At 42.1% G+C, this 144,179-nt stretch overlaps 2 protein-coding genes and 1 long non-coding RNA gene across 6 annotated transcripts; 2 read left to right on the forward strand and 1 right to left on the reverse strand.

Moving 5' to 3' along the window:
* Window positions 1-19,420: 19,420 nt before the first annotated feature.
* ANKRD33B (ankyrin repeat domain 33B) lies at window positions 19,421-54,261 on the forward strand (the record flags this gene model as incomplete). Of its 4 annotated transcripts, none has more annotated exons than XM_083624702.1 (4): window positions 19,421-21,601; window positions 38,867-38,996; window positions 47,788-47,928; window positions 52,934-54,261. In XM_083624702.1, 4 exons carry the CDS (start codon window positions 21,104-21,106, stop codon window positions 53,764-53,766), a joined length of 1,602 nt encoding a protein of 533 aa, XP_083480828.1. In that variant the 3' UTR covers window positions 53,767-54,261. The 4 variants fall into 4 exon arrangements, with proteins under 4 accessions (XP_083480828.1, XP_083480827.1, XP_083480829.1 ...); XM_083624701.1 differs by having other exon boundaries at window positions 19,422-21,601; window positions 52,913-54,261; XM_083624703.1 differs by lacking the exon at window positions 47,788-47,928 and having other exon boundaries at window positions 21,104-21,601; window positions 52,913-54,261.
* An 11,276-nt stretch (window positions 54,262-65,537) lies between these two features.
* DAP (death associated protein) lies at window positions 65,538-99,533 on the reverse strand. Its single transcript, XM_083624806.1, has 4 exons — window positions 99,209-99,533; window positions 94,728-94,830; window positions 68,727-68,769; window positions 65,538-67,197 (listed from the first exon to the last, which is right to left on the reverse strand). The coding sequence occupies exons 1-4, from the start codon at window positions 99,261-99,263 to the stop codon at window positions 67,078-67,080; spliced, it is 321 nt and encodes a 106-aa protein (XP_083480932.1). The 5' UTR covers window positions 99,264-99,533; the 3' UTR covers window positions 65,538-67,077.
* Window positions 99,534-100,541: 1,008 nt separating this feature from the next.
* LOC310767634 lies at window positions 100,542-113,267 on the forward strand. The gene is made up of 3 exons (XR_014550990.1): window positions 100,542-100,802; window positions 107,871-108,023; window positions 112,569-113,267. It is a non-coding gene; the product is annotated as an uncharacterized lncRNA (long non-coding RNA).
* Window positions 113,268-144,179: the final 30,912 nt, after the last annotated feature.

Genomic DNA, 144,179 nt, shown 5'->3' on the forward strand with positions numbered 1-144,179 from the left:
AAAACTGCTATTATGTTAGTAAAAGAGGATGGGTGCTTTGTGAGCAAGCCCCTAAGGGCATCTGGCCTCATGTACTCTAGTCTCCCACCCTTCTTCACAACTTCCAGGATCGTTATGGGATTTGTGTGCAAGTGCAAGCCAGTTTGCTGGTTTTCTCAAATTGCAAACTCTAGTTTGCTACAGGTAAGACGTCTGTGAATGTTGTCAATTTTGGTTTTTCATTTTTCAAATCTTAATCAGTTCTTCACATTTCTGCTCAGCCCCTCCTGTGGTTGCCCATCCAACTACCCTCTCCCTCTGCTGCCACAGGGCAATCTGACAGACTGCTTCATCAAATTTAAGAAACTACCATCTGTCTTGGAAGGAAGAAGTGGCTCTCAAATGTTCCTGCAAATATACTTGATTTAATACATGCAAGTTTTATGTTTTGAGTCCTGCAAGAATTTACATTCTTCCAAGCTACTCAGAACTCACCTGAATGTAGTAGTAGTTGTTGTTTGGTAATAAGAACATTCTTAACTCTGCAGGGCTGCCGCCATCTTTTAATAATCCTGTATCTGTAAAATAATTTCCGGATGGGACTTTGGACCTTTCTGACCATCATCTAAAAACACAAAAACCAAAGAAGTTATGGGTGAAAAATAGCATTGGCTAAGATCAGCATAGGGCCACAGTTTATACTGCCATTACATCAGGGTAAGTGTTCACAGGTGGGACTTGTAGCACAATGCTACAACTTCTTAGCAATGGAACCAGGCCTGAAAGCAATTTCTTCTCATCATAGGTGACTAGATAACTGCATAATTGCAATGTCCACTGGCTGTAATTCAGCCCAGAGCAGCCAAGTCCCAATAACTGTAATGTGACTTAAAACATGCAAATATAGGCTTCCACCTTTTTGCTAGCTTTGTTCTTGTTGTTTAGTCATTTAGTCGTGTCTGACTCTTCGTGACCCCATGGACCAGAGCACGCCAGGCACTTCTGTCTTCCACTGTCTCCCGCAGTTTGGTCAGACTCATGTTTGTAGCTTCGAGAACACTGTCCAACCATCTCGTCCTCTGTTGTCCCCTTCTCCTTGTGCCCTCCATCTTTCCCAACATCAGGGTCTTTTCCAGGGAGTCTTCTCTTCTCATGAGGTGGCCAAAGTATTGGAGCCTCAGCTTCAGGATCTGTCCTTCCAGTGAGGACTTGGGGCTAATTTCCTTAAGAATGGATGCATTTGATCTTCTTGCAGTCCATGGGACTCTCAAGAGTCTCCTCCAGCACCATAATTCAAAAGCATCAATTCTTCGGCGATCAGCCTTCTTTATGGTCCAGCTCTCACTTCCATACATCACTACTGGGAAAACCATGGCTTTAACTATATGGAACTTTGTTGGCAAGGTGATGTCTCTGCTTTTTAAGATGCTGTCTAGGTTTGCTGTTGCCTTTCTCCCAAGGAGCAGGTGTCTTTTAATTTTGTGACTGCTGTCACCATCTGCAGTGATCATGGAACCCAAGAAAGTAAAATCTCTCACTGCCTCCATTTCCTCCCCTTCTATTTACCAGGAGGTGATGGGCCCAGTGGCCATGATCTTCGTTTTCTTGATGTTGAGCTTCAGACCATATTTTGCGCTCTCCTCTTTCACCCTCATTAAAAGGTTCTTTAATTCCTCCTCACTTTCTGCCATCAAGGTTGTGTCATCTGCATATCTGAGGTTGTTGATATTTCTTCCGGCAATCTTAATTCCGGCTTGGGGTTCATCCAGCCCAGGCTTTCGCGTGATGAATTCTGCATACAGTGGTGCCTCGCAAGACGAAAAGAATCCATTCTGCGAGTCTTGCGAAGCAAGCCCATTGACGGATTAGCGGATTAGCGCTATTAGCGGCTTTTAGCGGCTTATCGGCTTAGCGGATAAGCGGATTAGCGGATTAGAAAAAGGGGGGGGAGGAAAAAAACCCCGCAGGAACTCGCAAGACATTTTCGTCTTGCGAAGCAAGCCCATAGGAAATTCGTTTTGCGAAGCACCTCCAAAACGGAAAACTCTTTCGTCTAGCGAGTTTTCCGTCTTGCGAGGCATTCGTCTTGCGGGGCACCACTGTATAAGTTAAATAAGCAGGGAGACAATATACAGCCTTGCCGTACTCCTTTCCCAATTTTGAACCAATCAGTTGTTCCATTTCCAGTTCTAACTGTAGCTTCTTGTCCCACATAGAGATTTATCAGGAGACAGATGAGGTGATCAGGCACTCCCATTTCTTTAAGAACTTGCCATAGTTTGCTGTGGTCGACACAGTCAAAGGCTTTTGCATAGTCAATGAAGCAAAAGTAGATGTCTTTCTGGAACTCTCTAGCTTTCTCCATAATCCAGCGCATGTTTGCAATTTGGTCTCTGGTTCCTCTGCCTCTTCTAAATCCAGCTTGCACTTCTGGGAGTTCTCGGTCCATATACTGCTTGAGCCTTCCTTGTAGAATTTTAAGCATAACCTTGCTAGCGTGTGAAATGAGTGCAATTGTGCGGTAGTTGGAGCATTCTTTGGCACTGCCCTTCTTTGGGATTGGGATGTAGACTGATCTTTTCCAATCCTCTGGCCACTGCTGAGTTTTCCAAACTTGCTGGCATATTGAGTGTAGCACCTTAACAGCATCATCTTTTAAAATTTTAAGTAGTTCAGCTGGAATATCATCACTCCCACTGGCCTTGTTATTTGCAGTGCTTTCTAAGGCCCATTTGACTTCACTCTCCAGGATGTCTGGCTCAAGGTCAGCAACCACACTACCTGGGGTGTACGAGCCATCCATATCTTTCTGGTATAATTCCTCTGTGTATTCTTGCCACCTCTTCTTGATGTCTTCTGCTTCTGTTAGGTCCTTACCACTTTTGTCTTTTATTATGGTAATCTTTGTACGAAATGTCCCTTTCATATCTCCAATTTTCTTGAACAGATCTCTGGTTCTTCCCATTCTGTTGTTTTCCTCTATTTATTTGCATTGCTCGTTTAAAAAGGCCTTATTGTCTCTCCTTGCTTTTTTTTGGAAATCTGCATTCAATTTCCTGTATCTTTCCCTATCTCCCTCGCATTTTGCTTGCTTCCCTCCTCCGCTATTTGTAAGGCCTCATTGGACAGCCACTTTGCTTTCTTGCATTTCCTTTTCATTGGGATGGCTTTCGTTGCTGCCTCCTGTATAATGTTGCGAGCCTCCATCCATAGTTCTTCAGGCACTCTGTCCACCAAATCTAAATCCTTAAACCTGTTCCTCACTTCCACTGTGTATTCATGAGGGATTTGACTTAGATTGTATCTTACCGGCCCAGTGGTTTTTCCTACTTTCTTCAGTTTAAGCTTGAATTTTGCTATAAGAAGCTGATGATCTGAGCCACAATCCGCTCCAGGTCTTGTTTTTGCTGACTGTATAGAGCTTCTCCATCTTTGGATGCAGAGAATATAATCAATCTGATTTCGATGCTGCCCATCTGGTGATGTCCATGTGTAGAATCGTCTCATGTGTTGTTGGAAAAGAGTGTTTGTGATGACCAGCTTGTTCTCTTGACAGAACTCTATTAGCCTTTGCCCTGCTTCGTTTTGATCTCCAAGGCCAAACTTGCCAGTTGTTCCTTTTATCTCTTGACTCCCTACTTTAGCATTCCAATCCCCTATAATGAGAAGAACATCCTTCTTTGGTGTCAATTCTGTAAGGTGTTGTAAGTCTTCATAGAATTGGTCAATTTCAGTTTCTTCAGCACCAGTGGTTGGTGCATAAACTTGGATTACTGTGATGTTAAAAGGTCTGCCTTGGATTCGTATCGAGATCATTCTATCATTTTTGAGATTGCATCCCAGTACAGCTTTTGCCACTCTTTTGTTGACTATGAGGGCCACTCCATTTCTTTTACGGGATTCTTCCCCACAGTAGTAGATATGATGGTCATCTGAACTGAATTCGCCCATTCCCGTCCATTTTAGTTCACTGATGCCCAGGATGTCAATATTTATTTTTGCCATCTCATTTTTTACCACATCCAACTTACCAAGGTTCATGGTTCTTACATTCCAGGTTCCTATTCAATATTTTTTATTACAGCATTGGACTTTCCTTTTGCTTCCAGGCATATCTGCAACTGAGCGTCCTTTCAGCTTTGGCCCAGCCGCTTCATCAGCTCTTAATCTACTTGTACTTGTCCTCCGCTCTTCCTCAGTAGCATGTTGGACGCCTTCCGACCTGAGGGGCTCATCTTCCAGCGTCATAACTTTTATATGCCTTTTGTCTTTGTCCATGGAGTTTTCTTGGCAGGGATACTGGAGTGGCTTGCCAGTTCCTGCTCCAGGTGGATCACGTTTGGTCAAAACTCTCCACTATGACCTGTCCATCTTGGGTGGCCCTGCACGGCATAGCTCATAGCTTCTCCGAGTTATTCAAGCCCCTTCGCCACGGCAAGGCAGTGATCCATGAAGGGTTTGCTAGCTTTACATAGTCTTTAATCAAAGGGTGTCATCATGCACAAAGCAATATGTGGACTGGGGAAAAGGGTGGAGTAATTCAAGATAGGAGGGAGATGATTATGCCTCAGCAAGAGTACCAAATCATTTCATATGTTTTGTGATTTTCAAATATCACACAGTACAGCTGTAACAATTTTCTCCAGACCTTAGTTGACTTTTGCTGCCAAATCTGCAAAGCGATCACTCATTGTCTGTCAGCTGGGATCTTGACCTCTGTTTCTTTGTTTCTGCAAGGATACATCATAAATTGCAATGTTTGTGTTAGGTCACAGATGTAACATGGTTTTGTGGACATTCAAGTGGTAGGCAGGAATAAGCCCCTGAAGCATGCAAAAGATCAAAACAAACGAGTGTTCCAACCCAGAGGGTCATGAAGAACATAAGATTTATTTAGACCAAGGCAATTTAGGCTACAATCCTAATTCCACTTACCTGGAGAGGAAGGCCCATTGATTCAATAGAACTTAGACATGGTTAAAATTTCGCTGTTAAACTATGACCCAACCATGTTTTAAAACATCAAGAAACCAATTAATTTTGAGTTCAGCCAATTATCGATTTTGATTTTTTTTTTTTTTTAACAAGTCTGCTTACTAACCAATTCCTATGACTCAGGGATGGGAAACGATCCAGCCAGGTTAGATCCTTATCTCCCCACCCCCCAAACTCCACCATGTGAAGTTTGACAAGTTGTGGGGGGTTTTACAACATTTGAAATTGGTGCATGGTCTCATGGTTTTGGTAGGTGCACAACATATAATTTAGGGCTTCATAAAAGCTGCACCTACTGAAATTCCTACACAACAGCAGTAGAGGAGACAAATCCTCCTTTGCATACCTTAATGCAGGGGGTAGTGAACCTTTAAAGCCTGGTGGGCCAGATTGTTGTTAATCCCCACCCCTGTGGGCCAACTCTGATAGGTGGGCCCACCTGTCAGTCACAAGTCAGCTGGGTGTCAGGCTCTTGGCAAAGTATCTAGCATAGAGCTGGCAAATCCACTTTCTGCAGGAATCAGCAGTGTGATTGATTTCCCCATTGATTCAGCTGCATCAACTTGTCTCACAGCTGGCATCACATATGACATCATGATGGCAGACTTGGCCTGTGGGTCAGAGGTAGGAATGGACAGCCAGCTTGGGTTTATCCTTATCTCATTTTTCCAGTCTTCAGTTCTCCACATTTCTTCATCTGTTTGTGATTATATCTATACAGTGGTACCTCCGGTTGCGTACAGGATCCGTTCCCGAGCTCTGGTCGGATACCGAGGTTTCTGCAACTGGAGGGACTGCTTCTGCACATGCACTCACGGTGAAACCTGGAAAAATACGGGTTTGCCGCGTTCGCATCCTGAAGGATACGCAACCGGAGGTGTGCGTATCTAGAGGTACTACTGTATATCTCTCTCTAAATGTATTAACAGTAAAATATTTTGAATTTCTCCTACTATACACATTTCTATATGCAATTTTCCCATATCTAACTATGTTTGAATGCTATTTTTATGCATACATGCACATTTTACCTTAGTATATGCATTTTTGCACATATTACTTGGCCGGAAAACTACATTGCAAATTTGGAGAAGTGAGAATTTCAAAGGATGATTGTGTTCCAATTAACATATGTTCACCTTTAATGCAAACTGAATCAAATTTTGCCCTGCTGAATCTCTAATGCCTAAGGGGTGGGGTGGGGAACTTGTAGCACTTTTGACATTAGACTGCAATTCCCATCATGTCTGACTGCTGGCCATGCTGACTGAGGCTGCTAAGAGTTGGAGGTCATTACCATCTGAAGGACCATAGGTTCCCCCTCCCTGCTATAAAAAAAGTGAAGGTGAATGGATGCCCCAATGATGATAAACCTCTTGCTAGGAAACCTGGATTTCCAAGTCACACAGCAAAGGAAATGGGCATTTTTTCTCGGGAGTCCCTGTACCAGCAGCAATGCTTAGTAGGTACAGCCTCACTTCTGTTTGCTCTGGATGGATAATTTTGTGAAGTGATACCATTTTTTGCTCCCGGCAAGACAACGTCCTAGTTTAATCCATTCCTGAGTTTCATGCAATAACAGAGTGAAAACTAGTTCATATAGTCTCAAAAGGTTTCAAATAAATTAATCAGCAGCCACCATAACTCAATCAAGGTGGTTGCTATTTTTTTAGCAGGTAGCAAAGTATTGAGATACCTGTGGCTTCCCTTGTAGACCCGCGAGACAGAAAAAGCTAGACGTTCTGCTGGCAGGATGAGGTACTGCAGGTGACTCCAGAATATTTGCAACTTCACATCACTACAATTTTCCAGCACAGCCAGGAAAACAAATTATCAGCTTGTCAAAAATGTAAGAAACTATGGTGTTAGGTCAGTGGCATTTTCTGTGTGGCTACTGGGATTTGAAAAGGACCCTTTACAGGAATAGTCTTTACAGAGTAGCCAGATAGCTAAGGTACACCGATGCAGGCTTGCCCACTCCCTGATTTCTTTAGACATTAAGAATCAAAAGCATACAAAGATATCCTGAAAAGTCAAATATTAATGTTTTCTTTCAGACTTCTGAGGCAGATAACATTATCTTCGCTAAGCAAGTGTGCATGCATAATTTTCATGCATAATTTTATTTAAAAAATGCATTTTGTTATATTGAATTCAACTAAAAAACAAAACAAGTGAGAGTCAGAAAGTGCATTTAAAAAAAAAATAAACACTGCTATCTGATTTACATTTATTTAGTTTAAACTGCACTTAGCTACCAGCATTTATACACACCCGTAGGGATAAATAAGTGCTTGTCAAGGCCAGGGAATCCAGAGGTGAAAAAAGAAAGACAATGCTCAGAATACCTTACATAGTTTCCTAGTTTTCATGCTCAGTGTTAATGTTTAAAGGTAAAGATACCCGTGCCCTTATGGGCCAGTTGTGTCTGACTCTAGGGTTGTGCGCCCATCTCACTTAAGAGGCCGGGGGCCAGCACTGTCCGGAGACACTTCCGGTTCACGTGGCCAGCATGACGAAGCTGCTCTGGCGAGCCAGCACCAGCGCAGCACACAGAAATGCCGTTTACCTTCCCACTATAAAGTGGTACCTATTTATCCACTTGCACTTAGGGGTGCTTTCGAACTGCTAGGTGGGCAGGAGCTGGGCCCGAGCAACGGGAGCTCACCCCACCGCGGGGATTCGAACCGCCGACCATACGATCGGCAAGTCCTAGGCACTGAGGTTTTACCCACAGCGCCACCCGCGTCCCTGTTAATGTTTAGGTGACTATTTAAAGCAGTCCTGCTCACACTTGAATGCTGCTATCCTATACATACTTACTTGGAAGTAAGTCCGATTGAACATAGTCTTACAAAGATTGCATGCCATGTCCAATCTCTGCTGAGATTCGAGGCGTCTTACCCAGGGTCATGTTTCTGTAGGCAATCAAGATGCGGTGGAGACTGTCGTGACTTTATGATACAGTTTATTTTTCACATATTTACACCAGAAGCTTTCAATGAAGGGAGTGCAGCAGTTATAGCATTCACATCTCAATAGGGGCTTGTTCACCCAGTAGTACAGCACTGGATACCCAAGGCATCTCAAATGCCATCTTCGTGGCTTTGTCCTAGCCCGACAAGATGGATCTGATCTTCAGATGGAGTTCTGCCTCCTTCCTCCTCCTTCCCAGAAAACCCTTTGCAAAACAACTCCTCCCCTTCTGTCTGCTTCCTCCCTCCCCCCATTCCCATTAAAAGGTGACAAATTTTCCTGTAGCCTATATCATTGCTCAGCGTATTTTTGGCAACCTCTATTGGCAAAGACCCAATGATTTATCTGTGATGGACCATCCACACCTCATCCCAGGTGAGGCTCTGGCCTGGAAAGGAAGCTTAATCTGTATTTTTCACGCTGGCCTGGGATCTTGACTGTGGTTTTCTTCTGGAGTGCCTTGCCAGGGTGGGGCTAGGGAGCACAATGTTGCAGTGGTTCTGGTGTCATCAGAATGCTAATGATATCCAACTCTGTCTGTCTTATCAATTAGATTTTAGGGAGGCAATGGAGGTCCTGAACTGTTGTCTGTCAGTGATTGACTAGATGTGAACTAACAAGATAAAACGTAATCCAGATAAGACAGAAGTGCTTTAGGTCAGTAGGAAAGCTGATCTCGGATTAGGTGTACAATCTGTTCTGGACAGGGTTGCTCTCCTCTTGAAGGATCCAGTTCACATCTTGGGAATGGGCCTAGGTCTAGTCTTGTTAATGGATGATCCATTGACCACTGTAGCCAGGAGTATATTTGCTCAGCTTCTGTTAATGCACCAGCTGCCCACTTTTGCTGGAGATGACAGATCTGGCTACTACCAGGCAGACTGGATTAGTACCATACAGTACCTTTGAAAAGTATTCATAAACTTCAAGTACTTTGAAATACTCCAATTAGAATGGCAATGAGGGCTAGTTTCTCAGAGTACACTATTTCAATATTATACTCCCAATATTGGCTTCTGGTCCATTTCTGGGCTTAATTCAAAATGATGGTCACAACCAGCACAAAGGAAGGATGGTAACTCAGTGGTAGAGCATCTGTGCTGCATACAGAAGGTCCCAAGTTCAATTTCCCAGCATCTCCAGGTGTCCTGAAGCACATTCCCAGCTGGGAGTGTCCTGTCTGAAACTTTGGAAAGTCATGGCCATTTAGTGTGGGCAATACAGAGCTACATGGGCCATTGTTCTGAGTCAGCGTAAGGCAGCTTCCTGTGTCCCTAACCTTTGAATCCCTAAATGGGTTGCAAACAGGATTTTCAAAAGACCTAATTCTCCCACATGATTCTGCCTACCCATTTAGATCTTTGATAGTGGCCTTGCTTCACATCCCTCTGCCAGCAGAGACACGCTTGGTAGGTATATGGGGCAGGGTCTTCTTGGCTATAGCATTAAGACTTGGGGGTGAGGGGAGTTAGTGAACCAGGTCTGGTTTTAATTGATAGAAAAGCAGTACTAATTATAGAATGATATAACTAGAAAGCAGGTAAAGATAATCCAGTCTAGCTCCTAAATTAAGCAAGAACACACTATGTTGAGTTAAAGTATACCCAACCAATATATTTGTACTTGTCAGATTAATCTGTTAAGGATAATTAGCTCAATCATGTCAAATTCCCAACGTTTAACCATTTTTTAGTCCCATCTATAAGTGAGAACAATCTGTTTGTTGTGTGTGTATATATATATATATATATATATATATGTGTGTGTGTGTGTGTGTGTGTATGTATATGTATGCATAGTGTTGACCCTTCTTCAGGATTAATTCCTCATGAGGCTGTTTCTGTTCTTGTTTAATTTTATTACGGTAGCCAATATGAAACATATGAAGGACGTCTCACTATTTCAACATAATGTTTTCAGTCTTGTAATTTCCCAGATGGGGATGTAGCAGATGTAGGTGAAGGCAGTTGGCGGATGGACAGACTCGACCACGTCTGGAAATGGTACACACACACCTGACAGGGGATTTGTTTCCTCAAAGCAGTGATCTGCATAAGGACTCCTGCTGGCAGCCATCCAGGTGTAGATAAGGTTCCAAATGCTGAAGAGGCGGAGAACCTGCTGTAAAAATGACACAGTTCAGCAGGACATTCTGCACAGTTCCCAGTTAAATCAATAGGAACTCCATGAGAATATTGTACATTTTTTTGCCATCCGTCTGTCTCGAGACAATGGAGTGCACCTCCACGAGTGAAGTCAAACTGCTGCATTAGCAGCACCAAAATGACCTCCCCAGGATGCAAGCCTGAGCAGTGTGTATGGAGGTCATGGGCTGCCCACACAATAAGACCCTCTTCCCAGAATACGTTTGGCGCCAGCTTGGATTTGTGTAGGGTTTACACTCTGGATTTGTGTAGGGTTTATTCCTTAGCCTTTACTTCTCCTGAAGATATGCCGCAAGACACTAGAGGTTTAGGATGAGTTTTCCTTCTCCTAGACAGGCTACCTTCCCAGGTGGGTGAGTCCCAACTGCGCCTCACTTCCCTCTACAGCCCATGCAGAAACCATCTTCTTGACCGTTGGACCCATTATTGGTCTCAGATGCTCAATCCACTGGAGCCTGTCTTTGTATGCAGGGGAAGTCCCTAACACACTGGGGGTTTGAGACCCATCAGCTGCAAAAATCAAAGGCTCACCTCGAAATCAGTGTATCTTACTTCCAGGTAACTATGTGATTTGGCTTTTATTTTATTGTTTAGATATTTTACTTGTCCTGTCTAGAAAATATGAAAACTACACAAAGTATACATATTTTGTATACTCTAAACAAAAAAATTATATTTCTGGTTTAGGGTTTTTTGTGACCGTGAATTGGCAGTACAGCAACAAAATCTGTTCCAGGAACAAAATGGGTTTCACAACCTCTGGAACTTCAGGGATTCTGTTCAGGTATGGTTGAGGTTTGCCTGGTTAGCTGCCTGTATCATGGATATAACAGAATGTGTGGGGTACTGTACCCTAATTTAATTAATTCAATATTTGCAAAGCACATTTTACCTCTCCAATCATATTTTTAAAATAACATTTTAAAGACAAAACCATGTAAGTGTGCAGTTATCAAATCAGCTTTGGTGCCCAGTAGTTTGCATTCTAACTTTGATGGAAATAAGGTTGGGTTTTTGAAAATTGCCTTTGCTACACCTGTTGTTGACAGTATCCCCTTGTCCCGCCATTAACTATTCAGGCCAATTTTACAAAGAGAAAAACAGTTTGTAGAAGCAGCTGGATATTCATGAAATAAACATATTTTGCAGTAATTATTTTAATTAATGTTAAACTTTGTCTTACTACTGAGTCTTTTGGTGTTATCCGATACCCCTTGAAGTTCTGTGGTGGAGTGCATCCAAGACTGCCTCTCTAGGGCACAGTCTCACCATATTGTCTTGGAATGAGACAAAGGTTTTCTTATGCTCTAGGGTTTATTTTTAAAACACTCTCCTGCTTGCAGAAATAATGAACTCAGACAGCTCCATCTGCATTGGATATATTATCAGTAAAATTCTGTCTCATTATAAAATTGGGCAAGAGCATAACTGGTGCAACATCCCAGAGGCAGAGATTTTCAATAACTCACGTTGTCTCCATTCTAGGTCTGGGTCCTAGGCCGGATAAGGGGGAAAGGAAAATATTTCCCTCAAAAATGTTCCACCTTCTTATGTTCTTACTGCTGGTCCTGCTTCTGCTCTTTCCATTGTTGTGGGCTTGAAGTACTTGGAGGACATATACCATACCATACCATACCATACCAAAACATACCATACCATACCATACCTATAAAGGTCCTTGAGATGCTGATTACAATATAGAATCTATATTGAGTCTATACCTGAAGGAACGTCTCCACCCCCATCATCCAGCCCAGACACTGAGGTCCAGCTCCAAAGGCCTTCTGCGGGTTCCCTCACTGCGAGAAGTGAAGCTACAGAGACCTAGGAAGAGAGCCTTCTCAGTAATGGCACCTGCCCTGTGGAATGCCCTCCCATCAGATGTCAAGGAAATAAACAACTATCTGACTTTTAGAAGACACCTGAAGGCAGCCCTGTTTAGGGAAGTTTTTAATGTTTGATGTCTTTTTTTATTATTAATATTCTGTTGGGAGCTGTCCAGAGTAGCTGGTGAGGTATAAATAAATTATTATTATTATTATTATTATTATTATTATTATTATTATTATTAAAATTGTAGAGTTGGAAGGATCTCAAAAGAACAACAACAGCAACAACACCAAAACCAATCTATATGAAAGGGTCGCATTATTAACACTGCCCGGCACCTTACATTTTAGATTACATTGGAAAGAGAGGGGCTTTCTCAGTTGCCACCTGCAATTCTGGTTCCTCTTCTCACTGCTCCACTTTGAAAAATGGTTCATAGCCTTAAAGCCTTTTTTCTGTATTAATTCCTGCCTGTTTTGCATTTTCTGGATATTTTATACTATTTTTAGATGGTAGAGGGAGGAAATGTTTAGTGGGTAAGAGGGACTAGGCCTCGCAATTATGAGTGTAGTGGTCTGAAGGAGATGGCAGTAAAAGGTTAGGCTCTTCTGGGGAGCAAAGGTTAAGAATGTGAGAGAATTTCCCTTTCCAATTCTTTTCCCAACCTATGGTGACTTCCCTCCTAGCCTACTGTTGAATGCCTGGTCAATAAATGGACCTTGGCCAACCAGGGCTTGATCTTGAATTAGGATGCTGATGGAGACACTTGGATCAAGTAGGAGCAGTTCACTTTGTGTGCCTGCTCACTTGTTGAGATCTTTGGAGGGGGCGGGGCACTGTTCTGTACCCTACCATTAGGCTGGTGGGTATGTGAGACTAGACTTTCTCCATGGTGACTTTGGAATTACATTCCTTAGGAAATACATTTGATTTATTCATTCTCCTCTTTGTGGCAGATGTTAAACCTTTTATGATACAGTGGTACCTCGGGTTACATACGCTTCAGGTTACAGACTCTGCTAACCCAGAATTAGTACCTCGGATTAAGAACTTTGCTTCAGGATGAGAACAGAAATCGCGCGCCGGCGGCACGGCAGCAGCAGGAGGCCTCATTAGCTAAAGTGGTGCTTCAGGTTAAGAACAGTTTCAGGTTAAGAACGGACCTCCAGAACGAATTAAGTACGTAACCAGAGGTACCCCTGTAACTGAGCCTGTTGCTGCTGACCTCTTGGTGTTGTGCATTTTCCGTCTTTTAAAAATCTGTGATGGTAGCAGTATATTAAAATACAACATATATTCATTTGCCATGATTTGTATTTTACTATGCAATCCGTGTTTTAATTTTTGTTAGGCGCTTCAGGGACCTTTGCCTAAAAAGTGGTATAGAAATAAACTATGACATGACATAATATGTGAAAATGTGGTGGGAAGACAGTGACCATTCAGCTCTTTCACTCAGTTTCTCATTTTCCAAACATTTAACAGCTCCCATTTCCTATGAGACATAAATTATTTGAATTCTTGACTAGGCTCATTTATGGTTACATTTAGCACACCTGCTGATCATGGCAGTTGCTAATTATTATCACTATGTAATTTTTGTTGCTAAGTGGCTCATAGGTTTTTCCAAGACTTTCTCTACTTTGGCTTTTCTGCCCACCAGTCAGAGTTATCTCTTCCTCTTCTTCTTCCTCTTCCTCTTCTTCTTTTTAAAAAGGAAAAACTGGTCCTGCTCCTGTGGTTTTAACTACAAGCCCCTATACAAAAAATCAGCAAACAGCTGAGTTTTTTCAGGTATCCTTCTACTTATCTCCATTCCATACCTTTTAAAGCTTTACTTACATGTGAACATTTTAAGGAAAGAAGCATTATCTAATCCCTGCGGCTTAAATCGAAAGAGCTCCTAGTAGTGTGGGAGGAAGAGGTTTACCATTTCCTGCTGATTCTCTCCACCACCCTTCAGTTACAGCCTGTGTCATGCTGTTCAGGAGGGTATACCAACCCAGGGAACAGATTTCAGCAGGCGTAAAGAGTTGAAGCAGGAAAGGGAGCAGCAAAAGCTCTTTGAATGAGCAGAATTCCTCTTGCTGTTCTTTGGATAGTAGTGTGTGCTGGGCTGTTGTTAAAGCATGTGAGCGGAAAAAATGCCAGTCCTCCTACCAGTTAAAATAATGCTGCTGGACTAATCCAGAAAAGGGTTTTCTAAAATGCCTGGATTTTTTCCCCCTGAAATCAGCTGGCAATGCTTCATCTGCTAAGGCTTAGCCTAACTATGTTCATTGTTCTTGGAGTATTTGATTAAAGATACACCTGTGACTACAACCCGGAGAGTAAGCCCCAATGACTTAAATGGGTCTCACTTGTAAGTAGACACATGCAGAATTATTCTGTGTGTCAATGAAGTTTCACCCAAATGCTCTTCATATATATTTTATACTAGCAACCTCTTACCTATCGTTGCTTGGGCACTCTAAGAAACCACAAAATCAGTGAAGTTTTGAAATAAGTGGTTAAAATCAATTCAGATTTGGAAGATTCACTTTGCCATCTTAATTCAAGATGAAAGCACAGAGGCTCTCTTAAAGTGGCAAAGCAACCTTTGAACCAGCTTCTCTCTTCCTTTAAAGGCGGAGGGAACTTGGTGGAAATGGTGCTTAAAGGCAGTCTCTGTGCTGTGCTTCCATCGGAAGCATGGAGACTGACTTACAGTGGCAAAGCATCCTCTGAAGCAACTTCTTTCCTTGCCTCCACCTCAAGGGAAGAGGCTATTTCAAACAGCACCTTGCTCTGCTTCTCCTTTAAGCAGGTAGGCAGTAGCATTGGCGCCACCCCATTACCTGCTGAAAGGAGAAGACAAATGACTTTAATCTCTGCTCATCAGCTGAAAAGCGGAGATTAGATCCTGCTGCCTGGCAGCAAGATCCTGTTCCCTGCTGGGAGCACTGCCAACTCATGATTAAACCCTGTCCTCCTGCCCATCAGCTGACAGCAGTGACACCAGCTGGTGGGTGGGTAGGTGTGGGGCTTTTTGGGGGGGTGGAATAGCCTGGTGGACCAAAGTGGAACCCCTGGTTGGTCAAGTTGGCCCGTGGGCCAAAGATTCCCCACCCCTGCAGTTAGAACTTATATGATCCCATTTTAAAATAGCCACATTACTTACCTGTTTGTTTCTAAGACCTATTTGAGGTGCTCACATTAGTGTCTAAAAGTCCTGAATGACAGGTTCCAAACATGTGAAAGACTGTCTCCGTCTTGACCAATACTCTTGGGTGTTAAGATATGCACAGGGGGTTCTATTGGTAGTTCTGAGCCACCCTCAGAAGTGTGGGGCATGGCTGTCCAGAAGAGGGCTTTATCTGTGGAACTCCCTCTCCACAGAGGCGCTTCACTGTACGGCTTTCACTATATGCTGAAGACACACTTCTTTACCCTAGACTTTGACATCCAAGGTATATTGTTTTGTGGGACCCCCCCTCTTTTGCTGAATGAACAGCATCTGAAAGTAATCACTATGTAATAATCCACAAATAGTGCAAATCTCTCTGTTGCAGTTTGTGCAAGAAGTGTGTGATTGTTGTGAACAGCTGAGCTGTGCCACAGTACAATACCCAAGGCCCAGAGCTCAAACAACACTCCCACAACAATATTTAATATCAATGCTGTTGTAACCTTACTGAACCCAAGGGAACATACTGTTTTATGTATACAATAAAAAAATTAGATTGTTACTCTGAAAGCACAGTTCACTTCTTTTAAGTAATGTTCAGTGCATGGTACAAAATATATGCTTTATAAATTATAAATAGCAAATATAAACAAAGGAAGAAAGAAGTAGGCATTTCGCAGGCACATTATACCTTTTAAGACTATTAGCAACAGCTAAAATAAACTGTTTGCTGTTCATTAAATTTCTGCTGGATCTTGCTTCTTGCCTGCCAATAATATTAATGTCAAAACATCCAAGCATTCTTATAAAATACAGTCTTTTAAATGTTTGATCATCAAGAATGTTTGCAGAGCTTGTTATTAAATGGGATCTTTGATGATAGGAATATTATTTGTCTGTAAGAGATCATGTAGGCATGAGTAATATTGGGTTCATTTAACTATTACAGTATATTAGTGTCTTCCTTGACAGCATTTACGGAGTTCCAAGTACCCTCCCATTTAATTACCAGTCAAGGCCAGTTCTATTTAGGTGGAGAGAGAGAACCAGAAGAGCAGCTTTCAGACTAATAATAGCAGATCACCATTTTGCCATATTTATATTCACCGCTGCTTGCTCATTTCAGAAGCTCCAGAAACCATGGAACACTATTATGCTATACTTTCTATAGACACAGGAGATGGAAAGTCCTGGTTAAAGAAACCATGTTGTCTGACAAGCCATACTGAAGAGATGTTATTATCTTTGCTATTTTACAGAGGATGGAATTAATCCAGAGCTAAGCGAATGGCAGAAGTAGTAACTTACATCTGTTCTGTGCACCCCAACGTATTAGCTACCTTACAAGGGAAACAACTATTATATATTTTCCATGGTCCTCCCTGACTGCTCACCCTAAAGCTTTTACTAGTGGCATAAATAGATAGCTCTAGTTACAAATGTTGTTGACTTTCAAAAGTACTGTTGTGTTTGTGTTTTTTAATTCACCGGATGCACACCTCAATCAATAGTACAGAAGGGAGTGGGCAATGGCTTGTGTCAGAGATGAAGTGGAATTTCATAATGCCAGTGGATAATTTAAGAGGTGTAGTAATTAGTTGCACGCAGAGTTCCCTGTACAGGGAATTGATACATCTAAAGTCTAAGAGGGCAGAACTGAGGCTAAGGATCCCCTACTGGTGGAGCCATTGCACAAAGCACATTGCTCTTTGCATTCTTCCAAGTTTTATTGAAAATCAATACATATTGCGAATCCCATCCATTTTAATGAAATCTGTATGGGAGAAGTTCCTGGTGAATTGTGCCCATATCATTAAGGATAATGAAAAAAGCTATCTAAGCTTCACTGAATGCAGGAGTAATTAGACTTCCAAATTTATTTAATGATGCTTGGCATCACACTGCAAGAAGAACATGTGCATCTTGGAACATGGAAATCCCTTCAGTGAAAGAACTGATGCTGCCTGAGGCTTTGTTGTTCCTTCATCATCTATACTTCAAACTTAGGAGTGCAGATAAAACACCATGAGAATGATAAAACATAACAAATATATTTCTTTAGACTGTAAACAGGCTTCCAAAATACTCACCTGCTAACTGCTTTTTTTTGGCACACCCTGACTATAATGCTAAAACAAATTTCCATTGATGGCAGATCTTAATATAAACTAGTTAATCTCAACACTTAAACCTGAAGCATATGAATCACAATAGAGGCAGCACCTCTGAGCACATGCAGAGTGATTTTCATCTCTGAGTAATCACAGCCACACGACACATATCTGGGATTAGTGAACGATTTTCAGGTTAAATGTTTTGAATTCTATGTCAAGATTCAGCTCAAGCACATCCCACACTACAAATTAAGCATATCTAAAAGGCTACTTAGATCCAGCGGTGGCACCAGGGAGAAAACTCTTTTCTTCTCCTGCCACAATATGCCAACACCACTATCAAATGCTCATATCTACATCAACCAATGTGTATGGTCCTAAAGAAAAATGGAAAGCACAACATGGGAAGTTGTCTTTTACCAGGTCTCACTCCATGTCACAAAAAGTAGGATGTACAGTATGCTTTCAAAATAACCTTTGAGATTGCCCATATTGTTTCAAGACACACTGTTACAATGAAAACAGTAATTAAAGCAAACAGGGTATCTGGATACAACATTTCACTGCCAAGTGAGGAGAAACTGGCAAGTGTTTACTGTTTAAGGCTAGATTATTTCCCCTCTTCCTTGGCTTTTCCTTGCTGCATTTTTTGCTATACTGTATTTACCGTATTTTACCTTTTCTTCTTCACCACTTTATCCCTTGCTCCCTCTCCAATTAATTTCCCTTGATAGCTTTGTTAGAGCACACATAAATGACAGATTCAAACTAGTTTAAAATTGGTTTACTGTTACAGCTTTTTCCAAAAAAACATGGGAACTGTGGTTGAGTGAAACACTGGGACTCCTTTGATACAGAACAATCCTTTGGTGTTTACTTAGTTTCCGTTGTGTTTAGGGATAGCCAACATGATGCTTTCCCATGTTTTGGGACTACAACTCCCATCATCCTTGACCAATGACCATGTTGGCAGGGGCTGATGGGACCTGTAATCCAACAGCAGTATAGAGCACACCACGTTGCTTAAATCTTGTTTCCAGGCAAGGCAAGCTTGAGGATAATAAGTATAAACTGACCATGTCACAAAAGTACTGATCACACCAATAAATGATGGGTCATATTTGGCAGTAGCTCTGGCAAGTTGCTTGCAGGGAAGGAATTGTTACTTGCCCTGAACAAGTTGTGCAAATAATTATTTGCAAGGATGATCTAAACTTACCCTGGAAATCCATTTATGTATATGTCTTCCTTACAGCTTTTTAATATGGTTATGAAAATACTAAAATTCTTGAATTTTAAATACCTGCTCCCTTTCCCTTCACTCACAAGCAGCAGCAGCAGTAGGGAAAACAAGCAGGATTGAATCTATGTCAATTTGCAGAAAAACTTGCAAGAAAGAAAAGGTCCACTGGCAACAGACAAGCATCCAATAGAGAGTTCTAAATATAGATCACTCAAAGACAAGATGAATGGAACAGATCACAGGCATTTAAAACTATAATCCTATTAAATAGCTATGCTTGAAACTGCTACCTTGCAACCCTACAAAGGTCTTTACTCTGACGTATTTATTACACTGCTCCCTTTGAGAAAGGCCCCCCTACTTCTGTGATTGTTGTTGTTCTTGGTATTACTTTAAAAAATGCCACAGAACCACTGCCTCCTTGGCGTAAACTCAAAGTGACTATTGTCTCTGTATCGGCTAGCTCGTGCGACTACTTCAAGGGATTTACTACATTCAAACGTGGAATAGGCGAATCCAAGAAAGCAGGTTCCGTGTGATTACTTTTCAAACGCATCTTTCACTCTTAAAATATACCACTAAAACGTGTATAAAATGTACGTGTGTCTCTTCATACAATGGATTTGTTCTTTTTTCCGCAGCGATGTTAACTCACAGCTCCACCCCGCAAAAGTTATGGGTTCCCGAATAGTTGTATTCAGCAACTGTAACAACTCCATTTATGTTTTAATTTACTATTGCCCACCCCGATTTTTCACACCCGCCGCCCAGAAAGTATGGGGACATCTGACGACGAGCCTAAGGAAACTTGGAGGTGGGGTCGTGTAAAACATTAGCGAAGCCATACATGTCTGCAAAACTACTGAACTAAGAAAAGGAGAAGAAGCCCGGCAGGAGATAAAGTTGAAGGCACTCAGGGAATTCAAATTACTCACCTGTCAATAGCAATTTTCTTCGCTGGTGCATAAGACCCCAACATGGACAGCTGCATGTAAATCGCTTTGCAAATGTGTCCCTGATGTCAACATGCTAAGCTGGAGCCTCAATCTTCTGGTGATCGGATTAAGAGTCACTGCCAGGAGTTTTCTAAACGTGTCGGTCGCTCTGTCTCTTCCCGCAGTCTTTCCCGGACCATATTTGGAACAAGATCTATCGCCGGAAATATTGCTTATTTGTTGTGGTTTTTCTCCAGCACCGCCCCCCTCCCTCGTTTTCGCGACAAGGGCTTACGAAAGAGTGACTGGCCTTCTGAAAAAAGCAGCCGGCGGCGCGGAGAAATTTTGCTTTAGCTCATCCGACCGTTACAATAAAATTTCAGGAAATCGGATGGTCCCCGAGGGGAGGCTCTCAGTTCAGCTGCTCCCAGTTTTGCCCCGTCTGCGAACAAACTCCGGTTTCGCTTTCTGGCGAGGAAAAAAGCACCCTCCTGGTTGCAAAAGTCACCCTTTTGGTAAAAGCGAGGAGCTTTGGAAACCTTTTCGGAGTACTGTGCTCGGTTGAAACAGGACAGCGTGAGAAGTGCTGCTTTTGGTTTCTTGCTGGAGATCAGCGAGCGCCTTGCCCAGAAAAGCAAGAGGAAAAGAAAGTTTGTTGCATTCTCGTTCGCCTCGGCGTTTTGCAGCCCCTCTTGGAAAGGAACGAGCCTGGGTTTTCCCGCTTTGCAACAGCGTCAGGAGCGGCCGCTCGTGTTTCCCCAAAACTTTCCACCGCCGTGTCACCCACGCGCATCAGGAAGCTGCGGCGGGAAAGGCGGTGGGGTGAGACGCTGCTCAGTCCCTCTGGGCAAGAAATGCCTTGTCATCCCAACGGCTAGGCTAGCCTGGAGTCGCCAATGCCTTTTTTTTTCTTTTTAACCTGATAAAAATGCGGGAAGAAACCCCCAACTCTTTGCGCTTGGCTCAATAGAAGTCGAGGTAGGGCAAAAAGATGAGTGCAGTAGTATTTTTTGCATCTGAAGTGCGAGCATAGATTATGGGGCGGGGGAGCGTGATCCTCAGTGGATCCCTGCTTGATTTTGTCGCTCTGGTGCGAGTTAAGTAGATTTGGGACCGAGAGACCTACTTTCTCGTGTGCATCTGAAGAGGGGCTGTGTTGCATGTCAGGGCATAGCAGGCCCCTTTCTTTCAAAAAAAAAGAAGACTTGCACTGGGTTTTGTGTTTTAGTTAAAAAAAAGAAGTGGGGTCCCTGTACAGAGGGAGCTCCACGGAGTGTGAGGATGTTGTCCTTGGGGCCAAGGTTTGTTCTCTAGAGAGCTCAGCATTTGTGGCTTGTTCTCAGTATGCTCTTGCTCTCACTGTGAAAAGATACCTATCCATATTCTGCAAATAAAAGGATTTGGATACTAGAGAACTCAGCTTTGCCCCACGCTGCGCATACACACCCCCCCTTTATTTTGGAAAAGGGAGGTGGCATTTCCCTCTCAAGACAGGGGTGCCTGTTGCAACTCTTTATGTCGCAGGTCCCCGGCCCCTTTTCTTCCCTCCCTGGTCATCCCGCCCGGCCTTGCACGTCTGAACACGGATGCATGCGTGCAGGAGACCTGGCGGCGCCTCAGGGGCGACCTTTTGCTCCCGAAGGTAAAAGCTCCCGAGAGAAATAAAGTCCAAACACCTCCCTCCGCGAAGGGAGGCGACGATGGTGCTCCTGTCTGGAGACGGCAAAGCGGCCGGGGAGGGCCGGAGTCCCGCCGCGGCAAAGCACCTGCCCGTGCCGCCCTCGGAGCCTGCCGGGCCGGGAGCCGTGGCGCCTGAGGGGAGCGTGGTCGTCGGCTCTAGCCCAGCTGCCGGGGCGGAGAGGTCGCGAAGTGGCAGCGAAGGCGATGGCGGCGGCGGCGCTGAGGGAGGAAGCGACGAGGACGACGCTGGCGGCGACTACGAGGAGTACGAAGACTTCTCGGACCTCCCGGACACGCGCAGCATCGCTTCCGACGACTCCTTCTACCCGCCGCGGGCGGACGGCGACAGCGACGACGGCGACGACTGGTCTCTGGGAGAGTCGGACTCGTCGACGGGAAGCCCCGAGGCGCTCACCCTCTTCCGAGCTTGCTGCACTAACAACGCCGTGGCCTTGAGAGCGATCATCCGGCAGGGGCCCGAGGAGAAGGAGGCCAAGGAGACCGACCGCAACAAGAGGGTGAGCACCGGGGTGCAGGGGTTGGGGGAAGCGCCTCACGCGACGCGCGCCCGGAGCGCGAGGAAAAAGGCGGGAAAGTAGGCCTCAAAGTGCTCCCTCAGCTCTCGCGCCAAACACCTCAGTTCACCTCAGGCAGCCCACTTGTCCCTGTGTCCTCCTCCTCCTCCTCTTCTTCTATGATGATGATGATGATGATTATTATTATTCCTCCTCCTCCATTTCTGAGCTTAGGCCACACCACGCTGTGTATGCCCGCAGCCTATGTTGGGGGGGAGGGGAAGTAACCGCTGCCCTTGCTCGCATTCACTCCGGTGCAAATCAAGCCCTGCTTCAGGGTAGGCCCAGACAGAGGGGGGGGGCATATGGGCCACTTGGCTCGGGCCTCCGATTCCAAAAGGGGCCTTGGTCAGCATATTCACAATTATTTATATACAGTGGTACCTCAGGTTACATACGCTTCAGGTTACAGACTCCGCTAACCCAGAAATAGTGCTTCAGGTTAAGAACTTTGCTTCAGGATGAGAACAGAAATCGTGCTCCTGTGGCGTGGCGGCAGCAGGAGCAGTGGCGTAGCGTGGGGGGTGCAGGGGGGGCCCGGCCGCACTGGGCGCAACATCTGGGGGTTAGGGTTAGGGGGCGCAAATCCACGGGTTAGGGGTGCAAATTACTTGCCTTGCCCCGGGTTCTGACAACCCACGCTATGCCACTGAGCAGGAGGCCCCATTAGCTAAAGTGGTGCTTCAGGTTAAGAACAGTTTCAGGTTAAGAACGGACCTCCGGAACAAATTAAGTACTTAACTCGAGGCACCACTGTACTTACTTATTTATAAGACTTCAGTTATCCCCACGGTAAAAAAAAGGGGGGCACATTATCTACCTGGCCGGGGCCTCTGCCTGGCTCTGCAAGGCCCTGCTTCTGGGCCCCTATCTTGTAGCCAACCCATGGTTCAAAATCAAACTGTAGTTTAGGCAGGCCTGCCTTTGGCCTTTTATAATGTGCCCCAGTCACAGAGGTGCAGATCACAAGTAAAAGCCGCAACTGGCAAGGCCTAGCCTTTCTTTGTCCCCTTAGCTGCCTGAGTCCCAAGTCCCAAGGCTCTCTCCCAAGGACAGACCATTTCTTTCAGCTGCCTCGTCTCCTCGGTGGCTATTTCCTTTCCCTCCCTCAACATAGCTTACTCAAGTGTGAGCAAGGTCAAGATTTTGCTGTAAACCGCTCTGATGTTTTTTCTCCCCTTAAAAAATACAAAGCAGTATGGAAAGGAAGTGAAGAATAACATTTTTTTTCACCGTCCTGTTTCTCTTTTCTCCCAGTTTACTCATTCTCTGCACCCGTTTTTCAACCTTTAGTCTCTCTGTCCCTTATATTCTCTGAACACTAAGGACCTCTTCCCAATCCTTAGCTCCTCTATGAGGCTGTAATCCCAGACAAATGGACAGCTTTCCCTTACTTGCAAAGCTACTGTAGGCTATTTATTTCCCTGAGCAAGTTCTGTCTATGCCATTCCACCAGCTCAGCCAGTCCCTTTCAGAAGTTTTACCACCACACGGGCAATACAGTATAGATGGGGTAAGTAGAAAACACCACGAGGTGATCTTTTTAAAAATCTTAAACAGTTTCACGGATTCAGTATACATTGCTTTACTTTTTACATGTTATGATTATCATGAAAAGGCTTTTGCAGACAGCTTCCACTGAGGCTGTAATAATGTCTAGTATCAGTCCCTGATTTGTACATCCTCACCCCAAAGGCCATCAATAAAGGGTGTTACACCTACATCATATTTTGCCAAATTTTGTCAAATACCTTGCACTTTTTTCTTGTAACTTTATTTACCCACTTCCCTGCCTTTGATGTTTGACATTCTGTATGGACAGCTCCTGGTGCTGGGGCTTGAAATGCAGTGGGATACCAGGATCTGCAGGATCTGATTTCTTTCCGCAGGGCCTGTAAGACAGAGTTGTTCCACCTGGCCTTTGGCTTGGAATCAACTTGATCCCCTCCCCCCTTTCCTTTTTCCTTTCTCTTTTCTCTTTCTGTGATGGAACTCCTATTTGGGGACTTCCCTGGCTTTTTTCTGGCCCACGTAGGACCAGTCTGGATAGTTGGCCTTGGTGAAGACTTGACATTTTCATCCCCCAAAAAGTTTTTGATTTGAGTTCCTACTGAAATGAGGCTGCATTTTTAATGTTTTAATGTCGTATTAGAATCTTGTTTTTAAGTTGTATTTCAATCAATTATTTTTATACCTGGTGTCAGTTGCCCTGAGCCCGGTCTTGGCTGGGGAGCCACTTTTAGACAGACGTATCATCATCTCAGTTCTTTTCAGGTGGAAAATAGTTGGGCCTAATCTCCCACTTCCTTTTTACCCTACTATGACACGTCCCACTTCCTTCAAAACGATCTCACTTTTTTCTCCAGCTTTGAAACAACTTTCAAAAACATCCCATATCCTATTTTCTTTTGCTTTGAAAATATCCCTCTTTCTTCAGAAACGTTGTTCTTCTCTTTCTTTTTCCCACTTTGGCCACTGCATGTGTTTCTATGCAGATACTATTTTCCATTGCTGGTGATGCTGTTCGGATGATGAAGTAGCAAGTAAACAGAAGTAAAAGGGATAATTTCCAGTAATCTCCACGTGTTAAACATAATATGTAGATTGGCCCTTACAATCTAGGAGATGCTTTAATAATTGAAACAACTGATATTTATCACATAAATGGATTCCCTGTTTTGATAAAGTTTGGCCTGAATACACCTGCTGTTTTACACTAACAGCTAGCTAAGAAGTGCAGTTTGACTTGCTAGTGGTGATCATGCTTCTAAGATAATGTATGAAGTGAACACCTTGATTCTCTAGCCTTTTGTGGTCAATCTTATGTGCCATCAGTAATGAAATGTTTCTCAAATATTTTCCACATAAAATTGATAAGGTACCATTATCCTCTAATCTGTAGTGGCTTTAGTACACAAAAAAATTATTAGGCAAACTGGGCCACAGTAGATTAAGATACCATCCTTCATACCTAGTTGAACAGGTAAAGGTGTATGTATGTGTGCACGTGCAACAGAGATTTCACACCTTTTAGACTAGTCTTTAATCCTCTACCCCGGATGGTGAGTATACTATAGAGGGATGTGTTCATGGGTATATAATACATGTTATAGTATCCCTGTCTATTCGTTTCCTATACACTCATCAAGGATTATGTTGACAAAGGGAGAGAATACAACTACACAGTCCCCAGCCACCCCCAGTCCTTATAATCATTTATTATGAGACTTCCCACACCACCATTACTGCCAATGAAATTTTTGTTCGACTGTATTGATATCAGTACCACATGTCCTCAGATACTCACTCCATCTCCACCCGCAGCCTATACATTAAATAACTTCAGGTGTTGTGCTCTATTCATGCAGAAGTCCTATCAGAGACTCCTGACAGCACTTTCTAAGTGTTCCTATAATATGTATTCTTGTAGTAGCAGCCAGTGGAGCTGCACTGCTCTCCCGCCTTCCCAATCCCACATATCTATGCCTCATATCAAGAGGGGGAGAGGCAAGGCAGTGGTTTGATGGGGTCCGGGGCCAGGGGCAGATCTAATCCAATATTCCTGTGCTGCACTCGCGCCAAGCTCCTGTTACCTTGCTCCTCTCTCTCTTGAAAAGTGATAGCAACACACATCATTGGAAAAATAGGACTGCAGGCTTTGTTACAGTTATGAGTACAAATTTTAATATATGAACTATTGCAGGACTTCTCAAACTTTTTGACCCCAGAGCCCAGCTGAGACAGCTAAAAATTACTGAGGCCCACCGGTCACAAAAGGATGGTGCAGGGACAGTCAGTCCCAAGATGAGGCAGAGTTTGACATACTCAGCTTGTGTTTAAGGACATAATTTTCTACTGATATCTAATTCGTCTTTAGAAATTGCTAAATTATTTGCTACAGCATTTTCCTAGTGGCAAGGAGTACCATAGCTCAGACTTCCACAACTTAAATGCAGACATTTGCTGTGGAGGTATTGTGACTCAGCCTTCCCATTCCTGGCAGAATTTACTAGAAGCTCTAAGGAGAAAATATTTTCTTTTATATTTTTCCCTTCCCACACTCATATGTCCTCAACCATTTTTACCCAACTCCTATAATATATTCTCCCATTCTCCTTTCACACTCAGGTTGTACTCTATTCCATTCTCCCCACAACCAACCAGTTTCTTTCAGCCTTCCTCCCTGGTACTTTAAATTCACATCTTCCTTCTATAACAGCTTTCCTTTCTTATCCTCCTTTTCCATTCTCTGTTTGATAAAGATGATTATATTAACCTTTTATCTCATTTTTTCACCTCCTATGGCCCTTTCCTCTCAGAAGAAGGAGACCTTCTTTTCCCCTGAACAAATCTGTTTCTTGGCCACCTTTACTCTGGTCAAGGAGTCACTAGTGCTGGCACTGGTCCAGCCAAAAGACTGGCAAGACTAGGGAGCGGGGAAGGCGGGCAAGGAGGCCATGGGCAGACTGTGATAAAGAGGCCCACCTCAAAGTCACCCAAGGCCCTTTTGAGAGACACAGAACTATGACATATGTATATCATGAACATGGACGTTTTATTGTTTTGTTTCAAATTCTGTAAACTACTCTGTTTTGGAAAAGGCAGTATAAAAATCTTGAAAATATACAGGTACCTAAATATTATGGGTACAGTCCAGCCAGAGATTTCTGTGCCATTGATTTCATTGTGAGAATCAACTGTGCGCTTAACTGTCTTATCATTGAAATTAGTTGCACCCAAAATTGCTTACACTAGAATGGGATGTTACATATATGTGCATTCATGCATTTTGTGGGTACAGATGCAAGTTCATGCGTAGAGGTAAGCATATACTTACGTGTATATTCTATTGCTAATCTAAAATAACAATGTCAGAAGGCTAGTAAGATGACTGGGTAAATTTAATAATTCATAAATAATTTAAATTTAAAAACTCTAATATTGCATCAACATTTTTAATACAAGAGAAAATTAGTGCTGAAATATAGTTTTGCTTTTATACTCAGTACTTGTTTATAGTTTCCCCCCGATAATGGGGTCATTCATTTGAGCCTTTAATTTTTCCCATAGTAAATGGGAATAATTCACTTTTTGAATGGTGATGCTGTATGTTCTGTATTAAAACACACAGAGTTGCTGCTAGGCTTTTTTTAAAAAAAACATGAATGCTGAATTGTGAAGTTGCTTCAGCAGTTGGGTGCTAAACATAAGCCTATGAAGCAATACACTAGAGAGGAGCACAGAAATATCAGAATCTCATAGGTATACATTATTTTGCTCACTAACCAAGCAAACAAGAACCTATTGCAACCCATTATAAGCACACATTAAACAACAAGATTGTCGTAGAAATGAGAGTTCATTCCAGCTATTGTACAAAACTATTGATGAAACAGGGTAGGATTTTCAAAAGGAATTAAATCTTTTGGAGAGCTTCAAAAATAAAGACCCTGGAATAAACAGAGAAAAGCTCTGTTGCATGCAACACTGATCTCTTTTTTTTGTATGTTCCATCTGTACTGTTTAAGGTACTCCACATTGAATTATATAATCAAGACTATGTCTCATCTGCAATTCTATACTTGGGTAAATTGTCCTTGACTACTAAAACATGATATAAAATTAATAATAATAATAATAATAATAATAATAATAATAATAATAATTTATTATTTATACCCCGCCCATCTGGCTGGGCTTCCCTTTCTTATCCTCCTTTTCCCCAGCCACTGGGCGGCTTCCAAAAGAATATTAAAATACATTTAATTGCTGGTAAATTGATTATAGCACTCATACTAAAAAAAACCCCATACATTCTGAATAGAGGGTAAATAGAGACTGTTTTCTTAAGGATTTAGTTAAATTGACCAACATGCCCCTTTTGGGATTTATTTATTTTTAATTCACGTGGGCAAAGTCCAATAATATTGAAGAAGTATTCAGTAGCATAGTAGACCAAAGATTGAAGTGCCTCATAAAAATACACCCTAGAGGGCAAATTCACATAGTGATGTACATTACTTAGCCTACTGTTATACTTACCCTACTTCTCTGAGCAGTGAGAGAGGTTTCTTGGATATGGCAGTTATCTAGGCTTGTTTTCCTTTGTATAGTAGTCATTTGAGCCTTTTGGCCTATAATGATATTTGAATTTATTTGCAAAAATATAAGTTGAACACAGCTGGAGACAAACAGCTGAAACATTGCAGCACCAAAATCTGTTGCCCTATATCAGATCTCCAGAGAGTTAGCCAATACCCCCCAAATGTTTATTTAGCTGACAAAAACCCAAGGCAGCACTCCCTCCCTTTCTCTGTCACTCTACAATTAAAAAATAGCAAATTAAGTAGGTAGGGAAAATATGCCTTTCTATCCCACTTAGAAATTTTGGGGAAGCAACCACCTAGCAATCTCCCTAGCAAAATATGTACCTGAAAACATGTCACCAAAGACTGGGAATTTTCAGCATCTTCAAAGCCTTCTCTTATCTAGACCTCAGATTTTACAACCCCATCATCTAGTATGCCCAATACTAGTAGTGATTAAACTCCCCTTGGCTTCATTTCTCTCATTGGGTTCAGCAAAGCAAACTATTACTCCCAAAATGGAAATTAGCTGGTTCTTCCCTGAGCCCAATTCTGAAATTCAGATCCCATCATGTTTCTGTGATGCAATCAGTGAGAGCCTCACTTTATTAAACCCTAGGTATCCTGAGAGATCCTGCCCTGCCACACCTTAACTTCCCACTAGCCCAATTATGGTGAAGAAGCCATTCTGTGGAGCCTCCCTCCTTTCCTTGGACCTTGAACTCTGCAGAAAGTGTGTATCAGGTAATTTCCAGGGAACTCCATTGTCCATGTTACAGAAACACCCTTTAAATCTATGTTTACTGGGATACTGACTGCTGTTGCAGTTACATAGGCACCAGATAAGATGATAGGTCCACAGTGATACCTCCTTACTGTTGCTGAGAAGAGAAGTAATGCTAGAACAGAGTTCAGGGGGCTCACAGGGGATTGGGGGATTAATTGGGTATTAAAGTCCCTACCAAGCTCTGTTGGTCCAAATTTTGGAATTGGGCTTGTGAAAAAAACAAGCTATTCTCCAGTTTGGGGGATAATACCTCAATTTGCCAGGCCAAGTTCTGAACTGCATGAATACTTACAGTATATGCAAAGGTTTAGATGATTAAACAAACAACTTTGCTTAGAAAAAGAATGCATTTACACAAGGATATTCATCTCCCAATAAATGCAAATTTAAATGAATGAAATCTGAAATAGCTCTCAGAGATCAAATACCACAGAGAGAATTTTCCCATTACCCCAAGGACCTTTCAAATGGTGGCAGGACACACTGTACAGTGGTAATCATCAAGTGTTGATAATTCATTGATAAAACATCAATATGTGTTTCCCCCCTCTAGTCTAAAATTTTACATAATCAATATTTTATACCATCCCAGGAGTAGAGATATGTCATAAAGTACCCAAATGTGGACAGGAACTAGACTAGTTTTTCCCAATTGTGTTGTCTCCCAAGCAAGAAGTGATAATTATATTCTATAGTTGGATTATCTAGGCTCATAATAGTTTATTCTGAGGTTCTCTCCACTTCACCTAGAGCTTTTTATCTGCATTACCCTTGGGAAATTTTGCTGTCTTGTTTCACATGTCACACTTTTTTTGACTGGCATTAACTTGCTCCAGCAGAACACATTGTTTAAAAAATAGCTAGCTCTTGTTCTCACTGTCATAACTGACCTATTTTTGTAGAATATAATGGAAACAACTGTGTACAGTAACAATATTCAATATGTGACACACTGTTAATGTAGACTTTGCATTTAAATCGGCATTCTCTTTTAAAGACCAAACAGTTAAGAGATTTTTGCAACGTTCACTCCACATCATAATAAAGAATAATTAAGAACCATATGAAGATTAGAGCTGCACATTTTATGTTGTCACATCTGGGTGCAAATTAGTAATTATATCAATTGTTAAAACCACAATGTGGAAAGATTCATTTTTTCAAGTTATTTTGTTTTTTCTCATGGGAAACAATTCAAAACTACTCCGTGAAAATCAGACTTATTCAGTTTTCTTTGCAAATTCCCACCATTTCTAGGTTCTTTGAAGTTCAGATGCATTTTGTGGGGAAGAGCCAAAATGTATTCAATCATATTATGTGCTGCAGATGAACCTTCATTGTGGCATGCTAGATTTTTTGTTTATGTACCATACAATGCCTCCTATTTAATTATACCCATGACTGAAGTCTCTGAGGTCTCCATGTGAATGAAAAGCTGAAAGCCGTGTATGATGATAGGTATCTTTAGGGATGTAGGATTTATGTGAGTAAAGTTGTATTTAAATAAGTAGGAGTTCTGACTGCATTTGTACTGCAGAATTCGGCTTCTAAAATTTTGGCTTGCTTCAGGATTGCAATAAACACCTTGTGAAGCAATTAGGTTGCACATCATTTTTTTAAGTAGTTGGTGGAGGACACTGAAATTAGTGTTTAAAAGAGTAAAATAAAAGCGTGTTTAAAAGAAATGTATGAAAATAAATCCTGACAGAATCCTCAGAGATATAAAATGCATAGTTTAGTACTTAATAGCCTGGTCCTCTACATCTGCTATCAGTGCTATCAGAGTTTTTTGTCACTGGAAATGAAGCAGCATCTTATACTTAGTTCATAGTAGTATCATTGTACTTAAGAGAAAAATACAAGAATTTGTAAACATTTCCACTTTGGGTAATTGTGTCAGTCATGCTGTTATAGCAAGAGTAGTCAGTGTTGGGTCCCCATGATATTACTTAGATAAATAAAACAAGCACAGGGTATTAGGTCCACTATGTACATAGGTTCTAATATGTCTTTCTGTGCAAAATTCTAGCATTTTCCTTCTTAGTGTAGGAGTAGCCAAAGAATGGCAGCTTCCAGGCAAAAAATGTCATGTCAAAACAGTCTTTGCTTTGCTGCTTCCCCCGCTAAATGCTGGAATCAAGAAAACATGGGATGAATAATTGGCAGAATCACTGTCTGTGGGAATTGAAGGCTTGGCAGTACAGTAATGAGAAACTGCAGCAGCACATTCACTACCTAGGGATTGCTGAGGGAGAACTGTGATGGAGGACTGGGACAGCTATGAGCAGAGGGAAGGAGCTATGGGTAGTGGCTATGCAAAGGGAGATGCAGTGGCAGAAGCTGTGGGGGTGTGGAAATGGTAGAGGTAGATGCTGTAGCAACAGAGCCTGTGGTTTTCCCCTTAATAATACTTTAGCCTTAGGAGAACCTTTGCCTGTTATTGTTGAGTTAGTTATAACACTCAGAATTAACATATCCATATATGTGAGCTTTGGGATCACCTGCCAAAATTATTATTTAAGTCTTGGGCAATATATTTTGCACCATAAGGAACAGTCCTGTTTTATGTTTAAAACATCATTCCCAAAGTCCAATGGACTGCTTTTCCTTACAGTAGCTCCTGACAGCTCAGTAAACATATTTTTGTGTACATCTGACACAGATGTATCTCAGATGTATCATTGAAAAGATATTGATATGGGAGTTAAAAATCATGCGATTAAAAAACCATTAATGACTTATTTTTACTATTCTCACTGCCCACGTACACAATGGACAAATACCCAAGAGGAAGAAAATTGTGTTTTCTTTTTTTAAAGAAAACCAATATGAACAGATTCATCCATCCCTTTGTACAAGAGTCCAAAGGAACTCTTCCACCAGAACCTCATTTATTTAGACACTGCCAGTGTACCCTTCTTGTTACTCTTATGAGAGTGAACAGTTATCCCTGGGTGGAGTTGCTTATCATTTCAGCCTCTTACAGGGATACCTCTTGTAGGCTTAAACTGGATTCCTTTCAGCTCTCTAGGTGACTATTCCAGAATTGGCCGTCTAAGAAGCAAAGTAACCTCCTTTGCGTGGGAAAAATAGGTGGTGCTATGGGTCCCACAAGCCCAAAGAGACTTGCAGGGCCTTTTTCTTTTCCTCTGGTCATAAGTTTTACTGCCCTGGGTTTCTCTCAATGAGTTGTAATAATTAGTTGAGTTGTTTAGTAGATGTCTGGTAGGCGCTGCTGTTCTCACACAGACATTCTCCATCTGCAGCTCTCTACACTCAGAGCTTTCCAAACTGTGTGTCACGACACGATAGTGTGTAGGTCGCAGTGTGTAAGTGTGTCGCGTGAATGCTCCCCACAGTTTTCCTGAGGCTGGAAAGGGGTTAGTTTAACCTCTGGTTGGCTAGTAAAATTGGATTACTGTGTCATTAAATGATGCATGTTTGAAAAGTGTGCCACCAACATGAAAAGTTTGGAAAGCTTTGCTCTATGGTCTACTGTTTTAAGCTTGCATAGAGTCAAATGACCTGTTCAAAAATATGATACAGTGTTGCCCTCAGGAAGGGTGATTATGTTACTTAGAAATAGTGTTTTAGGTGCAAATGTTGCCCACCTCCCTCGGTAAAGCTACCGTAATAGGGAAGGCTAGGCTAGAACCATCTCCCTAAGAACCTAGCTTTCAGCTGATATTTTAATGAGGGGGAGCATTCAAATACAGATTCCCACCACTACCTGCAAAATGAAGTAGTAAATCCGAGTAGGGCTATACTACACATTTTTAAACTTACCATCCAGCTTTTCATCTAAATTGTGTTTCCCAAACTTGGATCTCCTGATGATTTTTTATTATAACTCCCGTCATCCCTAGATAGCAAGACCAGTGGTTAGGGATAATGGGAATTGTAGTCCAAAAACAGCTGGAGACCCAAGTTTGGGAAACACTGATGTAAAATATGCAAAGTTCATGTAACTTTCAGAATAGCCACATTCCTTAAATTGAATGGAGAACTCACAGAGATAGAGAACCTTTTGCACATTTATGCGTGTTGTTCCATTACTGAGCCACAATTCTGGCCTTGCCTATTCAGTGATTGGCACTATTTTAAATAAACATTTCAGTAAATTTTGCTTAAACCATATCTTAAAGTAGGAGCTCTGTCCATTAGTAATATCATTCACAGGAGAATAATCAGAACAATGTAAGATAATATAGTAATTTGGAAACTCGTATCTCTTTAAGAAATACATACATCAGATTACCAAGATCTGAAACGAAGCATGCAGTTTTATAGCAAAATTGTGATGTTGCATGTGTATTTTATGATTTGAAAAAGTGGTGTTAAGAGATGCAAAAACATTTCAATATTTACATTTTTTTTGTAACCCTTAACAGTTTTATATTGTATTTTGGAGTGTTTTACTTTGACTGCTATTGAGATGACAATACTACCATTATGCAAAAAAGGATTGGATAAGTATGGTGTTTTCAAAAAGAATGTTTATATAAATATAACAAAATATAGAGATTTGTGAAGAAATTATAATTTGTTTCTGTACCACGGGCAAATAAACAGACCACAGGCAATAATTCAGGGCCAGTGATGAACTTAAATTGAAAAATAAGAAGACAAAAATTCTTAGTTTAAACTGTACAAAATTAATTGCAGCAATTCTTATACACAACACTGGGTTTAATAAATACTTCTGTACACTAACTTCTCCAGTGTTATCAGCTTTGGCAATGCCCACCAACTGCTGTAGGCTGGGGGAGCGCTTGGATCTATTCCCCATCAAAAAAGTGGCAACCATCTGCTGGGTGAGATGCATACTTGTATATATCTTTTAAGCTTTGTTTACTAAATATAAATCAAATAAACATTCAAAATCATATCTCCATTGATTTTAGGGCAATGGATTGTAACCCCTGTGTAAGTGAGGAGATGCCTGTATATGTGTTCTTAGAAGTAAGCCCCACCCTAAGTAAATTAAAAAATGTCACACATTAATACCTGATTTTGAATACTGGAGTTCAATTTTATTTATAAATTAACATAAATCAATGTCTTTTGATGAACTGTAATCTTGCTGGCATGATAAGTTTTGCTGATTAGCTACAAAGTGGATGAAATAAAGTCGTAATTTAGGCAGCCCATACTAGAAAAAATATTATTCCTTTTCGTGTTCATATTAGAAACACTGATGACTTTCATAAAAGCATTAAAGTGTTTTCTGGAAAATAGATGAAACAAAGTGAGTGTATTCAAATTAACTCTGAAAACTGATTTTAAAAGGGTTCAAGAGGACTTTCATGCACACTTTGCCTTCTCCATCAAAGTAGTTCTTGAAGAGATGGGTTAGTTTAGAGTCTCAGTAAGGGACCATCTTATTGGTCCCATAACTTTGATTCTCCCACAGAGCTTCAATGCAGGTCCTCAGCATCATTAGGAACTGATTAATATTCCGTGCTTCCCGTAGTCTGTTCCCTTCCACTTTGGTTCTGTTTGTTTTCCTACTCCATGCTAAGTCAACCAAAATATATGCTAAGTCAACCAAATATAACTGGCTCAAGGTTATCAGCTCTCTGTCCTGTAGAACATTATTCCCACTGGCATCAAGTGGTGCCTGCGGGCCAGTTTGATCAGGAAGACACTATGGGTTCATGATTGAGTTGAGTGTTTGCAATGTGCCGCCTCTTTTGGCCTCTCCAGAAGACTTCAAAAGCTTCCTCCGTGGATTTGACTCCCACCTCCGTGCATCCTGCAACGTACATGTTGTGGTTCTGATCCTTGTGGAAAATTTTGGACTGGGGAAGTTTTGGTTTGATGGCGTCAAAGGGGCCTTCATCCAAAAGGTCATAGATGTAGTTGTTATAGATCTCAATGTTGGAGACAAACACACTGTAAACATTATCTTCATCAACTTCTACTTTGCAGTTGTCTTGGACATTGATCATATCAGTTATTTCAGGGTCAGTTTGCCACCAGTTGCTAGATGGAGTTTTTGGAGTCTGAAAAGCTTCTAGTTTCTGACATTCAAGTAAAGCATCAACATCACACTGCACCTCAAGCCCATTCTTATCATCCAGCTTGAACACATGTTGTTGGCCTGCTGAGATCCTATGCTGTTGAAGATCATGTCTAAGCAGCAAGGAAGCAGGCCACTGCCACCAGGAGAACCAGTCATGGTGTGAGTTTTCCCACTCCCAGTGACACCGTATGTAAAAAGGAGACCATTTCCCCCATGAATCAGATCATCCACTAGAGGTTTAGCAACGTCAAACACATGTCTCTGAGATCCGCCAACATTAAAAACCTCTTTGAATGAATATTGAACCTCCTTATACATACTCCCCATTGCAGAAAATTCGGTATCCATCTGGTGGGTGAACCTTGACTGTTTGTGGTATTCATCACTTTTATGCAGCATTCTTGGTCTGGCACACTGACTGGGCACAGTCTGCAGTATACCCCAACAGTGTCCTTCAGACTTTTCCTGGATCCATTTTTCTGCCCAGGCTTCCTTGAGGTTTCGGTTTTTGCAGCCGCCTTCATCCCGCCGAGGCCGCCCCACTCATCCTTCCTTTTCTCTCTCTCGCTGTCCTCTTGGTGAAGGTTCGGTTTGAACGTTCCCTCCCTACTCTGGCTTTCCTGAGATCGTATAAATCTTTCAGATCATGTGTGTGATTCAAGACGAGTTGTTTTTAAAGTAGTTGATGCACAACAATATAGCAGCCTGAGTCAAGATGCTTATACTGTCAAAGTGAAAGAAGTGCAGGAAAGGATATTCCTACCTTGAGTTATGAGCTGGCTTTAGCATGAAGATCCTGGCCTGTATCGAGCCCAGGTTCCTCATTACATCTTAACTGGGGAGTCACAAACCAGGAAAATGAAATAAGATCATATTCAGACTTATGAAACTTCAAACAATAATCCAAACCAGGCTGCTGTGTTTTGGTTTTTTAAATTTTACCCTCATGTGTGCTGGTAACACCTCCCCTCCCTCAATCAGTGGGTCTGCACAGGTGTAACTAAAGCTTGATTTTGGACTGTGTTCTGTCTGCGAAAATCTCATACTTAATCCTCTGTAATCTAAATCTTTGCTAAAAATAGATTTTGGAGGAATAGAGTAGTGGTTGCTTCTACATGCAGATGACAGGAAATGGCATTATCTGCTAAGATGGCTGATATGATGATTAGGTTTAGCATTAGCATACGTTTAAAGGATTCCTTCCAAAATTTGTATGAGAATATACAGTTTGGCAGAAACTCTTGGGCTACAAAAATAAATCGCGTTTCTTAGGGAAAGTGACATCACATACAACAAAATTTATGTGCAAGGACATGTTCACTTTTGCTTCTAACAGGTATGTTACAAAAGGCCTATTTTAACAGAAAGCGTCTGCTGAAGGTGAAGCGGAATGTTTTTTGGCCAGGTGCAACTAGGTGGCTTATACTCCTTTAACCAATCTCAGCAGATTCAAGGCCAGCAGGAAATGCTGTCATGGAAACTTCACTTGCAGCTGTAGGCTATTTGCCTTTTTTTTTTTTGCATTATTTATCATTTTATTTGTTTGCTGCCCTTCCATAGTTAAAACCACGCACAAGGCGGTTTACAACATGAACAAAATTACATAATTACAAACATAACAAAAGTCGTCATAGAAATAAATAAAACATCAAAATGATTTCCACATTCATGATAAGATCTAAAATAAAGATACAAAGAATAATTTAAATAACAGCAACAATGCCCTCCTCCCAACCAAACCCTCTAAACAGTACCCCGCTTTAATGGATTTTAGAAGCAAATACAAAGCGTTAAAAAAGCTAAATTGTGTGCTATAATATTTAGTGACCTGGCTGCTCTTTAGTGATGTGGATTTTATAGAAAAAAATTAACTGGAACATTTTCTCAGGGGAAAGCTGCATATTAGACTGATTTGCCTATGGAAATTTGTATCAGATTTTTGTTGTTGTTTGCAGTGGAAAATTTTGTGATGTCCTAGGGAATGATCTAATTTACCATATTTATTTAGTATATTAAACTTAGGAAGTACCCCATGTTGATTTATTGTTCCAATACAGCTCAAGTATTTAAACTGAAATATTGAGGGGTAGGGAATGAAGCACACTTAATATAGTTTACATGTTTATGTAGAAAAACATTACAATATTGGCAAAAATGTAAGGACAGTGACCTGGATTCCGTTAACCTATTGTGCTAGCAGAAACCAGCACAAAGGCTTCTGCTAGTGCAATGGGGCTTTCCTCCCATGTGCCCCTGCACTTCCTTCAAATCTGCTCTGCTTCTTTGAAATATCTTTTTAAAAATGTAAATTTGGAAGTGAGGATTCTGTATCCAGAAGCAGGCTTCCAAACATGGATTCTATCTCTGCACTGAGAATCATGCACACATAACATATGTAGGGAGAGCATTGGGTGTGCACTGCATGACAGTTACACATTCACAGGCAAACAGTCCACAGTGGCTATACTTTGCATGACAGCCATAGGCAATATACTTGGAAATACTAGTAGCTGGAAAGCACAAGAGGGGAGAGTGCTCTTATGCTCAGGTCCTGCTTTCAGGCTTCCCATGTGCATCTGGTTGACCACTGTGAGACTAGAATGCGGGACTATATTGCCCACTGACCTAATCCAGCAGGGCTATTCTTATGCTCATTTTAATTTCTCAGCAAAAAGAAACCATAGTGCTTAGTTAAGCTACCATAAATTACTGTCATAAATAGTACCTAATGTGCACGGTGGATTAAATGTCCCCTATCAATTAAATGTACATAGTTGCGTTCCTGAGAGTTACAGCAATCAGCAAATATATTCTTAGTGCTAAGTGCAAGTAGAAGTAGTTGGGTAGAACCGTTTCAGGGATGAAACTAAAATGTTACAGAACTTCCATTATACTACAGCTCTTCCCTTCTGGGACCTATTTCTGTCTCCTGCCTTTGCTTACATGAGATAAGTGGAACAGAGCAGTGGATTATCCAATACCTTCTTCTAAATGCATCTAAGGGAAGGAAGATAATTATTTAGGAGGTAACAGCATCACAGCAAGATATTACTGCTCCACATTTCAGGCATAATCTATGGGGAATGGTATTTTGTGCAGCTCCCATTTATTTTAGAAGTGTTTGCGCAAGAGAATTTCCCCATAATTGTGCCCTTCATCTCATTTAGCAATTTGCTTAGGGCTGTGAGTTCACAGTGGGCTAAACCACTGAGCCTCTTGGGCTTGCTGATCAGAAGGTCGGCGGTTCAAATCCCTGCAACAGGGTGAGCTCCCGTTGCTCGGTCCCTGCTCCTGCCAACCTAGCAGTTTAAAAGCACAGCAGTACAAGTAGATAAATAGGTACTGCTCTGGTAGGAAGGTAAACGGCATTTCTGTGCACTGCTCTGGTTTGTCAGAAGCGGCTTAGTCATGTTGGCCACATGACCCAGAAGCTCTACGCCGGCTCCCTTGGCCAGTAAAGCGAGATGAGCGCCGCAACCCCAGAGTCATCATCTGTGACTGGACCTAATGGTCAGGGGTCCCTTTACCTTTATGAGTTCACAAGTAGCCTCTGTATTTTAGCCTCAACTCTCTGAGGCTACACCTATTTTTACAGGGCTCTTCTGAGGATTTTATCAAAATATAGGACATGTAGTGCTAGTACTATATAATCATTATCATAATAATCACTAGCTCTCAAGAAATTAGCAAAAATTGTCTAGTCATGAGGAAATGCTGCTAACTACCCCCAGAATCAAACACATGGTTCAACCAGCTTTGGTGGAATTGCAGTCTCTCATCCCCACATTTCTATTGCAGCCCTGACTTTGTGAATATCTAAATGTAGAAGCTCTTTAGTTATGTGGCTTTCTCTCTTTCTTAGGAAGCCTAAACACAGAATTATTCAGAAAAAGTGTAAAAAGGCGGTGGCGGGGGGGACACGGGACCAGTTACACTTTCATGAGCTAGACACTTATAGATCTGCCTCCTTGCACTGCTTTATCCTATCCTTGATTGGGTGCTTTGTTTTCTGCACATTTTGTTGCATTGTTTTATTGAATAGTTTCCACAGTTATTTTATTAATTTAATCTTACGCACTTATATATTTGTTAGCTGCTTCCATGGAGTAGGAAATCTACATTTTAAATGTTAGAAGTAAATTAGAAATAATAATAATCAATGCATTCTGATTTGTTCACTTGGTTCCACTGCTAAGTGTTTAGTTTACATTAATGCCCTCATGTAAAATAATAAAATGTGAAATAAGATTTGGAGTTCAAAGTGCTTGAGCTTGCTTCCCTTTAACCACCACCTTATTTTTTATTTATAGACTGGCCTTATTGTTGCCTGTTACCAAGGGTTTGTGGATATTGTAATAGCCTTAGCACAATGCCCTCACATTGATGTAAACTGGCAGGACAATGAAGGAAACACAGCTCTAATTACAGCGGCCCAGGCAGGTAAGGAGGTTTGGTCCTCATTTCATTTTTTTTGTCCAACAGTTCATGATTGTAAATGCTTATTTATTGTGATTGCATTGAGCAAACAAATGCCAGGTTTCCCCCCCAACGTGAGTCTTTAGGCTAGCCCAGCAAGTATTGCTGCTCTGTCCTCTTCCGTACATTTCAGAAAAGCTTGTCCCTTTTAATGCAGCCCAGCACTATAATTAGTGACACTATTATTAATTTAATGCACACCAGGCTCTGCTTACTAGATTAAATCCTCTGGAAGTGATTAATACTTTTCATGGGGAGAAGATGATGTACTCTCTATTACTTCTATTACTGTATACCATTAAAGCTACCATATTAGTGAAAAAAGTGCCCACTTTTATTTCTGACCAAGTAGTAATAATATTATAAATGGGAACTACAACAAAGTGTTGCAGTGTATCCATCCTCTTAATACTCTTGTTAAGGAAGTTATTCCATTAAAGAAGGGTATTCAACTTTGTTTTCTATTTCTCTTTTCTTGGTTTTCTATTTTTCTTTTCTAACCCCAAGCAGTTCTCTGAACCCTGTTCATACTTTTTCCATTGCTGTGCTGACAAAAAAAAATAAAATTTAAAATTGGCATTCAGACAAATATACATAAGACTCTAAGGCAAGTGTGCTGCTGCAGCCTTAGAAAAAGAAGAAGTAATGAGAGCATAGCAACACTTGGGCTGCAGATAAGTCTATCAGTGAAAACGTTTGATGAGCACAAAAGGGTGCCTAGCACAGCTTCCCTGCTCTGAACCCTCTCTCTATCCAGCCCCCCAAGATCATGTTATGTCCTGCATGCAAAAGCTTTCCTATTCAATTCAGCGAACGAGTGCAACAAATATTAGGTTGAGCAAAGATGCTTTAAAATATTATTTTGCAATAAAAACCAGGAATGTAATCATGTCCAATTCATCATACTGTGCAATACAGAATTGGCAAAAGAATGAAGCATGAAGCTTTGAAATGATAAATTCTGGGAAAATTCATTTTAGGTATATTATTTAAGAGTTGCTTAGAATTATAAACTAAATACAGTTTGTGCTAAAATTATTAAATTAATGACAACAGATTCTAATTATTGACAACCTATAGACAGTGTAATGAAAAATGAGTCATGTTGAATTTAATAAATATTTGGTGAAATGCAAGAATGGCAGTTACTTCCCTCTTGGGAATCACTGAATGCTGTTGTAAAAAAATATTAGAGCTGATACAGAATAATGATTCATAATTATTTTCTGGAATCCCATTACCAGAACATGTGTGTTTTAACTAAGCTGTATTCATTTAAAAAAATGAAATGAAAAACTCTTACCTTATCTGATAATTGTTTTCATTTTAAATGCACTGTGTGGCTATAATTTTTTACTACAAAAGTATTTGTGTGTTTTCACAGCTGCCTTTATAGAAAACCAATGCCTGATACGGCTTTTTAACAAGAGTTAGGTGGCCTCAGATATTGTATAACCTGCTTTGGGTTGTGTCCACCCAGGATATATATCTGTCCTGTTAACGGATTAGATTTAAGGCTGCTCTTTTCTGACCTTTATATTTAATTATAATGAGCTCAGTATTAATCCAGAGTGTTGACATTGGCTTGATACTGTCTGCCAGTATCTGATACTGCTCCCTAAAGAAAATGAGGTTAAGTAGACCACAGGATATGTAAGAAGTTTCCTATAATTGTATGGAGTTATTTTCCTCTTTTCTAAAGCTGAATGACATTGGCCTTGATCACATATCACTGAGTAAGCTGGGGCTAGGTCTGCATGCATGATCCAGTCCACCAAGCCTTCCAGAGTCACCTGCCAGCCCCAATCCCAATTTACTAGGATTGTTCCTGGGGAGGGGGGACACCCACCAAAGCACGGAGAGTCAAGCAAAGACTGTGGTAGTGTGGTAATCCTTCCTAAGTGGCTAGCCAGCCCCCAATTCAATTAACCACCAGTAAATTTGGGGCAAAACTAAACAAACAAACAAACAAATCAAAGCCCCTCAACCAGACAGAGTTCCATCCCACCCTGTGGTAACAGCCCTACTAACTCCTGTTATCCAGAAATGGCTACATATTACACACAGTCCTCCACAGCCGTTGTCCCTGAATGTGCTCCAAGCATGACTGGTGAGAGGGAGAATGTTCATGGACTTGCTAAGACATGTCGGTGCCACCTTGGAGGAAGGGGTGTGTGTGTGTGTGTGTGTGTGTGTGTGTGTGTGTTTAAGGACTTCCTGCCTTTTCAGGGTTGCTGCTGGGGAAGGTTGGTGCTGCTTCCTGCCAGGCGTGGCTGTCTCTGGTTTGCAGAAGAACAAAAGCGAAAAGGATGCTTCCTGTCTGCTTAATCTTTGGGGTGAAGTGATTGTTGTGGCTAATCAGTGGTGAGAGGATCTGGAAAGGGACCCCCGAGAGAAAAGGCAGTGAGAGTGTGTGTAAAAGACAGGAAATGGAGAGACAGGCAAAGATACCCAGCTCTACCTCTCTTTCAAATCGGAACCAGTGAAGGCGGTGAAGGTCCTGTGTGAGTGTCTGGATGCAGTTGGAGGACGGATGGTGGCTAACAGTTTGAGGTTGAATCCTGACAAGACAGAAGTACTGTTTTTGGGGGACAGGAGATGGGTGGGTGTGGAGGACTCCCTGGTCCTGAATGGGGTAACTGTGCCCATGAAGGACCAGGTGTGCCGCCTGGGAGTCATTCTGGACTCACAGTTGTCCATGGAGGCGCAGGTCAATTCTGTGTCCAGGGCAGCTGTTTATCAGCTCCATCTGGTACGCAGGCTGAGACCCTACCTGCCCGCAGACTGTCTCGCCAGAGTGGTGCATGCTCTAGTTATCTCTCGCTTGGACTACTGCAATGCGCTCTATGTGGGGCTACCTTTGAAGGTGACCCGGAAACTACAACTAATCCAGAATGCGGCAGCTAGACTGGTGATTGCGAGCAGCCGCCGAGACCATATAACACCAGTCTTGAAAGACCTACACTGGCTCCCAGTACGTTTCCGAGCACAATTCAAAGTGTTGGTGCTGACCTTTAAAGCCCTAAACAGCCTCGGTCCAGTATACCTGAAGGAGCGTCTCCATCTCCATCATTCTGCCTGGACACTGAGGTCCAGCGCCGAGGGCCTTCTGGCGGTTCCCTCGCTGTGAGAAGCCAAGTTACAGGAAACCAGGCAGAGGGCCTTCTCGGTAGTGGCACCCGCCCTGTGGAATACCCTCCCACCAGATGTCAGAGAGAAAAATAACTACCAAACTTTTAGAAGACATCCGAAGGCAGCCCTGTTTAGGGAAGCTTTTAATGTTTAATAGGTTATTGTATTTTAGTGTTTTGTTGTTTTGTTTAGTGTTTTGTTCCCCAGGGTGGCTGGGGAAACCTAGCCAGATGGGTGGGGTATAAATAATAAATTATTATTATTATGAGTGGAGAGAAAGAGAAGTGGAGATGGGTGTGTGTTACAGATGTTTCTCTGTAAGGGAAGGGAAGTCTGCAAAGATGGGACTGGGACTGAGTTCTCGAGAAGCCATGCCCACTTTAGAAATGTGGCCTCTGACAGCTTCCTATTCAGGTAAGATTGCCCTTGGCTGAAAAAAGCTTTCCCATCCCTGCAGTGAGCCACAGTTGAGAGTTCTCACCATCTTTGTTGTTTGGTTCTAGAAACAAACTATGATCCCTAGCTTAACTGGGGATCATAGTTTGTTTTGTTCAAATTAGCAATGACCAGGAAGCCAAGAACATCCCTTGGCTTCATATTGTGGTTCGTTTCTCCCATGTGGGAAAGTGGGAAAGATTGGCGCATTCACAGTAAACCTTTTTTTCAGTCATGATCTTGTTGCACTGTAGAGTTTACTATTGGCAGAATTGGAGCTATGTTTTCACAGCTGCCAAAGTCCTATTATTAATTAATAGACATATATTTGAAACAGCCTTATAAAGAGTTTATGCATTTTAATTAAAGTTGCATTTATTTATAGATTTTTAAGAGCTGATTCTTTTTCAACTTACCACTTTAAAATTTGAGGGTGGCCTGTCATTTCTTCTATTCCATTTCCATGTCACATTGATTGCTTCCCCCCTCTACCAAAATCCTAACATTGCTATTTTCTCTTGACTTCGTTCTGCATCTCTGGTCTTAATACCACTGTTAAACTGTCTTGAAAACAGCACACAGTTACACATCCCTAGCACACATAATTTCAGGCTTACTGTTACCACCTTAAATTATAACTTAAAAAATAAGAAGCTCCTGAACAGGCACCTAGAACTCATTTGAATCCAATATTGATGAAAGGAACACTTCAGCTGAGTCCACGTCCAGATCTGGCCTCCTACTTTTTCTCTGTTAACCAGCTACAGTTGCATAGGAGAGCCATCATAATACACTTGTACAAAATCCGTCTATACTATAGGATAGAGCCATCCCCCTATCCTATAGTTACTGTGCTCAATTCTCTCTTGCCCTTTTTCCAGATAGCTACATTTGTTGGCAGCTTTCAGGAGTCTGCAACTGCTCCCACAACTGAAAGAGCACTAAGCAGTTGTAAGTTTAAGCTTTTTCATGGAGTATTAACATTCTGAATTAATTGTGCATTGTATTGGCAATCTTTTTCCCTAGCCCAGACAGCTTGTTAAAAGAGTTCATACAAGTAGAAATTCTTATTAGCATCTTGCATTTCTCCTGCTGCTTCAACTGTGAGCATATGTAAAGATTATGTTTTCTATAAGAGCTTTTAAATGGAGTTAACTGATTGCCATTAACTTGAATTAGCAACTGCACCTGAAACTGCAAGTCTGAATAGTGCAACCATTTGTGTCTGAATTCAGACTAAATAACAAATCTTTTTTAAAAAAAGGTTACCAGGGCTGTATTCAAAGTAGTGTTAAGCAGGTTGTTTTGTCAGTGCAAGGATTTATCCTTGTGCAACAGAAAAAAAACCTCTTCCTCTGGGCCCCCAAATTTGTTCTGGGTGTTTCCCCAACCCTCTGGAACAGCTTTGGGTATGGAATGGGGTATGCATGAGGGGTGGAGAAAAGGAGGGAAATCCCATTGCACTAGCTGTAATCCTTTTTCTAGCACAGCTGTTTAGCTCAATACTACCCAAAGTGAAATATTGAGCTGGAGGACTGAGACTGCATATGAATGACATTTTATTTAAGAATCAGTGAGAGTCTGAGTACTTCCTTTTTCTTTGTAGTCCACACACAATCTAGATCTAGTGCATATTTTTGCTCCTGAAAAGTGCATTTTGAAAAACTGGTTAGTTCATTCCAAAATAAAAGTTCATGGCCGATTGATTCTGCATTTCCCCACAGTGTGTCCATTTGAAAACAGATGAAGGTGGTTCCAGCAATGGGGAATGAAGAAGGGAACACCTTCCCTTCTTCATTCACCCAGGGCATATGCAGGGAGGAAAAGGCATTGATAACCTAATCAATGGAGGATTTTCAAATGGTTATCCGATAACCACACCCACCCACCCTTCTGGATGGCAGGAGTTAGAGTCAATCAAGATTGAAAGCAGCATGCTGAGGACGACCATGAACAATTCCATGACAAAAAGTATGCTTTGGTACTACAAAGGGATTGGTGTGTACACAGCCTGAGCCTTAGTGCACATGTATGAATTGCACCACGGTGGCCAAAATGGTGGCCTTCAGATGTTGGACTACGGCTTCCATAATCCCTGGCCCATGGCCATGTTGGCTGGGACTGGTGGGAGCCGGGAGCCCAAAAACATCTGGAGGTGATGTAAACCCTCAAATTCTAATGTTGAAGCATGTACTATGGAAATGCTGCTACTAACTTTTACTCAGTTTTACTCAAAAATAGTGAGGCCTTTTCCGTTAGTTAGAGATTCTATTTCTAACAATTCTGTAAGGGCCGCCACCCATTTTGCAGGTGGCAAAGTAAGGCTGAGAGTCTGCTGAGGCATGATTTTTCAAATTATTTGGCATGATTTTTCTTTTATTACCATGAGGAAATTAGCACAGGTCTCAGTTCAGGTAAACAGAAGCTTAAGGAGTTAGGGGCACGTTCAGAATGTCAGCAATACTGGGCACCTCAGTAATGAAATAGTTTTAATGCAGTTGTGAAGAATTATTATCAGAAGCCCTTTACCTGAGAAATAGGAGGGAAAAGATACCTTGAAAGGAAAATCTAGATTCATTTTATAGAAATGAAGTTATTGTCCACGGATTGCAGTAGGACTTTGCACTTAATGCAACCCTTTGAAGGGATATTATTTGTAAGGATCAGGTGCCTGGTTTCTGCAGGAACATTTTGGCTGCTTTTCCATTTCTAGTGACTCAATGGTGCTCAGAGAGCACCAGTGATATAAATTAGTAATGATAGAAAAGCAGTTTCCAAAGTGGTTGTTTGAATCTGCTCTACGGGGTTTTGTGGAGTTGGGCATGCCTATGTCTTGATTTTTGTACTTTAAATTACCTACAAAGTGTAGGAGTGTTCTGAAGTTATGTAGGCCTAAGAGTGTTTGGGGTTGGGTGATCAGACAACAGTAAGGATCTCCAGCAGAGCCCATCGCTGATCAATTCAAAAGGACATGAGCACATGATAAGGATGGGAAAATATCAGAAGTTCAAATCAGAAACGTCCCTAAGAACAAGGCAAGTAGAGACACTCCAAATGAATGCCTGACATTTTCACTTCTTTCATAATTTTGCATTATTGTACCCTGTCGCTATCTAGGTAGGACTCTAAAAAAGGGCTCCTGTTAGGAAAGAGGCAACCAAAGAGCACAGCTGTCCATAAAATACCTGAGTGTTGTCACAGCTAAAATGGCCGCTGTTTCTTTAATGCGAATAAAGCTGGGTCAGCATGACTCAACGGTCTGCACCAAGTTGTATATATAAGTGAGAAATGTTAGTTTGTGCTGTGGCTGGTGTTTGGGTTGGTTGGTGCTGGTGTGTATTCTTATTCAGTCGTGTTTTGCACAAAGTCTTTTAAGAATAAAACTCTGCAAGGATATTCTCGTGGACTCTTTTTGTGCCGACAAGGGTCCGAGGACCAGGCTGAGGAGACAAAGGGAGGTCAGAACCCTTTCCTTCTTTTTTTTGCTTTTTACAAACACTGACAAGTGTAATTAAAGCTGCTTAAACAGATAAACATGCAGCTCTCCTCCTTCTAGAATATGTAGATTTGTTTGGGTGCCATGAAGCCACTGATCATTAAAACTGTACCAGATGTTCTGCTATGGATTTTGTTTAATTGCTTGTATGAAACTTCTTCATAAACATTCTTGGATAAATTTAACTGACTGACATGTATTGCAGAATATTTCACTGGACTGCAAAATAAGACGAGGGAACTTTTTTTATACAGCTTACAGTAATTAAGTTGTTGTTGTTGCAGCTGGCTGACAGACTACATTATTACACAAACCATCAACCCATCATATAACAAATGACAAGTGGGGGAAAATGTTCTGAATGAGCAATAATGGCACTAGATGTTTGTCTTGTTCTGTCAGTCCAATTACAAGGGCTTGATGGTTTAATTGGTCTTCAGACTGTTAGCTCCCTAGCGTCTATAATTTTAGCCTGTGATAGATTTTTACCACTCTACATATTTCAGTGATGCTGGCAAAGCAGGCAGACCTTCTGCTGGAGATTATGTCTGATATGGTCTGATAAAAGCATTTCTAAGAATATATATACTGTGTCTATTTATTTATTTACTTACTTACTTACTTACTTACTTAGTCATTTTAGTTCATAATCTGTCCTGTTGCTAGTTCAGGATAGGAGAAGCTTAATGACCAGAGTTTTACAGCAGAGTTGGGAAACTGAACCCTCCTATGGCTGGCAAGGCAACAACAGATCTTTAAACTATTATTTCCACTTACCATAGACTCTCACAAATTACCATTAATGTAATCATATTTATAACTCTCAAGCATTCTATGTAGGCCTGCCACTGGTGATTATTTGGAAATTGCCTGTGATGGCAATGAGTGGCTAGGAGGAAACTGGATTCATTATCCAGTGTTTCAATTAGCTTCCTATAGCTTTCCAGGCATAACTCAAAAGTACTGCTTTAATCTACTTGGCACTAAATTGTATGAACATTACCTTCTGAACCCACCTTCTGCCATGATTAGCTTAAATTATCCTTCCGAGCAGGGATAGGGAATATGGATAGACCAAATCAACTTTCCATTAAATTTCGGTTAATATACTGCAAACAAAATTTTGCATAGCTTTCATTTCTAAGGAAAAGAAGTAACTGATCTGTATGTGTATTTGCCAACCATTCAGAGAGACATATTCAGGGAGCACCAGTGACTGTGTGGGAAGGAGAGGGTGAAACCCATTTTGTTAACTTCCTTATTTTAGGATTGAACCAAGCCATAGCATTTTATAGTTCTCGGTAGTGGCGCCTGCCCTGTGGAACACCCTCCCATCAGATGTCAAGGCAATAAGCAACTATTTTACTTTTAAAAGACATCTGAAGGCAGCCCTGTTTAGGGAACTTTTTATTGTTTAATGCTGTATTGTGTTTTTAATATTCAGTTGGGAGCCACCGAGTGGCTGGGGAAACCCAGCCAGATGGGCGAGGTGTAAATAATAAATTTGATGATGATGATGATGATGATGATGATGATGATGATGATAGCTTAGTGGTTATTTGACTCTGAGGAGTGTGTGTGATCTGTCCTGAAGCTTCAGAATATGAGAGTTAAAATAAAACAAGTAGAATTCACAGTGGTTTGAAAATAATACACTTTTGTATTGATATTTTTTATTCTTTTTTTTTGTAGGACATATTACTATTACACAGTATTTATTAAACTATTATCCTGGCCTTGATATTGAGAAAAGGAATGTCTTTGGATTTACTGCACTCATGAAGTCTGCAATGCAAGGCCGAAGTGAATGCATCAGAGCTTTAATGTTGGCAGGTATAGAAAAATCCTATGCTTCATTATCCTCATTCCCTTGAACTACTGTAAAGACTACTTCTAAATGAAGGACTGCAGTTCTTGATATTTACACTGTTGGCAGCCCTGCCTACTCTAATTACAGATTGGACAGAGAGGGAGAGAGAAATGCAAAACCATTGTTTCTTATTGTTGTTTTCCACCACTGAATTTTCTACAAATGGATCTCATTAAGTAAACTAAATTCATTAATTTATTTATAAACATGAATATTCTACCATATTTTGCAAAAGCAGTACCAAACACGATCTAGGACAGCTGAAATTTCCTTTCAGTGCCTGCAGGGTTTACATACTCAGTTTAAATGGAAGGCATAACCCAGTGAACTTGTAATAACCCTTGCAAAAACAAATTTGCATAGTACAGAACTTTCATAAAACACAATAGGAAAAGCAGACAAAACAGCTGAATTAAAAACAGAGAGTAACAATTGGAATACTAAAATTATATTAAAAGCACCCTGAAATAGAAAAAAAGAGAAGTCTTCAGCAATCAGCTGAAGCTTAAAAGAGAAGAGCCCTGGCATGTCTCTATAGAGAAGGTATTTCACAGTTTTGGTTCCACCACTAAAAAAGACTGTCTTGAGTGCCCATCTTCTGATGTTACATAAGGATGGAGCAGAGCCTCTGAAGTTGACTTTAAGTGGCAGCAGGCTCGCGTGTTTATTTTTTAAAAGTTCTATAGCACTCTTCCAACTGGGGGCTGCAGGGGGGCATACAACATAATTAAGACAGTGTTACTAAATATCAGCAATAACAATAAAAAACTAAAAACACACCTCTTGAAAATTTACAATTTTTATTCACAGGGTTATTTCAATAGTTCATGGAGACCAGAGTGTTTTTTGTGTATTTCAGGTTATCAGGAAACGGGTTAATAGCAAAGTGATGTGGAGATGGGCTATTACTTCTGCTCATTTTAGGGAAGCTGTCAGGATGGCAGCTACTGGCCAGACATTATATTTAGAAATAATTCATGGATTAAGGACTGCTCAGCAATTGCAAGAAATAATGGAGCTTGTAGAGTGCTAAAGAGGATGAAACATGGATTTATTGCCAAAAGGCTCAGGAGAAACAGAGCTAAGCTATTGCGGCCTTATTTTAAGAGAGTATCCCTAAGCCAGGGCAAACCATAGTGATTACTCATTGCTTTTAGCAAATATTACAGAACAGGAATTGATACGAGATACAAATATGTTCTTTTATTCAAATACCTGAAGGCTCCCATTTGTTAAATATGGTTTAACATATGGTAAAATGGTAAGATACACAATTTCAACCCATCTAAAGGCAATTGCACAAATATTCTCAGCTGCAAATTTCTCCTATGATAGTTAGGTTGCTGTGGACTCCTGCAGATGTTTGAAATATTTGTAAAACTTGAGCCTAACCCCACTTTTTTGGGGAGTCAGCCCCATTCATTCAATAAGATTTACTTCTGAGTAGGCTATTACGTGACCAATTTACTCATACTGAAATGAGTCGAAAAATGAAGCTATGAAACATCTATGTTAATATTGCTGTTTTAAAAAAGAAGGGCCCAAAAGTTCCTATAAACTTGGAGTTTTTCTGATGTTTTTGCTGGAAACCTCAGCTCAGATACTTCAAGCATATTTCATTTGCAGATAATATTGCAATATGTGTAGCTGTATTAATTTAATGGAATATTAATATTCCAAACTGACTGGGATGTCCAGGTTACTTATTCTGAAAAAAAAACCCGTTTGTAATATTAGATTTCTCTCTGGAAAATCAGGTCTAAGTGGAGATGGACACGTTTCTTACAAGCTGATTTTCAGACTCAATGTAATTCAGAATGATTGATAGAATGCCATGACACTTGGAAGGAGAACTTGAATATTCATGTGTGACCCAGGTAGCAAAGTACCTAACCTCATTTATGTTCATGTGGGATTAGTTTTAAAGAAGTCACTGCAATACTTCAGTAGTGTTTAAAGCAAATCTTGTGTCCCAAATAGATTTCCTGAGAAAGAACATACAGCAAAAATTTGACAAGCTATTAGAGAAGACTTATTTGTGGTCACTGTGCAGACAATCTTCAGTATTTTCTATCTACAGCTTTACTGGTAGAATTTCCCTATTTAGGCCGAGAGGATGCTGGAGTCAAGAGCTGAAAATACCATATTCCGTTCATTTCTTTTCTTAGCCCTACGACAACAATAACACAGAAAACATTATTTGAGCTCTGTATTTTTTCTACTATGCATTCCATTAGTATTATTTATTACTTGATTCAACCTTTGTGTTCCGTGGGATAAATGTTCATATTATCTTCAGAGTCTCTTTCAGTGATGGTACCCGCACACACTCCAAGGTATGCTTCAGTCACCCATCTGTGCGATTGGAGAGAGATCAAACAGGAAAGACAAGTTGCTTACCAGTAAATTGCGTTATTTGATTGGTCATCTGTGCAGTCACAGCTCATGTAGTTTCTTCACTGCTGGTGCCGTCAGTTCGTTGAAATCATCATGGCAAGGCTGAAGGAACTGAACAGGAGGCATCTGCCTCACCTGTTTCAGGCCAACCCTTCTCCCTGAAAGGAGGGGACAGGAATACTAACCCCCTGACTAACTCCTGAAAATGTTTTACACTCAAGTGTGACTGCACAGATGGCCACCATTACAGGTAAACAGCCTAATTTTGGTGCACTTGATCCTGAAATACAATCTTAAGAACAGCTGGGAATGTGCACACATGGAGTAGCAAAACTTCAATGCCTAGAGCAGGAAAAGCAGTCAACTACTTTGAGTTTGCCTGAGATAAAACAGCAGAAAATTACATGAGGAGGTATACATAATGCTATTTTTTGTTGTTAAATAAATATAAAACAAAAACACAGCCAACATTTTTTTATTTAGCAGAATATTAGAGTAGTGTGCCTTAATATTTGCCAGTATAAGGGCTAGAGATAAGGAGGGGTCAGCGAACCATATCTTCCTATCACCTTTCCTCCTTTTCCTGTCTGGCATTGGATGGTTTTAGATAGATACACCTTTCACTGACTCTTATTCTGGTCAGATGTAATCTCAAATTAACCTCTTAACCATTCATGAGATTAGCCTAAATCCACAGATTTGGGTTTCTGGCTGTGCCATCTGGTGTGCTGGAATTGTCAGCAAACACTATTCACATCTCTTCCATTTGTCCTTTCAATAGCTTTTGTTTGTTTTTTACTGGTACTTTTTTGTTGGCTGTTTAGTATGTATAATTTTGCTTTCATCTGCAGAATGAAAGGTCCATTGTAGACCTAACATTCTGAGTCTCCTGGCCATTCCCCCGTTCAGTCCGTTTTTGGAGCCGACTGTGGTGCACAGTTTACATGGCAGGCAGGGTGGGGGGGAGAAAGAGGAGCATATGAGCAAGACTCCCTTAGATACCATTCTTTTTCTGAACTGCAGTCCTTCCATTTATTGTATATCTATCTGTTGCAAACCCTACACCTGTAATTTGCTACATTTAGAGATACTCTGCTTTCAAATGCAAGTGCAAATGTAATATAAAATGATTTAAAACTGAATTTGTGTGGACAAATGTGACCACAGCCAAATTTCATCTGGCCCTCTGGGGTGGGTTTGATGTTATGTCAATCGCAGTTCCTTTGCAATAAGATCATCACAGAGGGAAACACTTCCCAGCAGACTTGTGTTCCTTGCAAATATAGAAATAATAATAATCATCCATGCATTTCGCAATAGCATGCATGCAGTTTTGGGGATGTAACTGCATTTTGAAGTTTGAGGTTTTAAATGGCTGTATGTGAAATTTTGCTGTTCAGCTATGCATTGACACTATTTGCATTCTTCCAGGATTACGGAGTTCCTTTTGCCTTTTACAGAGACAGAACAGATTAAAATGTAGTCTGTAATATAATTTAACAAATGTTGAAAACAAATGTTGAAAAATAAAAGGCTGAAGAAAAGTAAAGGAGAAACTTGAGTGGAGATACACTTATTTAATTATGATATAGTCGTACCTTGGTTCTTGAACGCCTTGTGACTCGAACGCCACAAACCCAGAAATGAGTGTTCTGGTTTGCGAACGTTTTTTGGAAGCCAAACGTCTGACGTGGCTTCCAATGGAGTGCAGGAAGCTGCTGCAGCCAATCGGAAGCTGCGCCTTGGTTTTCAAAAGTCAGATGGACTTCTGGAATGGATTCCATTTGAGACCCAGGTACGACTATCTGTATCTACAGGAAATAGCTTGGATCTGGCCATGCCCACTAATGTGGGGCCACAAACAGTTTTATGCAGAGTAATGTGGCCCTTAGTCTACAAAAGGTTACCACCCCTGCCATGGGCTGTAACAAAATAAGATAAATGGAAGTTTAAGTTTAATGTGAGAAGCGTGTGTATGGTAGAATCATGTTTTCCTAGGAATAAAACCTAGAAAAACCATTCATTCCCAATACACACTTCCACAACATTCTTTACTGGCGATTTGAATTAAACAAATATTTAAAATACCTCAGAGATTATCACAAAACTGCACTTCATTAAGACTTTTGAGATTGATACAGTGTTTTTTAAAACTCCAACTCAATGAGACAATGAAATGCAAGGCCAGGCAGCACTTATTACTTGTGTTGTGATGATGACACATGTTAAACATCACTCTAATTTCTGACAGTGTAGCTATGGGGGCATAACAATATCTGCTGGCTCTCACTACAATTCTGTACTGAGCAGTAAATATCTAAATAATTTGTGTAGCTAAAAAACCAAAGTAAAATTGGGTTGTTTTATCAAAATATTAACTGACAGTCAAAATAAGAGTTGTCAAGCAGCTAAGGTTTCAGAGTTTCCTAACGCAATATCTTACAAAATTCAGGATATGCTTAGCTTTACCTATATAATGTGGTCAGCTGCACTTTTAAAAAACCCCAATAATTAAAAAAAAACTAACTCTCTCTCTCTCTCTCCTTTGAGGGGCAAACATTTATGCCACAGACCCAGGCCGTGGATTCACATCTCAGGAATGGGCATGTTTCACAGGAAGAATAGAATCTGCCTATCTTATGCAAAGACTTATGGACAAGCCATGTGCTGAGCAATTTTGTGACCACTATGAGCTAGAATGGCCAAAGTTGAAAGAACTTCTTGCCAAGGCTGCAGAGCCAAAGACCTGTTTGCAAAAGATCTCGGAAGGTGTGAGGTCAATAATAGCTTCCAGAGGTTTCAAAGGCCCTGAAAATGATGGTGTCCTTGATCATATGGTTCGGGTGACGACAAGTCTAAGGAGCTCTTTTGTTGCCATAGCTTGTAGGACTGTGTGCCCTGGAAGTCCGCCTGGCATAGGGAAACGCAGGCCTGCTGTACAAGAGATCTTTAGGAAACAAAGAGCCAAGGAAATCAAATCTATGGATAGCAAAGACCATTTTAACAGCTATGAGAAGCTGTTTCAGAACTCCAGAGTTATGTTAGTCTCCAAAAAGAAGGAAAGGCGAGCCAGCCTCCAGCCTTTCAGTCTAAATGTACCTCAGGTTAGCATTGTGGTTCCAAGGAAATCAAGCTTGCTGCCACTACACTTGCTGAGAAGGAGCAGTGTGCGCCCAGGATTCGTCATCCCCAAAGTCCGAATCAACAAGGCACCTCCACCTACTTTCCAGCCAGAGAAAGTCAGGCGAAAAAGCAGTGCCGGTGATGGGGCTTACCTGCAGATTCCTAAGTGGAGGTATAAAGAGCTGAAGGAAGAAAGGAAGAAGGCAGAGGAAGAAGAAAAGAAAAAAGCAGAAGCAGCTCAGAAACAGAAGCAAGGGTCTCCAGTGAAAAGCAAGACTTGAACTGAGGCCGAGACTCATGATAGCACTACTGAGATCAATAGAAAAGTCAAGTTGCTGTATTGGGGCCAGCTGAATGACACAATTTAAAGGAGAAGAAATCATCTAGAGAGCGACTGATATGGTAAAGTGTATATACGTCAAGAAATGTAAGGAAAGATTTAGAGAATCTGTGAACAGGTTTAAAATATGGAAAAGGTAGTTTTCTTGGGGTGGAAAACAGATGTCCCACAAAAGGGGTAATGGGATTAAGCTCCAAGAAGGGCGAGCTAGTCTGGATATCAGACATTTTTCTATACATAAAAGAGTATTAAGCTACAGAGTATGTTTGCAAGGGAAACTAATATTAAAAATAGATTTCATAAGCGCTGGCTTGAGGATAAGTGAAAAGACAAGTCTACGGATTTTGTACAAGTGTATTATGATCTCCCCATCCCCCACACTAAAGTAAAGGGCTTTAGCTTGATGCTTGCTTTTAAGAAAATATGGACATTGCAATGAAATTTCAAAAAACAAAAAACCAAACATTGAAAGGATGTAAAAATCTCAGGGCATTTTGTAGAAAACCAACTTTATGAATAAAATGTTTGTAAAGCATTTCTTCTGAAAGTTATGTTAATGGAAACAAAATGGTATGAAATTATATATTTTGTATTGAATGAGATTTTACTGTTTATTTATAAAAAGTGTAAAAACTACTACGATTTGGGTTAATTTCACAAAATGCAACATTTCTGAGGATCCTCCCCAGTTATTTTTCAGGATTATGCTCAACTTTAGGTTCTCCCACTTCTGTATTCTGAAACAGATCTGCAGCAAAATTTGCAACGTGATGTGCTCCCTGTTCAGGATTCCAGCTGTCACGTTCCTCAGCCACACCATTTTTATTTATTTTTTAAACTCTCAACAGCCAGTCAGCATGCTGTGGCCACTGAACATTTGAGCATCTTTTGAATCCCTCCCGACTTCTTCCTAAATATGTTTTCTTCTTCTGCAGACCCCTATACCTGCTGATACATTCCCAGCTTGCGTGTGGGCAGTGCCATTTTTGCTTTATAAGAAGCTGCACTCGTTTCCTGAACATCAGAAATAGAGGGAATGGTGCTTCTTCCAAGAAGCTCAAGGCATTTTTAGTACATGCAAAAATTCTGTTGAACACCACCATTGAACTTAAAGTGCAAACATAACCATTCTGAGAAATAAACCCCACTGAGTTCAATGAATTTACTTGCTGGCAGGGTAGAGATTTGATTCAGTTCTCATTTAAAGCCAAATTTATCAAAACAAGAACTGGAATACAGCAATGCTTTGAAATTCACATAATATCTGAATCTGCAATGCAGTTTTCCAAGCAGTGCTTACAAAAATGCATGTACCGGTATATAATTTTGGCAAAAGTGTGCATAAAAAACACTAAAATGCGAAAGGATTTGCATGAGGTTTTTTTTAATGCAGACTGATGCAGAAATGTGGAGAACTGAATCTAAGATTTGAAAAACGAGAAACAGAATACCAAATTGAGAGACCGTTCCAGCGCTACTTCCTGGTCTATATGGGACAGGAGCTTTAGCTAACCATGCATGCTTCTAGTATGGAAGACCATCAACTACCATATTTTTTGCTCTATAACATGCACCCGACCATAACACGCACGTAGTTTTTAGAGGAGGAAAATCCGTAGGCATGCCACCCGTAAGCATTCCCTCCATAACACGCACAGACATTTCCCCTTACTTTTTAGGAGGAAAAAAGTGAGTGTTATGGTGCAAAAAATACGGTAAGTGAATGCATATACATTTTTGTCCATTTTTTAATCAGTTCTCTGCAAAACTAAATTGCTGATATGTATTAAGTTCTGCTATTACTAAAATTTATGGCATCCTAAAAAGATGTCGGTAATATTTTCAAATGACGCTCTCCCCTTTTTTGTAATTAGAGGGCAAGCTTTTAGATGCCCATGGCAAAACTGCCTATATGCATCTTTCTCTTATGCACCAACAGAGATGATATATTTTTTCTTCACAGCCAACACATTATATTTACATATCAAATCAGTCAGTTTCTTTAAAAAAATCAATTCTTACAAGCAAGTACATGAATTTGCACTTCGATTATCATCTAAAGGACAGGTTCAGCTGAAATGCACTATCACTCTCAGGGATGAATTTAAACAGTAATGTTCAAAGGGGGTAACCCATTTGTATGTGTATATGTTATATTTTCAATTATGTTAAACAATAAATTCTGTTTAAATTATGGCATGCCTTACCTCAGTTTGGTTTGGGACCAGCATGATCTTACGATCAGCTTCTAACACCATGAAATTGCCCCGCCCAGTTCCTAACTTTGCACATTCGACTAGGTCAGCTTCAACTTCAGCCGCCTTTATGGCCAGTGCTCCATTAGTGGAGATTTGTAGGGCAGCCACTTGGTTGTCTCCCTCCACTTTCACAAGACATTATTAGTTAGATCAAATGTTTTCAGCTGAAGCGGCTTTTAGCCGCACGGTATTACTTCAGGTCTTGTAATCAGTGCGCCAAGCAGTGTGGACCCAGCCAGTTGTTGGGAAGTTCTGTGGTATGTCCCAATCCTTCCCTAAGGATTAGGCCTTCCCTAAGATGGTCTGCGCCTGCCAACCTAGCAGTTCGAAAGCACCCCGGGTGCAAGTAGATAAATAGGGACTGCTTACCAGTGGGAAGGTAAACGGCATTTCCGTGTGCTGCGCTGGCTCGCCAGATGCAGCTTGTCACGCTGGCCACGTGACCCGGAAGTGTCTGCGGACAGCGCTGGCCCCCGGCCTCTTAAGTGAGATGGGCGCACAACCCTAGAGTCTGGCAAGACTGGCCCGTACGGGCAGGGGTACCTTTACCTTTACCTTTTAAGATGGTCTGCAGTCACACTGATTTCTATTTTTTAGAGGGGGTTCTCTCTCTTCTGTTTTTTAATTGGTTTATGAGCTGGGAGGGAGGCAGGCTGATATTCCATTTTCAGGTGCTTCGGTGTATGGTTTAGGGAAGTTTTTAATGTTTAATGCTGTTTTGTGTTTTTAAGATTTGGTTGGGAGCTGCCCAGATGGGCGGGGTGTAAATGATTTATTATTATTATTATTATTATTATTATTATTATTATTATTACTACTACTACTACTACTATTATGCTGTTTGGTGAGTCCAAAAAAACTGAGCAAGTGCCTGCCTTCCACAAGTCTTTGCTCCTGCCTGCGGTCATGTGAGAGGACTCACCCAGTCCGCTGTCCCCAGCATCCCACTCCTAAATCTAGACTTCAGGTAAGCCAATCGTTCTTTTCAAAACTGTTAAGATGCATGAAGAGAGAGAGACCATTTTCTAAAATGCGTTACCTGTATTTTTGCACAACACAATAAATCTGATTCTTACTGAAAACTTCAGGCAGAGCTTATAAAACTTAGGCATTCTATTGATATCAAAGGGATCTTTATGTGCTTGCTCTCCAGTTGAAAGCCATAGTACCCAAAAGCAAATGAACTGAAGAGCTCTGCCAGATGATGTCAGAGGCCCATCTAATCTCCAGCATCTTATTTTTACAATGGCCAACCAGATGCCTATGGGAAGCCCTTAAGCGCGAATTGAGTACAACAGCATCCCCACCTGTGATTCCCAGTAACTGGTATTCACAGGCATATGTTACCTCTGACAGTGGAGGTAGGACATAGCCATCATGGCTGGCAGCTACTGAATGTCTGACCCTCCATGACTTTGTCCATCCACATTGGTTGCCATCACTGCATCTTGGGGTAGCAAACACAAGGAACTAGTTTTCCCCCTGTCCAGTGTTTTCCTATCAGCTTAATAGAAATTTAGCTGTATTGTGCCCAAGAGATACATGGAGCTCAGCTAGCATTGATGTACGTGTGTGTTTTTACAGTGAAGTCAAACTTTGCTTTTCTGTTATTGCTTCCTGAGTTTCAGTCTTCACTGATTTATTAGCAGTGCTATGCTACTACACCTAAAGTCAATATTTGAACTCCCTTTATGAGAAAAGAACCCTAGAAGCTAGCAAGCAAGCAAGCAAGCAAAAAAATACTGAATCGCACAACTGTATGTTTGGCCACTGTTGAAGGATTTTGACCTTTTTACTTTGAAAGTTGGTAGTGATCTTTGCACAAGACATTATGCAATCGTTTTGTATTATGTCTAGGTATATAGACATATTCTCTATTCCTGGATCTACTCCACTGTTTCAAACCCTTTGTAATATTGGGCTACACATTTTTCCTCTAGACTTTCCTAAAATGGAAGTCAATGTAAACCGTTCAATTTGTTTTTTCTTGCAGTGGCTTTAACTAGTTAATAGTTGTAGTGGTGTCTTATTTTCGAGTACATTTGTATCACCCAGAAGACAATACATAACTGAGGCCACTCAAGTTTCCTCAAACCCAAACTGGAGTCTAATTTTACATTTTACCAAAATAAATAAATATTTTGTTGTTGTCCCCAATGCTTCTGTTCATCCTCCCAAATGTCTATTTAATTTACAGCTTCAAAACGGTATCCAACTATCTGAGCAATAAACTGAACACTGGGTTAATCAGATTTAAAACAGAACCAACAATTAATTGCACCCCATGAGCTTGATTTTTTTTGCACAATTGTAGCCAGAACATTTTAGCTCTTCCTTAGAGCTCTCTTAATACCTTTCTACACCTATTAGCAACCACTGAGTGAAGATATGCCCCCTATGTATTCTGCACTAAAAATAAAATTAAGATAAATTCCTCCCCCACACCATTACACTCCTCCCCAACCAACAAATGTCTGAAAATAGTTTTGTCACCACTTTTTTTTTGTAGAATTTATCATGCAATTTTTACTCATTCTGTTTTTTAATATATAATTTTAAAAATATTTTCCAATATACCCCCAATGATAGCCAAATTATAACAATAACAATTTATTGATTCTGGTTTTACCAATCATAGTGAATGGCAAGGAGCAATACAGGGAGGTTGCATCGCCAACTACTGGAAATTTTCCCCCACTCACATGTCTCTTCTGAATTTCAACTGGTGTGACCTTAGCAGAAAGGACTGCTGCTTGCACAAGTCCAGGCATTGGTGTGTGTAGGGGAGGGGGAAACAAGATATGGCTTGGAGGGCTGCAAGAGGAAAGGAGGATGAGTGAAAATTGGGTGTCCCAACTTGCACAACTAGAAGTGCTTTCCACTAAAGCAAAGCCACCGTTGGCTATGACCCTTGAAAAGCAAATAAAACTTACCTTATGGAGGAGAGAGATATGATGACTCAGGCCAAACTAACTCTAGCTGTTCCCTGCTTTGCTAAATGCCAACGAAATGGAGAATCAGGTATTTCCCTCATAACCAACAGAACCTTATATAACACACTAACAAATTACCTATGTGCATTTTGGTGCCTCTGAGTTAATGACAAATATGCTCAAACTGTATGTCTTTAAATCCAGAAGCTTTTACCTGTTTACTCATCTTCCTCTAGCATCAAACTAAAGGAACAAGGAGCAGACCTTTTACACTACTGGTGCCCTCACTATAGAACTGTCTTCTCAGCAAAGCCTTGCAAGGCCAGTTCTCTTTTAGGGTGGCTAAACAATGCTTTCTTCTCTCCCGCTCCCCCCAAAGATAAATTGTAATTTATGCTCAAACTGAATTTTAAATTGTTTTTCTGTTTGCGATTTCTCTGATTTTCATAATTTTTTTTCATGCTATTCTTATTCGTCTTTGATTGTTGTAATCTGCCATCAGGTTCATAGTTTAGTTGAAAAGTTAGAAATTAAGGTTGTAAGTCCTAAATCCATTGAAATTAATGGACCTAAGTTAGTCATGCCCATTAAATTTAATGGATTTACTTGGAGTAGAACATTGGATAGAATATTACCGTATTTTTCGCCCTATAGGACGCACTTTTCCCCCTCCAAAAATGAAGGGGAAATGTGTGTGCGTCCTATGGGGCGAAGGCAGGCTTTCGCTGAAGCCTGGAGAGCCGCAGCGCCAGCCCCACAAGGTCGGGGGACAGCGGTGAGGCGGAACGCCGCCATCCCGCTGTCTCCCGATGTGGTTTGGAGGCTGACGGCGGGGAGACGCGTCTTCCCGCTGTCCCCGGACCTGTTCTGCAGGCGGGCGGCGGGGAGAAGAGCGCTTCTCCCCGCTGCCTGCCCCGCAAGCTCCGGGGACAGCTGGGAGGCGCAGCGCGTCTTCCCGCTGTCCCCGGACCTGTTCTGCAGGCGGGCGGCGGGGAGAAGAGCGCTTCTCCCCGCTGCCTGCCCCGCAAACTCCGGGGACAGCTGGGAGGTGCAGCGCGTCTTCCCGCTGTCCCCGGACCTGGTCTGCAGGCGGGCGGCGGGGAGAAGAGCGCTTCTCCCCGCTGCCTGCCCCGCAAGCTCCAGGGACAGCTGGGAGGCACAGCGCGTCTTCCCGCTGTCCCCGGACCTGTTCTGCAGGCAGGTGGTGGGGAGAAGAGCGCTTCTCCCCGCTGCCTGCCCCGCAAGCTCCGGGGACAGCTGGGAGGCGCAGCGCGTCTTCCCGCTGTCCCCGGACCTGGTCTGCAGGCGGGCGGCGGGAAGAAGAGCGCTTCTCCCCGCTGCCTGCCCCGCAAACTCCGGGGACAGCTGGGAGGCGCAGCGCGTCTTCCCGCTGTCCCTGGACCTATTCTGCAGGCGGGCGGTGGGGAGAAGAGCGCTTCTCCCCGCTGCCTGCCCCGCAAGCTCTGGGGACAGCCGGCCCCACAAGCGCCTGGGGGGGAAATAAATTTTTTTTTATTTCCCCCCCAAAAAACTTGGTGCGTCCTATGGGCCGGTGCGTCCTATGGGGCGAAAAATACGGTATATGTATCACACCTAATGGCAGGAAACAGGATTCCCCGTGTGATTCAGTCACAGATGCAGCCTCTTGATGGTGAGATAAAGGCAAAGGCACCTGTCATATTCAGTTTCCTTTCCTTGTACAACTAACCTAATTAAGTTGCCACCAGTCAAACAGCTGTAATGCAATCTTGCAAGCAGATAATTACTTTGGCAAAATCTGGAACCACTGCCAGCACCTGGACTCCCGCTCAGAACTTCCCATTATAAATTTTAAATTGGCGCACTGTGCAAAAAGTTCTTCCATTTTGTTGAACTTTTCCTGCGTCTTCTAACAGCAGCACAAGACACAGAAATTAAACATAACAGGAGTTTCCCCTAGCATAGAGTGGCGCAAACATTTTTTCAGTCTAGTTTTATAAAACTGGAAGCCACTTCTTGTGTGATAGATAGCATCTTCAGTGTGTTCTGTATGTCCTGTACATATTTTCTTTTTTGGGGGGCGGGGGAGTTTACCTTGGAGATTAATAAGAATTAACTAGCTCAGAAAAAGACGTTAAGCATTGGAGGATACTAGTAGCAGCTGCACAGTGCTGGTGTCTTGTTTCAGCTATTCATCCATTATGCCATCCCCCCTCCCCCAATCTAGCTGGAGTTGATGGGAATGGTTGTCGAAAGCATCTGAAGGTCACTAGGTTGATTAAAGCTCCATTATGCACAGGAGCAACAAACAAAAGCAGCCCACTCTGTGTTGTAGCATATGTGTGTGTGTGTGTGTGTTTCTGCTGCATCAGGGGTCCAAAAAATCCAAGTGTTTTAATAACACACTAGCAATTCACCTAGTACCATAGCTCTGTACATTTCCAACATATACAGAATAGCAAAAGGAGATGCTGTGCTTTTAATAAATGTTCCCCTAATGAGCTCAACTGAAGAGTTTATTTAAGGATGTTGTTTTTGTTCCAGATTCTTCCAGGTGTCACATTTGTCACATCAGTTGCAGGCTAATGTCCTCTCTGTTTGATAAACCATCACTTGTGGATGTCATCATGCCAGTTGATCATAGTATCATGAGCTCATGGTGAGGCAGCTCAGGTTAATTTCCCCCCCACAGAAAAAGCAACAGTGATTTAAAATGCAGTTATTCATCGTGCTGAATTTTTAAATGGACAAGGCCGCCACAAGGTATTCAATAAATATGGCTCCATTGAAAGCTAATCTAATGTTGCACCTGCCAGATAAATAAGATGCCAGATCTTAAATTCAAAAGCAGTCGGCTTCCTTGCAGAATAGGATGCAAGGTTTAATGCTACATACTTCTCTCTAAATTTTGCTAAAACTGAGTGGGTTCCCCAAGATGCAGTATTAGACTTTTGCGTCAAAAACCACTCCCATGTGTCCTTGAATTCAACTCCAGTGATGTTTGTAATAGCAGTCAGCTGTGACAACCAAGCAAGCAAACAAACTATACTTCCTCCAAATAAGATTTGGCTAACAATTCTACTTCCAAAACGCAATCCCAAATCTGATTGTATCCAACTAAGGTATACAGATGGCAACCATTTTGTGTGGTGGTTCCATTCCCAGCCCCCACACACATCGGCAGCGTACAAGCATGCCCCACCCCATTACACCCTACCCACATTCTGCCCTCCTCTGGGTCCAAAAGGACCTGGGGTCACCATCTGTACTCAGAAAAGACCCATAGAAATTTACGGACTTAAGTTAGTCATGCCTATTAATTTCAATGGGTCTACACCAGTATTTCCCAAACTTGGGTCTCCAGCTGTTTTGGGACTACAACTCCCATCATCCCTAGCTAGCAGGACCAGTGGTCAGGGATGGTGAGAACTTGTAGTTCAAAAAGAGCTGGAGACAAAAAATAGGGAAACACTGGTCTACACTGATTTAACATTTAATACAACTGTATTGCATTATCATGTTTTAAATAGAGGTAATAGGAGTTTAACATTATCCAATGAATGTATTCAAAACAGTGACAGGAGGAGTGCTTATTCTTACCACCACAGCATGGATAATTAATGTAAAGTTTTTACGATGCATTTTATGCCAGTAGCAAGGCTGTATAAAATTAGAAGATATTAACAGCCAAGTAGGTAAGTGGATAGGTTAGGATGTCCTTGGTAGTCTTTCAACATATTGTGTTTTCTTCTGTTACAGTTTAGTAAATGAATCTCTTTTAGGCTTTTATGAATGCAGGATATATTAATTTAATATTGGAGGTACACCCCCCCCCCAGTGGCACTAGTGAGAAACTTTTTAAGGCTGGTCATATACATTTGGCTTGATTGGTCACAGGTTTTACAGGTCTGAATGATTCATTACAGATACACTTGACAATTTTTTTAAAAAAATCACACAACTTGGCATATTTCATATCTATCTATCACACATTGACGATTGCAGTTTTGTGGATATTTGCAATATTTCATGTTGCCATGGTCACAGCACATAGGTCTCTATTCGCCAGGCACAAGTAGTGAACAGGATCCAATGACCCAAAGACAGTTATGAGCTGCAGTTCTCCAGAACCTTTAATTCAGAGCTATTAAGAAAGAACAAGGTGCTGAATACAGTGAAAGGACACTACAGTCAGCGAACATAGCCTTGCCCTGTTGGGAATGGATGTATCCACTGGTATATTGACCTTAGTGAAAGCAGCCTTGCATGGGCAGCCACAAACACCACCTCCGGCAGATAACATTACCTCTCCCGCAATGCTTTTCAAGTCACGTCAGTTGATCATCGAGTGTAGGGATGGAAACAAAACTGTCACAGGTGTATGATCCAGGTATTAAGTGCTGGTTTCAGTGCGTCCAACAAATGAGCAACTGAACTCCAGATAGGACCTAGGTTGCAATGCTAAACATACTGAAATGGGAGCAAGCCCCGCTGGACCCAGCAAGACTTCTCATACATCAAAGAGTTGCTCATGTTCTCTTGATGATGTGCATAAAGCCCAGTTTGATTTATATCCATAAAATACATCACATGTACAGTTATTGAGATGAGCAGACTTTCAGAGAGTAGATGGCTACATTGCACCTCATGACAATAACATTTAAATTATATGTGTGTGTATGCAAAACATTTTATTTAATATCTAGCATTCAGTTTTCATTTGTCACAAGGTAGTCATTTTAATGGCACTTCGAGAAAGAAGAGTTTGCCTCATAAGCTACACATGCTGAAACTTGATTTCAAAAAAGGCAAAAAAAATTTCTGGAAACAAATTAGAACCAAGTCATTTAAAGCCAATAACATATTTGCCTTAGGTTTCACTTCTTATTGTTCACATGGCTTATTCTGGTCAAGTCAAGTATCTCTAGGACTTCAGCTGTTTTATGCACAGAAATCTGATAAGCATATACGTACATGAAATAAGTATACGGATACCCTTTAACATTTATCCCTCTAGCATTCTATTTCCAGTGGGCAGCCTGATGATTTTGAGTGCTCACAAGCAGGGCATGAAAATGATAGCCTTTTCTCCATCATAAGAGCGATATTCCTCCTCCATACACCGAGTTCCAATTTAGTTACCATGGATAAGCACACGAGAAGCACACTCCATGAATGTTTTCCTCAGCAGAGAGATTCTGCCACTGAAATGCCTCAAGGGTTTGAAAACATTTTTCACAGTTACATGTGAAAATAAACATGCAAACAAGAGAACCATTTAGATTGCAACTATTTAGATACAGAGAGCAGCAAATCAACTCCATCTAAAGAACTCTAGGCAGCATGTTGCTCCTATTCACCAACTATGCCTGTGTTGATGAATCGGTGTCTAGGTAGGTTCTATGGCACAGTGACATCTAGGCCATACTGCACCAAGCACCACATGTATTAGGCAGTTTCTACTCATTTTTCTTTCTGCTCAATCATGTACTCATAGAAGAACCAGGCAACCATGCCTTAAAAGGGGTCGGCAAGGTTTACCGCACCTGGGCCGGTTCACTCCAGTGGAGATCCCTCTGTGGGCCGGATTGCATGTGCGACTGCGATTTCCAGTGTCTGCACCTGCGCAGACGTGATTTCTGGCGTCTGCAGACGTGATTTCCAGTGCCTTGGAAGCGAGTCCTCGGTGGTGCCTTGCTGAGTGGGCGGCTCAGTTCGGGGGTGGCTCATGGGCCGGTTAAACATGGGCCGCTTGTGGCCCATGGGCCTTAGGTCGCCAGACCCTGCCTTAAAATGTGAGAAAAGATTCATGTCTTGACCAAGACATAGAAAGGTCCAGATGTTGCAGACGAGGTTGCTGAATTCACATACAAGCTGGAGAGCAGTTATGGATGACACCCTAGCAACACATGTTCAAGGATCAGAGGAATGACCCAATGCAAGCAGCTACCATGTCCAATTTGTAGTTGGGGGCATTTTTCCACGTGCAGTTCTTCTGTGACACTTTTGTGGCCCATGGGCCTTAGGTCGCCGGACCCTGCCTTAAAATGTGAGAAAAGCATCTAGATTCATGTCTTGACCAAGACATAGAAAGGTCCAGATGTTGCAGACGAGGTTGCTGAATTCACATACAAGCTGGAGAGCAGTTATGGATGACACCCTAGCAACACATGTTCAAGGATCAGAGGAATGACCCAGTGCAAGCAGCTACCATGTCCAATTTGTAGTTGGGGGCATTTTTCCACGTGCAGTTCTTCTGTGACACTTTTGACTGTGAAGCAGATATTGATTTGTATTTGAAGAGTTTGCTGTTTGACCTAGTTTTCCTAGAGTTCTGTCATCAATTTAGGCATAATGATCAAGGGTACAGAGGTTCTCTCTGTGCCTAATGGCAAGGTGGGCATCTTTAAACATTGAGGAAAATGGTAGTACGCAGCCCTTTGTGAAGCTTTGACTTGTTTTACACACAGCGGCTGAAGAAACCAAACAGACCCCATTTCTGTTTCGTTTCAAAACCATGGCAGTCGTAAAATAATTACACATTTTTATGAAGCAGTATTTCAATGGGTTTTTATTATTATTAAACCTCTCTCCTCTTGCAGTTTTCTCATGTTATTCGTCATTAAAAATAAATGATTCTTCAAAGCCCAAGGGGAGTGGAAATCTTCCATGGTTGCCGGAAGAGAAATTGTAACAATGATTTATTAGCAGCCAACTTTTTCTGAAGTTATTAGAATGCACTGTAGTCTACAGGATTAAAAAGAAGAAGAAAAAAGAATGGTGTGGTTTCACCATTTAAAAAATAAAGTACCTATAAAAATGTAAATGAAATTTGGGTACGGTATACAGAACCAAGTGATTCCAAGGTTGTTTGCATGACCACGCCTAGCTTTCACCATAATGATTTTTACATCCCCCGCTCCCAAATCTAGCAGTGGATAATCCTTATAGGCAGCTGATGGAGATCTTCAGGTGTGCAATGCAACACTCATCTTGTTCCCCAATGAGTGTAATGGATCTAACAGATATATATGAGAATACACACCACCATCTTGAGACCACTTGCCACACACTAGAGCTAATTTACTCTGCTTGCTGTGATGAAATAAAAGGACAAGTCATTGTCCACCAGTACTTCACATGTTACTGAATTAATATAACATAGATATTAAATTGCCACTGTAAGATTATTCAAGTTTGTATATGGCGGGGTCCTTCCTGGACTGCAGGCACTTCAGATTGCAGGCAGAGCATTCAAACATGTGATTCACCCGGATCCTACAATTTGAAGCTATCTATTTAGGAATGGTTGTGCTGTCATGTGTTATTCCTGCAGGTTTAAAATCTGTTTCAAGTTTCTGTACTTTCTGAGCATGCAGAAAGTGTAGCAATAGGTAGACCATCCAATCTTGCCATTTTAATTGGATTCTTGCCTCTTATTGCTCTGTTGTTGTTTTTTTTTGGGGGGGGGGGAATGTAGACTTTGGGCCAACCAGTTGGCTCATCTTTGGCTAGGCTGCGACATAAATCTCCTAAAGACCCACACTTTGCAAGAGAGATCTACCCATCTGAGAAATTTCTGGTCCTTTCATATCCTAGACTAAAATAAAAATAATTGCGCCGGCCCTTCCTCAAACATGTTTGAGAAAATGAAGAAGAAAATAATAAAAATAATTGCAAGGACGCCCTAAAAGTCTTACTCATACATTGAAAACCTCTCACCAGAAGAGGGCAAGCAAAAAGTAATACACCTCTTCCCCTCCCAATCTAATGCATTCCAGTAGTGCCAAAATCCAGAAATGAAAAAGTTTAAAATAATTATTCAAAGATCTAGGTTTTCCCAATCCCGTTACATTTCTATGACCATTTTTTTTTTATTGGCAGTACACAGGGACATGTTTTTTTCCCAGCTGAGTTGTAGGACTGAAGACTCTTCCCTTCCCACCCCCACCCCCTTTTAACCATTTAAACCATAGGCAATTAAGGCAAAAGCATGAGATACCACTTTCAAAAGATCTGGTAGCACAAATCTCTTAATCATTCCATCCGTAAACACTATGGCTGGATCCTGGGACAGGAGCTTCATTTGCGAGGTTGGTGGATGTGTTGGTTGACATGTTGTGCGGGAGGATGCTTTTCCACAGAGGGATGCGGTTTCTGATGAGCCACCTGGGCTGCAGCTGGAGGGAAGTCTTTATCACCCTGATTAAAAAACAAACACATCAGAATGAAAAGAAAAAGAAAAAGAGAGAACACCTGTCTCATCTGCAAGTTGTGTGTGTGTTTGCTCCAGCCTGACATGCCATAATGTCAGAGATTCTTACAAACTGTTTCTTGGGCTACAGAATATGAGCTTGTGGTTCGTATCAGCTTGCCCATTTCACAATATAAACATTTTCCTGTTGTTGAAATGACCATGGTGTATACAAACTGCAGCTGACCAGATCAGTTAAAATGAGCTGCTCTACAGGAATCTAGGAAATTGGCTTAAAATGCAGGTTTTGCACATTTTACTACTTATGAAACACATGGCTGCATAACTTGGCAAGCTGATGTGTGTGAATTTGCAATATCACAACGAGAGCTTCCTGGTAGCTGTATACTGCTGTCCACCAAGTGTGGGAAGACGGTGGCAAAGTCTCCCCATGGTATCCATTTTGTGACTGGTGCCCATAATCTTTCTCTAAATTCAAAATGTACATGCTATTCTGCACTATAAAGTGGACAGCAACTAGCCCTTTTCTGACACACAAACACAGAGTTAAATGATGCACTTCATGCAGGAGCAATTCGGGCACCGTATTTTTCGCTCCATAAGACGCACCTAGTTTTTAAAGGGGGGAAGCAAGAAAAACTATATTCCGCACAGAGCATATAAGCGGCTCTCGCTTTTCTTGCTTTAAACCCTCCCGTCCCTCCTCCCGCTTCGCTGAGAAGCCAGCAGAGCAAGCTGTGCAGCTCTCGCTGAAGCCAGCAGAGCAAGAGCGATAGCTGCGCAGCGGCTCTTGTTCTGTTGGCTTCCCAGCAAAGCGGGAGGAGGGACGAAAGGGAGCCCTTACAAGGGAGCGCTGAGCAGAGCCTTGCAGCGGCTCTTGCTGGCTTTTCCGGGAGGTGTGGGAAGGGAAAGAGGGCAGCCAGTCAGTCCCTTCTCCCACTTCACGGAAAAGCCCCCAAGAGCCGCACACACGCTCCGCGCGGCTCTTTAAAGGGAGTGCTGAACAGAGCCTGTATGCATCCCAGATGCGAATGCAGGTGGGAGGCTCTGCCGCGCGGAGCTTGTGTGCGGCTCTTGCTGACTTTTCCCCGAGGAGGGAGAAGGGCAGCTTGTCAGTCCCTTCTCCCACCTCGGGGAAAAGCTCCGCGCAGCTCTTTAAAAGGAGCGCTGAGCAGAGCCTCCCGCCTGCATTTGCTCCATAAGACACACATTTCCCCTTACTTTTTAGGAGGGAAAAAGTGCGTCTTATGGAGCGAAAAATACGGTAATTTCTCCAATCCTTTTCCTTTTTGGGTTTTGTCTATCAGACTGTGCCTGTGGTCAGGAGCTGTCTTATCTTTCAATCTTTGTACGGCACTTAATATATTAGGGACTTTATGTGTGACTGATGACATAAATTAAAAATGAGAAGGGGAGACATCAGATCTAAACCAAAAGGAAGTTGAAATTCACAAGAAACTGGCAAAGCTTCCCTTGATTTTAAAACAGTTGAAAATTAACAAAGATGGAAACTCACCCTTGCAATGACTCCAGAAATGAACACAGTTGGTTTAGGTGGACTGGAAAATGAAAGAGGAATATTTAGCTATATAACTGAACAGTGCCATTTGATACAGCCAGAGGGCAAAAAGCCACAACAGATAATTCCAAAGACTTTATTACTCAGACTTTATAATCAATTCAAATGAACACAGCCAGAGACACTCTTGGAAACCAACATTCTCATAGCAATCTCCATGAATTATCTATTCAGCCCATCCTTGCTGTACTAGTTAATGTACCAGAGGTGCAACATGGCTGAGTTTGGAAGATTTATTCTTTGATGTTCCAGATTCAAAATTAAATAACACAGAGAGAATAAAGATGGAACCCCAAATAAGCAATATGACAAGGCAGCAACAGGTCCTTCAGTCTACGTTCTCTGGGGTTCAAGTCATCCTCACCTTTTTTTCTTTGCTTGGTGCAATGGGTGGTGGAGAGCTTGTAAGAGGGTTGTGGAAGGACTGGGTGGGTGGAAGGAACTAGGACTACCTTATCATCTGCTTTAGTGGGAGTTTAAAATGTGCTGTGCCCAGAATACAAAGTGGTAAGCCAGCTTCTGATGGGTCAAGTTTTAGTAGTAAACATAAGGCAAAAAATATTAAATCAGCCTTTAAGGCATCAAAATCCAGGAAACCTAGCTATGACATTTCTGAGGAGGATGTTTGATTTACAAACTTTTCAAATTTGTGTTAAGCACTTAAACACACATGACAGTCAGAAAAAACGAATAGCAAACAACGTGTTAATAAAACATGAAATCTAGTTTCTGCACAGTATTTGCTTGCCATGACATTTTCTGAAAGGCTTCATAATGGCAAATCTGAATTTGAATGATTTCCTCACATATTCTCCCTATGACCTTTCAATTTTCACTGTTCTCCGTCGAACCATGAAATTTTGGAGCAGCATTTTTTTGAGAAGCACTTGCAGCAACCGGATTTATCCACCGGCGCTGCTCAAAGAAGATGTTTGTAATGAAGCCCCTTGGGTCAAAGAAGTATGGGCTGGTTCTCTCTCTGAGACAACTTAGGAGACTTCCACGTGAAAGCCGTTTCAATCTAAGGGCAACCTCTCAGGAAAAGGAGGCAAAAAACCGCACCAAGAGCACATGATTCTACCTCAAGTTGGCTCAGCTGGAAAAAACAAAGCTGGAAAAAGCCATCTCTGACAACCAACTGGTGCCCTCCTTTGTGGTCATGAAGGTGTTTTGGAGTCAGTGGATGCCTCCGCTAATGGAAGAGGACAAGTGACTTTTCCGAATCCCTTTGCTGCCTCAAAAAATCAGCTCCAGAGAGTGGAGGAACCTCCACATCAGAGTGGAAGTTGGCAAGAGGAGCTTGCAGACAGAACGGCAGATTGACCAAAATAAATAAATAAATCACCTGCCCTTCTATTGGTGGTAAAGGTAAAGGGACCCCTTCCGTTAGGTCTAGTCGTGACCGACTCTGGGGTTGCGGTGCTCATCTCGCTTTATTGGCCGAGGGAGCCGGCATACAGCTTCCGGGTCATGTGGCCAGCATGACTAAGCCGCTTCTGGCAAACCAGAGCAGCGCATGGAAACGCCGCTTGCCTTACCGCCGGAGCGGTACCTATTTATCTACTTGCACTTTGAGGTGCTTTCAAACTGCTAGGTGGGAAGGAGCACGGACTGAGCAACGGGAGCTCACCCCGTCGCGGGGATTCGAACCGCCGACCTTCTGATCGGCAAGTCCTAGGCTCTGTGATTTAACCCACAGCGCCACCCGCATCCCTTTTATTAGTGGAGACACTGCTAAATCAAAAGCTCTACCATAAGTGCAAGGTCACCAATTGGATTCCACTCCCTGATATAATTTACTTCCCATGTGTCAGAGCCAGGCTGGGGCCATGACTTATTGGACCTGCATACAGGCCTGGAATGTGTGTCTCCAAGCAAGTGTCTAAGATGAGTTACTGGAAGTTAAAGGCTAGATGACGCTTGCTTGCTCTGTTCAATATTTTTTTGGGGGGGGGGACACACACACAGGTGACTAGTATTTATAACAGGCCTAGTCTTTCCAGAGCCTTCATGTTACCATCCAATTATAGGGGCCAATATTGCACATCTGTATTTCCTGAAGAAATCAGAGTCTGATTTCTGGTGCAAGACACCAATTCCCTGATTTCATGATATTTACAGCATCCTGACATCAGCAACGCTGCCATCTCTCCACAAATAGCTGCTAAAAATAGAAAGGGATAGAGAAATCCTGACAGCAGTCTCCCCTCCTCCTTCTCCAATCCTCCAGAGAAATGGGAGGGAGGAGGAAACAGGGTTTCATTCTTTCAATTGCTTTGCATTCTGCTGGCATTTCACGCATAGTGTAACCTACATTTCTAGTATTTTGTAAGCTATAAATGGCTGCTTTGAGGATATATTTAATCTGATGAAAACCAGTTTGACAGATGTTGTTTTGAAGATACAGCATACCATACCTTTCTCTCTAGGCTTTCGTAAATAAATTTTAAAAAGGACTGCCTCCTTTAATGTAGGGAATGCTTGTTTTTAACAAATGCATTTAGCGAATATAAATAGATGCAATTTAAAAATAATAATGAAAACGAAGAAGTGCCACTATAAAACCTAAACTTTCAGAGAGAATATTCTCATTTCAAAATATCATAACATATGGGAAGAAATCCAACACCTGCTTATGATGAAATGTTTGAAGCACTCGGTGCTTCTATTAAGAAATGCACCTGCTGAACATCAATATCTTCAAGGAGTTCATTTATTCTTAATCCTATAATATGGAATTCTAATATTTCATAATACTAAAGCTTAAACAAGGCAGATATTGACATTGCGGAGAACTCACACAGAAGACTGATTAGTTGAAAAGGCCACTAAACCAGTGAAATGAGATATGAGGAATACTAAAAAGTATTTTTGCCTTCATCGTGTAAGATTTGAGGTCTTTAGTTTCATTATTATGCATTATTATTGTTACAGCGCTTCCATCTCACTTTATAAAGTACTCACACACCACTCTGAAGTCTGTTCAAGGTAATTCACATACATCATTGCAGTAATCTTTACAGCAACTATACGGTAAAGGTACCCCTGACAAGTATGTCCAGTTGCGACCGGCTCTGGGGTTGCAGCGCTCATCTCACTTTAAAGGCTGAGGGAGCCGGCGTCTGTCCACTTCCGCAGACAGTTTTTCCGGGTCATGTGGCCAGCATGATTAAGCCACTTCTGGCGAAGCCAGAGCAGTGCACAGAAACACAGTTTACCTTCCCGCTGGAGCGATACCTATTTATCTACTTGTACTGGTGTGCTTTCAAACTGCTAGGTTGGCAGGAGCTGGGATCGAACAACGGGAGCTCACCCCGTCACGGGGATTCGAAGCGCCGACCTTTTGATCGGCAAGCCCAAGCGGCACAGTGGTTTAACCCACAGCGCCACCCGCGTCCCCAACTATACGGTAGGCCAGTATTATGTGCTTCTATATTCTCTCTATATGTGGCATTGTTATTTGGATGTGGAATGGGGTGCCTGGAAATGCTATGTCCCAAAATAAGCAAGAGTGTGGGTTCACAGATCTCCATGGAATTCAGGGAAGAAGGACAAAATAGTTAATTATTATTTTTATAAAAATAGTATGTGCAAATTACTTAGGGAAATAACTCATTGCTCATACCTTTGTGGAAAACAGATAGTGGATCAGATGAAACTTTAAGTGTAAAAATACTTTTAAAAAGAGAGAGTTCAAAAAGCACAGGGGAACTGTCAACTATTTTTTGTTTTAAAAATATGGATTTCCCCTGACCTGAGGGAATGTAATAAAAACCATCTAGTTGCTTTGATAAATCTGTAAGCAGGCACCAATCCTATAGGGTCCAAAGAGTGACACTAGCAGGGGGTTTCTTCAGCTCAACCTTCATTCTATTGTTTTCAATATTTCACCTGATCGACGCGACTTTTCTAATGAGTGGTCCTGACGGTAAAACAGGTTTGAAATGCTTTGCTGCCACGTGCTGATAATTTGCTTCTCACATATCGAATTCGTCGCTAGCGGATCGGCACAGAATCAAAGCATTCTAAAACACTTCACAAGAGGGAAGGTTTTTGTGCAAGGCTGAAAATGTGCAAGGATTTCCACAAGATGGCACTGTGGAGCCTCCGAACTTCGCAGAGAGGCAAACAAGCAAACTTAAAAAGATAAGCTGATCCTTTCTTCCTCGTAATTTTAGAACACAGAGTTGCAAATAATCTACTTCTTTGCGATGGGGGGGAGGACAACGCACACTCGTACATACGTTTAATTCATAAACATGTCAATTGGAGAGTTCAATGAATCTCCTCCAAGGAGCTCATGGTGATACACACAAGATTTCTCATCTTAAATTCACAACAGCCCTGAGAAGTAGCCTGGACCGAAGTCCCATTTATAGGTTCAAAGCATAGTTATGGACATAAAGCATAAAAGGATAGCAGAACTACCAATTCCACCGAGCAGAAAGTTATGAAAGGATTTTTCATGCAAGGTTCCTGACTGCAGGGAGAAGTCTATGTGGGTTTGCCACAACGTCCCCCCCCCAAAAAAAAAAATTCCCATCAGTATTTCCAGCTCAATGTGGAAATGCAGGGATACTGGGACAGGGCCACCAGTTGCAGCCCAATACTCCTTCTGCATTTCATGGTCACACATGGTCTTTGAATGAAGGAACAGAGCTTCTGAGACTGGGTGAAGTGGGCATTGGAATACAGTGGACCCTTGGGTCATGTTACCTTTGGGTAAGGTAACTTTCGGGTTGCGAACGCGGCAAACCGGAAGTGTATACTTCCGGGTTTCACCGTGCATGTGTGCGCAAGCGGCGCCTCATGTTGCGGACTTACTGAGGTACATAAGGAGCCCCGGAACGAATTAAGTTCGTATCTGGAGGGTCCACTGTAATTCTTTTTCCCCCCTCTAGTACAAAGTCTAACACTCCATGCATTATATTGCACAAGCTTTCATATTCACACAAATAAAGATGTAGCTATACAGAAACAGTCTCTCAACAATAACTATTTACAAACTGATTTTATAAAACTTCTTAGAGTTAAGTCTTTATGTGCTTTGCTCTAACTTAAAAAAAATATCAGTCATATGGAAATGAGTCATTGATCCATTTTTCTCAAGCCCACCTCTTAATTCGGATCCTGCGAGGACAATAACCAGACGGAATTTACAGGTGTCAAGTAGCGATTAATTTTCCTTTTGTCCAGGGGGCACCAACCATTTTGGGCACACATCTCGAATCCTGCAAAAGTGCTATTGGTGCCAGTCACAAAATGGCTATAGTGAGATGTGTGGCACAACACAAAATGGCTGTCTCATTTAAATGAGAAGAATAGTAGGACCAAAAAGTGTTCTGGACTTCAACTGCCCCAGCAATGGCGGGGAAAGTACCAATATCAACCACAACCACTCACAAAGGGAAACTCTTTCTACGTCTCCTTTGTTCAGAATGGATGAATCCTGATGCTGAATCCTGGCATCAAATGAATTGTGGGTGTGGCTTTGGGGTGGGGGGTTCAACGTAGGATAAACTGAACAAACAGGATCTGAGCAGGAAAACCTAGCAGTCTCTGATGAATTGTAGATTTCCTGCATGATGGAAAAGATAGTGGTAAACTGGCAGCCATGGGTGCCATGTTGGAAATCTCTACTTTAGTCCCTCCTGTACTCCTATCACCACAGTTTGTTGGAAGGTAGCACACAGAGACAACATACTGCAATCTCTCCAATCACTGATCCTTGTCCTGGGCCAGTGGAGGGCAAAAGGGAGTGTGAGTGGTGGAGGATGGAAATGACACTAATTCTGTCCTTTACTGACTTTCCCAGCAAGACTACTGTAATGCATTATACATGGGGCTGCCCTTGAAGACCGCTCAAAGGCTTCAATTAGTGTAGAACCTGTCTTTTAGAATACTAGCTGCTTCTACAAAGTGGGGCCCAATTTTGAAAGAACTGCACAGACTTCCCATTTGCTTCCAAGCCTAATTTAAGGTGCTGTTACTTTCATTTATTTGGTCTCTATTTCCACGGAGTTCAAGACTCGGTAAGAACAAATATGCATGGCTGAACTACCTCTGAGAAACTGGTTCTGAGGACCATGTCATGTTTTAAAGTGTTTTCAGCTATGTATGTGAGAAACTAGTGAGTATACTCCTATGCTTAAAAGAATAATAAGATAATTTTTCCATTTTCAAGAGAAGCAAAATATGTTGGAGGCAAGGTCCCTGAGCTTCTAATAACTGTGGATTGATTCCATTTGCTTCTGGCTTTAAGTGATACAGACTACACAAATGCCCAAATCTTGCTGAAGCCTCCAAGAAGTTCTTCCTCTGTTCCAGCTCTCTCTCATTCATGATTTTATCTGCACAAGCAGAAGGAAGCAAATGCCCTCCTAAGAATTGAGCTGTTCTGTGGGCAACGGCTGAAAGAAAACAGCAGGAGTGAGAAAAATGTTTACAATTCCATGTCCCAAAGGGCCACTGTTTTTTGTTTGCTTTAAGTCACGTTAACTACCAGACCGCAATCCATCGCTGGGACAGTGCTTCTAAGCAGAAAGGCTCAGGCAGTAGCTCTTAAAAACAGTAATTCATTTCTGCCAGATCAAAAGATTTGTGTTTACAAAGCATTTGTGAGGCACTATCTAAAGCTACAGGCTATCTCTCCTTTGCAAGAGGGTTTATTTATGAGGCATGTTAAGTTTCTTGATCGCAACTATATACCTACCGGTAATGCCCCCTATTAATATTATGCTAGCTATGTGTGTGCTTTGTAGGTATTGAATTTTTTCTTCCACGCACAGTTCCTTTGCCAGTATACAACTTCCCCCTATCAATGATTATTTACAACAACGGCTTTTCACATGCATGTAATTTTCCTGTGAAGAAGACAGAGGCAGGGATATAAGGCGTACTGCTTTAATTTTGAAATGAGGCATTACCTGCAAATGAAGGGCACTGTCAGGGCCAGACTATGGGTGGCTACACCCAAATCTAGGCTCTGCCTCTCAAGATCAGTCAGTGAAGGTAGAAAAAGCTGTGGTCTCAATTGCTACAAGCATCTGGTATTGCTCCACAAACTAGATGAAGGTAGAATGCCATGCCCCTAATACCTATTAAAAAACAGCCAATTTGGGGGATGCTTGCTGTCTCCCACTTGCAGTGTTCATTGCTGAACACACCTATATTTCTACTGTACCTGAAGATGGCTTCAAGGACACAGGGTCCACATTAGCTCAGGCTACAATTTTTAGGTCCCTGATTAAACCCCCAGACCGTGTTGCTTGCAAGAAGCTCAAAGAATATTCTCCAAACATTCATTCCCCTTCTAAACACCGAGACACACTAAACCAAAACCTACTCATGCAAGTATTTGTATGCCTCAGCTCTCCTGGGTGATGAAAGAAACAGAAAACAGGCTCTTCCCCATCTACCTATAGCAACATTAGGTAAAGGCTGTGAAGATTTATCTAAGGTAGCCTCATAGAATGGAAGCCTTACCCTGAGGCAAGATACTCTCTTCACTAACCAAGATACACCCCACATATAAACCACTTACAGATTTGCACACATACGCACCACCCAGCATATGTCATGTCACCAGAAGTGAGCAAGTTGTCACACCGTGCTTCAAAGTTATTGTTGTACAAGACACCAGCTCAGAAACCACACTGCAGATAAACATCGTTTACCCTCATCCATAATAATCAGTTTTCCATTATGCATGTAAGCAACTGAATAGAACAACAGTCATGAACATGCCCCCTCAACGCACCAACATCCCACCGAGTAATCTTCAAGAACAACTGAGGGGGGAAAACCACATCACTTTTATCACACCCTGATGAATGCGGATGATACACCCAGCAGCTGCAAGTTAGCTTGTGCGCATCGTTGCACCCTGTGATCCATTGAGCCACCTCCATTACCAAGTGAAAGGGAATAATTCATTTTCTGAATGAAAAGGGAAAGGAAGAATGTAGGATATGGTTCAGCCTTTCTGGGACTGCACTACTTCAGAATGGGAATAGAAGCGAGGGTGGCAGAACAGAATTCAATGTTCTCTCAAGCTAGTGAAAAAACTACCCTTGGTGCGTGCAAAAAAGGGCATGAGTACCTGCTAAGTTTTCTGTGTGAGCAAGGAAAGGTTCTCACCCCCCCAATCATCTTTCTGTACATGAGGACACAATGAAACATGTACATCACTTGCATTCCTAAGTGGTAGGAATGGTGGTGGTATTCTCTTGCTGCAGATTTGCTCCATCCAGGGTGGATAAAAGTAAATGATTTTAATAATAATAATAATAATAATAATAATAAAAATGGATTTTAAAAAAAATTAAATCAGATGTTTTTTATTTAAATCATTTTTTAAATTTAAATCAGATTTTTAAAATAAAATGCTTTTGGAGGAAAAATCTTTCTAAAAATAGCTTTCTATTTAAGTTACATTATAGTCCAAAGGCCATTCATCAGGAAATAAGGATTTGTTTTAAGTTTTAAAGGTAAAGGGACTCCTGACCATTAGGTAAAGTCGTGACCGACATGTGTGCTAAAACTCAGTCTAAGGTTTTGTTTTTTTTTAAAAAAAAAACCGTTTAAACCACATCAGTTAACAAACACGGATACATATGCTATAATGTTACTGTTTAAGTTAAATAAATTGTTTAAATTGTTATTAAGGAAATGATTATTTCTCTCCTTCCAATAAAGTACAGCAGAAAAGTTGTCCAAATATAAACAGTTAACTTATTAAAACTTCAAAATCAGTAATTTTTGATATAACTGTAAAAACTACTCTGAAAATTTATTATTCCAAAAATGAAACCTTCATCTGGTTGTAAATATTAAGATTTTACCAGCAATAATTGGTCTTTCTGTAAAAAAAATGATTGAAATCAAGTCTTACTGACTAGTGATTTAAATCAAATCCACCCTGGCTCCATCTACATTTTACACCCTTTAATTAGGCCAGTAGAGAGATGAAATTGTGAAGGACCAAAGAAGTGCTTCCTTCTTCTAGGCATTGTACCATTTGATGACCTTTCTCCATTTTTCACCCTTTAAACAGTTTCCCTCTAATCCCAAACCAGGTTTAATCTATACTGCGTTTCTACAGCAACCCCTTTTGCTTCTATACCCAAAATGACAAGCGTACATGAACACGACTATAACCAAAAGCAATACACACACACTAAAACCTGGTGCCCCTTCCCAGATGTTTTGGACTACATGAGCCCCTGCCAGCACAACTATGATGGCCACCATTGATTGTAGTCCAAAAGCAGCTGGAGTTCCATTGCCTTCTGGCTAACCTAGTCCAGCATCCCGTTTTGTACAGCATCCAACCAGATGCCTCCAGGAAGGCCACAAACAAGACACCTGGTATCATTGAGAAGCACACCAGTGAGATTCTATCAGTGGTGGCCAAACTTGGCCCTCCAGCTGTTTTGGGACTACAATTCCCATCATCCCTAACCACTGGTCCTGTTATGTGATGGGACTTGTAGTCCCAAAACAGCTGGAGGGCCGAGTTTGGCCACCACTGGATTACATCCAAAACATTACAGAATTACCTAGTTAAAATAATGAAGCGCGGAAAATGGATTTCAGTTTTTTAGACCGAAGACAGAAGTCTCTGGGGTGGGGGGAAAGAGTACATTGGTCTTAATTTCATTCACAGGGTGGGGGTGGGGGGAAATCAGACACGCCATCTGCCACATTACGCAGATTACATGAAGATTAGTGTTGCTCAAAAACACACACTTTCAGCTCCTGTTTCCAAAGCAGCACGCCGTTTGGCCTTACATAAATGGCTGACAACAGCAATAATCTGCAGAGAGCCATCCAACCAGCTGAGTGGCATCTTAGCTTAACGTCTTACTGCCACCAAGTTATGTAAATGTGTCCATTATTTTAATTCTAGAATGTGTCTGAGCAAAGCAAGCATCCAGTGCTCCTACTTTCTCAATGCACTCCAGTGGGCTCTGTTAGCATGAATGGAATATGGGGGTGGGGTGGGAAGAAGGAGAATGACTGTTAATACCTTGCCTTCATGCTTTGGAACAATTTTTAAGGGCATGCCAGTAAAAAGGAAAGGACCCCTGGACGGTTAAGTCCAGTCAAAGGCAACTATGAGGTTGGCGCAACGGAACACCGTGACGGAAACCAGAGCTCATGGAAATGCCGTTTACCTTCCCACCGGAGCAGTATCTATTTATCTACTTGCACTGGTGTGCTTTCGAACTGCTAGATTGGCAGGAGCAGGGACCGAGCAACAGGCGCTCACCCCATCGCGGGGATTCGAACAGCTGACCTTCTGATTGGCAAGCCCAAGAGGCTCAGCGGTTTAGACCACAGCCCCATCTGCATCCAGTAAACACCTGTTTCATGGAATTAATCAACCTGCCACCCTGAGATCTTCACATGAAGGGTGGTATACAAATTTAATAATATAAATAAAATAAAATATTGATCCCTTCTGGTTACATACTAATTATTGTGGAGTCCTCTTATAATCAAACATCACTTCAATTGTGTGCAGTGAAAGAGTGGAGGAAACCCATCAGTAAATCTCAACTGTTGGTATAAAAGGATTGTTAAGTGACCAAAAACCTAGGTTAAGCTAAGAAGAGTACTGAGGCTGGTTGATAACAGGGAAAGCCTAAATAATTCTCCCAGAGAGCATGAGAAAAGCAGTGTGAACTTATATATAGCCTATTAACGCATTGTTGAAGTTTTTTGTTCAGGTTGTAGGCTGGGCTCTAACTTCTTTAAATTAGACTTAGAGGGTCAAAATACTATTTCTCCCATGTCTGGTTTTGAAAGGGAATCTACCCTCTCCCTAACTGAAACATTATCCTAACAATTGTGGATTTTCTCATAATCCATCATAATGTCTAACCTTATGTTGAACTCTACTAAGCTTTTTAGCCTCAAAGGAATCTTGTCAAAAACAAGCTTCACTTGCTTGTATATTGTGTGCCCAAAACACACTATTTTATCAGTATGATTTCAGCTTAATAGGCATGTCTGTGAAGAGTGAACAAGTATACAGTGGTACCTTGGAAGTCGAACGGAATCCCTTCCGGAAGTCTGTTCAACTTCCAAAACATTCAGAAACCAAGGTGCGGCTTCCGATTGGCTGCAGGAAGCTCCTGCAGCCAATCAGAAGCTGCATTGGACATTCGGGTTCCAAAGAACGTTCGCAAACCGAACACTCACTTCCAGGTTTGCGGTGTCCGGGAGCCAAAACGTTCAACTTGCAAGGCGTTCGCGAACCAAGGTATGACTGTACTATGGTACCTAATCCTCCCACTATTTATAGAAGCTGCTTCTCATGTTACGCTGGAGTTGCTAGGTTCCAACTCAGAAAACCCTCATCATCAGAAGCTACGATTGTGTCTACTAGCTCAGTATCGTCTACATTGACTTAGCAGTAGCTCTCTAGGATTTCAGACAGGGTTCACTTCCAACCCAATCTGGGAAATGCTAAACAACAACAACAACATATTTATACCCCGCCCAACACGACAAAACATCAAACATTAAAAACTTCCCTAAACAGGGCTGCCTTCAGATGACTTCTAAAAGTCAGATAGTTGTTTATTTCCTTGACACCCGAAGAGAGGGCGTTCCACAGGGCGGGTGCCACTACTGAGAAGGCCTTCTGTCTGGTTCCCTGTAACCTCACTTCTCGCAGTGAGGGAACCGCTAGAAGGCCCTCGGAGCTGGACCTCATTTTCCAGGCTAAACGATGGGGGTGGAGATGCTCCTTCAGTTATACAGTGGTACCTCAGGTTAAGAACTTAATTCGTTCTGGAGGTCCATTCTTAACCTGAAACTGTTCTTAACCTGAGGCACCACTTTAGCTAATGGGGCCTCCTGCTGCCGCCGCCATGCAATTTCTGTTCTCATCCTGAAGCAAAGTTCTTAACCCGAGGTACTATTTCTGGGCTAGTGGAGTCTGTAACCTGAAGCGTCTGTAACCTGAAGCGTCTGTAACCCGAGGTACCACTGTACTTGGCCGAGGCCGTTTAGGGCTTTAAAGGTCAGCACCAAAACTTTCAGTTGTGCTCAGAAATATACCGGGAGCCAATGTAGGTCTTTCAGGACCAGTGTTATATGGTCTCAGTGGCCACTCCCAGTCACCAGTCTAGCTGCCGCATTCTGGATTAGCCGTAGTTTCTGGGTCACCTTCAAAGGTAGCCCCACGTAGAGCGCCTTGCAGTAGTCCAAGCAGGAGATAACTAGAGAATGCACCACTCTGGCGAGAAAGTCTGCGGGCAGGTAGAGTCTCAGCCAGTGTATCAGATGGAGCTGATAGACAGCTGCCCTGGACACGGAATTGATCTGCGCCTCCATGGACAGTTGTGAGTCCAAAACGACTCCCAGGCTGCGCACCTGGTCCTTCAGGGGCACAGTTACCCCATTCAGGATCAGGGAGTCCTCCACACCTCCCTGCTCCCTGTTCCCCCCAAAAGGAGGAAGCTCCCATTTTGACACTTTCAGCATTGGCAAGAATCTCTCTTACTGCTTCAGACTGGTGCAATGCAAGCAACACAACCTGTTATTCTCCCCAACCCACCCCGTTTTAGAGGTGCTGTAGGAAAGCTCTACTCAAGGCTACACCTTGTGTTTTGGATTGGGGAAAATAAGCTTGGGTGTGTCCCAGTCAGGTTCCCACCCTCCTTCAGACTCCTCATGGATAAGAAACCAATGCCACACTACCTCATAAAATTCAGGGGCGGGAGTTGCCAGGGGCACCTGCAAATAAAAGGTTGCAGCCAAGATCAGCCAGAACTTGGTAATTGAATTTTTCACATCTAGGTCCGCTGACTTAGGTGCAGGGTGTGCAGAACACGTACTTTGCATGGTTCAATCCCTGACAACGCCAAGCAGGACTGGGCGGGTGGGGAAGAAAACTCCTGCCTAAAACCTTGGAGAGGAGAGGCACTGCCAACCAGTGCAAATAATGAGGCAATGGACTGACTCGGTTTAAGTCGACTTACTTGCCTTGTAGGAGGCAGATTTTTCATTTATGTGCCAGTATCCACCACCGCCGTCGCCCCAACAACATGCAAGAGAAAGCCCAGGAAGACGACCGACTGCAAATTGGCAGTGGCAGCCAGGCAATTGTCTACCTAGCCAGGACTTAATCCAGGTTGATGCCTGAAATCCTATTCTTATTAGCAGCAATTATATTTTTTCATTTCAAAGCCAATATCACTGTGCTACCCTGTCAGTTTTCATCTTATCCTGGCCAGAGCCTCACAGCATTCCATGACTGTGAAAGAGGCAATTTTAATTATGTTGGTTTGGAAGATAACAATACCTTACAGAGCTGACCCCTACTTATCTGGGCTTGAACCAATTCTTTTGAACTTCTGTTTTGATCAAAGGAAGAAACCTCACCGCCTTTTTAAGGTTCATTGATGGAAGTCTCATATGACCAGAACTTTAGATGAAATTCTAACAGCGCTATAATTTTTTTTTTTAATCTAGCAGTGCAAGTCTTACTGACTTTTGCAGGGTGCCCTGGCAAACCATTTTAAGGAAGTGCCTGCTTTCAGTCTTCAATATTATTAAGCCTCTGGTTTGCAGACTGAAGGGAAAACCCGCTTCTCGAGTTATCTGGCAAAACCTTTGTCCCATGAACTGCTGTGCTTTGATGTGCTGGTATGCTACTCAGAAGGACAACATTTTAATTCTTACATGTAAGGGTCATTTAAACTTGTGAGACCCATTTGCATTCTGAAGCGGCATATAGAGCCTAATCACAGTTACCTTTAAAGTCGGCACTGATGCTATCTGAACTGCATGGGATGGATGTTAACTAACCACAGTAAGGTGCGATAGCAGAAATTTGCATTCCAAAACAGAGAGGACAGAGGCACACAATTTTGCAGGTAAGCAATCACCAGTGTTTCATTTACATCAGCAATTAAAGCTTCTTCCCCCAGCACCTCCCTGTCCTACCCTTTTAAAAGGATTATACAAAAGTAATAGGGACGCAGGTGGCGCTGTGGGTTAACCCACAGAGCCTAGGACTTGCCGATCAGGTCGGCGGTTTGAATCCCCGTGATGGGGTGAGCTCCCGTTGCTCGGTCCCTGCTCCTGCCAACCTAGCAGTTCGAAAGCACGTCAAAGTGCAAGTAGATAAATAGGAAGGTAAACGGCATTTCTGTGCACTGCTCTGGTTCGCCAGAAGCGGCCTAGTCATGCTGGCCACATGACCCGAAAGCTGTACGACGGCTCCCTCGGCCAATAAAGCGAGATGAGCGCCGCAACCCCAGAGTCGGTCACGACTGGATCTAATGGTCAGGGGTCCCTTTACCTTTACCTTACAAAAGTAATGCCTCCTCTTTCAGTTGAGAAGCCATAATTTTTCTCAACACTGTACATTCAAAGCACAATATTTCAAGTTCAATTTAAATACTGAATCATACCTGACCTTATACCGAGTGACAGAATTACATTTGTCAGTTGCCCATTACCATTGTAACTCAAGTATTCAAAGAAGTAAAACAGTAATTAATTAATATACTGATGGGGGAAGTGCAAAATATGCACATTTCACAGGATATATTGTTTTTAGATGAGAAGTGATTATCTACCTTGAAAACATTTATCAGGTTCCCTTTAAATTAAGAAACTGAACAACAAGACGATCTCATAGTTTTGGTTTGTGGAGTATTCAGAGATTGCTGGAAATTTACATGTGTGTATGGACAACACATTGAAGAACTCTTAAATCCAACCATCATTCCTTCTACCACTTCCAAATCTTCATTCAGGTATGCTTCAGAAGACAATGTGCAAAAGGTAAGTAAAACGTACATACAGTAAGAAGCGAAGGCAATTTTGTTTAATATGCTAGAAAGTAATAAATGATAATCAACCTTACTACAAAAATAATACAAAGCTGAAAACTCCAGTCTAGAGAGCTCAGTTACTCAGCTGATTGGTGGTTTCTTGACAGACCTTCAGACTAAAACCTTTTCACTCTATATAACATTCACAGGCCATTCTGGAAGAATCTGAAACCAGTAGATTAAACTGGAACCACTGAGTAATGGCCATTTGCTAATACTTTAGCAAATCCATTCCCAAGCCACTCTATGTGTACTTCACCTGCGTCTTCCCTACACATCACATAAAACCCTAACTCCTCCCCCTTCTCCCCTTTTCATGTTTCTCTCAGATAGATCGTAAGTTGTTCAGAAAAGGACTATGTAATTTCTGAATAGCATACTGTTAGTATCCCTCAAAAGGTAGCATATTTTAAATGAAAACAATGTATCAAACTTTCATTTTAATCCGGTTCTGCAAGAGAGCATTACAAAAATGGGAGGGCAATGTGCTAAAGGTCTTTTTCCAGAGCAAGCAATGCTGAATGCTGAACTTAGCAGCTATAGATCAGAGCCTTACCAAACAAATACAGTAGTACCTCGGGTTACAGACGCTTCAGGTTACAGATTCCGCTAACCCAGAAATAGTACCTCGTGTTAAGAACTTTGCTTCAGGATGAGAACAGAAATCGCGCGGCGGCGGCGGGAGGCCCCATTAGCTAAAGTGGTACCTCAGGTTAAGAACAGTTTCAGGTTAACAACGGACCTCCAGAATGAATTAAGTTCTTAACCTGAGGTACCACTGTATCTTGGTAACAAGATATGTGCAAGTCAAGCAATACTTACCCAATGTCAAATGAATATGCCCCCCCCACCTTGTGTGGTCAAGTAAAGCTGCAGTGGACACCAGAAGGAGTTTTAATTTTGGAGCCTTTCAGACAGCTGGCGATATGGCAGATATAAGAAAGAGCATGCAAACCAGAACAGTGTTCTTACAAGACTGTGAAGTTCTGAACTTTCTTCTTTAATTGAATGGCCCCTGGTATCCCAAGTAGCAGAGCAATTTTACTGACCCAACAGCATACCAAAAGTGAGTGATGTTTTGTGTATGTGTGTGTTTTAAAAGGAGTATGAGTCAAGAGGGCATGAGATCACGCATTTATGGGATTTGTCTCATTAAAGGAGGCTGCACAATCTGTTTTTTCTCACTGCGCAAGAAAGATAAGAAAAAGATACTACCCTGGGTATAAAACATACACTGGGTAGATGAAAAGCTTGCAGTAAATTTGTGAGAGATCTGTATTCTTACAGAAATGTGCTTCTAAACAAACACTCACTGAACTGTGACTTGAAGGACTAAGTATGTCAAGATTGTTGGGGGGGTATTGTTTTGTTGTTTTAGCTATTTACTTGTGTTTTTTTACTTTGTATTTTATCCTGCGACTCGCCCTGATGAAGGGCGGTATACAAATCTAAATAAAATGAAATAATAAAATAAAATAAAATAAATAAGGCAAATATTAAGGGCAGAAACATGTCCACCCTTTTCATTTATTAAAGCTGCTGCTATAAATTAGGATGCAGTCTTTATGCCCAGTTGTACACAGTTGAGTAAACTGGGCATAATCAGATGGAAACTGGATAAGCACCTCTGAACGCAAATGGAATCTGCACATGTGCTATTGTGCTGTTGTATAATTTCAACTGAGCCAATCGTGTGAAAATGCGTGCAACCACCTGCCTTATTTCAGATGGCATGGGGCCTTGGAAGTAAACAAGCCAGGATAAAACCGTGACTTCAGATCCTGCCTTCTTGGGAAGCCATCGCTTGAACCAAGCAGTTCCCAGAATTCAGATTCTACATGGGACTGTTACATTGACAAGTTCACCAATTAAATGTCACTTCGGCCCGGTTTTCAGAAAAAAAGCAGATGAAATGGTAAACCTTTTTCGACTATGCCACTTCAGACTGCAGCTGGGGAATGCCATAAATAAATACTCATTCATAGGAAAAATTCTCTCCGTGCAGAAAAATAGATGTTGGGGCCTCCTCCTCAATATGCAAAATAGTGGTTTTTAATTTTTTTATTTTGTATGGGGGCTCGTTCAACCATGCGACTCCCCACCGGCAATCTAAAGTGATATACAATCAAGTAACAGGTTTATCAATGCATCTGTTATTTGTGAGAACTAGGCATTTGTATAAAACATAATCATGTTGACTGAGCACAATGTGGTAAAGACGCCATGATATTACAGTGAGGCAGAACAGGACAAGCTTGCTTTAGCAACAGCAAAAACGAGCGCTTTTAAATGTATGATTGAGCGCAGATATGATTTCATATCAGGTTTTCAAAGCACAGACTGCTTACCTTATTGTCAAGCTTCAACAATGAAAGATTAGGGTATCAGGGCCTACTTTTAATCAAGAATGCCTTGAAAACCTGCTGAAGTGCAGGACATCAAATTAAAAAGCTTTGAGGGCCTGTTCTTTGCTCAAGGTGGCATATAGAAAGAGTATCCTGGATCATTTCAGTATCAGTTTAAACTATTCAAGAGGTAAAAGGACTTGAATTTGACCCAGAAGAAATATTTAGGTAAAGGTAAAGGGACCCCTGACCATTAGGTCCAGTCGTGGCCGACTCTGGGGTTGCGGCGCTCATCTTGCGTTATTGGCCGAGGGAGCCAGCGTACAGCTTCCGGGTCATGTGGCCAGCATGACTAAGCCGCTTCTGGCGAACCAGAGCAGCGCACGGAAACACCGTTTACCTTCCCGCCGGAGCGGTACCTATTTATCTACTTGCACTTTGAGGTGCTTTCGAACTCCTAGGTTGGCAGGAGCAGGGACCGAGCAACGGGAGCTCACCCTGTCACGGGGATTCGAACCGCCGACCTTCTGATCGGCAAGTCCTAGGCTCTGTGGTTTAACCCACAGCGCCACCCGTGTCCCCAATAAATATTTACTCCGGTTAAAAACCCTTTTTTGCCCCGTCCACTGGAAGCAAGATCAAAAGTCAGGGGCAAATATCTCCCTTTGTAAACATCTGCATATCCAATATGGTGGTGGAAGCCTGTAATTTAGGAGCTATGGGCAGAAGCATGGCACAATGGTGTCCTTAAATACAGTAGCACTCACAAGGAATATGGACTGGATGACAAATCTGAAAAATGCACTGACCTTCAAAGCTCTCTGTCACTATTGGGGGTGGTTAAGCAAGGTAACTGCAGAGAGGTCATTTTGAAAGCTACCAACAAACAGAACAACTGGAACAACTTGTTCTACATCTCCTTTAGTTGCTGGGAGCATTCTGTTCACCTTGAATATTTGTACTACTTATCAACCTGTCTTGGGGCAGAAGGACAGAGAGAGAGAACAGGTGTGTTTGCAATAGTTAGAATTTAATTTCTGCCACACAACAGTAACCTTTTCAGATCTAGACCTTGCCTTGAACGTCAAGCTCCAAGATGGACGCCACTTTTTATTTTTTAAACACTTCTGTTTTTGTACCCCTCACTTCCCCTCTTCTTTTTAAACCAAATTAAAAACAAAACGATGCCACTAGCGAGAGCAGTCGACTTGTGGGTCATGACCCAACCATGCTGAAGATCCAATGGTGTAAACTGCTGGAGTAAAGGCATGCCAGATTCAGACCATGCTTTTGTGTGTGTTTTTAATACCTTGGCACCTCGGGTTACATACGCTTCAGGTTACAGACTCCGCTCACCCAGAAATATTACCTCGGGTTAAGAACTTTGCTTCAGGATGAGAACAGAAATCGTGCTCCAGCGGCGCAGTGGCAGCAGGAGGCCCCATTAGCTAAAGTGGTGCTTCAGGTTAAGAACAGTTTCAGGTTAAGAACAGATGTCCAGAACGAATTAAGTTCTTAACCCGAGGTACCACTGTACAAACCTAAGTCACACTGTGGTACATGGGGTCAAAGGCCTTGAAACCAATCTAGAGTAAAAATACGGACAAAAGAAAGAAATACCGAAAGAGAACTAGATGGGATAGCAGCAGATGATGCCTTTAAACTTGGATCTACTGTAAAGCACGAGATGGAGGACCTTTTTTAAAAGACACAGGGAGAAAGCTGGACAGCTTGTATTCCAAGATATAGAGATTCATAACCAACTTTTACAATGGTTACTAGCTTAAATTTTGTTATTTTAAAAAATAAAAAAACAGACTGGAACAATGAAAAAATGCTAGGGAGGTTGCTTGCATTTTTTTAAAAAATTCTCTTACCCTCTTTCCGTACAAAATCAAATATTTAACTCTAGAACTTGAAGGTCTCTGGACTATTAAAACCATTTTCACTAATAGCTCTCATGACCTACCCCCCCCTCTCACACACACACGCAGAGTTCATGTTCCTCAGAGACCCAGTGTGGTATAGTGCTAGACTCAAGTTCAGGAGACCGGGATAAAAATCCCTGCTCAGCTATGAAGCTCACTTGTTCATTTTTAGATGGTTTCTCTCTCTCAGCCTAACCTACTTCATAACGTTATTGTGAGTGGAAAGTAGGTTAGCAAACATATACAGTCCTGAGCTCTCTGGAGAAGGCAAACACACACACACACACACAAACATGAACCCCATTCAAGTATTAATATCACTGATAATAATTCATTTGTACTCTGCAGCTTAACAGTTGACTATGGTAGTGGGACGCGGGTGGCACTGTGGTCTAAACCACAGAGCCTAGGACTTTGCCGATCAGAAGGTCAGCGGTTCAAATCCCCGCGATGGGGTGAGCTCCTGTTGCTCGGTCCCTGCTCCTGCCCACCTAGCAGTTTGAAAGCACGTCAAAGTGCAAGTAGATAAATAGGTACCGCTGCAGCGGGAAGGTAAACAGTGTTTCCATGCGCTGCTCTGGCTCGCCAGAAGCGGCTTAGAAATGCTGGCCACAGCTGTCTGCGGACAAATGCTGGCTCCCTCGGCCTACAGAGCAAGATGAGAGCGCAACCCCAGAGTCGTCCACGACTGGACCTAACGGTCAGGTGTACCTTTACCTTTATGGTAGCAATAGGGTTCCTTTCTTCCTCCTCTGTTCTCCTTTTTCCCAACATTCTTGCCTAACCCTAGCCCTTGCATGATGGAGAATGTAAAAGAAAAGTCTGTGCAGTTGGAAAGTTCATAGAAAACATTCCACCCAGAGGAATGGTCTTATTAGCCTGCTCCTGCAACAAGTGTTGTGTTCAGGAATTTGCCAGCACCTGCAATGCCTCCAATGTCCCCCAGCACATAGGCGCCCTTTAGAGGATAATGTGATCAGCAAACAGGTCTGTAAAAGGTTCCAAGCATGTACAGTAGAACATGCCTAGAAACTCTCCCCGTGATCGGAACCCTGATTAGACAAGGGCTGCCAACTGCAGCGAGTTTTCTAGGAGCATTTCAAAGTGTTTTCTAGGTGCCCTGGAGTCAACATGGTTAAGAACTCTCTAAAGAACTGTGTACTAATCTCATGGAGGTCTAAAGGACAACTGGCACAGCCACTGTGGGTGGCACTTCTATGCCAGCTCCTGTCCCATCCTCGTTTACAATGTCACAAACACTTGAACAGAGCCAAGGAGCTTTGCACCGTCGTAAACACTAACAAATTTATTCCTGAATAAGCTTTCATGGATCAGAGTCCACTTTCTCAGTTCCAAAACAGTCGCTGAGCCAATGGTTATGGAAGACTCATTTCAATCAACTGAAGCAGATATTTCACAGCCAAATAAACTATGGGATTTTCAAACACCGCAGCCTGAATTGAACTCAGAGTCGAGCGTTCCCCCTCCGCCAATCTTTTGTCATATTTATCTTTTTGTTTGTGCAAACTAGCAAGCCTACTGGTTCCGTGCTTTCATTTTATACCTCATTTGCCTCAAAACGATCATAGTCCTTACCCTAGCCAATTATCTAAAGCCGGTTTTGACTTTGAAATATAGAAGATAAACTATAGCAGCAATAAATGCACAAGCAAGAACCACAGTTTTGGATAATATCACCACTGAGGAAGCTCCCTTTCTAGCTCAGATCAAATAAATGCAAACAATCTTGTTTGTGAAAGAAAGAAAGAAAGAAAGAAAGAAAGAAAGAAAGAAAGAAAAAGAAATGCCTTTTGAGGCCACCCATATTTCTTTGCTACACTAATTACTGCCTATATTTCTTGGGGCGCACAAGCAAAGGCTAATAAAGGCTTTAATAATTAAACAGAAATGCTGCCTGTTTGTCCTTCAAGTGTATCTGTTGCATTAACTTTCTAGATTTTGACAGACAAGTCGGCATGTAATTCTACGCCTGCCTCACGCAAGTAACTCCAGAGGCCCAATCCAACAGTTATGATCATTTCAGTCTAAATAGCTCAGAATATTCCACCCCCCATGTCACCACTTGTGACAACAAATGATCTTGCAAAATGATCTATTGTCCTCTCAGGAATTCCTAATCTAAGGTTTTAATTAAAGTTCTTCATCTTAATAAATATGACACGGCCAAGCAACAGCCAGCGTACATATGACTGCCAATCAAAACCAGGATCTGGCGCTGAATGAATAAATGAAGTGAGAAGAAGCAAGGCAACTGCACAAAACCAGCTCTTAAAATAATAGCATAAATGTTTCATTTTTTATCAGAAACACGGAGGCTGAAAACCTGTAATATTTATTTAGGGATTTTATATACTGGGCCAAGTTCAAAGTCAATAAACAAACTAAGATGAGACTCCATTATGAATTTCTCAATCACACTAACTTACATTCAGGATTTATTCGCTCACCATTTCTTACGTTCAACACAATTCTTCTGCCAACCACAGTGCAGAGTGCGAATGCAGCAGAGGAGTGTGATTAACACTATCTTCAGTCTGCCTTGTCCCTACGATCAAATGTTCACCACAGTGGTAACTACGCGTCTGTCTGGGGTGTAGAACTTCAGACTACAAGTTGGGGCTCATATAACAGAACATGAGTTCCTATTAAAAAAGGATCCTGCACATAGACGTGGAGAAGGGTAGGTTAGAATGTCTACGTCAGTCCATTTATGTGTTGAATCCCTGTCAGGGGAAATGGCTTGGTGTAAATAAATATACTACTAATAATAACTGAGTACAGTTGTATATTGGATCTTGAACGCCTTGTGAGTTGAATGTTTTGGCTCCTGAATGCCGCAAACCCGGAAGTGAACGTTCCGGTTTGCGAACGTTCTTTGGAACCCAAATGTCCGACGGGGCTTCCGATTGGCTGCAGGAGCTTCCTGCAGCCAATTGGGAGCCACGCTTTGGTTTCCAAATATTTGGGAAGTCGAACGGACTTCCAGAATGAATTCTGTTCAACTTCTGAGATATGACTGTACAGAATGCATAGGCCCACTAGAAGCCTACTGCTCAATGTCAAGGGAGAAAGCTCCTACGAATCAAGCCTAAATGTACAACCCCATACAAATCTTGAGACCCACAAATAGACACAAACTGGGCCAAGAGGGGAAGGTTAGGTGCCCTTGTGGGGAGACACTTCCACTAAGTATATATACCCTAATCTTTGCCAACCTGGTGCCTTCCAGATGTTTTGGACAACTCAGTTCCAGCTAAGAAGTGAGAGAACAGGGCTAGACCACGTCTTGATTCAACACTCTCCATGAATTATTTTGAAGCCAATATATTAACCTTTGTTGCTCTGCCAACAATTCAGTTGTTATCTTTGGCTGGTTATCTTCTGGCTCCCCACTTTAATTAGCTGGGAACTTACCTATTGGCTAAGAACCTAATACAAATAATTCTCTAAAGGTTATTCCCACAAGACCACCCTAGTAAGATTCCTTTTTGCAAACACTTACAATTCCTTAAAACATCATGGTTTCACCCGAAGTGAACGGTGGGTGTGTACAATGTTCAGAGAGAGGAGAAAATCCTTGTTGTGTGATTTATTTGTTTTTTGGCAACTGGAAAAAAGAATCTGTTTGAAATGTTAGTCATGACTAAGGCTGTGATCCCAAACGTATTTACTAGGGTCTACTGTCTCAACAAATACAATGGGACTTACTTCTGAGTAGCCATTTGCAGTATTGCACTGCATGCAGAGTCCCACTGAGTTCAATAGAACTTAACAGCAGCTAACTTGATCTGGATCCAACCCTTCGTGCAATAGCCACCCCAGTCTCTGGCTGCAGCCATAAGAAGATTTCAAGAAATATACAACACTTGTGCCTTCGCATTGCATGCAAAAGATTCCAGGATTAATCCCAAGCTTCTGCCAGTAAGTGCAGATCAGGAATGGGGAACATATGGTTCTCCCTATATTGCTGGACTTTCAACTATTAGAAACATACAGTATAGACATTCTGCTTGCACCCCTCCCCTTGGCTTGATGTTGGGGGAAAAAGAACCATCAATCTTTGTTCAAAATTTATTACTAGCTTGTATCCCTTGCTCCTGATTGGGTTTCTGTATTTCAAAGGACCTGAAATGAAGAGAAAACGATACCATTCCCTTTTAACTGCAAAGTAGGGGGTTGCTCTGCAATTTCAGGCACACCTGGACATTATTGGCTTCCTGGCTTCCTGCCAGTCTGGCTTTCCACTTGGATATGGACTGTGCTTTTGGCTTTGTTTAATGATCTTTGCCTAGAGGTCGATGTGAGAAATTGTACCCTACTGGCTTATTACATCTTCATTCTTTGCTTTATGCTGCTATCCATGAGGCGCTGTTGATTCAAGGGCAGAACACAGACGGCGCTCGTGGGAGCACAAACCTACCTGGAACAGCCTGACCAGTAAACAGATGACTGGCGCATAGTCCTAAATAATTGTACATATACAGCGTTTCCCCTCCAAAGTGCTCCAAGTGTTTCGCATTGTGAACAGTGGGAGATTCAAGACAGGCAAAAGGAAATGCTTCTTAACACACAGTTAAGCGTATAGTTAGAATATGGGATTTGTTACCACAATAAGTGGTGAGAACCACCAATTTAAAGATGGCTTTAGAGGGGGATAAAACAATGCGTGGCCATTAAGTCTACAAATGGCTACTAGTCATGATGGCTATATATTACCTCCAAGATCAGAGGCACCTTGCCTCTGAACACCAGACACTGGCGATTAACAGCAGTAAAGGCTGCTGTGCTCATAGAGTTGGGAGGGACCCCATGGGTCATCTAGTCCAACCCCCTGCAATGCAGGAATATGCACCCATACGGTGATCAAACCTGTCATCTTGGCGTTATCAGCACTACACTCTAATCCAGGCATAGGCAAACTCTGGCCCTCCAGGTGTTTGGGACTACAATTCCCATCATCCCTGACCACTGGTCCTGTTAGCTAGGGATGATGTGAGTTGTAGTCCCAAACATCTGGAGGGCTGGAGTTTGCCTAGGCCTGCTCTAACCAACTGAGATATTGCCGAAGTAGTCATGATCTGCTTCTGGGGTTCACAAAGGCATCCGGTTGGCGCTGCGCTAAATGGATCTTTGATTTAACCTAGCACAGCAGTGTTATGTTCTCTTTAAGTATTCGGGTAAAATAATATTCATGGACCTTGAGTACTTATTTTATATGCATTTAAATGTGCACTTTCTGTATTGATTTCCCCCCTCTGTTATCCACTGGGCAAATGTCAGTTGATAAAAAAGGTCAGCCTCTTGGCCAAGCTTACTAAATGCAAGCAATATAAACATTGCATCATATTAAGAACACCACATGCCTCTGTGGTACCTCTGAATACCATTGTGCTAGGGACGAACGGCAAGGGCGGGGGTGTAGTTTTCATGCCCCACCCAAGTTTTTCATGCAGGCATCTGGAAGACCACTGTAAGAGTGTGCTGGATCAGATCAGAAGAAGCTTTATTTGCATCAGCCACTAGCCGTGGCAATGCAATGCAATAAAATCTACTGAAGATAAGAGGTAAAAACTTAACTTTACAAAATACATTTTGGACGTTTACATCAATAATCAAATAATAGATCTTATTCTAATTGCCCTGCTAATTTTTTTGCAGTTTTTGCTAGGAGTGCTGGATTATGAGGACAGTTGAAAAAGTCAACCATCGAATAATCATTTAAATGTAAAACTTTAGATTCTAACCATTAAAAATCTTAGGATATAGCACACACGTTATTGGCACGTTTTCGAAATCAGACGTTTCTTTTTATAAATCATATTCCCACCCCCCATGCCTATCTGACCATCAGCAATATGGTTCTATGTAGCAAAACATGAAAAAACACACCAAGTAAATAAAGTCCATTTTCATTTCTACTGAGTAAGTAGCAGCTGAACACAGGAAAAGACCAGTGGCCAAGCAGATGCGTGTGAGAAGTGAGACTCTCTGCTTGTGCAGTTATTGCATGCTCAGAATCTGGAGGAAATCACCAGAGGTTTATAAGCTGCTACTAGTCCCATTCATTCCCTTCCTGAACATTTTCCACTAAAGCCTATTTCAAGAAGCCCCTGAATAGCTCTGTGCTCATACAAGAAATGTTTAGGCTACCCACAAGCCTTTTCCTACATATCTGCAACCCCACCTCAATCTTCAATAGACCACCTGGCTTGGCTGGCCCAAAGGTAAAAAGAGGTGGCTGCCAAAACAGATTTTAAAAAGAAACAGGCAAACACACACCCGCCCCCACCAAAGCAGGAATTCTATTTTTCCAACTCTTTTCAGTTCTTACTGAATTCTCTACCTTGCATCCACCTTAAATGTCACTGAAAACTGTCAAGCAATCACTTGGATTAGCATAAATAAATGTGGATTGTTGAGTGTGTGTTATTATATTTAGGGAGCCATTCTATGAACAAGAACCTTGCGTAAAGGGAGCCAGAGTAAGTTCAGCTAGTGTAAAGTTACACTAGATCCAGTCTAAGTCCCCAGCCCTACCCCCGCTCTGGTCCTGCTCCCAGATCACCCCTTTTGGGGGACTCACACCAGCCTCAGCTCAGCTAGCTGAGCCCCAGCTGAGCAAGTTCCACGGCTGCATCTTTGGCTGAGACGGAGATCTGTTGCATTTTGGCAGATCTTGCCTCCGTGTTCACCCAAGCTGTCCAATTCCCCACAACTGTGCTTTGCTGGAAAAAGAGTAATTGCCTTGCTCATTTATAATAATACACATGATGGAAAGGCCTTCACCTGGTGCCAGGAGTTTCCCAGTCCTCCTGTTCCTTCTCTTTCTCCTCTTTGGTTTCTACGACATGTGGATGTTTCTGCACGATTCTCATTCCACCAGCTTTGACTGCAACAAAAATAAAGGGGCCTGTCAGATACGCTGCATGATGGCAGGCAAACACATTAAAGCCACATGAAACATTAGAAATTAGTACTGCATCATCAGAAGTCGCCCATGAGCATTTCTGATGGTCCAAATGGACCGGATATTGTGATGACCACTATACACACGCTGTTTTTCGTTCTACATAATTGTGAGAATGAAACACAGAAGTGATACATTATTTTCATTGTACTGCCTGAGAGGAATAGAAAATAAAAACAGCAGTGATTTTCATTTCCTATAACTCATATTCCAACAGCAGGAGCTTCGAGCTAACTGCTCCTTATAGGTAACTTCAATCTCCCTCAACCTTTTAGTTGCACGGCTGAGTCCAGTACCAAGCCTGCTATAAAGACCACCAAAACAAAAGGCTTTCCTTTACAGCCATGCTATTATCTTACTTCATTTCTGCAGTTTCCGAAAACTGAATCTAGACTTTTAAGCCATACTCAGCTTCACTCCTACTGAGTCAAACTGCTACAATGCATTTAACAGATGAGTACGGTGGCACAAACCAGTTTAGGGAAAATCAAATTCTTAAAGCTGTTTTCACAGGGACAGTGCATCCAAAACAAATCAAGACACTTGAAAACCCTTGTTGGAAACATAGCCTGTGAACTGTATTTTGGCTGCCGATAATGTTGTCTGGATTTGGGATGAAAAACTCCCAATCTTTTTAACTCCAGTGATTAATTTCCCAGGGATTGTGGGGGGACAATCCAATCACTTGCAGTTGGTGGCAGCGTGGGATGTGGGATAAATTAAAGGTAAAGGGACCCCTGGACAGTTAAGTCCAGTGACGGATGACTCTGGGGTTGCAGTCCTCATCTCGCTTTACTGGCTGAGGGAGCCGGCGTACAACATCTGGGTCATGTGGCCAGCATGACTAAGCCACTTCTGGTGAACCAGAGCAGCGCACGGAAATGCCGTTTACCTTCCCGCCGGAGCGGTACCTATTTATCTACTTGCACTTTGACGTGCTTTCGAAATGCTAGGTTGGCAGGAGCTGGGACAGAGCAACGGGAGCTCACCCCGTCGCAGGGATTCGAACCGCCAACCTTCTGATCGGCAAGCCCTAGGCTCTGTGGTTTAACAGAGTAGTCAACATTAAACTACAGTGCATTTACATAGCTGAAAAGCACTAGTGTGAATTACTACATTACACTGGACATTTTCCTGTTGGAAATCAGTGAGATATCCCTCAATCCATTGATCATTCTGAATAACAATAGCATTTCCCCCAAAGATCCAGATTCCCTTCAACAACAGTTCCCAGAACTACAGTATTTTTTTAAAGGGTGTGTTAAGACTTCGAAATCTTCCATCTTATTTTTGAAAGTGCTTAGCTGGAGCCCAATATTTTGTTTACTAGGCCTGTAAAAACATCTCCATCTTTCGGACTGTACTGATGCACATGAACTATCTTTAGGCTGATTGCCTACACCTTACATGTTTTTCTAAAGCAGAGGGACTTGTGCTTGTTCGTCTATAGGGACTTGTGATTGTAATAAGTGCCTATTAACACAACACATTAATGGGCCCCTCTTCCTCTCTAGGGTTGATTGGTAATTTCTGTCCAGGCTACTTCTCTTGTTGTTTTCCTCTCTGCACATGAACACCGCAATCCATTGCACAATTATGAGCACTCAAATCTCACTGAAACCCATGGAGCTTGAGTCCACATAACAATGTGCTAGATTGAGCCTAAAAACACTGTGCAGGATTGCCAGAAGCAGGGGAAAGCCAAGAAGCCACTCTGGGGCAGTTTTGGAGAAAGTGAAGAAGTGGGAGCACACACACACCGGCCCTTAGAAAACAGGATGCTCACAGCAGATTAACTAGGGGCCATCCATTTTCAGAAACAATTTCGGAACAATTAACTGTGCAAAGACCTGCAGGGAGGGGCAAATAGGAGGGGGCAAAGTAGTGCCACACATTGATTTTTCAACATTTCCCTCCAGTGTAATTTAGCCAGTGTTCCTGAAAAAGAAACACAGCGGGGGCAAGGGGAAGGAAAGTAGGCCGGATCCTAAGCTTGTTCAACACAGTCATATGACCTGGCAACCCAGCGTAAGTTAAGATAGCAAGAAGGGTGGTGTAACTCAAACACTACTTTAAAGGCTTGTTTTTCCTAGGCTAAGGCCAGCTCAACCACCAGTAGCCTCGCAGCTGAATGGAGTCTGGTTCTAGTATAGCTTTGTGTCGGCTTAATTTGCACCGGCTTGCTTTATGCCTGTTTCTTGTGGATACAATTGATCTCTCAATGTACGGTTCAGCTCCTCAACACCACCAACACTTATCAGCTGTTTACCTAAGCAACAGCTGGTCCTCTCTCAAACTACAGAGCTCAAGTCAAACATGCCCCTTCTACAGCTCGCAATAATTTTTACTTTTCCTTCTTCATTGCCTTCAGTTTACACAGTTCTTTATATATAGTAGAAAGGGGGGGGATACTTAGAAAACAATTAGAAAAATAAAAGTATTCTTCACTTCCAGGAAATTAAAAAGGACTATAAGGAGAAATGTCCTGGATCATTGGTTCCAATTGGGGGTCTCTGGACCCCAGGAGATCTGTGGCACCATTCACGTAACAAAAACTACCATAGGGATAGGGAAAATTTCAAATGTAGGGAGTCCAAGGCTTGGTTTTTGACAAACAGGGGGTCTGCAGTACTTAACTAACTGGGAACCACTGTTCTAGATCTCTCGCCTTCCTCTTATAATAATGAAATTTCTTTAAACTATTTCCCTTACTTTCAGCATAGGACTTTCAAGATTAAGGCATCATGAAACAGTGGGGTCATACAGGTCAAGAACAGACTGGGAAGGTTAAAGGTTGAAGTAAGAGAAGTACTGTCTGCAAGTGAGCAATATAATCCAGGAAGATGAAAGGGAAGTTAAATGAAGAGACACTAAAAAATGCAGTTCTTGTTTTTCCTTTGGTGATTTCTGAAATCCACAGGGTTTACAAGCACAGCAGCTTCAAGAGAGTTCCATGTTCAGAATACTGTATTGCACAATGTTTGGGAAGTTGCTTAGACTTTGCTCTGAACAACAAATGTTGAAGTTAGACAAATGAATAAATCAGCATGTGGACACAAAGCCATTACATTTCTGTTGCTCAGGGTGGAGGGGAATGTTTTCAATCTTTTTCTACTGAAATTTTTGCTTCAGGAGTTTTTATTTTATTTTTGAAAATCCAACAATAATTTATGAAAAGCACGGCAGTAATTAAATCAGTAGCAAGAATTTTCTGCGCTTTCATGGAAAGATTAACACAAAATAAGAAACTTGCTTACTTTTTTGACATTTTGTTTTAACCTCTACTTTTAGGACATGGCAAATTCTTTGGACAGTCACTTTGGGGATTTTTTTTAAGTTTTATTATTATTTTTATACTGTTTTATTTAACAGTAGCTTCAAATATTGCTATTGCCCAGAATGTAACTAAAGTGTGTCTAGGACTGCAGCCAACCTGAGAATAAGCACTATTAAACTCATTGAAAAAAGCTTATACAATCTGGCTGCAATAGTACACAGTAACTCTCTGTACTGTATTATGGCATCCACACACACTTTGCAATGTTCCTCTGTGCTATGGTGTCTATAAACTAGACTCCTATGAGGATCCACCCGGTGACCTCCAAGTGGCTTTTCACAAGACACTTGCGGGATCTGTTTTCTTGCATACGTTGGCATGGCGTCCTCAAGTGGAAAGCGGGGAATGGACGAAGTCCTACTTTGCAGAAGTTTCAACACGCACAGGCCATACAAAACTTTTGTTGCTTTAAGAGAGGCGGAAGGAAGCACGTATTAACAGTGCAGCACCTTCTGTGCACCTCGATCCTCAGCATGTTGACTAGACAGCAACGTTGCAATCCTGCTTACCCGGAAGAAAGCCCCGCAGCTTCAACGGGGCTCACTCTTTGGTAAGCACACTTTGGGCTGCAGCCGCCCCCGTCACCTCAATGAAAATGGGCTTGCTTCTTGCGCTCAGAAAAACAACAAGAATCCCAACTCTGCTCCATGGGGCTTGCTCCCAAGTAAACGTGCACAGGATTTGCAGCTTTAAAAAGAATCGGGCACCCGCCTCCTTCCCTGATGCGCACACAAAACATGTCCACACACCCACACCCCGGCCCACTCTCCATTTAGGACGACATGCAAATATTGTGTGTGTGTGTGTGTGGGGGGTGATTTTTAATTTTAAAAAACTTACCAGCTTCCCCCTCCTCCCCTAATCACCCCTCCCAACAACAAACTCCCGTTTGGCCAAGCCAAGATCTGGAGAGGTGGAAAGAGAGAAGGAAAGAGAGAGAGATCGGGGGAAGGTCAGCAGTACCAGCAGGAGGGTGTCCAGCCCGGGTCTCTGTTTTGACTTTAGGCGGCGAAGACATGCTCGCTCGGAAGCTGCTGCTGCTGCTGCTTGCTGCAAATCAAGAGTCAGCCCCAAAAGCTCAAGCGCAAAGCGGCTCCTCCGGCAGCGTCCTCAGTTGCCAACGTGGCCTCTGGCTGCGCACGGATCTGTCGTCAGAGCGCGCGGCGAAGCGGGAGGAGGAGAGAGAAAGGGACGCGCGGAAAGAGGAGGACGGCTGCTCCTTCCTCTTCCTGCGAGCAAGGAAGGCGAGAGAGGCGCGTGCGGGCAGCTGCCTCCTCCATTCTCTCTCCACCCCCCTTTTTTTGGCTAGGGGATCTATTGCTTTGTATTTGTTTATTCAGCTCACGCAATGTATACATTGCAAAAAAGAAGAAGAGCGGTTTGCAAAAAGGGGGAAATCTAGGGTGGAATTGCAAGATAGAATTGTAGGGTTGTTGGAAAGGGACCCCCGCCCCGAGGACATCTAGCCGAACCCCCTGCAATGCAAAAAGTTAAAATGCTAAACCAGGTTAGAAATTATGCGTCCCATCTGTCTCCAGAGCCTATGGAGGAGTTGCACCTTCAGGGGCTTAAGTTGGAAAGTTGCAGCCCCCCCCCCCCCGTGGCTGTAGAGAAATCCAATATGGGAGATGTTAAGTTGTGGGCGAACATATCAGACGACACAGCGATTCTTCCAAAGCAGCTCTTTATTTGTAAGCTGGAACAGAACTGAACTGAGGAGCTCAGTCAGCCTGCTTATATAGAGCTCCACTAGAATGCAACAGTAACCATTTTCTGTAACTAGCCAATCACTGAACGTCACTTTCGATCCTTCATTTGCATACAAACTATCCAATCACTGAACGTCACTTTCGATCCTTCATTTGCATAACTACAGTATCCCCCTGCTGGCCCAGGGTGAGAACTTCAGTACATAACAGGAGAGACATGCTTTGTTGCAGCTGGGGCAGATGAAGGCGTTTAGTTGTGCCCATGCAGGTGTGCCATTTCATCCAGCGTTCATTCCATCTCTGGTCACTGCTGTGGATACACAACCTGACTGATGGTTTCCATGTGCTGTACAGTGGTACCTCGGGTTAAGTACTTAATTTGTTCCGGAGGTCCATTCTTAACCTAAAACTGTTCTTAATGTGAAGCACCACTTTAGCTAATGGGGCCTCCTGCTGCCGCTGCCCCGCCGCCACACGATTTCTGTTCTCATCCTGAAGCAAAGTTCTTAAAAGTTCTTAATAAGTACTATTTCTGGGTTAGCGGAGTCTGTAACCTGAAGAGAATGTAACCTGAGGTACCACTGTAGTTGTCTAGAAAGGGATTCCCCTAAAGTGGAGTTAATGTAGGCAACCTTCGTGTCTTGTTTGCAGACACCTTTGTAATGCACAGTTGGTCTGCCTGGTGCCTGAAGCCAGCTCCCTGTAAAGCACATCTTTAGGGATCCTGCACCTTCTGTTCTGTGGGCATGACCAATCCAGCATAGAGGTCCTCTGTCCTGCCATGTAATGCCCAAAATCTTCCTGATGCAGCGCATGTGGAAGGCGTTGAGGCGTCGCTCCTGGCAAGTGTAAGTTGCTCACAACTCATTACTATTGATTAAAGGTAAAGGGACCCCTGACCATTAGGTCCAGTCGTGACCGACTCTGGGGTTGCAGCGCTCATCTCGTTTTATTGGCCAAAGGAGCCGGTGTACAGCTTCCGGGTCATGTGGGCAGCATGACAAAGCCACTTCTGGCGAACCAGAGCAGTGCATGGAAACACCGTTGACCTTCCCACTGGAGCGGTACCTATTTATCTACTTGCACTTTGACGTGCTTTTGAACTGCTAGATTGGCAGGAGCAGGGACCAAGCAATGGGAGCTCACCCTGTCGCAGGGATTCGATCCGCCAACCTTCTGATCGGCAAGCCCTAGGGTCTGTGGTTTAACCCACAGCGCCACCTGCGTCCCATTACTATTGATACAGTTGTCCTAAAAACAGAAATCAACAGTATGGTAGAGTTGGAAGGGGCCTCAAGAGCCATCTAGTCCCTGCAATGCAGGAATCTCAGCTAAAGCATCCATGGCAGATGCCCACCCAACCTCTGCTAAAAAACCTCCAAGGAAGGATGGTCCACAACCTCCCAGGGGAGAGTGTTCCACTGTTGAACAGCTCTTACTGCCAGAAAGTTTTTCCGTATGTTTAGTCGGAATCTCCTTTCTTGTAACTTGAATCCATTGTTTCCTTCAGGAGCAGGAGAAAACAAGCTTACTCCATTTTTGATGTGACAGCCGTTTAGATATTTGAAGGTGGCTGTCATATTTCCTCACAGTCTGCTCTTCTCTAGGCTAAACATACACAGCAGCTTTCAGTCGGTGCTTAAAAGAGTACAATGGTACCTCAGGTTAAGTACTTAATTCGTTCTGGAGGTCCGTACTTAACCTGAAACTGTTCTTAACCTGAAGCTAATGGGGCCTCCTGCTGCTGCCGCATCGCCGGAGCACGATGTCTGTTCTTATCCTGAAGCAAAGTTCTTAACCTGAAGCACAGTTTCTGGGTTAGCGGAGTCTGTAACCTGAAGCGTATGTAACCTGAAGCGTATGTAACCTGAGGTACCACTGTATTGGGAAGGTGCCTGCTCAATAGGCAGGGCAGTAAAATGTTTAGGAAATGAACAGCATGCTCTTTAAAAAGCAGGGCTGGGAAGGCTGTGGCAGACAAACCTTTTGGCCAACGTGGCTTAGCAGCTACTGTTGGCTATCTAGAGCCTCCATGTACAGGGGCACTGTACCAGCATACTTCTGGTTCACACAGAATTAACAGCAATAATAAAGAACACAATTGAATTCACTCCAGAACTTTTTTTATTTTAACAATGTCCCAAGGTACAAATAAAGGGTTAGCATCTAAAGAACTTACCACCTTGCTGTTGATTGCAGCAGGGCTGTCTATCATCCAACTTAGGAAAGTTTTGATAACTATACAATTGTGGCACAAAATGTATGGAACATTGCAATTTAAGGGGGAGGGAATACATTTAGTTTAAAATTCATTCAAGGAAAGGCAGAACCTTTGGATTTTTGTGCAGTGTGGTGGGATTTTAAACAATATGCTAATAACAGTAATTTGTGACTTGATTCCAGAAGTAAATAAGAATGTTTGGCTATCGTGAGAATATAAGATGATGTCGTCCTGTTTGTGGATAGGCTATATTCCACTGTCTTTATACTTTAACTTTGCTTTTAGCATTTGTACTCCTGCGGATTACGGCATAACACCAGTTTATTAATACCATAGCAGACCTACACGAAAAATAATAACATTTTTAGAAAAGTAGTGAAAATGTAAAATGACATATTATTCTTGATACTGTAAAACACACACCCCTTTCATACCCATTGTTTATACAAGTTAGGTTGGTTGAATTTGTATTTTGCTATACTGAAAACTAACTGTTGGAAAGGACCTTTATAAATAAGTGTTTTAAAAACAAAATAAGTACATTTTGCAGTTACCTTTGCACCCCCAATTTTTATCTTGCAAAGCCTTTGCTTTGATTTCTAAACGCAAATAGACATTGGCATTATTTCTTCATTTGTAGTATTTCCAGCACCTAATTTGAAGGAGGATTTCATGCCTTTCATAACTGCAGAGCCAAGAGTTATTTAGCAAGGTCTCCTAGCACTGAACCATTGCAAAAGGTGCTAAAAAGGCTGGTGGTGAGGTTTTGCTAGGTGTTTTTTGTTTTTGCAGATAGTAAACTCCTGTCACCAAGGAGCCATAGTTGCTAACTGCCTTGAGTTTGCTACCAGAAACTCGGTCTGTTTTTTTCGATAGCAGTAATTGGGCTAAAGATACAACCAACAAATATGTCACAGTAACCTGGACTCTGACAACGATTGCACAAGTTTAGAAAAGCAAATGGTATGACAGCACCTAAGCACATGCTGCTGTAAAGTTAGTCAGTTAAAGGAGTTACCGTATTTTTTGCCCCATAGGACGCACCGCCCTATAGGACGCACCTAGCTTCCCCCAACCCCAGCCCCCAGAACAGCCTGCTATCCGCAAGCCTAGGGAGCCGTGCCGGTCTCCCCAGGCTTGCGGAGAGCTGCGCGACGCCCGAGTGCGCTGAAGAGGCTTCGGAATGCAGGCAGCTCTGCGCAACCTTTGGGAGCCTGGCACGGCTTCCCGCCGGGCTCCCGAGGGTTGCGCAGAGCTGTGCGGAGCCTGGGAGCGCAGGCAGCTCTGCGCAACCCTCCGGAGCCCGGCGCGGCTTGGCGCCGGGCTCCCGAGGGTTGCGCAGAGCTTCCTGAAGCCTGGAGAGCAAGAGGGGTCGGTGCGCACCGACCCCTCTCGCTCTCCAGGCTTCAGTGAAAGCCTGTATTTGCCCTATAGGACGCACACACATTTCCCCTTCATTTTTGGAGGGGAAAAAGTGTGTCCTATAGGGCGAAAAATACGGTACATGACTTGTAGTCTTGATTGAATGCGCAAATGAAAACTAGGGAGGAGTATCAGGTGGAAAAGGTTTCCACTTTTTAAAATGGTTATTGAAATGCTTAATATTATTCCATAATATTGAAATGCTGACTACAGAAAGCCCTAAACCAGTGGTTCTCCAAAGGGTTGGCAGGAGAGGATGGCAAATATGGCAGGAAGATTCAAGGACAAACAAATAAACATTTAAGCATTTCGCTGTAGTATAGTATAGTATCAAAATATTTTATCTTATTCGCAGAATATGGATAGTTATGGAAACAGGGATTTTCGGCTCTTGCAAATAGGAAAGCTCAAAAGAGAAAGGCTTCTTTGTGTTGGTGAGAGTTTGTCTATCACAAATGAGACCTAATATAAAAGAGATTATGTGGCAAAAGCAAGCTCCCACCTCTCACTGAATTTATATACATACTTAAGGTACATGTGTAAGAGGCTCGTTTATAATTATATTTTGGGAATGATTATTATGAAGCGGCATGTCCCATGATCATATTATAAAGTAGTTGTGTTCTATGTTACACGTCCAGCAATGCCAGTTTTTCTTTTTGTTGTCCAATGTATTCCTTATCGATTTAAAAATTTGGTGTGGCCCTGAGGTAAAATGTTTGAGAACCACTGCCCTAAACAAACGTTCTCTTGCTAAGGTTGCTTTTGTTATCTGCTGTAGTGCTGTGTTTGTCTGTTAGTGGCTGTCTTGTTGGTGAATGAAATAATTTTTGGGAAGCCCCCCCCTAAAAAAAGCTCAACATCTTTGAGACCAGCCCCCCTAAAGAAAGCTCAACAATTTTGACCGGCCCCCCTAAAAATAAATCAACAACTCTGAACTCCCCCCGCAAAAAAAGGGGTAGATCACTGCCAGTTTCCCTCCCCCAGGAGTAGATGGCAATCTCTTGGGATGTCCCTGTGATAAAGCGTGTTCACCTTCATGGAGAGCACATGTTGTGGTGGGGTCTAACAGGACACCCCCTCTTGGTTACTGGGCAGGACCGTTTGGATGGCCATGACTGATTGGGCCAATCTGGGTTGTTGGGGAGATTTTGATGTTTCCATTTAGAGGCTTGGCCCAAAGGTTGTATATTCATGGCACACAGCTTTTTTCAATCTTTTTTGCTGCATGCATCGGATCACCTGCCCACCCTCCTTAATTTAGGGCTGTTGCGTTTGATATTGCTATGCCTGTCATGGGGTCGCTTGCTTTGGGGACAGGGGCCTGGTAGGAATTTTGTCCATTTGGCAGATTGGCTGGTGCCATTTGGTTTTTGCCTACTGTGCCTGCCCCTCCAATGCTGCTGCTGCAAGGGAATTCCGTTAAAGGAATCCAGGGGTTTTGCCATGCTTTTGTCCGTATCCCAAGCAAGGGGCTAGGGCCGTGCAAGCCCCTGGGAGCATGCAGGGAGGGGTGATGGTATGGTGCCCAGCCCCATTCTCTCCCCAATATTGTTTTCCCTTACTGGCTTTTACTGGAATCCGGAAGTCAGTTCTGTCCCGGGACGGGGACAGATAGTCGTAACCAATGCCTAAGCAACCACTCACATGTATTTTAATAAAGTTGTGGCCAAAATTATGCCAAAAACCTTAAACCAAAATTTTATCTGAATTGTGATTTATTTAGGGGGTGGCTTGGGGACCTCGATAAGGGACGCGGGTGGCGCTGTGGGTTAAATCACAGAGCCTAGGGCTTGCTGATCAGAAGGTTGGCGGTTCGAATCCCCGCGACAGGGTGAGCTCCCGTTGCTCGGTCCCTGCTCCTGCCAACCTAGCAGTTCGAAAGTACATCAAAGTGCAAGTAGATAAATAGGTACCACTCTGGAAGGTAAACGGTGTTTCCGTGCGCTGCTCTGGTTCGCCAGAAGCAGTTTAGTCATGCTGGCCACAAGACCCAGAAGCTGTACGCCGGCTCCCTCGGCCAATAAAGCGAGATGAGCGCCGCAACCCCAGAGTCGGCCACGACTGGACCTAATGGTCAGGGGTCCCTTTACCCTTTACTGGGGACCTCAACACACAAAGAAACGTTTCACAAGTCAGCCAGGCAAGCAAGAATTTAGGTCTGGCCAAGAGAGGAAGCTTGGGATGAGTGTAATTCCAGAGGCCAAATGCAGCTGTCCACGCCTAAGATTTTGCACCTCTGTTACTGACAGATACTTCACTAAGTAGTTTTGGTTGCTTACAGAGTATGGTATTTCTGATCTCTTTTCTTTCTGTGATCTTTGGATGAAGAGCGTCACACGAATGCAGTTAAACAAACAAACAAACTGTACGCTGTAGGTCACTGGCCATACAGCTTGTCTACCTAGGGCTCAGGCTGGAGCTATATCATAAATATCTGTGTAGCTCTGGGGAGGAAAGCATCTTGGGAAGGGCTGAATTAGAGCAGCCAGATTATTGGGCTGAAAAGTGTTAAACAATCCTTTCTCTGAAGGGCCCTGGGTGAGGGGTTCACTCTTCTGCGTGTTAAATAAGGGTAAAGATACAATTATAGGGGTTGCTATATGCCCGGAATGCCATATCCACATTCATCAGCATCGTCCAAATGTCTGGGGAAATCTGGATGTATGGCAGGCAATTTTGCTGATGTTAAAATAGCTCGAAAACGGCATTTTTTGAACTTTGGGCAAAACAAAAGAAAGCTCAACAACTTTTCCGTCTTGATTTTCACTGTTTGAAATATTGTATTTACTTTCTCTGTCCCCTCTTCTTCTTAATTTTCTTCCTTTACTTATTCTTGCTTTTTCCTTTCTAGATTATTTTGGCTTTTATTGTATGTTGAAAACGTTTAATAAAGATTGATTATTAAAAAAAACACCCTCAGTTCTCTGCTCATCCCCACCCAACTAATTTTCAACATGAGAAAATGAGGGGAAGATCAGGAATTGCAGAATTAGAAAAATAGAAAAAATATGGCTGATTTATAACTGTGTGAGTGTGATACAGCACATTGCCTCAAAAACTGCATCTGAAGGCCCAACAAAAGGAACTGGTGCTATATTGAGCTTTCCATATTCCCAGTCCCTGTCGGAGGCTTTGATTCCCTGTTTATCTATCTTAGATGTAGTCTGCTGGGTACTTGCTGTTGCATGAGCTTTACCTTCAGGTCTTTGGTAGATGATTTAAGATTTCTGTTAACTTTGTTCCATACTTTATCAATCACAAGGTTCAGGGCTTTTGCTCCGTGCATTTTTCTCCCAAAGAATATGAACTGGTAGTAGGCTATAAATAATGCATTGTGAAGGCCTTGCATTCTGTCTCCGCTAAGTCTGTGTGTAATATAACCTCATCTTTTTCATGTAGGGAGCTTGGTGAAGTATATAGATGGCTAGGCAGCAGCAGGCAGTATTAAAATGGGCTGCGTTTATTTTAAGAGAGAAATTATTTATTTAGGGAGATAGAAATGTATTTTTCGACTCGTTTTTAAGTACCAGATAATCTCTAATTATGACTGCTGTATTCTTAATCACCAGAAGTCTAGTTTCTTCAGAATTGATAACCACTTCTTTTCCTGGGCACTCCCTACTTAGACAATAAAGACAATTAATGCTTTTGGATTGGCAATTCATCATAGTTAAACACCTTGTGGGAGGCACATTCTTCTTCCAAATTAATGCACTCCCACCCATTACTTTATAATTGGAATGCTTTCCAATTTTACTGGGGATGAAAGGAAAAAAATGAAAATATGTGAGGAGTAAATCATGGGTTAAAGGTAAAAAGACCAGGAAAGTTGATACCAACCAACAGAAATAAGCTATCAAATGATTATGGGATATTATTTAATACTCAGGTAGAAGAATATAAAACCTTTATCAAGAAATGATAGAGAGACAATAAAGAAAAGTGCTTTTAGATGGATGTACAGTGGTGCTTGTGGACCTGCAAAATGAATAAAATTGGTGAAAAGGAGATTGAATGTACTAAATTTGTACAAAACCAAAAAGAGTCCCTGTGACAAGAACGTGTCTTCCAAGGAGATGGAATATTTGTAAATATTTGTAAATAACGAAGAGATTTCACAGACATGCACACATGTTGGAAGCATGGGAAGGCAATTAAATATTGGCGGATGGTAGTGAATATTAAATTTTTCAGTTTCATATTATATTAGACTTTGAAATGTTTATTACATTTTGTCAAATATCATGTTTCTTATTTTTATATCTTGCAGTGGTTAAAAGTGTGTTTTCTAAAACGGAAGAAAAGCAGTTGAAGACCGATAAAGCTAATAAGAAACATTTGTGAATTTGATGGCATTTCTGAGGAACTCACAATAAAGTGGCCCTGAGTAGAAGGAATCTAGTGATTTGATATGGAAAACAAAGTAAGAAAGGGGCAGAGGGCAAACTTGACATTGTGAATCACGTAAAGGTTGAGATGGAATAATGGCTTTTTAAAAATCATTTTTATTTGATTTTACAGATAGAAATTTATAACAATACCAAATACATATCCATGTATAGAGAATTCTCTGAATCTCAAGACTTCCCCTCCATGGGTCCTATTGTCAACATTTTCAACTGCATATTATTCCATACTCTATATTTTATATCCATCCACGTTATCCATAATCTTTGATACATTGCAAGTGACATTGAAATCCTGCTAATGTTTTCATCTGCTTACAGCGGTCAAAATAATGGCATTTTGTACCCAATAGTCGGAAAGTTATATGGAAGAAATATAATTCCACGTGTTTAAGTATTATTCTGAGTAGACCCACTGAAATCAATGGAGTTGTCAATGCAAACTTCCAACTCCCATTCATTTCAGTGGGTCTGCCCTGAGCATGATTTAGTCAGGTAGAATTTTATATATACTATACAGCAGGTGTATATTGTGTTGTTGTTTAGTTCTTTAGTCGTGTCCGACTCTTCGTGACCCCATGGACCAGAGCACGCCAGGCACTCCTGTCTTCCACTGCCTCCCGCAGTTTGGTCAAACTCATGCTGGTAGCTTCGAGAACACTATCCAATCATCTCGTCCTTTGTTGTCCCCTTCTCCTTGTGCCCTCCATCTTTCCCAACATCAGGGTCTTTTCTAGGGAGTCTTCTCTTCTCATGAGGTGGCCAAAGTACTGGAGCCTCAGCTTCAGGATCTGTCCTTGCAGTGAGCACTCAGGGCTGATTTCCTTCAGAATGGATCGGTTTGATCTTCTTGCAGTCCATGGGACTCTCAAGAGTCTCCTCCAGCACCAGAATTCAATTCTTCGGCGATCATTTTATACAAAAGCCACTAAAATCTTTATTGTGGTTGCTAGCAACGTGGTCCTATGCATGTTTATTCAGAACTGAATCTAATTGTATTTGTTGGGTCCTGCCATACTACAAATAATCAGAATCCTACCATTTATCAATTTCTGCGGTTTAGGGGGAGCACCCCCTCAAATCTATAACCAGTGCTTTTTCTGGGAGTACTCAAGAGTACCGGCACCTTTTTTCCCCCTAGAAAAAAAGCACTGTCTATAACAATATATTTTTCTGGCTTGCGGCAAAGCTAGGGCTAATCTAAAAGTGGATTAGTGCATTAGTCTGCAATGCCATCTCCAATTCCCTGTGGTAAGGGGAACTTCCTTTTGAGTAGACATGTATAAGAATGTGGCACTGCCTGTATTGTTTTTGGCTGAACGTAACAGGATTTTATGTTTCTGCGGCTATGTACTGTAAACCTTGAGGAAGGGGTGGCCCATACGCTTTCAAATAGCCAACTACTTTTCAAGTCAATCATCTCCTCCGTGTCCCACTTCTCCCAGCGGAGGCTGTTAGGATTCCTTATGTGGGTGGCTAAGGTGTAAGGAAAGTTGTTTTTCTTGGACATATTGCAGCTTCCTGTAGCGAGACATGAAATATTCTGACAGCACTGGGCTGGGCCAAGAGTCTAAAATGGGATAACATATGCTAGCTGACTAAAGAGACCTATAAAAAAATAATAAAAGCTTTTGTTTTGTTGCTGGTTTCGACAAGGAAAGCTGCCAAGCGTAGCATGTTGTAGAACCCCTGGGGTGCTTTCCCATGTTAGCAGCTTCTATCGTATGCATATGGTGATAAGCACCAGTCTGCCCTTTTCAAGGTTTTTTCTCCTACGTACTGAGGCCATCTGAGATTAATACCGATAGATACATTCAATATTGGTGTACTGGAATCCACGAGGGTTTGGCCTGCTTTCCTACACATGTAGGGTTTACATGGCACAAAGATTAAAGTGATCTCCTGCTGCAAAGATTCCCACCCCCTCAATAATAATAAAAAAGGAAAAGCTGCTGGCAATCTTATTATACCTGTTGTTGATAATCCATATACAGTGGTACCTCAGGTTACATATGCTTGAGGTTACATACGCTTCAGGTTACACACTCCACTAACCCAGAAATAGTGCTTCAGGTTAGGAACTTTGCTTCAGGATAAGAACAGAAATCGGGCTCCAGCGGCGCGGCAGCAGCAGGAGGCCCCATTAGCTAAAGTGGTACTTCAGGTTAAGAACAGTTTCATGTTAAGAACAGACCTCCAGAATGAATTAAGTTCTTAACCCGAGGTACCACTGTATGCAGACAGATATGATAGCTATCTTTCCATATCATGAGACCCAACATAAGATCTTTGTTTGGACAAGCATACATGTATTGCTAGGGAGCAAGTGGCGCTGTGGTCTAAACCAGTGTTCCCCAACCCCCAGGCCGCGGACGGGGCCAGTCTGTGGATCAATCGGCACTGGGCCGCCCGAGGAACTTCAAATCATTTCACTGTGGCGGGCGGCCGAGGCGCAGAGCATTGCGCCCTCTCAAGCCCGCCCATTGTGTGACAATAGCGAATGAAAATTCGCTATTGTTACACTGATGCTCCTCCTGGCCAATCAGAGAGCGGGTCCTCCCGCTTCCTGATTGGCCGAAAGGCAAACCTCACGCCATTGGCCGAGGAGGAGGCGCCACGGGAGGACTGAGGACTCGAGGTCGCAGATGCGGGGACTGAAGAGAAGCTGCCGTGAGGTAAGTGCACGGAGGGGGGGACTCAGCACTATCAAACGGAAAGAGGAGCAGCAATGGTTTTATTCGAAGGCCCTCTCATTCACCCAGGCCTATTGCACTTATTTAGGTCAACAACTCCTGGGTCGAATGTGTTTGTGCGGGTTCAGGCATAAGTGCATGGGGTGGGGTGGGGGTTCTCTGCTATTGAGGAGACTCAGCACTATGGCGCGATGATCTCTGTATTGAAAGGGGGAATGCTGGGGCATCTCTGTATTGAAAGGGGCATGCTGGCATCTCTGTATTGAAAGGGGAACGCTGGCATCTCTGCATTGAAAGGGGGCACAGTCATCTTTTGTGATTTATATATATACAGTGGTGCCTCGCAAGACGAAAAGAATCCGTTCCGCGAGTCTCTTCGTCTTGCGGTTTTTTCGTCTTGCGAAGCAAGCCCATTAGCGGCTTAGCGGATTAGCGCTATTAGCGGCTTAGCGGGCTTAGCGGATCAGCTGATAAGCGGCTTAGCGGATCAGCTGATAAGCGGCTTAGCGGATCAGCTGTTAAGCGCCTTAGCGGATCAGCTGTTAAGCGGCTTAGCGGCTTAGCGGATCAGCTGATAAGCGGCTTAGCAGCTTGGGAAAAAGGGGGGGGGGAGGGAAAAAAACCGCAGGAACTCGCAAGACATTTTCGTCTTGCGAAGCAAGCCCATAGGAAATTCGTTTTGTGAAGCACCTCCAAAACGGAAAACCCTTTCGTCTAGCGGGTTTTCCGTCTTGCGAGGCATTCGTCTTGCGGGGCACCACTGTATTTCACTACGTTCGAGACAACAACTCTGCCGATGTTCTGGATTAAAGTCATGGCGGAATACCCTGAGATTGCCACCACAGCACTTAAATCCCTATTGCCATTTCCAACAACCTATCTGTGTGAAGCGGGGTTTTCTGCAGTGACAGCAACCAAAACAAAACAACGGAATAAACTGGACATAAGCAACACACTTCGGGTGTCATTGTCTCCTATTACCCCCAGATGGAACCGTCTCATTGCAAAGAAACAAACTCAGGGTTCTCATTGATTTGGCATTCTAGTGAGTTAAATAAAATAAATCACTTTATATTCATTTTTTGGTGTAGCTGTATTTTATTTTGAAGGCATGTTTAAATACAATTAAATTAAAATTATTAAATCAAAACAAGCGGGCCACGGAAAAATTATCAAACATTTACTGGTCCGCAGCGATAAAAAGGTTGGGGAGCACTGGTCTAAACCACTGAGCCTCTTGGGCTTGCCAATCGGAAGGTCGGCGGTTCAAATCCCTGGGACAGGGCGAGCTCCAATTGCTCTGTCCCAATTCCTGCCAACCTAGCAGTTCAAAAGCACACCAGTGCAAGTAGAGAAATAGGTACTGCTGCGACGGGAAGGTAAACAGCGTTTCCGTGTGCTCTGGTTTCCGTCACACTGTCCCGTTGCACCAGAAGCGGTTTAGTCATGCTGGCCACATGACCTGGAAAGCTGTGTGTGGACAAACACCGGCTCCCTCGACCTGAAAAGCGTGATGAGCGCCGCAACCCCATAGTCGCCTTTAACTGGACTTAACTCTCCAGGGGCCATTTACCTTTTACATGTATTGCTATTTATTTTATATTGCTGGAGCATAATTATTGCCTCCTCCTTTTAAATATATTACCTGCACTTGATCCCCAAGATAAAGTATATCATGTTTAGCTGAATATAGTTTTATATAACTCTCTATTCGCCATGAAATGTTAAGATTTGTATTATATGCCCTGGGGTCTCCAATCCAGTTCAGCCAATGGCAGATCCACACCTTATCATTTCTGTATGCTATTCTACTTACTGTATATGTGTGACTGGTAACTGGATTTATAAACTGACTCCATTTTGTTTCAGGTGTTGGGAAATCATAGAATTGTAGAGTTGGAAAGGATCCTGAGGGTCATCTAGTCCAACCCCCCTGCAATGTAGGAATCCTGTCCACAGCCATCCCTGGGTGGGCTCAAACCCCCAACCTTCTTGTTAACAGCCAGACACACTGACCCATTGTGCCACAGAAGGGCAAGCTCTCTGTGTAGTCCTATATCTGTGATAACATTCAGGTTATCTTTCCATATCGCAGTCATGAATATGCATGAATCTAAAATTGCTCTAATAAGTGAAATTTCTTAGAATAAAACCCTATAAAAATCTGCTTGATTTACTTTTGAAACGGGCTGAAGTGCAGGAACTCCTCTTGACCTGTGAATCAGGCTGAGTGTTGAAAAGCATAATATTCTGGAAAAAAATGATGTGAGAAACCATGGATACAGAACACCTTAGTGGTACTTGTAGGAGATCATTATGTGGCTGACTGCAAGCTAATTGCATTTGTTCAGTGACTGAGAAAATGGGATACAGATGGGAAGTGAGCGGTAGGAAACACCCTACTGTTGGAGAGCAAAATAAAGCAACTGCTACAGGGTATAGCACGTTGTTGTCAAGGAAAAAAAGGTTGAAATTGCCTACCCCACGCATGCGCTTTTTTCTGCTTAAATAGCTCTTTTAATTAATTTTTAGCAATGTGTGGTTGTCACAAAACAAGCGTAGTAATGGCTGAGGGCAGCTAATAACGTACACTTCTTCAGTGGGAGTATAGCTGAAGTGATTGACAGCATTTCCTGCGAAGCAGTGCGATAAATATCAGTCAGTGAAAGCTGCTTTGAATTCACAAATACAAATAATCATATGAAGATGATGGCAACTCCTTTTTAAATTTTTTATTTCCAGAAAAATACATGGAGCGCATAAACTGTCACAGAGCGAGCCAATCAGTGGTACAGCCTTTGCTTTGCTGATAGCCAATCTTGATGGGTCATGGCACTGCTTTTGTTTCTTAATGGCTTTTTTCCAGGCGACTCTCTGGTTAGGAGAAACCAGTTTAGCCTGCATTTGTACACTGCTAAATTCAATATCTGGCACCTTCTCTAAATCAAGGAAATATGAGTGCCTTGCCCCCACAAACTCTGGCACCCGAAACCTGTAACAATACTTGGCTGCAGTCTTCACACCAGTTACTGCCATTTAGTCCTAGACATCCTTTACACATCCTGCCAACCTAGCAGTTCGAAAGCATGTCAAAGTGCAAGTAGATAAATAGGTACTGCTCCGGCGGGAAGGTAAACGGTGTTTCCATGCGCTGCTCTTGTTCGCCAGAAGCGGCTTAGTCATGCTGGCCACATGACCTGGAAGCTGCACGCCGGCTCCCTCGGCCAATAAAGCAAGATGAGTGCCGCAACCCCAGAGTTGGTCACGACTGGACCTAATGGTCAGGGGTCCCTTTACCTTTATCCTCTAGAAAGCTAGAGGATTGGTGAAGGGAAAAAGAAAAGGTAAAGGACCCCTGGGCTATAAAGTCCAGTCAAAGGCGACTATGGGGTTGCAGTGCTCATCTCGCTTTCAGGCTGAGGGAGGCGGTGTTTCTCTACAGAGCTTTCCGGGTCATTTGGCCAGCATGACTAAACCCCTTCTGGCGGTACGGGACACCGTGATGGGAACCATAGCGCACAGAAACGCCGTTTACCTTCCTGCTGCAGTGGTAATTATTTATCTACTTGTACTGGCATGCTTTCAAACTTTACCTTTAGTGAATCAAACAGTGTGAAGACTGCTATCTTATGGATGCCATCTTATTGGCAACGTTTATAATGCCACCCAATATCCCATTAAGCTTGATATTTGCTTCAAAAGCAGTGTATTTTATGAACAAATAGCCGGATGGGGCTGGCGGGGAGGGGGGGCGCAAGCATCTGTGATGGCATGCACGCACAGTGCGCTGACATCATGTGGCCCTGGGTGTCCCGCGTGATTGGGGAAATTTCACAGAGAAAAGGTTTAACCTACTTCTTCCATTGTGTAACTATTATACGGACGGCCACGATCCAATTCAGGGGAGCCCACGGCTGCTTTTTAAAAGAAACATACAGAGATCCCGGATGCAGCCATTGAATTCTAACGTCTTGGCTAGGCTGGCCCCTAATTATTTCTTCTTTGCCAAGCTGACAGCCATTTCCCAGATAGAGATGCATTGTGTAGCTTTGTAAAGGTGTGGGGGGAATCATACCTACTCATGTATTGTAGCAAATAAAACCATAGGGGTTTCTGTTAGGAAAGGAGCTGAAAACCATTGTTGCAAACTTCTTGATGTTTCTGAAGGCTGCAGCTATCTCATTCAGAAGACAGTTATTCTAACCTCCTCCTTGGTACTTTGCTGCAATTTCTGTGACTGCCAACCTCACTCTTACTGCTATGACATACCTTAAAGTGCTCTGGCCTGATGCAATTTCACAGTCTAGCGAAGTCCCTGATGTCAGGGTCTCTACCCCACTTTTCCCATCTGCTCTGTTGTTTAGTGTACTGTAGATGGTATGCTTCTTATACCTCCGTTAATTCTCCAATGACATTCTCCAAATCACTGCCTTCCCATAATTTCTCTTCCCTCAATCTGGACTTTCTCATATTAAGGATACTCCAAAAAAGTGAAGGGTAAGTGAAAATCTGGATTGAAGGGGGAAAGTGACCAGATCACGGGGGTGGGCGGAGTTAGGCCAAATGTCTGCTGAAACAGTGTCGTTATACAGCACCAAAATGCCATTAGTGAATTAGCTGGGCAGATCTCTTGGCACAGACGTCTTCACCCTGGGCACTGCCATGGGGAATGCAAAATGCACTCTGGCCGCAGAATGCTGAGAAGGCCCCACCCTCCCCAACCTGAGCAGATGGACAGGTTCATGTTGGAGGAGATGGTCCTTCAGGTATCATCAGAACAAGCTACTTAGGGCTTTAAAGGTGATCACCTTTGAACTGACCTTGGAAGTCACGAAAGCGGATCCAGCAACGGAGTCAACATGCTCCATCAAACTGCTCTGGCCACAGCAACCCTGACTGCAGCATTTTACAGCCATTATAGTTTCCAAACACTTTTCATTTTTTTTAAAAAAATATTTTTATTAAATTTTCAACAAATTTTAACATCATCGCTGCTGGTAAAAAAAATAAAAAAAATAAATTCTCAATTACCCCCCCCCCCAAACTTCCCTTTCTGGTTTATAACATATTCACTTTTCCTGCTTGTTATTTTATATCCCTTATGTAGTAAAGTTAAAATTGTACATTGTTATATTCTTAATATTTTAACCTCATATTTATGTTTTCTGTTTATGTTCATAAAGGGGACCAGCTTGCACTCACCTTTTATTTAACCACTCCCCTGTTTTGCTTAATTACATGTTTTCTTGAAAGAAAAGGGAATGAGCCAAGGGGGAACTCAGGACCTTGTATGTCTGGTCCCTGGCCTTAAAGAAGATTTCCCCCACAGCTTGTGTTAATATTAAGTAGCATCTAAGTGACCCGGGCTGGTGATAGTGGCACATATTCACACAGCACATATTCACTCAGGAATCTAAAGCCAGTCCATCAATAGATGCACCACATAATATGTCTGCTGAACATGTACCTTGCAAAATGTCATGGCTGGGAAATTATGTCTTTAGGAAGAACTTCTAAATATGACCCTTCAGGTCTTCCACAAACTGGCAAGACTGTAAGAGACATGGCACACAAATGTGTCAAGAAACGTGTGATAGAGTGAACTGCAACCTTATCTCCAGTGCTCCCCCCCCACTTATTTTTGAAGGTGTTTGCCTCCGCAATCTATGTGTTAATGTTGCTATTTTAATTTTCCCATTCACAATGATTTTGGGATATCGTTGCCAATATCTTGTCACAGGTCACTTCCCATCTAGTCAACACCATTAAAGATGGCAGGATCTGCCAGCCTAAAAGAAGTTCGTGGGCTTCGTTCCAAGCCTGTTTAGTCCTCTGCGGAGGCTGCCAGACAAGAAGCCAGTGAATATATTAGTATATTCTTTGATGAGAAATTGGCAGTGAAAAATCCTGCAGCCTCTTCCTCTCTCAATCCCCTATCTGTGCGTTTTGTCTATTATGCCATTAAAATGGCATCTGGTCGCCATTCGTTTTAACAACAGGTGCGATCTTTTAACTGTTTGAGGCAAAGTTTCCAAAACTGCTTCAGTGGCAAGAAACGGCCCAGATTTTGTTGCAAGCAATTAGATGCCCTCTTTGACATTTTCAAATCTGGGCTATAATGTTTTCACACTACTTGGAAAGTGGGGGTAGGGGGCGGAGAAGAGGTTCATTGTTCTTGGTTGTGCTTATTTCCCACCTGGAGTCCTAATCCTCTGTTTGGAAAATTCGCATTTACTTGGTTGCTGAGGCAATGAATAGTGTCACAAACAAAGGATTAAGATGTCAAAAGAGGACTAAGCAGCAGGTGCAAAACTGAAATAAAGATTCCCTTTTCATCAGAATGCTTCTATAATTGAAAATGGATAGAACGTTTTAATGTACAGATGCAAGGTTGTTGCTTAAGATAAATGCTTTCCTCAAGGTTGGCTCGCAGGTTTGCACAACAGGCTATGCCCATGATAACTGCAAACATATGAGAGTATATGAGACTTTATAGATGTTGCCCAGCCATTGCAAGAGTTCCTGTGTTAAGGTGTCAAGTGATGGGGGCATTACTTTAGGTGCTCACCACAAACCTTTTACTAGTGCCATGTGTAACTATTATACAGAATGTATACACCTGGAAGGCCGTATTCACAAATACCAAGGGCTACAATAATTAACCCTGAAAGGTATCAGACAGATAGCCTTTGCCTTTGCAGTCAACCTGCTACAAATCCACCTAGCAGTTACCTTGTTCAACCCACATTTTACAGCTTCTCTGCAAGAATATCATGTGGGGCTTTTGTCAGAAGCCTTACTGAAATCAAGATACACTATGTCGACAGCATTCCTCTGATCCACCAAGCTTGTGACTCTATCAAAAAAGAAAAAAGAAATGAGATTCGTTTGGTTTGACTTGTTTTTGAGAAACCCAGTTCGCCTGTCTTCCCAAGTGATGTGTAAAATTTTTCGGAGACACCGTTGATGGAATCTTTTGAGGACTTGGAGATGGCATTTATAAGTGGTCCATGTTTCACAAGCATATAGTAAGGTTGGTAGTACAATAGCTTTGTAAACAAGCATTTTGGTTTCCCTGCGAATGTCCCGGTCCTCAAATACTCTGCACTTCAATCGGGAGAAAGCCGCACTCGCTCAGGCGATGCTGGATTTTGGCATCAACATTGGCAACCATCAGAGGCTTTCTGTCATGATCCACTGGAATCGTTTGGAGCACAATGGAATGAAGATTGCAAGAAAATGTTTCATGAGATCATTCGGTGCTTAACATAGGCTCCAGCGTTAGCCTGTGCAGTTGCAAGTAAGCCATTCATTCTCTACTTGGCACACAGATACCACCACTAGTGGACTGGGGGCAATGTTGTACCAAGAGATTGATGGGAAAAGGAGGTCTCACCATTAGCAAAGCCAGACACTACATACATAAATAACAATTTCCAGCACTGAAATGGGCCTTTATTGAGAAATTCCCAGACAATTTGGAGAGACAACCAATTTAGAGAAACAATAAGCTCCTTACCTACGTCCTTACATGGGCAAAGCTGGCCACAGTATTCATTATCCACACTTCAGTATTCATCGCCAGACTGGAAAGACTAGCATAGATGCAAAGGCATTATCTTGCCAACAGCATAATAAATAGTCCAGCATCCCTGCTGAAGGAGTAAACACACTATGTGGTGAGGATGGAGTGAAGCCAGGACCATCAATGGGATTTGCTGCTGAGAAACCAAGGGTTCCATATGTTTTTATAATATTCTGTTTTTCTTGTTGTTAGACGACAATATGTCATGGAGAAGGTTGATCTAGCACTCTTTTCTCTTGACATCTCACTTGCTTTGTACAGTGACCATTTATGCACAGCTAGCCTGACACAGTTCAATGGGATTCTGTGTTTATATTTTAAACAATCTTTTATTTCTCTGTTTTCAAGTCTCGTTCCAAATTCATAAATGCATTTCCCTATACATCAGACAAAAGCGAAACAAATATTCAGTAAGAACATAAATTTATTTATTTTTTTAAAAAATCACAGTGCTCCTGACATGATTCACAAACAATATTTCTTGAAAACCAAGTTAGAGTGCAGTCCTTACATCAGCATATGTCCAACTGAACCCAATGGGATTACTTCTGAGTAGGCATCTATAGGCTTGCCCATCAGACTAGTAAAATACAGTAATTATTGGAAGGACTGGTGAAAAAGAAGAAGAGAGAATTTCTAGAGTATAGGTAAAGGTAAATAACCCCTGGACGGTTAAGTGCAGTCAAAAACGACTATGGGGTGTGGTGCTCATCGCTTTCAGGCCAAGGGAGCCGGCATTTGTCCACAGACAGCTTTCCGGGTCATGGGACTAAACCGCTTCTGGCACAATGGGACACCATGACGGAAACCAGAGCACAAGGAAACGCTGTTTACCTTCCCGCCGCAACAGTACCTATTTATCTACTATTGCACTGGCGTGATTTCAAACTGCTAGGTTGGCAGGAGCTGGGACAGAGCAACGGGAGCTCACCCCATCGCAGGGATTTGAACCGCCGACCTTCTGATTGGCATGCCCAAGAGGCTCAGTGGCTTAGACCATAGCGCCCCTAATCCACCAATCCATCAGCGTACTGTACATTTTTATTTAGAGCCACAACGAATATCCTAGTCCTCATTCAATAGATACAATTAAAAATTTTAAGACCAACATCACCCCAGTACTTTTGCTTTGTTCCAGAAAAACTGGCTCTTATTAGTTACCCCACCACCCTGTGAAACATATCAGATTTGGAGTTAAACAGGTATCATTTGGCAGCTTTAATTTATCCTATAGCCTTGCTACATCAATCTACCAGCTATCACAATTATTAAATAAATGTATTAACTTACAACATTTTAAAGGAGGAGGTGGTGGATCTTTAGAGAGATCTGCATGCACAATGCAGACAACCATCATCTCTCAGGTGGACTGCTTTAATGAGTACCTCTATCACAGACAGCGGAAGGCACATATTTGTATTCTCCAGAGAACCAGAAACTAGCTTCAGACACACAGCAGGACCTTTGATATTCCTTCCACCACTGCCAGGCAAAGCTCCTTTATACTGCATAGCAAGGCACTTCTGAAGCTTGAGAAGCATCTAAAATAGTTAGGGAAAATAGACAACATCAATTCCCAGAAGGCACATGCAAGCTCATGGGTATACTGAAAAGAGCTTCCCGGGTTGCAGCCATGATTGGAGGCCTTAGCTGTTAGAGCAGTTAAGGCTCTGGGTTAATTTTGCAAGAGCGCAGAGAATACTGACTCCGAGAGCCATGCAAATAACTCCCAGACAGATAATTATGATTCCACAATATATGATTAGCTTGTCCTGGTGCGCTGCCAAGATGGTTTTGATAACTTGCCCAAGAGCATACTGCGCATAGGAAGAAATCCACGGGAAATATAAGCAGATGAACGCCTTTATCTCAGTCTTCTGTTGTTGCTAGATGACAATGTCTGGGGCAAAACAAAGTGTTTGCGCTGAAATGATCTCAATTCAGATTTGGCAACATCAGATTTGCATTTGCTTGGCACTTGAAAAAGCCGGTGTTAAATATATATGTAATACATGCATTTAAGCTTGTTCTGCTTGTCTGGGGACAGAACAAGGCACAATATTGCTTTGCCAAATCGAGGCATTGGTAGGCCAGACTAATTTGGAGCCTCTGGTTATTAGAATAGTGATGCCACAAAGAGTCCTATTCCACGGAAGAAGAGCTAATCTAACAAAGTGACATGAATCTGAAAAGAGGCCAAGAAACATACTTATTGAAGCACTCCAGAAAATACGCTACAACCTGAAGTGTTTCAAGTTTGATGGAACAGAGCAGTGCTAGTGTGGAGACCTTACAATTTTAAAAGCTCAAGAGGACAACCACCTATGTGATGGGTGGATAATCTAAAACTAACAGCAGGGCGTATCTCTCCAGAAAATGCTGGAGAGGCATATATCCAAAGATGGGTGTGAGACACTGTAGAACAGGCTTCCGCAGCTTCGGTCCTCCAGATGTTTTTGGCCTACAACTCCCATTATCCCTAGCTAGCAGGACCAGTGGTCAGGGATGATGGGAATTGTAGTCTCAAAACATCTGGAGGGCCGAGGTTGAGGAAGCCTGCTGAAGAAGAAAGCTCCCCCACATAATTACTTTTTGGTTGACAATATGGGGTCCCAAGAGTAATTTAGTACTGAGGGTGTACTATCGGTCCCCTCTTACCAAAGTGCTCCGGATGATCTTCAGTTGGAAAATGAAATCAGGGATTCATCCAAAGGCATTGTAACAATAGGATTAGTTTGATTAGCTGCACATACACTGAATACATGCTCTGGTCACAAGAAGCAGGCAACATTTATAGATACCCCAAATTGACTGTGTCCTAGAACCAACCAATCGGGAGGTGACCATGGACTTAACTCTAAGCAGCACCCAGGACCTAGTAATCATTGTTTAACTGCTTGGAAACAATGAACACAGTAATAATAAAAATTAAGTTATATCTAAAAGGTAAAGGTACCCCTGCCCGTACGGGCCAGTCTTGACAGACTCTACGGTTGTGCGCTCATCTCACTCTATAGGCCGGGAGCCAGCGCTGTCCGCAGACACTTCCGGGTCACGTGGCCAGCGTGACAAGCTGCATCTGGCGAGCCAGCGCAGCACACGGAACGCCGTTTACCTTCCTGCTGGTAAGCGGTCCCTATTTATCTACTTGCACCCAGAGGTGCTTTCGAACTGCTAGGTTGGCAGGCGCTGGGACCAAGCGACGGGAGCGCACCCCGCCGCGGGGATTCGAACCGCCGACCGTGCAATCATCAAGTCCTAGGCGCTGAGGTTTTACCCACAGCGCCACCCGCGTCCCAAGTTATATCTAGATGGCCTATTAACAAGCAAGTCCCATGCACATTGACTTTATTGCAGTTGTCATGTATTAATGAACTGGGCTTTCTAGAAAAGTAATACATCAGCTTGCTAAGTTCAAAGGAGGAATTTTTGTGTGTGCTTTTGAGCTTCAAGTTGTTTGTATGTGTGTCATTTGTTGTTGTTGTTACAAAAGTACACACAGCACCTCTCTTTTCCATTCATAGAATCCTTTCTACAGAACTGGCCCTATTGAATATTTCCCAAGACAATAATGCACACTCACACTGCAAAGGACTCACAAGCCACCTACTCTCAGCAGCCAGGAACATCATAACTAGACGCTGGAGGGACCTGTCTATAGCATTAGTGTCTCACATCAAATATAACTGATCAGTTTACATGTTGTTAATATAGATATTTATTCCATCTGTAGGTGGTAGGGAGATCTGAATCAACAGAAGCGACTTGCAGGAGGGAAAACTTGTTTGAAAGGGAGCAGGCACTAGTATCTCTTACTCTGAATGGTGTGAGGAAAATCCTGCTGGCTGTAGAAGTAAAACCCATTAGTTGATATCACACAGCACAGCAGAACTTATTGTTCTTTTCGTCTACGCCTCCAGTGCTTAGGCAGAGTCTGCTCATCTCCAATCACGCTTCTTTGCCCCTTTGTGCTTTCGTATGACTGGAGGCCAAAGACCCACAATGGCCTCTCTTTCTTTTCAGCATTCTTTTTATGGATGCATCACAACAGACCTGTTGCTCTAAAAAGCAAGTTCTATATCAAATGCAAATGCCGCTAACCTAGCCTCCGTGCTTTCTTCTTCCTCGTCCCATGAGCCCCAAACATAGAGCAAAGCTACCGTATACAAAATTGATGGTTTGAGTACTTCGATGAGGTTGAGCCAATATGGCCTTTGCTTCCTTGCATCAAAGAGGCATGCATTCCCCACCTCCCTGCCTCTCTCTGTTCTTTATTTCTGTAAGAAACATCTGCCTTCTGTAGGTGAGGAATCATAACAGTGGTACAGATGTAAGCATTAGTACACAGAGGGGAGAAATGTCCGCTACAAAGCAAAGGAGAGTGGTTAGTTATTTACAAGCACCATATGGACATGAAGGCCCCCATCTTCTTTGCTTCTTCCTGGTACTTTTTACTGCTATGCCGCATTGAGTGTGCCACTCAAGCTCATGGTAAAGATCTCCTCTCTAAGCGCAAGCCAGTGAAGAGAGCCAGTGTAGTGTAGTGGTTAAGAGCAGTGGACTCGTAATCTGGTGAACCGGGTTCAATTCCCTGCTCCTCCACATGCAGCTGCTGGGTGACCTTGGGCTAGTCACACTTTTCTGAAGTCTCTCAGCCCCACTCACCTCACAGAGTGTTTGTTGTGGGGGAGGAAGGGAAAAGAGAATGTTAGCCTCTTTGAGACTCCTCTGGGTAGTGATAAAGCGGGATATCAAATCCAGACTACTACTCTACACGCTGTAGCCATTAACTTACCTTGGCTCATCTGCTACCATCTGACTGCAGTATAAAAATTTCACAGTCTAAAGTATGCCAAATTACTATAAAGACCTAAAAAGACATCAGTTTTACTTCTTCAAAACGGAGTTTTGATTCATGCATTGTTTCAAAAAGTGCTTTTAAATACAAACTGAACAAAATTTCTACCCCATCCCTACCTTGATGTTCTTCAAAAGGGTGTCAAGATTTCTAGTCATTAGTCAAAAAAGAGAATTGTTTAACAAACAACTAACAACCCAGAACAAGTGTCAGATCACAAAAACATGAAAATGTTTAATATGCAATAAAATATCATTTCTCTCAGGCCATTTGGAGCAAAAAATTATCTTTTTGGGAGGTTGTGCTGAAATGGAAGGTTTAAAAAGAATATAAATGATAAAAGCAATATAAATATGATTAATTGAAGTCAAATCCCATGTAATGTTAAAATCTAATCTGGGTAAATGACTCTCTCTGTCTCTCTATATCTGTGTCTGTGTGTGTGTGCACGAACATCTGTAGAAGAAACAACATGTTATCATTTGCAAAATGTCATACCGTAATAATTGCCACCAGCAGTTACAACTATCCATTGTAGACATCTTGTATAAGAATAAATAGTATTATGCCATGGGGACCAAATGCCCTGATTTCATAAAACGAGATCTGCTCCAATACACTAAAATTTCCCTTTAATAGAACACTGCTACTTGGATCGATAAAACTTTCTTTGACACTCCAGAGGTTCAGACAAATCTAGGATAAAGTGATTTAAACTGGGTTTGAAGCCTGATGTTCTTTCTTCTTAGGTTACGGGAGAAACTTACTCATGCCTCAGAGATCATTCCTATAATAACTCTCACTGCCTAGGTACTCTCTTGATGAATTCCTAGTTTCAGATCCAACCAATCCGAATAAAGAAGTCAGTTCCAGGTCATTCTCATATATACATCCTCTGGGAACTAGTGACTGAAATTTGAGAATCCTTACGTCTCTTTAAGGCATATTGAGAGATTGCTTACCTGTTATACATCCAGTAGATTGCTGCAGTCTGTGAGAAGGTTTCTTCTGTGAGACCCAAAAATTCCACAAGCCACAGTAACTCAGAGCAGAGCTTTTAGTGTGGCTGCCCCTGTTCTGTAGAATAGCATTCCTGTGGAGACGACAGGCATCCATTATCTGTACTTCCTAGAAACAGCTGAGGACATTTTTGTTCCAACAGTCTAGCTGAATAGTTAGGTCTTTGCCCTGAGCATATGTTATGGTTTTAGTTTTGTTTTAAAGGCATCTGCTAGGTTTTGTGTATTTTTAAAGCTGCTTTTATTGGTATTTTGCCTTTAGACAATTGTATAGAAAGCAATTAATAAATTAATGGCGCTGACGACGATAATGAAGAGCTTAGGATGTGGTGAATGGTTCTATCCACAACCTGAATGATAAAATCTTAGGCAACAAGGATTCTCCAAACGGTTCTTAAGTAAAGGCATGCCGTCTTCTACTTTTAATTACTGATTTTACTCTGGCTGCAGATCACTTTCTTTAAGCTTTTCGCCCATTGGTCTTGCCCATTGCTGAAACAAAGCTTATTCCTGCTGCACCTGACAGCATTACAGGTAATGAAAATCCTCAAGATCATAAGCCTTACTATCTGCAGGGTTGCTGGAGAAATGCCTTCATAGGCACGACGTACCTGATAATGCAGTGGTACCTCGGGTTACAGACGCTTCAGGTTACAGACTCCGCTAACCCAGAAATAGTACCTTGGGTTAAGAACTTTGCTTCAGGATGAGAACAGAAATTGTGCTTCGGCGGCAGCAGAAGGCCCCATTAGCTAAAGCGGTGCTTCAGGTTAAGAACAGTTTCAGGTTAAGAACAGACCTCCGGAACGAATTAAGTTCTGTACTTCAGAAGCCAAAGAAAAATGCTATTATCTGTTTTAACAACTGGCTGATGCGATGAGTGGTAATACTTGTCTCCTCAAAAACAGCTCTCAGGGCAAAACCAGACGTCTCATCCCATTTAATGTGTCCTGTTTCCTTCCCCTTTTCTACTTCACAGCCATGGTGGGTGGGGGCACAGATCACAGTGGCATTAAAAGAGCTCTGCTGTATCAAGGCCGATCTAGTTGTGCATCTTGTTGTCACAGCAGCCAAGGAGATGCCTGTGGAACTGAGCACCACAACACACTCCCCACTTGTGTTCCCTAGCAACTTGCATTCAGAGGACGGAAGTTTTTATTGGTGGCGAGGCAGCTTCTTTCCTGGGGTTAAGAGGAACTGAAGGGATAGTTTTATTTGGGACTGTGGTGGGAGGAAAGGGTTAACCCTGTTGCCATGCACCATACCTGTTATTGAGAAGAAGAAGAAACTTGACATGTTAAATGCAGACATTCAGCCATCACTTCTGGTTTGGATCTCATCCTTCAATTGTAAACACATTCCCCAAGTGCCACTGAACTTGATGGGACTATAAAGTAAAGATACCTAGGGCTACATAATTAGAGAGGACTTTCAACAGCAGCACCTCTTCAGGGACACTTTTCCTGTGAGTGCTGTGGGAAGTATTAAATGCAACACACACACACACACACACACACACACACACTGAGATGTGGCATGGAGCTGTGTTGCTCTCAGAGGCCCTTCCTGCTTTTGAAAAGACAAATATTACTATGCATCAGCCGAGCTCTAAATTGGCAATAGCTTTTTCTCCGGGTTCTGAAATGTTACTAAGTACATGTCAGGGGTCTGCTTCTGAACCAAATTCCCAGGTGGGAGATAAATCCCTTCGCAAATTTTGAGTAGCATATAAAAACAGCATCTGAGGGTTGGCATTGAAAGTTGGTGCACGTATAGACCAGACAACAACCTGATGACTAGGAAATGGGAAAATTCCTACATCTCTCTCCCACTCTGGCTGCATACACACCATACACTGAAAGCACACTGAAAGCATGTTATTTCCCCCAGAGAATTCTGGGAACTGTAGCTTAACCCTCACAGAGCTACAGTGCACAGCACATTATAAATTACGGTTCCCAGGATTCTTGGGGGCAAGGGAGATAAAGTGCTTTCAGGGAGCTTTAAATACATGGTGTGTACACAGCCCCTCCCAATATCTCTATGAAACAATGGTTTGGAAGAATTCCTCCCTCCCCCCATGGTTAAAGTACTTTGAAGATGTCTGGAAAGTTAAAACCTAGCATAGTCATAGACTTATATCCCAGCCTCATCTCTGAGATTGTCTGGAAGTGTGCTGTTAGTTGTCTCCTGTGTTGTTGTTGTTGTTTAGTCGTGTCCGACTCTTCATGACCCCATGGGCCAGAGCACGCCAGGCACTCCTGTCTTCCACTGCCTCCCGCAGTTTGGTCAAACTCATGCTGGTAGCTTCGAGAACACTATCCAACCATCTCGTCCTCTGTCGTCCCCTTCTCCTTGTGCCCTCCATCTTTCCCAACATCAGGGTCTTTTCCAGGGAGTCTTCTCTTCTCATGAGGTGGCCAAGTATTGGAGTCTCAGCTTCAGGATCTGTCCTTGCAGTGAGCACTCAGGGCTCATTTCCTTAAGAATGGATAGGTTGGATCTTTTTGCAGTCCATGGGACTCTCAAGAGTCTCCTCCAGCACCATAATTCAAAAGCATCATTTCCTCGGCGATCAGCCTTATTTATGGTCCAGCTCTCACTTCTATGCATCACTACTGGGAAAACCATAGCTTTAACTATACGGACTTTTGTTGGCAAGGTGATGTCTCTGCTTTTTAAGATGCTGTCTAGGTCTCCTGTGTTACAGGGGCCCAAATGAGTCCAGCACTCTTCCAGCAGAGATTTAGCAACTCCGCATTGGTGGCGGTGGGGTTTGCATTCTGAGGCACCACGCGTGTCAGCAGGATGCGTGTAAGCCCACCCCGTTCTGCACCCTTCTTGAGCCAAAACCAGCATGTGTGTCGGTGGTCATGCAGGCCTTGAATGTGCACAACTGGGGAGTTGCATCACAATTCACATGAAAAGAAAAATGGACATTAATATACACACTCTCTCTCTACACACACACACACACACACACACACACACACTGGTACCTCAGGTTACAAACACTTTGAGTTACAGACTCCGCTAACCCGGAAGTAGTACCTCGGGTTAAGAACTTTACCTCAGGATAAGAACAGAAATCGCACGGCGGCAGCGGGAGGCCCCATTAGCTAAAGTGGTACCTCTGGTTAAGAACGGTTTTGGGTTAAGAATGGACCTCCGGGCCGAATTAAGTTTGTAACCTCGTACCTCTGCTGACGTATCCCTCTGGATATGTAAACTTTGGGTTGCGAATGCGGCAAACCTGGAAGTGTATAAATTGTGGGAAAACCACAATTTATATTATACAGTACAAAGAAGGAAACAGAAGCAAAAAGAAAGAAAGATGCTGGTAAATAGAATCATATTTCGAAGGGATTTGCCACCTATGTGACTGCGTGTTGTCATATATTTAATGGAGGTAAGATCAGGAGGCATGCAAGTTTGATTGACAGATTAGACAGAGGTACAGAACACACAATAAAATAATTTCGGAAATTTCATTTTAGTGCTGAATCAGTCTGACGTGTCCATTGTCAAGAAATGGGAAGCCAATTTTTAACTTCTTGTTGTTCAGTCTTTTTGTGAGCAATCCAATCACAGATGGTTCTTGGAATATTTTAAGCCAAATGTCTTCATGACTCACCGGGATAGATGCTTTTCCAAGGTACTTTACAAACAGATTTTATCTAGATTACAGCAGTGATTGGCAAAGCACTATAATGGTTGGATTTGGCTGGTAGATTATTTCAGCTCCCTCTGTTTGGAATCTCAGCGAAACGTCTTGATGAATAGCAGAGCTGGAGGCAATAGCAATAGAGAGCATAGTACATGAAAGAATAATGCCAAGGCAGTTTGATTAGATCTGCGATTTGCAGTATAGTTTTGGCAAAAGCACTGAAATCATAAAAATAAGAGGACCGCCGGCCTTTGGAATTTATACAATACGTGGCTGTGTTTCTTTTCATATTCGCCAGACAAATAACGATGCCTCTGATTTCATCTTGGGCAGATGTGCCCTTCCTTGCAAATTTGTCCTGCAGCTGTTCAGTAAAAGTAGATATCAGATGGGCATCTCTCTCTCCAACTTGAAACCTTGAGTCATATTAAGAGGTTCTTATAGGACTGCCAAAATCAGTTGGTGATGGACTCCTCTGTGAATTTGGTACAGTAAGGAATAGACTATAATGATGAATGTGTGAACCAATGTTCTCTGTGAACATAGGGAACATAAGAAGTTGTCAGACCACTGGCCCATCTAGCTCTTAAAATGTTTCTCAATACGCAGGGCCAGGAAAACTGTCCACCTGATACATTGTCCTTGCAGCCAGAGTGGACAGTACTTGCTAGCAGAAAGGGTAATGGTCTGATTAAGTATAAGGCATCTTTCTACCTAGCATTTGGAGAGTACCTAGTGAACAGGGGCAACCTCTGCTTTCATGGGATTTGTGTACATAATGGTGTCTTGATGGGTGCAGCTGGACTAGAGAAGAATAATCTAATTTTTCTCCGTTGCCTTTATTTAAACTGGAATTAGCAGCATTTAGCAGAACCCTCAAAATACATGAAACTCTATACACACCTATGTACATAATACATAAAACATCACACACATTTGTTGAGCTCATTGGGGCTTACTGCTGATTAACCTATAGAAAACAAGTATACTGCCTGTCCTGTTTCTTTACTGGCAATTTAAAATTGAACCCATGGTCAGGGTTCTTTCCTTTCCCCTTTTTATTTTACATTCATGGCCAAGCCCAACCCACCTTGCTACTGTAACTGCAGATGCATCAGATTTCACATGTGAGAGGAATTGGATTATGCCACAAATGCTTAACTAAAGAAAAACAAACATGCATTTTCTCCTAGTCTATTCAAATTAATCCAGTTGCATCCAACCAGGATTTTTTTCCCAGCTGGAACTCACTGGAACTCAGTTCTGGTGGGCGCCATTGCCATTACATTGGTACCTCGGGTTACATACACTTCAGGTTACATATGCTTCAGGTTACAGACTCTGCTAACCCAGAAATATTACCTCGGGTTAAGAACTTTGCTTCAGGATGAGAACAGAAATCATGCAGCGGCTGCACAGTGGCAGCAGGAGGCCCCATTAGCTGAAGTGGTGCTTCAGGTTAAGAACAGTTTCAGGTTAAGAACAGACCTCCAGAATGAATTAAGTTCTTAACCCAAGGTACCACTGTATAAGAGAACAAGGGAGGTGTTCATGGTGAGTTCCATCTCCTCTATTTCTAGAAAAATAGCACTGTATGCAACCATATTTTAACAACAACTTAGGTTGCCTTTTAGCTAGTTAGCTAAATATTTTCAAGCCTCATTGATGTTGATGGGAAGGAGTTAAAGATTTGCTTAACAGTGAAACCATAAGCAACATATATATTTCTACCCAAAAATAAGCCCAAGTTCAATAGGACTTTTTCCAGCTTTGCGTATCAAAGTTTTACTAAGAATAGACCTACGGAAATTAATAAGCTCTGAGTAGAACTAATGATGAATACAATCCCAAGTGTATAACTCTGCCCTTTGGCTATTTTCTTATAGACATGTATCTGCCAATCATCACAACAATTAAAAAATATGACTGGTTATTTTGTGAGAGAAACCACGGCTTCCTTTCATTTAAGTTGTGTCTGCATTAGTATGGAATTAGCTATATTGTCCTGGTGTCAAAACTGTGCAAGTTTACCATATATTTGGGGATAAGTGTACTATTGTTACCTCAATAAGAAAATGGGGGGATGACCATCAATTATTTTCTCTGACATGCAACTATTAACTATTCTCCATGGCTTTTTATTTTGAAAAAGCTCATAGTTTCCTTCCTTTTGAGTTAACTGGCTTCCTCTTGTTTTCTCTTCAAACTTCAGAGTCAAACTTCTCCACAGTATTTGCTCAGGTTTTCGCCTTCATGGAAGGATTTCCATCTTCATATTAGCAATAGGTTTTGTATATCTAATATGGAAGCTCCAATGTTTTCTTTGTACACCATCAACTAAAACATTAATTTCTCCTTAGATCCTTCCTCAGTGAAGCTGATACCATGATATCATTCTTGGTTACTTCACTTCTTTTACAATGTGAGCAGCAGCTTGTGTGAGGAAAAACACCATAATCTTGATGTCTTTGGAAAATAAAAATGTTTCCTTGCGGACGATGGATTTTCAATTTGGGCAATTGCGTTTACCTTCTTTCCATGCCCTTTTTTCGGTCTGGTCACGGTTAACCAGGGCTTTGAAAACAAGAGGCTCAGCAGGTATTTTCTGAAATCCAAACAGCAAATATTGGGGGCAGATATTTTTTATTTTAGAATGGCACCATCTGTTAAAACTTAAAAATGATACCTTTTTTGGGAGGGGCGGGGAGTCTGAATGGCTCCATAAGGTGGGGTATTATATGTGCTGCCAAAAAATACCTGACAAAAAGAAATAGAGAAGGGCTTTGCTGGACAAATTTGATGGCACCTGATATTCATTTCTGATCTGCTTCAATTAAGAGAGGTACATCTGTTCTCTCTCTCTCTCTCTCTCTCTCTCTCTCTCTCTCACACACACACACACACACACACAGGTATATGCATGTTCAGCATTTCCAGCCCTCTCCAGTGCTGGGGTTGAGGAGGCTGGAAAGACATCTCTGCCTTCTCCTTAGAGCAGAGCAGGCAAAGGGATTGTATTGCTCATTCTCGGCACTATGCACCACAGCGCTAAGACCAGAGATGAGAGTAAGAGGCAGCATTTCTCCCACTTCCACTCCAGTGCTGTGGTGGGGAGTGAGAGGAAAGGCTGCCATATACTCCTAAAGAGTAAGCAGAAGGCTTATCACTAATCCTAGCACTGTCATGCTTAGCCCTAACAATTGGGATAAGAGATCCCTTGCCACCTTTTGCTCCCAAAGAGCAGGCAGAGGGGTTATCTTAGATTTTAGTACTGTGGTGCTTAGTGTTAAGACTGGAGATAAGAGACCCCTCTGCCTGCACTTTAAGGACTTCTCTCCAACCTAATTACTAGATTCTAATATTAGAACTTTTATATGCCTGTTGTCTTTGTCCATGGAGTTTTCTTGGCAAGGATACTGGAGTGGCTTGCCGGTTCCTCCTCCAGGTGGATCACGTTTGGTCAAAACTCTCCACTATGACCTATTCATCTTGTGTGCCCTGCTCGGCGTAGTTCATAGCTTCTCTGAGTTCTTCAAGCCCCTTCGCCACGGCAAGGCAGTGATCCATGAAGGGGGCAGTGATCCATGAAGGCTGATCGCCGAAGAATTGATGCATTTGAATTATGGTGCTGGAGAAGACTCTTGAGAGTCCCATGGACTGCAAGAAGATCAAACGCATCCATTCTTAAGGAAATCAGCCCTGAGTGCTCACTGGAAGGACAGATCGTGAAGCTGAGGCTCCAGTACTTTGGCCACCTCATGAGAAGAGAAGACTCCCTGGAAAAGACCCTGATGCTGGGAAAGATGGAGGGCACAAGGAGAAGGGGACGACAGAGGACGAGATGGTTGGATAGTGTTCTCGAAGCTACCAGCATGAGTTTGACCAAACTGCGGGAGGTAGTGGAGGACAGAGGTGCCTGTCGTCTCTGGTCCATGGGGTCACAAAGAGTCGGACATGACTAAACGACTAAACAACAACAACAACAAATATTAGAACACAGTAGATGAACCAATTGAGCAATTATTCATGATAAGGTGGCTAATAGTAAAGGCCATATACTGTATTTTTCCATGTATAAGACTGTGGGGTTTTTTTACAAAAAAAATAGGTTTAAAATTGGGGCTTGTCTTATACACAGGTAGTGCTGAGGGGTGTTTTCTTAATTTGGAGCCCCCCAAAATAGAGGGCATCTTATACATGGGGGCGTCTTATATATGGAAAAGTAAGAGTGTGTGTGTGTGTGTGTGTGTGTGTGTGTGTGTGTGTGTAATTACATGAGATTATTGGCAGGTAGACAAGACTCCCCAGACAGGTCTGGTTCGCCAGATTGAGGGACAGTGTGGGCCAGAGACTCCACACTGCAAAACTAAACTTGTACAATAAAGTTGACATAGCTCTGAATTTCTATCTAGGCTTAAACAGCTATTCTTCCTTACTTGTTGCAATTAAGATTTAAAAATGCCTAATGGAGGACCTTAAAACATTGCTGAGAATATCCTTCCCAAGATGTTTGCTTACCAGACTGAAACCCGAAATGGCAGTTTGGAAAAAGGCGAGGGGAAATGCGCCTGGTGGGGTCTTCGTTCGTGAGCTGAACTTCCTCTATTCTTAAGCAGGTTCGTTCAGATATTAATTGAAGTGTTTTGTCTCAAGGTAAATTGATTTAGGTATGCAGCCATAGTGTAGAAGATGATAGTTTGTTGAGTGCAGGGAGTTGGCCAGAAATAAAGGTGCTCTTGAAGAATAAGTGCATCCATGTTTAATCTAAACTTCATGAATTGGGATTTAAGAATAATGAAATGAGGAGTTCTGTGAAGTAGAAAGCCGGTCAGCACAACCCTATGCATACATACTCAGAAGTAAGTCCCACTGAATTGTCGAGGGCTGATTTCTTTTCCAATCCTTAGACTTAGGGATTTTTTCAAAAAAAAAAATTTCTGCCGGTTCAGTTGTCGAGGGCTGATTTCTTTTCCTGTGATTAAAAGGCTTATGTTTCGACCGCCAAACCTTTCAGAGGAGCATTTGCAACCGTTTGGCACGATTTTCGAGTGAATTGCCGAAAGTCAGACTTTTGATGAAATTGTGACCCCGGGGCTTAGGGATTTTTTCAAAAAAATCTTTTTCTGCCGGTTAAGTTGTCGAGGGCTGATTTCTTGTTCTGTGATAAAAAGCCTTCTGTTTTGACTGAAAAACCTCTCAGGCGAGCATTTGCAAGAGTTTGGCACCATTTGTGAGTGAATTGCAGAACATCAGATTTTTGCTGAAATTGTGACCGCGCCCTAATATAAATTAGTCAACTACATTTCGTATAAATTCATTCGAAATACTGTCGTATTTATCCAAGCAGTCTATGTTTGTAAGCAGTCCGTTCACAGGTTTCAAGTGTTACCATATTATCAATCCACCGATTAAAGGAGATCATCTCTTTGCTCTTCCAGTTTATCAATATCAGCCTCTCAGCTACCATTAGAGTGTGTACAATCCATTTCTGTTGTACAGTTGTTAACTTCCATATAGTAGGTATATAGTTAGAAAAGGTTTGATGTTTTATTGTATATTATTTTATCCTGCAAGCTGCTGAGCGTGGCTGGCACGACCCAGTCAGATGGGTGGGGTATAAATAATAAAACTATTATTATTATTTATTTATTATTGAATAGGACATCCCTTTTTTCATCAGAGAAGTGTTGGAGGGTTTGAGAATGAAATATACTCTGAGTCGAGAGTGGATTTCATGCTCTTTATTCAGCTCATAGTGGTGAGGAGGAATGGATGTTCCCTCAAAGTATCTGCTTTATATACATTATTTACACAATGGGCTGCATGTGATTGGCTAGTTTACACCAACTTTACTCCTAGTTTACACCTAGTTTACACCTAGTTTACACCAACTTTACTCCTAGTTTACACCTAGTTTACTCCTGGTTTACTCCTACTTTATGTGTGCTTTTATTTAAAATGCATCTGTGGGTTACTTGTGGGGCATAGGAATTTGTTCATTTTTTTCTTACACCACATGTCTGAGGGACGGTGAACAGGCGATGCACAAGCTCTCAGGGGAGCATTAGCGATTTTTTCAAAAAAATCTTTTTCTGCCGGTTAAGTTGTCGAGGGCTGATTTCTTGTCCTGTGATAAAAAGCCTTCTGTTTTGACCGCCAAACCTTTCAGGGGAGCATTTGCAACCGTTTGGCACCATTTTTGAGTGAATGGCCAACAGTCAGATTTTTAATGAAACTTTGACCCCGGGGGCTTAGGGATTTTTTCAAAAAAATCTTTTTCTGCCGGTTAACTTGTCAAGGTCTGATTTCTTGTCCTATGATGAAAACCCTTCTGTTTCCACTGCCAAAACTCTCAGGGGAGCATTTGCAACCGTTTGGCACCATTTTTGAGTGAATTGCCGAAAGTCAGATTTTTGATGAAATCTTCTTCTGCCGGTGCAGTTTTGGCAGTGGAAACAAAAGGGTTTTCATCATAGGACAAGAAATCAGACCTCAACAACTTAACTGGCAGAAAAGATTTTTTTGAAAAAATCGCAAAGCCCCGGGGTCTTTGCTCTTCCAGTTTATCAATATCAGCCTCTCAGCTACCATTAGAGTGTGTACAATCCATTTCTGTTGTCCAGTTGTTAACTTCCATATAGTAGGTATATAGTTAAAAAAGGTTTGATGTTTTATTGTATATTATTTTATCCTGCAAGCTGCTGAGCGTGGCTGGCGCGACCCAGTCAGATGGGTGGGGTATAAATAATAAAACTATTATTATTATTTATTTATTATTGAATAGGACATCCCTTTTTTCATCAGAGAAGTGTTGGAGGGTTTGAGAATGAAATATACTCTGAGTCGAGAGTGGATTTCATGCTCTTTATTCAGCTCATAGTGGTGAGGAGGAATGGATGTTCCCTCAAAGTATCTGCTTTATATACATTATTTACACAATGGGCTGCATGTGATTGGCTAATTTACTCCTGCCTTACTCCTACTTTACACCTAGTTTACTCCTAATTTACTCCTTGTTTACACCTAGTTTACTCCTACTTTACTCCTAGTTTACACCTACTTTACTCCTAGATTACTCCTAATTTATGTGTGCTTTTATTTAAAGTGCATCTGTGGGTTACTTGTGGGGCATAGGAATTTGTTCATTTTTTTCTTACACCACATGGTCTGAGGGACGGTGAACAGGTGATGCACAAGCTCTCAGGGGAGCATTAGCGATTTTTTCAAAAAAATCTTTTTCTGCCGGTTAACTTGTCAAGGTCTGATTTCTTGTCCTATGATGAAAACCCTTCTGTTTCCACTGCCAAAACTCTCAGGGGAGCATTTGCAACCGTTTGGCACCATTTTTGAGTGAATTGCCGAAAGTCAGATTTTTGATGAAATCTTCTTCTGCCGGTGCAGTTTTGGCAGTGGAAACAAAAGGGTTTTCATCATAGGACAAGAAATCAGACCTCAACAACTTAACCGGCAGAAAAGATTTTTTTGAAAAACTCGCAAAGCCCCGGGGTCTTTGCTCTTCCAGTTTATCAATATCAGCCTCTCAGCTACCATTAGAGTGTGTACAATCCATTTCTATTGTCCAGTTGTTAACTTCCATATAGTAGGTATATAGTTAGAAAAGGTTTGATGTTTTATTGTATATTATTTTATCCTGCAAGCTGCTGAGCGTGGCTGGCGCGACCCAGTCAGATGGGTGGGGTATAAATAATAAAACTATTATTATTATTTATTTATTATTGAATAGGACATCCCTTTTTTCATCAGAGAAGTGTTGGAGGGTTTGAGAATGAAATATACTCTGAGTCGAGAGTGGATTTCATGCTCTTTATTCAGCTCATAGTGGTGAGGAGGAATGGATGTTCCCTCAAAGTATCTGCTTTATATACATTATTTACACAATGGGCTGCATGTGATTGGCTAGTTTACACCAACTTTACTCCTAGTTTACACCTAGTTTACACCTAGTTTACACCAACTTTACTCCTAGTTTACACCTAGTTTACTCCTGGTTTACTCCTACTTTATGTGTGCTTTTATTTAAAATGCATCTGTGGGTTACTTGTGGGGCATAGGAATTTGTTCATTTTTTTCTTACACCACATGGTCTGAGCATTTGCAACCGTTTGGCACCATTTTTGAGTGAATTGCCAACAGTCAGATTTTTAATGAAATTGTCACCCCGGGGCTTTGCGATTTTTTCAAAAAAATCTTTTTCTGCCGGTTAACTTGTCAAGGTCTGATTTCTTGTCCTATGATGAAAACCCTTCTGTTTCCACTGCCAAAACTCTCAGGGGAGCATTTGCAACCGTTTGGCACCATTTTTGAGTGAATTGCCGAAAGTCAGATTTTTGATGAAATCTTCTGCCGGTGCAGTTTTGGCAGTGGAAACAGAAGGGTTTTCATCATAGGACAAGAAATCAGACCTCAACAACTTAACCGGCAGAAATTTTTTTTTTGAAAAAATCGCAAAGCCCCGGGCTCTTTGCTCTTCCATTTTATCAATATCAGCCTCTCAGCTACCATTAGAGTGTGTACAATCCATTTCTGTTGTCCAGTTGTTAACTTCCATATAGTAGGTATATAGTTAAAAAAGGTTTGATGTTTTATTGTATATTATTTTATCCTGCAAGCTGCTGAGCGTGGCTGGCGCGACCCAGTCAGATGGGTGGGGTATAAATAATAAAACTATTATTATTATTTATTTATTATTGAATAGGACATCCCTTTTTTCATCAGAGAAGTGTTGGAGGGTTTGAGAATGAAATATACTCTGAGTCGAGAGTGGATTTCATGCTCTTTATTCAGCTCATAGTGGTGAGGAGGAATGGATGTTCCCTCAAAGTATCTGCTTTATATACATTATTTACACAATGGGCTGCATGTGATTGGCTAGTTTACACCAACTTTACTCCTAGTTTACACCTAGTTTACACCAACTTTACTCCTAGTTTACACCTAGTTTACACCTAGTTTACTCCTGGTTTACTCCTAGTTTACACCTAGTTTACTCCTGGTTTACTCCTAGTTTACACCTAGTTTACTCCTGGTTTACTCCTAGTTTACTCCTAGTTTACACCTAGTTTACTCCTGGTTTACTCCTAGTTTACTCCTAGTTGCTTTGCGATATTTCAAAAAAATCTTTTTCTGCCGGTGAAGTTGTCGAGGGCTGATTTCTTTTCCTGTGATAAAAAGCCTCTGTTTCGAACACCAAACCTCTCAGGGGAGGTTTACAGCTACTTTACACCTAGTTTACTCCTACTTTACACGTAGTTTACTCCTACTTTCCACCTACTTTACTCCTAGTTTCCACCTAGTTTACAACTACTTTATGTGTGCATCTGTGGGTTACTTGTGGGGCATAGGAATTTGTTCATTTTTTTCTTACACCACATGGTCTGAGGGACGGTGAACAGGCGATGCACAAGCTCTCAGAGGAGCATTAGCGATTTTTTCAAAAAAATCTTTTTCTGCCGGTTAAGTTGTCGAGGGCTGATTTCTTTTGCTCTGATAAAAAGCCTTCTGTTTCGACCGCCAAACCTTTCAGGGGAGCATTTGCAACCGTTTGGCACCATTTTTGAGTGAATTGCCGAAAGTCAGATTTTTGATGAAATCTTCTTCTGCCGGTGAAGTTGTCGAGGGCTGATTTCTTTTCCTGTGATAAAAAGCCTCTGTTTCGAACGCCAAACCTCTCAGGGGATGTTTACAGCTACTTTACACCTAGTTTACTCCTACTTTACACGTAGTTTACTCCTACTTTCCACCTACTTTACTCCTAGTTTCCACCTAGTTTCCACCTAGTTTACTCCTACTTTATGTGTGCTTTTATTTAAAATGCATCTGTGGGTTACTTGTGGGGCATAGGAATTTGTTCATTTTTTTCTTACACCACATGGTCTGAGGGACGGTGAACAGGCGATGCACAAGCTCTCAGGGGAGCATTAGCGATATTTTAAAAAAATCTTTTTCTGCCGGTTAAGTTGTCGAGGTCTGATTTCTTTTGCTCTGATAAAAAGCCTTCTGTTTCGACCGCCAAACCTTTCAGGGGAGCATTTGCAACCGTTTGGCACCATTTTTGAGTGAATTGCTGAAAGTCAGATTTTTTATGAAATTGTGACCCCGGGGCTTTGCGATTTTTTCTGAAAAATCTTTTTCTGCCGGTTAAGTTGTCGAGGTCTGATTTCTTCTGATGAAAACCCTTCTGTTTCCACTGCCAAAACTCTCAGGGGAGCATTTGCAACCGTTTGGCACCATTTTTGAGTGAATTGCCGAGAGTCAGATTTTTAATGAAATTGTGACCCCGGGGCTTTGCGATTTTTTCAAAAAAATCTTTTCTGCCGGTTAAGTTGTCAAGGTCTGATTTCTTGTCCTATGATGAAATCCCTTCTGTTTCCACTGCCAAAACTCTCAGGGGAGCATTTGCAACCGTTTGGCACCATTTTTGAGTGAATTGCCGGAAGTCAGATTTTTGATGAAATCTTCTTCTGCCGGTGCAGTTTTGGCAGTGGAAACAGAAGGGTTTTCATCATAGGACAAGAAATCAGACCTCAACAACTTAACCGGCAGAAAAGATTTTTTTGAAAAAATCGCAAAGCCCCGGGGTCTTTGCTCTTCCAGTTTATCAATATCAGCCTCTCAGCTACCATTAGAGTGTGTACAATCCATTTCTGTTGTCCAGTTGTTAACTTCCATATAGTAGGTATATAGTTAGAAAAGGTTTGATGTTTTATTGTATATTATTTTATCCTGCAAGCTGCTGAGCGTGGCTGGCACGACCCAGTCAGATGGGTGGGGTATAAATAATAAAACTATTATTATTATTTATTTATTATTGAATAGGACATCCCTTTTTTCATCAGAGAAGTGTTGGAGGGTTTGAGAATGAAATATACTCTGAGTCGAGAGTGGATTTCATGCTCTTTATTCAGCTCATAGTGGTGAGGAGGAATGGATGTTCCCTCAAAGTATCTGCTTTATATACATTATTTACACAATGGGCTGCATGTGATTGGCTAGTTTACACCAACTTTACTCCTAGTTTACACCTAGTTTACACCTAGTTTACACCAACTTTACTCCTAGTTTACACCTAGTTTACTCCTGGTTTACTCCTAGTTTACACCTAGTTTACTCCTAGTTTACACCTAGTTTACTCCTGGTTTACTCCTAGTTTACTCCTAGTTTACACCTAGTTTACTCCTAGTTTACTCCTAGTTTACTCCTAGTTGCTTTGCGATATTTCAAAAAAATCTTTTTCTGCCGGTGAAGTTGTCGAGGGCTGATTTCTTTTCCTGTGATAAAAAGCCTCTGTTTCGAACACCAAACCTCTCAGGGGAGGTTTACAGCTACTTTACACCTAGTTTACTCCTACTTTACACGTAGTTTACTCCTACTTTCCACCTACTTTACTCCTAGTTTCCACCTAGTTTCCACCTAGTTTACTCCTACTTTATGTGTGCTTTTATTTAAAATGCATCTGTGGGTTACTTGTGGGGCATAGGAATTTGTTCGTTTTTTTCTTACACCACATGGTCTGAGGGACGGTGAACAGGCGATGCACAAGCTCTCAGGGGAGCATTAGCGATTTTTTCAAAAAAATCTTTTTCTGCCGGTTAAGTTGTCGAGGGCTGATTTCTTGTCCTGTGATAAAAAGCCTTCTGTTTTGACCGCCAAACCTTTCAGGGGAGCATTTGCAACCGTTTGGCACCATTTTTGAGTGAATTGCCAACAGTCAGATTTTTAATGAAACTTTGACCCCGGGGGCTTAGGGATTTTTTCAAAAAAATCTTTTTCTGCCGGTTAACTTGTCAAGGTCTGATTTCTTGTCCTATGATGAAAACCCTTCTGTTTCCACTGCCAAAACTCTCAGGGGAGCATTTGCAACCGTTTGGCACCATTTTTGAGTGAATTGCCGAAAGTCAGATTTTTGATGAAATCTTCTGCCGGTGCAGTTTTGGCAGTGGAAACAGAAGGGTTTTCATCATAGGACAAGAAATCAGACCTCAACAACTTAACCGGCAGAAAATTTTTTTTTGAAAAAATCGCAAAGCCCCGGGCTCTTTGCTCTTCCATTTTATCAATATCAGCCTCTCAGCTACCATTAGAGTGTGTACAATCCATTTCTGTTGTCCAGTTGTTAACTTCCATATAGTAGGTATATAGTTAAAAAAGGTTTGATGTTTTATTGTATATTATTTTATCCTGCAAGCTGCTGAGCGTGGCTGGCGCGACCCAGTCAGATGGGTGGGGTATAAATAATAAAACTATTATTATTATTTATTTATTATTGAATAGGACATCCCTTTTTTCATCAGAGAAGTGTTGGAGGGTTTGAGAATGAAATATACTCTGAGTCGAGAGTGGATTTCATGCTCTTTATTCAGCTCATAGTGGTGAGGAGGAATGGATGTTCCCTCAAAGTATCTGCTTTATATACATTATTTACACAATGGGCTGCATGTGATTGGCTAGTTTACACCAACTTTACTCCTAGTTTACACCTAGTTTACACCAACTTTACTCCTAGTTTACACCTAGTTTACACCTAGTTTACTCCTGGTTTACTCCTAGTTTACACCTAGTTTACTCCTGGTTTACTCCTAGTTTACACCTAGTTTACTCCTGGTTTACTCCTAGTTTACTCCTAGTTTACACCTAGTTTACTCCTGGTTTACTCCTAGTTTACTCCTAGTTTACTCCTAGTTGCTTTGCGATATTTCAAAAAAATCTTTTTCTGCCGGTGAAGTTGTCGAGGGCTGATTTCTTTTCCTGTGATAAAAAGCCTCTGTTTCGAACACCAAACCTCTCAGGGGAGGTTTACAGCTACTTTACACCTAGTTTACTCCTACTTTACACGTAGTTTACTCCTACTTTCCACCTACTTTACTCCTAGTTTCCACCTAGTTTACAACTACTTTATGTGTGCATCTGTGGGTTACTTGTGGGGCATAGGAATTTGTTCATTTTTTTCTTACACCACATGGTCTGAGGGACGGTGAACAGGCGATGCACAAGCTCTCAGAGGAGCATTAGCGATTTTTTCAAAAAAATCTTTTTCTGCCGGTTAAGTTGTCGAGGGCTGATTTCTTTTGCTCTGATAAAAAGCCTTCTGTTTCGACCGCCAAACCTTTCAGGGGAGCATTTGCAACCGTTTGGCACCATTTTTGAGTGAATTGCCGAAAGTCAGATTTTTGATGAAATCTTCTTCTGCCGGTGAAGTTGTCGAGGGCTGATATCTTTTCCTGTGATAAAAAGCCTCTGTTTCGAACGCCAAACCTCTCAGGGGATGTTTACAGCTACTTTACACCTAGTTTACTCCTACTTTACACGTAGTTTACTCCTACTTTCCACCTACTTTACTCCTAGTTTCCACCTAGTTTCCACCTAGTTTACTCCTACTTTATGTGTGCTTTTATTTAAAATGCATCTGTGGGTTACTTGTGGGGCATAGGAATTTGTTCATTTTTTTCTTACACCACATGGTCTGAGGGACGGTGAACAGGCGATGCACAAGCTCTCAGGGGAGCATTAGCGATATTTAAAAAAAATCTTTTTCTGCCGGTTAAGTTGTCGAGGTCTGATTTCTTTTGCTCTGATAAAAAGCCTTCTGTTTCGACCGCCAAACCTTTCAGGGGAGCATTTGCAACCGTTTGGCACCATTTTTGAGTGAATTGCTGAAAGTCAGATTTTTTATGAAATTGTGACCCCGGGGCTTTGCGATTTTTTCTGAAAAATCTTTTTCTGCCGGTTAAGTTGTCGAGGTCTGATTTCTTCTGATGAAAACCCTTCTGTTTCCACTGCCAAAACTCTCAGGGGAGCATTTGCAACCGTTTGGCACCATTTTTGAGTGAATTGCCGAGAGTCAGATTTTTAATGAAATTGTGACCCCGGGGCATAGCGATTTTTTCAAAAAAATCTTTTTCTGCCGGTTAAGTTGTCGAGGTCTGATTTCTTTTGCTCTGATAAAAAGCCTTCTGTTTTGACCGCCAAACCTTTCAGGGGAGCATTTGCAACCGTTTGGCACCATTTTTGAGTGAATTGCCGAAAGTCAGATTTTTGATGAAATCTTCTTCTGCCGGTGAAGTTGTCGAGGGCTGATTTCTTTTCCTGTGATAAAAAGCCTCTGTTTCGAACGCCAAACCTCTCAGGGGAGGTTTACAGCTACTTTACACCTAGTTTACTCCTACTTTACACCTAGTTTACTCCTACTTTCCACCTACTTTACTCCTAGTTTCCACCTAGTTTCCATCTAGTTTACTCCTACTTTATGTGTGCTTTTATTTAAAATGCATCTGTGGGTTACTTGTGGGGCATAGGAATTTGTTCATTTTTTTCTTACACCACATGGTCTGAGGGACGGTGAACAGGCGATGCACAAGCTCTCAGGGGAGCATTAGCGAATTTTTCAAAAAAATCTTTTTCTGCCGGTTAAGTTGTCGAGGGCTGATTTCTTGTCCTGTGATAAAAAGCCTTCTGTTTTGACCGCCAAACCTTTCAGGGGAGCATTTGCAACCGTTTGGCACCATTTTTGAGTGAATTGCCAACAGTCAGATTTTTAATGAAATTGTGACCCCGGGGCTTAGCAATTTTTTCAAAAAAATCTTTTTCTGCCGGTTAACTTGTCAAGGTCTGATTTCTTGTCCTATGATGAAAACCCTTCTGTTTCCACTGCCAAAACTCTCAGGGGAGCATTTGCAACCGTTTGGCACCATTTTTGAGTGAATTGCCGAAAGTCAGATTTTTGATGAAATCTTCTTCTGCCGGTGCAGTTTTGGCAGTGGAAACAGAAGGGTTTTCATCATAGGACAAGAAATCAGACCTCAACAACTTAACCGGCAGAAAAGATTTTTTTGAAAAAATCGCAAAGCCCCGGGGTCTTTGCTCTTCCAGTTTATCAATATCAGCCTCTCAGCTACCATTAGAGTGTGTACAATCCATTTCTGTTGTCCAGTTGTTAACTTCCATATAGTAGGTATATAGTTAAAAAAGGTTTGATGTTTTATTGTATATTATTTTATCCTGCAAGCTGCTGAGCGTGGCTGGCACGACCCAGTCAGATGGGTGGGGTATAAATAATAAAACTATTATTATTATTTATTTATTATTGAATAGGACATCCCTTTTTTCATCAGAGAAGTGTTGGAGGGTTTGAGAATGAAATATACTCTGAGTCGAGAGTGGATTTCATGCTCTTTATTCAGCTCATAGTGGTGAGGAGGAATGGATGTTCCCTCAAAGTATCTGCTTTATATACATTATTTACACAATGGGCTGCATGTGATTGGCTAGTTTACACCAACTTTACTCCTAGTTTACACCTAGTTTACACCTAGTTTACACCAACTTTACTCCTAGTTTACACCTAGTTTACTCCTGGTTTACTCCTACTTTATGTGTGCTTTTATTTAAAATGCATCTGTGGGTTACTTGTGGGGCATAGGAATTTGTTCATTTTTTTCTTACACCACATGGTCTGAGGGACGGTGAACAGGCGATGCACAAGCTCTCAGGGGAGCATTAGCGATTTTTTCAAAAAAATCTTTTTCTGCCGGTTAAGTTGTCGAGGGCTGATTTCTTGTCCTGTGATAAAAAGCCTTCTGTTTTGACCGCCAAACCTTTCAGGGGAGCATTTGCAACCGTTTGGCACCATTTTTGAGTGAATTGCCAACAGTCAGATTTTTAGTGAAACTGTGACCCCGGGGCTTAGGGATTTTTTCAAAAAAATCTTTTTCTGCCGGTTAACTTGTCAAGGTCTGATTTCTTGTCCTATGATGAAAACCCTTCTGTTTCCACTGCCAAAACTCTCAGGGGAGCATTTGCAACCGTTTGGCACCATTTTTGAGTGAATTGTCAAAAGTCAGATTTTTGATGAAATCTTCTTCTGCCGGTGCAGTTTTGGCAGTGGAAACAAAAGGGTTTTCATCATAGGACAAGAAATCAGACCTCAACAACTTAACTGGCAGAAAAGATTTTTTTGAAAAAATCGCAAAGCCCCGGGGTCTTTGCTCTTCCAGTTTATCAATATCAGCCTCTCAGCTACCATTAGAGTGTGTACAATCCATTTCTGTTGTCCAGTTGTTAACTTCCATATAGTAGGTATATAGTTAAAAAAGGTTTGATGTTTTATTGTATATTATTTTATCCTGCAAGCTGCTGAGCGTGGCTGGCGCGACCCAGTCAGATGGGTGGGGTATAAATAATAAAACTATTATTATTATTTATTTATTATTGAATAGGACATCCCTTTTTTCATCAGAGAAGTGTTGGAGGGTTTGAGAATGAAATATACTCTGAGTCGAGAGTGGATTTCATGCTCTTTATTCAGCTCATAGTGGTGAGGAGGAATGGATGTTCC

Source organism: Podarcis filfolensis (genome assembly GCF_964270895.1).
Source record: "Podarcis filfolensis genome assembly, chromosome: 7".
Taxonomy (NCBI): domain Eukaryota; kingdom Metazoa; phylum Chordata; class Lepidosauria; order Squamata; family Lacertidae; genus Podarcis; species Podarcis filfolensis.

Coding starts and splice junctions, on each gene's coding strand:
- DAP (XM_083624806.1), bottom strand. CDS start 99,263: ATGTCTTCGCCGCCTAAAGTCAAAACAGAGACCCGGGCTGGACACCCT. Junction 94,831..99,208: donor GGCTGGACACCCTCCTGCTG/GTACTGCTGACC, acceptor TTTTTGTTGCAG/TCAAAGCTGGTGGAATGAGA. Junction 68,770..94,727: donor TGGGAAACTCCTGGCACCAG/GTGAAGGCCTTT, acceptor TTCATTTTCCAG/TCCACCTAAACCAACTGTGT.